Genomic DNA, 113,448 nt, shown 5'->3' with positions numbered 1-113,448 from the left:
GTTGGGCAAAAGAGGTAAGGGGTACTCCCACTGAGACCCCTGGCGGGGAAAAGTACACCCGATACCTGTAATGAGAATAAGTAAAGACCAATCTGAGTCGAGGCGCTGAATACAGCGGCGTTGAGTGGAACTACAAGTGACATACTACACCCCAGGATCTATCCGTATATCCGTGAGGCCACATTATACTATGCGGCTGCCTTGAGCGCTTCATACTTTAGATCGGCTGAATTATACACAATGGACCCAGGTCATGTTCGGACACAACCCGTGGTTTCGCACTAAGCAGCATTTAGCCAGCACAAAACCATAAAGATAGAATATATGTATTGTGTCCCTTTATTGTGGCTGATCTCACGTGAGCAATGTGAGGGGAGAGGGAGCGGGATTTATATCATCATCGTCGTCATCATCATTTATTTATATAGCACCACTAATTCCGCAGCGCTGTACAGAGAACTCATTCACATCAGTCCCTGCCCCATTGGAGCTTACAGTCTAAATTCCCCTAACGTACACACACACACAGACAGACACACACACAGACAGACAGAGAGGGAGAGACTAGGGTCAATTTTTGATTGCAGTCAATTAACCTACCAGTATGTTTTTGGAGTGTGGGAGGAAACCGGAGCACCCGGAGGAAACTCACGCAAACACAGGGAGAACATACAAACTCCACACAGATAAGGCCATGGTCGGGAATCAAACTCATGACCCCAGTGCTGTGACGCAGACGTACTAACCACTGAGCCACTGTGCTGCCGATTTATAATGGATGACAAAGTGGCAGCCATTGGGGGACTTTTTGCCCACAGCAACCAATCAGATTCTGTTATTTTCTAGTACGGTTTATTAGACACACGGTAATGTCTGAGGAGTTATGGGAAATGCCACATCAAAGACGCCCCATAATGTACCCGAGCAGTGGTAAATTAATGCTGTAATGGGCCCCGCGGGGTATTCAAGCCACTGACTGTCTGAGACCCCTATGCCAGCCCTGCACCTTCCATCCACTTCCTCTTCCTTCCCAGGACCACACAGCAATATCTGCTTCCCTCATATCAAGCATCTGGCAATATATCCACATCATGTAGTCAGTGCTTGAGGAACGTGATGACTGACACATTGTATTAGAGACAGAGAGGGAGATGAGGAAGTATCGTCTCTGTCACCTAATTCCTGTTCCGCTGCTGTAAGTTATCAGCTCCCACCACCGATACATGATTTATATATATTACCATATGCTTGATGCAGGAGCACCTGGTATGTCGCTGGTCCCAGCACTGAGGTTGTGAGTTTGATTCCCGACCAGGGCAGCGGATCGCTGCACATAGTGGCTGAATGATCTATGTGGAGATTGTATGTTCTCCCCTTGTTTAGATGGGTTTCCTCTGACTTTCCCACTTTATGTTGGCCACGTCCGGAAGTTCCTGGAGGGCAGGAGGGCTGTATGGACGTAGGGGGCAGGGCTTTTCGAATTGCACCATTTTGGCCCCAACCCCAATGACGTAATGCCTGTTTTGGGTCTTTGGGTGGTAAAAGGGCATTACGTCACTGTGGGCGGGGCCAAAATGAGCCAATTTGCGAAGCCCCGCCCCCTCCATCCATGCATGCCGGCTCTAATCTGCAGATGTGGAAGAATTGCCAGCTCTCCCGGGACTCCAGGAGACCTAACCGGAATTCGGGAGTTTCCCGGACATTCCGGGAGAGTTGGCATGTATGGTTTCCTCCCACACCCCAAAGACATACTGGTGGGTTTATTGGCTGCTGTCGTGTGTGTGTGTATAAGCAAATCACTGAAAACGTAAAAAAAAAGTCACATTGTATATTACATATACAACAATACCAATAAATCTAACGACGTCTACTCGTTATTAGAGAGAACGTGCTCATCTGCATAATACAAGCATACCTGCACAGGTATTATAAAATATATGTGGACAGATTTATAGGTTTATTTTGTGATGATGCTTCCATTTACTAACACGGCGCCTTCCACAACTCTATCTGTAGTTTTAAGTGTGAATTCAAGAAATGGTTAAACAGATATTTTCAAAAGTTTAAATCCCATTTTTATTCCAATACATTGCTTGCATCAGTCAAACTGCCTGAACTGTACGGCATTTAGTTCTCAGTCCGTACTGTCCATCTGTCCACATCCTTACGGGAGTCAGAGACTCTGTGTGTGATGTTTCCCCCCATATGAAAGCGATTAGCGCTCTGGTCCTGCGTGACTCCGACAGATATGGGTGACAGGGAACAGCATCGGGGCAGTGACTCAGCAAGTTCACTTCTCTCTCCATCCTATGGGCAGTGCGGCCAATCAGAAGCCTCGTCTCAGGAGGTGTGTTTCCATCTCCTAATTTAAGACCATATGTCACAAAAACATCTTTCCATATTGCCCCCGCTGTGGTGAATTACAGTTCTCTGCAACAGCAAATGTCCTAATATGTAAACAGCACCTCTTCTTTGGTAAGAGGCCACAATAACATACTACAGCGCCATAGAACCCCAATCCCCCAAATTGTCCCTCTTTTCTTATGTAAAAGGTAAAATCTTTATATGTTACTGCTTTGTGGTGATCGTAATTATGAGGCCAGAGAAAATGGGACTTTTAGTTGGCGATAGGTGTTTATATCAAAGGTTTACTGCTGGCGAAAATCCTGCCGGCGGTAAGTTTCACCGGCTTTTGCTTGCGAAGGCTTTTACACGCCTTTGCATGAGGAAGCCGATTTAACAAGTAGTAATTGCAGTAATTGCCCCAGTATCTGTTCTGTTCCAGGGCAATAGATTATAAGAATAGATGAAAAGGTCATACATTTATTGTTACTAACAGCCGGGCCGGGGTAGTTGCCAGAGTGATGGACTTTCTGAAGAGTTTTAGCCTAGGCTGATGTTGGTGAAGAGGAAGCAACAGTGAGTGTTTTGTTTACTTTTCAACAGACAATTTCAGGAAGAAGCCCTATTTCAAGCATCAAGAGATATTTCTGTAACTTGCAACACCCAGTATAATGATCTGAACTAGGCAAATCCCTTTGAAGTGGAGTTACCCTTTAGGCTTCAGTTAGGTAATTTGGGGCTCTTTAAATAGATATGGACCTAGGTGTCCTAGTGTGCCCGGCTGGGCAATGGCTGGGTCATGCTACGTTCATGGGTTGCTTACTAAAAAACAAGACAGTTTTCTACCATTTCGGGGTTATTTGAACACAGAGTGCAAAAGGCCCACAGAGTTATTTATAAGGTACAAATCCATGACCTTGCAGTCCAATAGGGACATTTGTGAATAAATCTCCCTATTTGGTCACCGTGATCATAGATTCTTATCACAGTCTAGTTTCAAGACTCTGCTTCTTCTGCAGCTCTCTCCTATGGTGGCTCTCCTTCACCCACACTCCTCAAGCCGGGGGTCCTTAAAGCGGTGGAGTAGGCTTTCTACTCTCCCCTAGCACCCATCTGATACTAATCCCTTTGCCCCTCACCAGCTACCATCCCGACCCTCTAGGTCAGCGTTTCTCAACTCCAGTCCTCAGGACCCCCTAGCAGTACATGTTTTCCATATCTCCTTGCTGGAGCACAGGTGTAGTCATTACTGACTGACACAGTGTAGCAGGTGGTATAATTATTTCCCTGGTCACCTGGCAATCCTGGAACTATCAAATTTTAAGATCAATTATACACAATTTGTTGCCCTGAACATCTCGGCTTCTCCGGGTGTAGTTGAAGGCCTGAAGCCTTCTCTTGCATTCACCTGGCATCCAATCCAGTTAAAGTACCTAGGGGTTATCATCAATAGAGATGTGTCCAACAGTCAGCGAAGACGTGAGAGGCTGACACACTAAGGGCTTTTCCTTGATAGGGAGAGTTAATATAGTCAAGATGATTGTACTCCCAAGACCTCTCGGGTCGGCCAGCTGGTGGGAGCGTCGGGTGTCCTCCCGTTTGAGGACATCCAGACAAAATAGGCCCAATTCCGAGGTATGGAGATACTTACAACTAAAACCCTTCTTGTGTACCCTGGAGGTTCGTAAGATGACAGGGAGGGAGGTTACTCCATTTGAGTTTCTGTGCACAACAGCTCAATGCCCAAGGCTCACATTCTCATTCATATACAAAAATGTTATTGAGCACTCCTATGGCTCTTTGCCAAAATGTACTAGTGACTGTGAACAACACTTGGAAACTGTCATCTAAGAACATAACGGGCATGACGTTTTTCAGTCAATGTATATTAGTTCGGACAGTGTTGTAGAGACCCCAGTACAGAGTTCTATCCAGGTCGTATCGGTGTCTCAGCCTTTTGGCCAAGATGTACCTGGGTACATCGATCTATGCTGGAGGTGTAATTTGGCTCTTGGCTCCCCACTGCATATTTGGTGGGAATGTACTGCACTTCACCCCTTCTGGGAAGCAGTGATACTCATATCTAAGGCAATCACTGGGGCTGAGGTTATGAATGATACAAGTTTTTGGCTACTTAACACTACTGAAATACCCAACAAATCCACTCTAAAATATCTTAATTGTGCCCCAAAGGCTGCGATACCGGTTCATTGGAGATCTCCAACACCACCAAAGGAACGGTTTGCGAGACTGGAATTTTACATGTCTATGGATGACCTGATCCTATTGTCTGCGGACACGTTCTGTGACTGCTGTGCCATATGGTTTATCTGGTTAGAATTCAAAAACACCCCATTGTTTGCCCATTGAAACGATTGAGCTATGGACCTTGTGCGTTTGGCTTACTTGTCAATTTGCTAACGTGTTCCACGATCTATCGAAAAATTTGTAAACTATGTTCCCGGTATCTTTGATGCTACTTTCCCACTTACTCTTCCCCTTCTCCCCCTCCCACCATATAACATAAGGGTTTTCTGCTATGGTTTATTTCTCTTTATTTAGCTGCATTCTACTAATGTTTTTTTTTTTTTTTTTTACTGATAAGCCGATTTGAAACAGATGTTTGGTATCAATATTTTGTTAGGGGTGTACATCCCAAGCAGGGGCGCACGCAGGATTGTCAGAGGGGGGTTTCCCCGCCCCCCCTGGCAAAAAACAAACAAACAAGGGAGAGAGCTGCTGCGCATGCGCCCGCATTTCGGCAGCGCTGTCCTATACAGCATCCGCGGTGCTGCCAAAGAAGCGTCCGCGGCGGTGCTGTATACAATACAGCACTGCCGCGGACGCTTCTTTGACAGCGCCGCGGCTGCTGTATAGGACAGTGCCGATATGGTGGGCACTGAGTTAGCGCAGGGAAGGGGGGGTTCTGGAGACTCAAAAACCCCCCCTGCGTGCGCCACTGCCAAGTCACTGCATTATCTTATCTTGTCTTTACACTGTTACCACTGTTGTATCATTCTCAATAAAACTGACTGCAAAAAAAAAAAATATATAAGCTCACATTAAGATATTTTTACATAATCTGCAGATAGTTCCTTTAGCTGCAGGTAATGTTAGATATACTCTTCTAGAGGCTGAGCACAACTATTTGTGTCTAATGGAAAAAATAGCGAGCCCCGGTTTGACTACATTTTTTAAACATGAATTTAAACCATTGCTGCAGTACTCCACCTTAAGAAAAAATCCCTGCATAGAGTACTCTGTGGTGATCTCGTGTGGGTGATGAGGAAGTGGCTTATTATATGTTGACAGCATGATACTAGTTAGACTTTCCCCATCTATACTATAATGCGGCGCAAAGCGATTCTACATCACCCTTGTCGGAACATTGTGTGTTTAGATTCTGCTGTTACAGCAGATTTACATTAACCTTAGTTCCCGAAATATCCACGGAATTCTGTGTCACATTTAAACCAACTCCTTCACCCCTTACCCGTAACCCCAAATAGTCACGACTCCGTACCCACCAGTGGGTTCTCTCAGTCTGCGCCCCATTAGCGGTGTGATTAATAAATGGACGGTATAACTCCAGACCTGAGAGGTTCCATACAGTTTGAGGCATCGCTTAGCACTTCTGCCTCACAGTGCTGTGTTCATAAGTTCAATTCCCAACCATGGCCTTATCTGTGAGGAATTTGTATGTTCTCCCCGTGTTTGCGTGGGTTTCCTCCGGGTGCTCCGGTTTCCTCCCACACTCCAAAAACATAATAGTAGGTTAATTGGCTGCTATCAAACATTGACCCTAATTAGGTACGTCTGCAGGGCAGAGCTGTAACTCTAGCGCCTGGGGCGAGAAAGACAAATGCCGCCCGCCCCCCCCCCCCCCTAGCCCTCAATTTTAACCAAATTAACCTAAAATATTCCTAAATTGCGCCGCCTTCAGCGTTGCACCCTGGGCGGTCGCCCCCTGTCGCACAGCCCTTGTTATGGCCCTGCTGCAGGGGTATAAAAAAAAAAAACAACTGGACAGCTTCATACGGGAAGGGCTGGGGGGATTGGGGTCTTCTTTGTGGATTTCCGGTTAGGTGCATGAATGCAAAACCAAGACTTTGTAATAGGATGTCAACATTTAAATGACATTCCAGGAGAGACGTTCAGAGGGGGCGTTGTACAGCACTTCTCTCCCAACAGTACCTTTAGAAAGATGAAAACATTTAAAGTAGCGATGGGGAGATTTCTAAAAGGCTGGACTTTGGAGTGACCAATTCACTCTTTCTACCAGACGGACCAGCAAAAGTGCAGAGTGGACAGTTCCCAAAAAAGGAATGTGAGATTACACCTATGAACTTTCAAAATGAAACGATCCGCATGTTTTGTCCTTCCGTTGGCCTTTGATGTTGTGCTGTAAGAGTTACGAGGGAGTGGGGGACATTCAATTCCGGCCCCCGTCATACACAGGCGTGATCAGATAGAATTCCAATATAATTTGGGCCGGCGGTTTATGTTGGACCTATAAAGAAGGAGCAGCTCACTGGAACTCTAAGTCCACATCTATTACTGGGAGAAAGGTCAGTACTGGCGAGTTCCTGGGACTCGGCCGCAGTTATCGCAGGTTTCACATTTCCTGGCATCAGACGGCGACGTTTGCCGTCCACTCACTGAGCTACTTACAACAAAATGTAAAACGGTCCGTCGCCCACATTAACCAAGCGTCTGCCATACATCCAGGGCACGCCGGGCTACGAGCTATCGCACAGCTGCTGTTCCGTAAGCCGATATCCATAACAATTTAATACATTTTTAAAACTCAAACATAAAGGGCCTGAGTGGAACTGAAGTATATCTGTAACTTGCGATTGTACAAGTCGCACGCTGGTGTATGTGCGCTGTACTCAGATTTGAACCAGGTCTGTATGAGAAGCAGACAGACATCGACACTTACGTCCAACTTGCCAACATGTACAAAAAAACTTTTTTTTCTTATACGAACGCAGAACTATCCATTTAGTGTTTATGTGCAACCCTACGGCTCTGAATCCAGTATTGTAGAGATCCTATTAAACCAGAGACTATGGTGAGCCCTGCTTGAGCACAGGTCTATTCAGTTACCATTTTCAACTGAATCTCCCATGTACACTTTATGAACGCTTGACCATTACACCAACAGGGACTGTAATGACATTGTATTCAGATACATATACTTTAATATGGAGTTATTCCACCTTTTACAGTGATAACAGCTTCCACTCTTCTTGGAAGGCTTTCCACAAGATGTTGGAGTGTTTCTGTTGGAATTTGTGTCCATTAATTCTGTAAAGCATTTATGAAGTCTGGCACTGATGTTGGACGAGAAGGCCTGGCTCACAATCTCTGTTCCAGTTCTTCCCAAAGGTGATTGATGGGGTTGAGGTCAGGGCTCTGTGTGGGCCAGTCAAGTTCTTCCACACTAAACTCATCAAACCATGTCTTTGTAGTCCTTGCTTTGTGCACTGGGGCACAGTCATGATGTGATGGAATAGGAAATGGCCTTCCCCAAACTGTTTCCACAAAGTTAGAAGCATTGTCCAAAATGACTTGGTATGCTGAGGCATTAAATTTCCCTTCACTGGAGATAAGGGGCCAAGGCCAAACCCTGAAAAACAGCCCCATACCATTATCCCTCCTCCACTAAACTTCACAGTTGGCATAATGCAGTCAGGCAGGTAACGTTCTCCCGGGATTTGCCAAACTCAGACTCACCCATCTGAATGCCAAACCGAGAAGTGTGATGCATCACTCCACAGAAGACGTTTCCATTGCTCCACAGTCCAGTGTCGGTGTGCTGTACACCACTCCATCCGACGCTTGGCATTGGTCTTGGTGATGTGAGGCTGCATGCAGCTGCTCGGCCATGGAAACCCATTCCATTAAGCTCCCGCCGCACAGTTTATGTGCTTACATTAATGACATTAATCACAGTACCACGCTTGAAGTCGCTGAGCTCTTCAGAACGACCCATTTTATATCACAAATGTTTGCAAATGGAGACTGCATGGCTGGTGCTAGATGTTATACACCTCTGGCAACGGGTCTGATTGAAACACCTCAATTCAATAATTAACAGGTGTGGCCAAATGCTTTTGTCCATATAGTGTATGACTGGAGGAAATCCTATATGAACCAGGTAGAAGCTCAATATAATGATCCAAGCACACAGGACAATGAGAACATTGTTGGCTATAAATAATTTTATTTCAAACTTTTCTGAAAAAATAAATTAGACATAATAGAGTTTTGAGGAAACAAGGTACAAATGTAGCCAAATAATTTAAAGCTAGAAAAATTCTTAAAAAAATAATGATATAATACAAATATGTGGCATACACTTTACACGGGTCACACGGTGCGGGTAATATAAACTCATCAGACATCTTTTAGTGCCAATGGATCAGCACATTGATGTATTTGCATAGCTTGGGGTACAATTATCCAGACTAAAACTACTGGCTAAAAACCGCATGTTAGAAGTGGAATACTGGGACCCCCAGAGCAGAAGAGATTTAGGGGGCTGTTTTATTTGTGGTGGGTCCCATTAGCTCTTATACACCCCCTTGGTCCTACTCATATAAACTCCAATTGACCATTATATGAGATACTAGTGGCAGAATCTCTGTAACTGGACGTTGTATATTGAGACTAAATTTGCTAATAAGCCATTATCCCTTCTACTAACAGATGAGAAATAAGCCTGTATATCTTATTATAATAGGAAATACTGGCTTATTTTGGCCAATCATTATATAGTGTTCATCTACAGGTCCGGCACCGATCTTATAATATCCTGCAAAGCTTTATCTGTTGAAGAACTACATGATTGTTTGGTGTCTGATTCTACATGTAGCTCACCCCCATTTGGTTAAATGCCTGGGTCCAGGTACAGGGTTAGAACATTGCTCTACGGCCCGTTATTGTGGAACCACAATTCTCGGCAGGCCCATGCCAGCCAAAACCTCTTCTCTCAACGATACCCACATGGGGGATATTGTCTGCACTTATTCCAGGTGAGATCATCACTTTTTGTTGGAAAACTTTGCAGCAAAAATCCTTGCAATGCGATTGGCCTCCTCTTTAGGCAGTTCAGCAGCGGTCATCCTGGGAGTTTGTCGCGTGCGCCTTCGAAACGGGATTCCTTTACCGATCTGTATCTCGTTTTCCGCCTGAAAGGGGAAAATTCTTGTTAATTCATATAATGAAAAGCTTCACATAACTTCAAACTCCTACACTTAATGCTACAATACATGGTAAAATGTGGCATAAGATTAGGTCATTACCCGCATCAGTAAAAGATCATGTGTAGGGACGCCCCAAACACAGAGAACAGCCATTGTCTACACCCACTTCTGCAGTCATTATTATCATTTATATTCAAACCTCTGGAGAGGTCAGCAGACAGTTTAGTGTCCAATTACAGATTCAGGTCACACAGGAGACTAGACACAGAATAACCTGAGCTTTGTCCCAGTCTCTGCTCGTTCACCTGTCAGTGCGCAATGCAGGAGCCGTGTTGTAGAACAAACCCGCCCACACCTGCTCTCCTCCCCACCCCAAGACCCAAGAAGTGTGTTGTCATTACAGAGCAGACACCTGGGTGATGCAGCTGGTTTCTGAGCTTGGTGATATACACGGCAAAGGTGAATGACTTCTTCTATAGAGAACCAATGGCTCTAGAAGTTGGAGTGGTCCAAACATCACACTAGGGGGCAGTAGCAGCCATGTGACAATTGACATGGACAGACAGTACAGATGGACGGTCAGGGGGCATTTATGCACCATTGCTTGCTGTATATGACTATAGCTGCAGAAGGGAGGCTACAAAGGATGTATAAACGGAGGCCCCAAGAGTGTAGGCAGCGTTCCACCATTATTCAGAGACAGAAGCTTCATACATGATCGGAGTCATAAAGAAGCTTTGTACACACTGGATGTGGTAAATCTACATGTGATTCACGTGGAAAGATGACTGAATGGACTCACAAGACACCCGCAACCCTCCCCACTATATAACACACTAATTATATATACATAGTAAACACAGATTTACGTGGAAAATGTGCTATATTTGTAAGTCAACCACACAACAAAGTGCCATAAATTCTCTTCCGGGAGTTTCAATCCACGTCCATCCCGGCCGGTTGCCGGCTCCATAGACACTGACTGTTTCTTTCACAGAGGTGGCAGCCTTCAGTCACCCGCTGCTTGCCCATGTGTATTAGATCTGCCAATATATTAGATGCACAGCGATACACAGAATTATTTGGGCGACTTTTTGCCCCATCACAAAGTTGGAGTCCTGAGACACAGGGGGAGAAAAGCTCAGAAAGGGGCCAATACTGAACAAGTCTCCTCCTGTCACTGCCATATAAAGTCGGTGCTCGTAGCCACTGAGCCACTGCTGAGACTCGCTCCTTGCATTATATATTAACTGGCTCCTTCAGCCCGGACATGTCACCTGAAGATACGTTTCTCTAACTGGGCGCACTGAGCACTAATCCCATTCATGTTACTGAAGGTGAATTTACCAAAGTAGCAGGCAGTGCAGCTACATCATCATCTAATTATATAAACGCCACTAATTCCACAGCGAGTTACAGAGAACTCGCTCACATCAGTCCCTGCCCCATAGGAGCTTACAAAATAAATTCCCTAATATACACACACACACACCGAGAGAGACTAGAGTCAATATGATAGCAGCCAACTAACCTACCAGTTTGTTTTTGGAGTGTGAGCAGAAACCGGAGCACCCGGAGGAAACCCACGCAAACACGGGGAGAACATACAAACGCCTCACAGATAAGACCATGGTCGGGAATCGAACGCATAACCCCAGTGCTGTGAGGCAGAAGTGCTAACCACTGAGCTACTGTGCTGCCAACCTCTCCGGTAAAAAGCATCATGTGTGTTAGTGGTTTATCTAGGTATGTTCTATAGCAGCGGTTCTACACGTATGTGTGGAACACCCGACTAGCAGGAGGAAGAACAGATCACACACCTCAGCCACCCATGTCCTATCAAGCGCGCTGACCCCGAGGTGATTTTGGTCTGTGGGATGGGCTGGTGGTGCTGTTGAGTCACATGGGTAGCGAGGTTTTTGGTAATGGCCATGCCCCCTCGGGAGGTGATGGTCACATGGGGCCCCTGCAGATAACATAATATCAGCTCAGCAGCATGGAGTGTTCTCACAGCTCAGACAGGGGCTATTACATGGTTGGATAATCAGGTTGGTGAGAAGACAAAGTCACAGCAAGTATCCGCAGTGTACACGGCCTCCATCTTTACAGACGTTTATAAATGTCCAATCAAGGACAGGAGAGAAATATTTTGTAGAAACGTTGTTTAAAGCCGCTCTTGTCCAACGCGATATAAGGTTATGGACAGTACGCTGGTGATGAAGGGGTTACAGGGCACACAGGAGGGGGTATAAGGTTATGAGACAGTATGCTGGTGATGAAGGGGTTACAGGGCACACAGGAGGGGTATAAGGTTATGGACAGTACGCTGGTGATGAAGGGGTTATTGGGCACACAGGAGGGGGTATAAGGTTATGAGACCGTACGCTGGTGATGACGGGGTTACCGGGCACACAGGAGGGGTATAAAGTTATGAGACCGTACGCTGGTGATGAAGGGGTTACCGGGCACACAGGAGGGGTATAAGGTTATGAGACAGTACGCTGGTTATGAAGGGGTTACTGGGCACACAGGAGGGGTATAAGGTTATGAGACCGTACGCTGGTGATGAAGGGGTTACCGGGCACACAGGAGGGGTATAAGGTTATGGACAGTACGCTGGTGATGAAGGGGTTACTGGGCACACAGGAGGGGTATAAGGTTATGAGACAGTACGCTGGTGATGAAGGGGTTACTGGGCACACAGGAGGGGTATAAGGTTATGAGACAGTACGCTGGTGATGAAGGGGTTACCGGGCACACAGGAGGGGGTATAAGGTTATGAGACCGTACGCTGGTGATGAAGGGGTTACCGGGCACACAGGAGGGGGTATAAGGTTATGAGACCGTACGCTGGTGATGAAGGGGTTACAGGGCACACAGGAGGGGTATAAGGTTATGAGACCGTACGCTGGTGATGAAGGGGTTACAGGGCACACAGGAGGGGGTATAAGGTTATGAGACCGTACGCTGGCGATGAAGGGGTTACTGGGCACACAGGAGGGGGTATAAGGTTATGAGACCGTACGCTGGTGATGAAGGGGTTATCGGGCACACAGGAGGGGGTATAAGGTTATGAGACCGTACGCTGGTGATGAAGGGGTTACCGGGCACACAGGAGGGGTATAAGGTTATGAGACCGTACGCTGGTGATGAAGGGGTTACCGGGCACACAGGAAGGGGTATAAGGTTATGAGACCGTACGCTGGTGATGAAGGGGTTACTGGGCACACAGGAGGGGTATAAGGTTATGAGACCGTACGCTGGTGATGAAGGGGTTACCGGGCACACAGGAGGGGGTATAAGGTTATGAGACCGTACGCTGGTGATGAAGGGGTTATTGGGCACACAGGAGGGGGTATAAGGTTATGGACAGTACGCTGGTGATGACGGGGTTACCGGGCACACAGGAGGGGTATAAAGTTATGAGACCGTACGCTGGTGATGAAGGGGTTACCGGGCACACAGGAGGGGTATAAGGTTATGAGACCGTACGCTGGTGATGAAGGGGTTACCGGGCACACAGGAGGGGGTATAAGGTTATGAGACCGTACGCTGGTGGTGAAGGGGTTACTGGGCACACAGGAGGGGGTATAAGGTTATGGACAGTACGCTGGTGATGAAGGGGTTATTGGGCACACAGGAGGGGGTATAAGGTTATGGACAGTACGCTGGTGATGAAGGGGTTACCGGGCACACAGGAGGGGTATAAGGTTATGAGACCGTACGCTGGTGATGAAGGGGTTACCGGGCACACAGGAGGGGTATAAGGTTATGAGACCGTACGCTGGTGATGAAGGGGTTACCGGGCACACAGGAGGGGGTATAAGGTTATGAGACCGTACGCTGGTGATGAAGGGGTTATTGGGCACACAGGAGGGGTATAAGGTTATGAGACCGTACGCTGGTGATGAAGGGGTTACCGGGCACACAGGAGGAGGTATAAGGTTATGAGACAGTACGCTGGTGATGAAGGGGTTACCGGGCACACAGGAGGGGGTATAAGGTTATGAGACCGTACGCTGGTGATGAAGGGGTTACCGGGCACACAGGAGGGGGTATAAGGTTATGAGACCGTACGCTGGTGATGAAGGGGTTACCGGGCACACAGGAGGAGGTATAAGGTTATGAGACAGTACGCTGGTGATGAAGGGGTTACCGGGCACACAGGAGGGGGTATAAGGTTATGAGACCGTACGCTGGTGATGAAGGGGTTACTGGGCACACAGGAGGGGTATAAGGTTATGGACAGTACGCTGGTGATGAAGGGGTTACTGGGCACACAGGAGGGGTATAAGGTTATGGACAGTACGCTGGTGATGAAGGGGTTACTGGGCACACAGGAGGGGGTATAAGGTTATGAGACCGTACGCTGGTGATGAAGGGGTTACTGGGCACACAGGAGGGGTATAAGGTTATGAGACAGTACGCTGGTGATGAAGGGGTTACTGGGCACACGGAGGGGTATAAGGTTATGAGACCGTACGCTGGTGATGAAGGGGTTATTGGGCACACAGGAGGGGTATAAGGTTATGAGACAGTACGCTGGTGATGAAGGGGTTACAGGGCACACAGGAGGGGGTATAAGGTTATGAGACCGTACGCTGGTGATGAAGGGGTTACCGGGCACACAGGAGGGGTATAAGGTTATGAGACAGTACGCTGATGATGAAGGGGTTACCGGGCACACAGGAGGGGTATAAGGTTATGAGACAGTATGCTGGTGGTGAAGGGGTTACAGGGCACACAGGAGGAGGTATAAGGTTATGGACAGTACGCTGGTGATGAAGGGGTTACAGGGCACACAGGAGGGGTATAAGGTTATGAGACAGTACGCTGGTGATGAAGGGGTTACTGGGCACACAGGAGGGGGTATAAGGTTATGAGACCGTACGCTGGTGATGAAGGGGTTACTGGGCACACAGGAGGGGTATAAGGTTATGAGACCGTACGCTGGTGATGAAGGGGTTACTGGGCACACAGGAGGGGTATAAGGTTATGGACAGTACGCTGGTGATGAAGGGGTTACTGGGCACACAGGAGGGGTATAAGGTTATGGACAGTACGCTGGTGATGAAGGGGTTATTGGGCACATGGAGGGGGTATAAGGTTATGAGACCGTACGCTGGTGATGAAGGGGTTATTGGGCACAGTACAGTAGACACAGCTGCCATTGAATAATATTCCTATCAGGGTCCAAGGCTGCTCATACTCTGCCAAACTAGCAGCTTATTTCAGCACCGTCAGCCAGACTGAGCTGGTTCCAGATTATCAGGCTCTGACCTTTGTACACAGTCTCCAAAACAGTAATTGGGAAATGTGAGCAGCTCAGGACATGGTAACGTCATGTAGGATATAGAGTACAGGACGGTACAGAGCAGGACTGAGCCCCTCATAGGACATATTATCTGTTATATACATCTGCAACAGTGCATGTATGAGGATAAATACAACGATCAGCCACACACATTAAACCACTGACAAGTGAAGTGAATAACATTGATTATCTCGTTAGTGGCACCTGTCACGGGGTGGGATATATCAGGCAGCAAGTGAATAGTCAGTTCTTGAAGTTCATGTGTTGGAAGCAGGAAAAACGGGCAAATGTAAGGATCTGAGCGACTAGACGACTGGGTCAGAACATCTCCAAAACGGCAGGTCCGTGGGGTGTTCCTGGTATGCAGTGGTTAGTACCTACCAAAAGTGGTCTAAGGAAGGACTACCGGGTGAACCGGTGACAGCGTGATGGGCACAAGGCTCATTGATGCACGTGGGGAGGGAAGGTTAGCACTTATCGTCCAATCCCATAGAGGAGCTACTGTAGCACAAATTGTTGAAAAAGTTAATGCTGGCTGATATAAAAGGTGTCCCACAGAGCATCGCAGTTTGCTGCGTATGGGGCTGCATAGCCGCAGACAGATCAGACTGCCCATGCTGACCTCTGTCCAAAAGCCCCTACAATGGGCACGTGAGTGCCAGAACTGGACCATGGAGCAGTGGAAGAAGGTGGCCTGGTCTGATGAATCACGTTTACTTTTACATCATGTGGACGGCCGGGTGCGTGCGTCATTTACCTGAGGAAGAGGTGGTACCAGGATGCACTATGGGAAGAAGGCAGGCGGCAGAGGCAGTGTGATGCTCTGGGCAATGTTCTGCTGGGAAACTGTGGGTCCTGGCATCATGTAGATGTTACTTCTTATTAAAATAAAGCATTTTTTGTGCTTTTATTTTTTTTCTTTTTTGTTTAGATTTTTCTATTTTATTTTAACTTGAATATTTTTTTTTGTATTATCTGGAACTGGAAGCCAAAGTCCAAACATCCAGTTCGCTTGCCTGAGCTGGTGCACCGGGTCCCAGGACCGACAGGTGATAAGACTCTGCTTGCCACCACCAGCCAGGAGCCAGTGAGCATCGCTTAGCTGCCCCGGGGACGTTTTCTTAATAAACTGTACAATAAAAGATTTGTTACTGCGGAGATACACAGCCATAGAAACTGTAGTTATTGGGGGGTTCAGAATAACTAGACCCCTGAGCCTGATAAAGTCTAATCCAGTACGTCTTACACAGAGCTGTCTCTGGGCAGATCCCTCCTCTGATTGGCTGTGATGAGTACAGTGTTACAGTGAGCAGGAGAGATGGGATTGATTCCACCTCTTTGTCTCTATGTAGAACCGGTTCTCACCAACAAAGGATGAAGAGGAAAACATGTTTATGATACAAGGCTGGAACCACCTCCCTGAGACGTCTGTCCCTGACCTCCGGGGTCACTGTCAATGCTTCACCATACGCAGCATCTCTCATGCCAGTGCTCGGAAAGTCATGTGTGCATTCCTGGGCACTGCCATACGGACACCTGCTAGGTGGGGGAGGGTGGGGAGTGATGGGGTCCTAGTGACACAGGAGGGGGTACTGTAGAGGGGGCATGAGACAGCAGTGCTGGGGCACAGGCAATAGTGACATGGGGCAACAGTGACATGGGGCAATAGTGACATGGGGCAACAGTGACATGGGGCAATAGTGACATAGGGCAACAGTGACATGGGGCAATAGTGACACCTGACCTTAGCCAGGCATAGGTGGCTATTATCTATATACCCAAAATATTACACGCAGCAAACTGTATAAATATATCTAATGTCATGTAAATACTTTAATGTAATCTGACAAGTTGCCCTCTCCTGCAGTAATACCGCCTTGATACCCTGCACTGTACCCAGCTACTGCTCATAGCGCAGTGTATACTGCAAGACGGCTGGAGGGAGGGGCCGCTCTCTGGGGCAAAACTTCAAAATAAGTGACATATTTTACTTTTACGTTGACCCCTCCTGAAAACCCTGGGACATAATAAATCTATTATATCAGCAATATCCGGACTCTAATATTAGGACATTCTAGGATGCGCTCCGTGTGATTTCATTTTCCACAGGATTCCAGCAATTACAGTCACTTTCTGTGCACTTTATAAGCATGGTGCCCTAGTGGTTAGCACTTCTGCCTCACAGCACTGGGGTCATGAGTTTGATTCCCGACCATGGCCTTATCTGTGTGGAGTTTGTATGTTCTCCGCGTGTTTGCGTGGGTTTCCTCCGGGTGCTCCGGTTTTCTCACACACTCCAAAAACATACTGGTAGGTTAATTGGCCGCTATCAAATTGACCCTAGTCTCTCTCTCTGTCTGTGTGTATGTTACGGAATTTAGATTGTAAGCTCCTATGGGGCAAGAACTGATGCGAGCGAGTTCTCTGTACAGCGTTCCAGAATTAGTGGCGCTATATAAATAGCTGCTGCTGATGACCCGAGGATTAGGTGCACACACTCATTGCTACTGAAAGGATTAATGGTCAGTGCAGAGCTCCCTCTAGTGGTGCACACACACATTGCTACTGAAAGGATTATGTGACAATGAGGAGTATTATCTAACTTAATGAACCATGTTGGTTGATTTTGAGGGGAAAAATGTTAATAATGTTTCTCACAGAGAATATGCACATTGCTCTATAGAAGTGAACATTTCCTATCTTACAAACACTTTGTTTAAAGTGTACCCGTCGTCTGCACAGGGGGCAGCACGGTGGCCTAGTGGTTAGCACTTCTGCCTCACAGCACCTGGGTCATGAGTTCGATTCCCGACCATGGCCTTATCTGTGTGGAGTTTGTATGTTCTCCCCGTGTTTGTGTGGGTTTCCTCCGGGTGCTCCGGTTTCCTCCCACACTCCAAAAACATACTGATAGGTTAATTGTCTGCTATCGAAAGAGTTGACGTGTGTGTGTGTGTGTGTGTGTGTGTGTGTGTGTGTGTGTGTGTGTGTGTGTGTGTGTGTGTGTGTGTGTGTGTGTGTGTGTGTGTGTGTGTGTGTGTTAGGGAATTTAGACTGTAAGCCCCAGTGGAGCAGGGACTGATGTGAATGAGTTCTCTGTACAGCGCTGCGGAATCAGTGGCGCTATATAAATAGGTGGTGATGATGATGCACATGAGGCTGGACCAATAACCATGTGACAGCAGCTCCTCAGTCCGTTACGTATTAATGCTGAGTGACCCCACAGGCTGCTAGTAAACTGATCAGCTGGATTCTCGTGAATATAGGTTCAGTCCTAAAAGTAACAGTGTTTAGACAATGGGTCCACTTTAAGTCAGACATCTGTCCCTGCAGGACTGCCGGAGATGTGCAGCCAATTCGCGGTTTCCTGCACTTGCTTCAGATCCGGTGATACCGCAGGACACGCGTTATATAATAATAATACTAATTATAGTGTAGCGACAACAAACATACTTATTTTTCTTTATAAATATATTGAATATATTTAATCTCTGTGGTCCTTGCAGGTTGTAGAAGAGCAGCGTCTGGGCAGAGCCATGATTCTGTCACTGTAAGCGCTGTGTCCGTAACGTACCACCAATCAATGTACAGCACTAAGTACAATGTCTGCAAGTTATAAATTAACAACACAAATAAAAATAATAAAAAAAGGAGTAACAATATTCTCAGTGCAGCAAACGGTTTTTAGAGTGTAATACATTTTGGAGGTGTATATAATAGTTAGCCGTCGCATACACACAGTGGAGGCGGCCATTTTAAAGGCTGACCCAAAAGAGAGTGCCACTAGTGCCTATTGTCCCAGCATTACCCTCTCCCGCTAGCCCGACTTGAGGCACTGCACCACGGGGATGAGCCCCACCTCCTTCCATAGTGAGAGAGGCATGAGGCAATGAGGTGAATGTTAGTTCAGCGGACATAATGGCTGCAGCTAGGTTAGTGTTACACTATACCATATACAGGGACTGTGTTCTGCTATCACACTGCCAGGGGGCCTGTAACATGCGGTGTACCTGACTGCCATCTAGTGGAGAAAGAAACAAATTACGACCACAAATGGAAAACCATTTTCTCCAAGAGAAACACAAAGAAATATTATTTCAGGTTGAGTCTGTGTAGCTTCCAGACATCTGGTTACATCTATTTTTCTGCCCAAAACAGAGGAACAGGTGAGAAAAGGGGGTTAAAAGAGGGGATAATGCATTAAAGGAATATCCAGAGAAAAGCACTGTATGTGTCATACATACAAGTTTGTGTTCCAGATATTAATCATAAATGTCATACAATAAAGATGGAGGTCCCAAGGAAGGGCCACAGAGAAGGGCCCCCGGGGTTGAACAGCCCCCAAGAGTAATCACAATGTAATACCGACCTCCATTTATGTCTCGTGTTCAGGGTAAAAGTTACACTTTCGTGTGAGAAGTTGCATAATACAACGTCCACATCACTGTATCCCAAATGCCCTCACAGATCTTACACACGTGTAATTCTAACATACATAATACAGGTAACCCAGCGGTCAGCCCCAGTCGGCGATATATGTTATTATAAAAGCCATGTGACCTCGGACTGCCCAATCAGTGATGGGAACCTGTATGATACGCGATATTGGCCTGATGTGGTCAAAATCGCCCAAACTTACTTGTGAGACCCGTGAGCTACAGACAATGATGATACACCCAGGAAAACAGACTCTTGTGCAAAACATAATCCATACAAAATGATAGCTATACACTCGGTAATGCTGAGACACAGAAATAAACAAACAGCAATAACAGGACAGTAACTGGCACGTACCGTGTGAGCTGGGGAGAGGCTCAGCGCCCGCATGGAGGCCTCCAGGTGCTGCGGCGGGAGGAAGAAGTTTGGGAGGAGGACGGGATCAGAGCTGACCGGTGACGTTAGGGAAGTAACAGCAGCTTCAGGTTACTGACACAATAATCTCAGGGAACGGCCTTTGGTCCGATATGTAAAGGAAGTGAAGTCACTTCCACATATCGCCAACTCCAACACGTGTAATAAAAGAAAAACCCATCACTCTCTCGCAATTACAGGGGCCGCCAACCACAAACTTATCTCATGTCCTTGTGATACTGCCGCTGTATACTTACATATCTGTGTAATAACCATACTCTTCTCTCCCTGAATTAAGCAGAGCTCCGCTCGATTTTAAAATCGTATTCAAAGTTTTTTTTTGTACAGCATAAACAAAGAATTAAAAGCTTCATTATCCCTCAATCGTTAAAATGTTACTCGCCTGCTCCTTCCAATACCCGAAGCAGCCGTCATAATTATTATTTATTATTACCATTTATTTATATAGCGCCACTAATTCCGCAGCGCTGTACAGAGAACTCACTCACATCAGTCCCTGCCCCATTGGAGCTTACAGTCTAAATTCCCTAACATACACAGACACATAGACTAGGGTCAATTTGTTAGCAGGCAATTAACCTACCAGTATGTTTTTTGGAGTGTGGGAGGAAACCAGAGCACCCGGAGGAAACCCAGGCAAACACGTGGAGAACATACAAACTCCTCAAAGATAAGGCCATGGTTGGGAATTGAACTCATGACCCCAGTACGGTCAGGCAGAATTGCTAACCACTGAGCCACCATGCTGCCCACGTCATTCCTGGGGCTCCTCCAATATAGAACTGACAAAAAGGTCACTGCTTAATAGCGACTGTGAGCAGGAGGACCAATCAGAAACGGCAGTCTTTGGGATTGTGGCTTCTGATTGGTCCTCCTGTTTACATACCTCACGGGGGCTGTGAGATGAACCAGAGACCCCTGGGAAAACTGGCTGCATGGACTAGTCTTCGGGATTCCAGGGATAGGAAAGAGCAGGATAGTAACACAGTTTTCAGTCTTAGTCTGTAATGCAGCTTTACATTTTTTTTTTTAAACTCTTCCCCATCTACAGCCAGCATTAAAAGAGTAAGGTGACAGCACCACCTAGTGTACATTACAAGATATCACACTGGATTTCACTGACCTGATGTTAGGTATGTCACACAATATGTCCAATGGAGTATACAGCTTTATTATTAATACCCTATATAGATTGGATTATTATGGCTGTTTTCAAAGAATGCCTAGAAGGATGTTACTGGTATAATACGTTATTTATGTACTGCTTATTACAGCACGACTGAAAGGATACAGCAGCTGTACGCTCTGCTCGTCTGTACGCCCTGCAGTCTCTGCCTGTTCCTCTGAGCTCTCCAGGGAAGGACTGGTGTTGGGCTGTGTAGAATCACCCTGTGACGATGACGGAGATCCAGACTTACAGTCCTCTGGCTCCTGGGCTCCGGCGGGGTCACGTTTCCCATCATAACCTATATCAAGCACATGAGCCTCGTCTGGCTCACTACTGCTTAATGTTTCTGAAGACACCGTCCGAATTACTGTAAGTATTTCTGAATCCCCCCTCATGTTATCTGTCCCTCTGTTGTCTGAGTCATCTGAGATTGTTGGAGAAATCCTGTCTGTATTGATGGGTTGTGAACCCGGATAAGTTTCTGGCTCTTGTAACCCCAAGTCCTCATTCTGGACACCGCTGATAATTCGGGAGTCTACTTCTGCACCCTGTGATTGGCTAGATCTGGCAGAGCTGGGAGTATTAGACTGGTCACACTTGTAGACAGAGGAGATCACTTCAAGTCCCTCAAGGTGATGTCCACCATTTAGCATATTTCTCAGTGTTCCCTCATCCGTTCTTGGATTAAGTTCCATGAAATCAGCCTCTGTGTCGGACAACATACTGGACCAGGGGCTGGTTCTATCCGTCATAGTGGTCATTTCATTAAGAGTCCTTGGCTCAATCAGATTTTCATCATACTCCTCATCACTGTAGGCAAGGTCTTGTTCTTCATAGTCATACTCCATAATAGGGCCTCTTTCCCTGCTCATGGACTCCAACAAGACCTCCATGTCGCCCTCTTTACGAGATGGCGAACCGGCCGATGAGAACGGGGGAGTATCTACAGGGTGACACTCGCTCTCATCATCGGACAACGCCTTGTGATCCATAAACCATTCATGTTCCACCACTTGGATGGTAGGGTTCTCCATCCTTCCTGTATCCAGATTCTGAATGCGGCTGGTAACATCAGAGGTGCTGGGAGGAGCTTCTCTGAATTTAGGATCTTCCTGCAGACCTGGTAGAAACAAACTGCTGATGAAGACACTTGTGATTATGTAAATAAAGATGTCATGCTGACAACAGGGTGACTAATGTATGAGGTCATGGATTCTCGGTGGACATTATCGATATGCATAGAGCCTATGTTCTTACCCGTAATGAGGCTGCTGACTTGGGAAACCAATAGATTTGATTTTTCCAGCAGTAAACGGGAATCGCTATCCTGGTCAGGATTAGGAGACCTCTGAGGCATTAAATCAGGTCCTCTGGGTGGCTCTGGGTTCGATAGACTCCTGTACAGCTTCTGGTTGAAATACTTCTGAATATCATCAAGCTCACTTACATTCTTCCTACAGGGACAAATAAAATGTGTTACTGTAAATGTAACCTAGGAGGGGCCATTGTGAGCTCTTGTACTCACAGGATGCTCTGTCCTTACCGGAGTGCGGAGAGCAGAGAACTGCGGGAGGATTGCGACACAAGGTCCAGGTGCTCCGAGCTGTGACTGCTCCACGCCGTCCGCTGTACCGATTCCTGGAACAGACGCGAGTTCTCCGAGTGTTCCTCATGGTGGATGGGTAGGAATACATCATCTCTCCTAATAATGTACAAATCCTTATATGGATATCGCTCAACACTTATTCATTAGTTATACAGCTGGTTATTCCCAGTATATGATGTTTGTGCCGTAACGCCTGTCAGCCGCCTGCTACATGGACTTACAAACACAAGACGTGTAGACAGAACTGATACATGATGATCGTACATCACACACAGGGCTCACCTGTCGCAGGGTTTAGTGTGGGCATCCGTCATGTTAACGGTGTAGGTAACAGGATGGCTGAATGAGCCGCAGGAAGTGGGGATGAGATGATACAGGAAAGATGTACGTGGTGTGGCCTGAAAAAAGGGGAAAATATATGATGTAACAGCAGGCGGGGATAATAATCCTTTACACTATGAAAGACTCTTAAATTGACTTCTACAGAGAAGAGCAGAGCATTCAGGGGACTGACCTGCACGTCACTGGCCCAATAACCAGACTACAACATAAACAAGGCAGGCACCCCCCCGGAGAGGCGGGGCCGTCACCCACAGGCAGGCAACCCCCCCCCCACCCGGAGAGGCGGGGCCGTCACCCACAGGCAGGCACCCCCCCACCCGGAGAGGCGGGGCCGTCACCCACAGGCAGGCACCCCACCCCCGGAGAGGCGGGGCCGTCACCCACAGAGAGGCCCCCCACCCCCCGGAGAGGTGGGGCCGTCAACCACAGGCACCCCCCCGGAGAGGCGGGGCCGTCACCCACAGGCAGGCAACCCCCCCCCACCCGGAGAGGCGGGGCCGTCACCCACAGGCAGGCACCCCCCCACCCGGAGAGGCGGGGCCGTCACCCACAGGCAGGCACCCCACCCCCGGAGAGGCGGGGCCGTCACCCACAGAGAGGCCCCCCACCCCCCGGAGAGGTGGGGCCGTCAACCACAGGCACCCCCCCGGAGAGGCGGGGCCGTCACCCACAGGCTCCCCCCGGAGAGGCGGGGCCGTCACCCACAGGCACAACAGGTGGGATTTACTGAAAATTGTGTTTAAATCACAATTTTAGACACTCTATTCTTTTCTGTGCCTAGAGTTATTCCCCGATACCAACCATCAATATGTGATATGACTGTAATGAAAGCTCTACTGTTTGCAAGAGGAGAGATCTGTCCTCAAGAATAACCAGGTGAGAAAACTGCACATTAACATAAAAGGGGGAAATTCAATTGCTGTTAAATTGGCGCCCAGACATCGGTCTGTGCACATTGCCGGCAATTACGGTAGAAATCTCCAATCATTTTCCTTTTCTCATTTTTCCCCTCACACCCCATATATGTGTAGAGATTTCTGTCAAATCTCCGCTGCGACGGGTCTGACGGACATTCTGGCGACACATGGGGTCCGAGTCATTAAGGAAAGTAAAGCAAAAATTTTTTTGTAACTTTGCACCTGGGCAAAACCATGTTGCATTGGAGGGGAGGTAAATTTAAAATGTGGGGACAGATTTATAATTGGGGAAGAGCATGTCCTAGATCAACTTTATATTTCAGTGCACAAATATAGCTATCAGGTATGTGTGTGTTACATGAAAAACAGCCAGTATTTATCTTATGTGCAAAATAATAAACTAATTTGCACCTTTTGCATTGTAACATGGTTTGTCCAGGAGACTTTTTTTTGCCTTACTTTCCTCAATGACTTTCCTTAAAGACCCTTCGTGGCTAATTGAATTCCCCCAAAAGTCTTTATCTATTGGCCCAGTCGATTCTAATCTTGACTGGTTTGCTTAGTGCAGTCTATCTCCTCTCCCAGATCAGCCACCCTGACTGGTGCAGTATTATCTGCTTATGTGACTTTACTGTAGGTGTGGAAACTGCTCTTTGCAAAGAGCACATGTTGATATACTCAGTACACTCAGTAATAGTTTATTCAAGAGCTACTTACTGAGCAATAACCACTACTGTTCTTATCCTGTTCTATTCTGCAAGACGCCTGTATCTGCTGACATTCTGTGACCTACAGATAAGATACCACTCCAATCTGTCCCCCGGCTGTCCTGTCTTGAACCCAGGGCATAGACAACGCCCTGTTCGCTATCCAGCAATACTGATCTGATCTGTAAGCAGTCAGGAGGAACCAGCAAAGAGGCGCTGCAGCAGCTACTCACAACACCCAGAGGTAAGCGGTTCCAGATGCCAGGGAAGGAGCCGCATGGTGGCAGCGACTACTCTCCTACAATGACTGAGTAGTTGACACAGTCAGTGAGTGTCTGGTGATTAAACAACAATAGTAGGGGTGGTCAGTAATGGGAGGAGCCAGTCCTCTGACCCGGGACGCTCTCTCGTGACATGGGAGGAGCCAGTCCTCTGACCCGAGGCGCTCTAGTGACATGGGAGGAGCCAGTCCTCTGACCCGAGGCGCTCTAGTGACATGGGAGGAGCCAGTCCTCTGACCCGAGGCGCTCTAGTGACATAGGAGGAGCCAGTCCTCTGACCCGAGGCGCTCTAGTGACATGGGAGGAGCCAGTCCTCTGACCCGAGGCGCTCTAGTGACATGGGAGGAGCCAGTCCTCTGACCAGAGGCGCTCTAGTGACATGGGAGGAGCCAGTCCTCTGACCCGAGGCGCTCTAGTGACATGGGAGGAGCCAGTCCTCTGACCCGAGGCGCTCTAGTGACATAGGAGGAGCCAGTCCTCTGACCAGAGGCGCTCTAGTGACATGGGAGGAGCCAGTCCTCTGACCCGAGGCGCTCTAGTGACATGGGAGGAGCCAGTCCTCTGACCCGAGGCGCTCTAGTGACATGGGAGGAGCCAGTCCTCTGACCCGAGGCGCTCTAGTGACATGGGAGGAGCCAGTCCTCTGACCCGAGGCGCTCTAGTGACATGGGAGGAGCCAGTCCTCTGACCCGAGGCGCTCTAGTGACATGGGAGGAGCCAGTCCTCTGACCCGAGGCGCTCTAGTGACATGGGAGGAGCCAGTCTTTTTCAGCAATACAGATTCATACAATCTCTGACAGGATGAGCTATGAGCATGGTACATGTATCCAGGAATACGGCTGTGGATACGTGCTTTATACTACAGCAATACATGTGATGACATAAGTTGAGAGACTGGCACTTAATTTGCTTAAGGATATTTGGTGGTTACAACGATCACTGTAGTATTCAGGGAACTGTACAGGGTGTGGATAATACTTATGTATATATGGATAACATGAAGTATCAGTAAATAACAGGAGTATTACTCACCTCAGCTCGTGTTGCCGTGGGCTCGCTCCTCGCCCGTCTCTCCTCCTTTAGATGGGAGATATTTTCAAGAGGCGTGACGGAGATTTTAATTTGACCCTGGCATTGTCCCGTAAAGTCACCAATATTGTACCAACCGCACACGGACTGGAAGCCGGAGAGTAACGGAGAGAGATCGACGGAGGAGAAGCCCAACACTCGCTCCACATCTACGGGAAATCAGACATATCGGGGTACAATGATGGATACATGGAGAGAAACAAGGTCACACCCGCACAACACATACACACAATCATCACAGAGTGTGAGATTTACTATAACAAGTCCTACACTCTGCATATGTGGCAATATGATGTCCAATATAACGATCTTCTGCATTCTCTGTCCTTTACCAGTTTATCACAGAGGTCATGTATTATATCCCTGCTGTGACAGACCAACGCTGGATACACAACACTACAAGTTTTTCACCAGATTATCGGACCAATCACATGATAAACGGCCTTTTGGGTGGATATTACAGCCTGTACGCTCCAACGATGAACGATTATCGTCCAAAGCTCATCGTATCGTTTCTTTTGATTTTAAACCGGACAAAAATCTCTATAGGCGACGGAACAATGTCAGGCAGATTCTGCAGTGTGTACACACTCAAGACCGGCAGTGTCCATAGATCTCTATGCAGTGTGTACACACTCAGGACCGGCAGTGTCCGTAGATCTCTATGCAGTGTGTACACACTCAGGACCGGCAGTGTCCATAGATCTCTATGCAGTGTGTACACACTCAGAACCGGCAGTGTCCATAGATCTCTATGCAGTGTGTACACACTCAGGACCAGCAGTGTCCATAGATCTCTATGCAGTGTGTACACACTCAGGACCAGCAGCGTCCGTAGATCTCTATGCAGTGTGTACACACTCAGGACCAGCAGCGTCCGTAGATCTCTATGCAGTGTGTACACTCAGGACCAGCAGCGTCCATAGATCTCTATGCAGTGTGTACACACTCAGGATCAGCAGTGTCCATAGATCTCTATGCAGTGTGTACACACTCAGGACCAGCAGTGTCCGTAGATCTCTATGCAGTGTGTACACACTCAGGACCAGCAGTGTCCGTAGATCTCTATGCAGTGTGTACACACTCAGGATCAGCAGTGTCCATAGATCTCTATGCAGTGTGTACACACTCAGGACCAGCAGTGTCCGTAGATCTCTATGCAGTGTGTACACACTCAGGACCAGCAGTGTCCATAGATCTCTATGCAGTGTGCAGAGTCACCACCTTATCACCCGATCGTTATGACAGATGAAGAGCACAGATCGGAGGGTACACTGTGTAAATCACATGAATCAGCTGCTGATCGGGACTTTTCATTTTTTACAGTCGTTGGGGAAATCGTTACACATTGGTCGTAAAATTCTGCAGTGTGTACCCAGCCTAAGTCTCTATACAGCAAGCAGGCTGCAGTCCTGTACGGAGCAGTCGCTGGTAATATCGTTAATAATATCACATCGGGAGAAATTTCCTATAGTGTGTACCCAGCCTTAGACCTTTGTGATCTACATCTCCCATCACGTGTCCTATATCCAGAGACACCAGAGAGCGGAGCGTGACGCTAATACACATGTGTAATAAGACACCTAATGCTGCAGTCAGTCTCATGGTTCACTACAACTCATGTTTATATATTACACTTTTCATCATTGTTATTATTACTTCTACGTACCCTGGTGATACCACCATATTACATTAACTGTATTACTGGCATTACAGGAGCATTATTCAGATAAACAAAAACACTCTCTTATGAAACCAATAGGGTTACCAAGGTTCTCCTCTAAGGGTAAAACAAGGGTACTCCCATGTCTGAGAGTTACTCAGATGTCACCAACTGGTGGCAACAAGTGTTTTATAGTGCGAGAGAGACGTTTCTATTGGAATCTAGGAGTCATACATTGCATGAGACAACGGGTTCTCAATACACAATAACCTATGTGGATGTGTTTTACTGAATATTGACGAAAGAGAACTCGAACGAGTATTTGATCACTATGATAAAGACTTTGGTAGCATTTTATTCCGCTGTTCATCTCCCTGAAGTGTTGGTTATTTAGAAGATACATATAGGAAAATACTGTAAGAGTAGCATCAGAAGAGCAGGAAATAATCTGTAAAGATATAGAGAATAGACTCCTGGAGCTTGTTCCTTACCTGCTTTATGCCACACCTTAAACACTAAGGTCTGCTGAGGGTCCAGGAGGAGTTCTCTGCTCAATCTACAGTGATGAAAACAAGAAGAACCACCATTTATTCTCTTCTGTCGGCAACATATACAAGTAATAAAACAGGATTAGGGGATGTGAGGGCAATAATAGTCACACAGGAGCCGATCATTGTCAAGTTTGACCACACACGGGGGGCACATGTGCCAAACAGCTGGATCTTTTCTGGCTTCCCAGCAGCCTGTTAATGGGACCAATATGACTGATAATGATTCAATAGTGTGACTGGATCACATATAAATAACTTATGGTATGAATTTATTTAAAGGAAATAGCGCGGGGCGCTTATTTATATAAATTGCCAATGCACTTATGTTTAATATTGTGTATATTTTGAGATAGGAAATAGTTATTTTTGAGATCAGAGTAGAAAATGTGTTTTTTCGGTTTAGCCTCTCTAGAGAAAATGGATTATGTCTGATGCATATATCTGATACAATGAGCCTTTGTTTACAAAGCCTTTGGTGTATTGTGATGTGGGGAAGCGGCTTGTTTTGTTTTTTTTTGTTTTTTTTTGTTTTGCAAGAATGTGTATTCAGTGACTTTCTAAAGAAGGTATTCATGTCAGACCTTTTGACTTGCTAGTATGTATCCTGCCTCTGAAATGAGACACTGGATATCACAGCAAGTTTCTTAAGAATTTCATAGCTAAGTGTAAATATTATTGGCTTTGCAATGCATGTAAATCCATGTTTGTGTAAACAGGTTATATCCTGATGCTAAAAATAGCCTGTGTCTGAACTGTATAAAAGGCACTAGCTTGTATTGGAAACTTGTTCTTCTGATTTCAACATCTGACCTGATCACTGGACCCTTAACCAGTGTGAGAGCAAATAAACATCTTGCTTCAAAGACCTGCTTGAAATCATCTTCAATATTGCTGTATTCCTGTGACCTGCAGATTAGACCCCAAATCTAATCCGTTCTCCGGCTGTCTCTAAGGTTTGGACCCAAGCTTTCCGGTACCACCGCTCTGCCTGCAGCCCTGGTCAGTGTGATAGGCCAGGGGGGATTCATCCACAGCAACCCTGATCCATAGGAAGAGGTCAGGAGTACCAGCCCAGGTACACCAGTAACGGGGTACACTCGCAGCGTCAATGACCCAAAAGGAACCCGGTTCTGGATGCTGGTAAGGAGTTGTGACGAAATGAGTTTGATAACCCTGTGAGCATGTCTCATTTCTCACATAATGTTTCCCCAGCTCACCAGACTATAACTGCATTGTCCAATAACATGTGGCTAAGGGGACATTGTAGTTCAGTGTACATATGTATATTGTTTATTGTATATTGATAACTTGAAGTAAGGTTGCTATTCATTGTCTTTAAAGTGAAGCCAGGGGGATTATGGGTAGGGATCAGGCTGCCATGTGCCTGAGTAGGAAAACTAATTAGTGTCCATTGTTCTCACCAGGCTAGTCCAGACAGGCCATCTAACAGGGGAGGTTCTCTGAAAGGACAGCTCATCTTCACTCCCCTGTCCAACCCCCCCCCCCCCCCCCAGTCCAGCACTGACTAATGTTAAGTAGAATAGACGCAGGGGTTTACCCAGGGAGGGGAAAGACTGTGGAAATTAGACCTGTGATATATAAGGAACAACTCCAGGGGGGAAGGGTGTTCATGCTTGGATTTGATTCAGGAAGGTGCAAGATGGAGTTTTGAATTGTCGTTTTCTAACTCGAGTCTATATATGCAGCTGAGAGGGATCCATGGGTCATGAAGTCTGGACAGCAGGTGACTATACCTCCTTAAGTTATTGGGGTAAGGGACAGATGATGTGGTAAATCTGCCTGGCATTTATTTACTGTGTGGACATAATATTGTAGTGTGATTTGTATGACAATAAATATACTGTTGTATTTTTATAACTGTATTTTGCCTGAGTGACCATACGAATCCTAGAAGGTACTGGGTAGCACTGGGCCAGATATACCCGGTATCTTCACATTTTTGGTGGCAGCAATGGGATCACTCAGTCCCAGGTCCTATCTGGGTAGAGCTGCAGGGGAACTGTATCGTGATACATTCCAGGGCTCTGCAAAGCAGTTAGCACTAGAAACTAGTTACCACATTATCCTGAACTTACTCCTAAAGGCTTTAAGGTAGTGGGCTTTAGGCGAGGGAAGATGCCGCCTAAGTGCCGATTTGATAAGGGGAAGCGCATCCCGCCAGGGGAGAGCGGAAGATGAGAACCGTGTCTCAAAGAGAGGAAATCACAGTGAGGTGATCCCTGTAAGTAAAATGGGTGTGAGCTCTAGGAACAAAAGAGCAGATCACAGCTCAGTGTTGAAAAAGTTCCCAAAGGAAGGGATGAAGCAGTCCAGTACAACCAGGAGAAAGGTGTACTGGGATGAAGGACTGTGGCAGAGTCTGCAGGATGGGGATATGGATGTGTTGCACCACCCCACCACAATGCAGCACATTTTGGATTATTGGGATGAGGAGTGCCCAAAGATTATTATGTGGGAAGGAGCCAGTTTACAGAAGAAATTGGAGAACCTGTTGGATGTGTTCCTAATGTTGAAAGAGGAGGCAAGTGCCTGTAATTTTCAGGATTAACCAGAATGGGATGATTTTACACATGAAGTTATTTGTACTATGCAGAATCTGGCCAAGGGAGAATCCAGATACAACAATATTCAGCAGTACAAACCAGATGGAAATGGACTATTACAGCACAGGGACATGCCTGATGAATCCCCTGCAAATGTATTAATAGAATCTGTCCCATTAGCAGATTCTACAGATCCACTAGAGACAATGAGTATGGAGGAGCTGATAGTGGAATGCCAGATTCGGGGTGTACCTTACCTGTACTGCACGCACAGGGATATCCTCAAACGTCTTTTAAAAGATCAGGAGAATCCCATCCATGCCTTCAGTGTCTATAGGAAATGGATGCTCACTTTAGGTCCCCACATACCTCTCTGGGAACAAATGCAATGTCTGCAACAGAGTTTTGAAGAAGCAGAGGATGAGGTATGGCGACAAGGACTTACGGACACTGAAATGTGGCTGGATCAGTGTTATCGAGTGAATACTGAAAAATGCCAATTGCAATATCTTTTGTCACACTCTAAAAAAATGGCTGCTCAGTCTGTTAATCAGGGGGAGGTCCATCCCAGTGGATTATACACAGTTGCCCAAGCTACTATCTTGGGGGAGACTGGAGAAGAACTGCTTGGTGAGGATGTTGTACCTCTGACTACTGAAAAAGGATTAGGAGAAATCCTCCCATTTGGTGACTTGGATGGAAAAGAGCTACCAAAATTGGCAGAGGAGGAGATGTTGACAGAGGGGGTGTCTGAGAGGGCTCCAGAACAGCAAAATTCACCAGCCCCACATGCTTTGAACCATCGCACTCCAGCTCCAAATCTGGGAATCCAAGACCCAATACCAGAGGCCTGCACTGGACCATCCACTTTGTTTTGCTACCAGGAGGACAAGTCTGTGTCCAATGAGGATTCACACTACCCCGATGCGCCAGAGGCGAGGGAAGTAGTGCAACAGTTGGATGTGGTAGCAGGGGAGGGCAGATGCACACCAACATACTTACAGGGGCACCCACATGTGGTTTGGGAGGGGGACAGAGGATTCCCCATAAGCAAAGAATTAATGGAGCCCCCACGCTTGCCTGCCACTGGGTTGTCCCTTGAGTGTTTGGGGGAGGGGGGATTGGATCTTTGCCAGAAACAAACGGACAAGGAGCCAGAAAGTTTGCCTGCCACTTGGCAGTTTTCACTTGAATATGTGGGGGAGGGAAGCATGGCCTCCAGAAACAGAGGACAGGCCAAGGGACTATTTGCAGTTGGGCAATTAAGGGTGGATAAGGCACACAAGGGATGTTGGACTACAACTCTCCTACCATGGATGTGTGCACAGGAGTGGCCCAGTTTTATTGTTGTCTCATCTTATGACACAGGGCAGCATAAACCCCCACTCCAGCTGGGTGCGAAGATATGCCTGCAGCCATGGGACCCTGGTGGGAGATTGAGGAACTGTGTACTGCTGTCTACCTTGCCATCAGACCCAGGAGAAACCACAGCAGGCCAGAGATTTTGGACTTGGGGGAGAAAGGTTTACTTGGAGCAAGGGAGCCACTGGGGAACAAGGGCTAAAAAAGTAGGGGAGGTATATGTGACGAAATGAGTTTGATAACCCTGTGAGCATGTCTCATTTCTCACATAATGTGAATTATAGCAAATACTTTTTATAGCCTTCTTTTGTTTCCCCAGCTCACCAGACTATAACTGCATTGTCCAATAACATGTGGCTAAGGGGACATTGTAGTTCAGTGTACATATGTATATTGTTTATTGTATATTGATAACTTGAAGTAAGGTTGCTATTCATTGTCTTTAAAGTGAAGCCAGGGGGATTATGGGTAGGGATCAGGCTGCCATGTGCCTAAGTAGGAAAACTAATTAGTGTCCATTGTTCTCACCAGGCTAGTCCAGACAGGCCATCTAACAGGGGAGGTTCTCTGAAAAGACAGCTCATCTTCACTCCCCTGTCCAACCCCCCCCCCCCCCCCCAGTCCAGCACTGCCCAATGGTTAAGTAGAATAGACGCAGGGGTTTGCCCAGGGAGGGGAAAGACTGTGGAAATTAGACCTGTGATATATAAGGAACAACTCCAGGGGGGAAGGGTGTTCATGCTTGGACTTCATTCAGGAAGGTGCAAGATGGAGTTTTGAATTGTCGTTTTCTAACTCGAGTCTATATATGCAGCTGAGAGGGATCCATGGGTCATGAAGTCTGGACAGCAGGTGACTATATCTCCTTAAGTTATTGGGGTAAGGGACAGATGATGTGGTAAACCTGCCTGGCATTTATTTACTGTGTGTACATAATATTCTAGTGTTGTTTGTATGACAATAAATATACTGTTGTATTTTTATAACTGTATTTTGTCTGAGTGACCATACGAATCCTAGAAGGTACTGGGTAGCACTGGGCCAGATAAACCCGGTATCTTCACAGGAGTCCAGATGTGACAGCATTTGTAAGCCCCTCCTACTGCGGCAAGAGGGCGCATTTGGGATAACAAAAGGGAACGGTGGCAAAGTAAGCCCAGCCGGTTCCCAGCAACAACAGACAGGGTGACATAGGCGGTCCATCCGGTCACAGATAGTATTATTATTGGGCATGGGGGTTTGTTTGAGGGCACAGAATCTGATATCAGACCAGCTTATCAATATCGCTATCCATATCAGAGTGTGGCCAGCTGATGTGTGCACTGTACGTGGGATGGTTTACGGCATCTCGTTACCCGTCACTGTCCTGGAATTATTATTTTACCTTGCTTGGTGCTGAAAGTTCCACGTTGGAGAGTCTGTGTTGCCCACTATTGGGGTAGCGATAGGGGTTGTGTTACCAGCAACAGGAAACGACACACAGCAGCTGGGAGTGGCCACCGCTCGCTCGGTCAGAGGACTCCCTGTAAGAACGTATTGGGAAGTTACACAGAAAACACAACAAAGGACGTTTATAAAACCAGCGCCTGGTGCCCCGAAAAGTTCAGACTTTGGACTGAATTTAAACAAAAATATATAAAATTTTCTTAATTTATTTTTAAACTTAAAGTTATGATTAAGGTATTTTTGGCATACAGAAATCCTGTGCACAAAATACATTTCCATTTATATTGTTCTCTTAATAGCTAAATAAAGAGTATAATGGGATTCTTGTGTTTACTGGGTAAATCTGTAAGTTATAGATCATTGGGAGTCACCGAAACGGTGTTTATAGCCCAGGTAGAAAGTGTCTATCTATAAATATTTTGTGTTTGTCTTTTCACCGATATGGGAAGTAGTTTTGTTGTTTCTGCGTCAACTGTTCTAGCTAATAAGCTAAATGTATTCATTTTATAATATGTACCCTCCGAAAGGTCCCATTCAAAGATTAAACATACTTAGTCGGGGGGGAATAATTAATTATGTTTAGTTCACTTATTTTCCATTCCTTCTATATCAGCACTGCTTCTAAAAGCTCCATTACCGGGTCACAAATCTATATGTAAACAATGTATTTCTCTCGGGTCATGTACCTTTCAGGCTGAGGTGCATCGCCCGTTCAACGACTATATTCACAGCAAACGTGTTCTCCAGGTCAACATCAGCTGACTGACCATCGGCACTCTTTAAAGGGTTATCTGGCCGTTCGGTCTTGTTAGTTCCATCATGGTTATCTTGTCTCCCACCAGAATTATGTCCGGAGGCGTCCTGGGCCTCCTCCTCCTCCTCCTCACTGAGGCTCTGTTCCTCTGCAGAGCTTGGGCATCTGCCCGTTAATGGCGCGTGATAGGCGGAACCCAGGGACAGGTGAACTCTCACCGCCGCTCCCCACAGATTGGGAGAGTTCCGTTTGAACAGGGGATAAACGCCTGTAAAATAAGTAGAAAGGGTTTTCAACCAACACTGTTCAGCCGTCAATTTTCTCTTCATTAGTTTGATCTTTTTGGAAGGGGTGGACATCGCCGGAGAATTCTTCTTTGTCCCAACTACCAAAATTGCAGAGATTCCGCTTTCCTGACCACCGCGGTTCAGGAGACACTCACCACCATCACCTAAACACAACGCGTTCAGGCTAGTGTAGTGGAAGTTTGTTAGTAATAGAGGGTCCAATCCTTGGACAACTTTACAATGGACCCAGTTTACTTTCAAACTTCCCTTGAGTTTTACACTTTAGAAGCATCGTGTTTGGGCACCAGGTATCTCCAGAGGTTCTGGGCATCTCAGTGAGTCTACTAGTTGGATGGATGGAGAAAGCATCATTACACAATAAATAAATGCTTTGGAGTTATACTTTATCTAGTAATAAGGCTCATGTTGATGGGTTTACCCATCACTGGCAACTATACAATCCACCTTGAAACACGTTCAACATGAGTTATGACACATAAGAGGACTGTAACAAAGTTGTACAAAAGGAGAAAGTGCTAGATGAATTTGGAGACCACCACTAACTGGCATTTTTCTAAATGACTTTCAGGCTTTAACAACCAATTGACCTACCACTAACTGAGAGAGTCCGAGCAGTGTCTTCTGAGAGAGCTGTAAGGTCCACATAGGCACATCCGAGAAGACGGTCAGTCTCTTGAGGTCTTGGCCCACTCGTGTCTTTCCCGTAAGAGCGCCAGATTTGAATTTCTAACTTCTCCTCCCTCAGGTACCACACAAGAGGCTGGTGTTTCATTAGCTCTACACTCCTCGTTTGTTCAAATAATAAGGTTGCCTGTTGGCCGTCTTCAGATAGTGTTGGTCTTTTTAAGGGGGAGCAGACAGCTTCCTTATCGTACAACTTATACCGCAGATAGCAATAAGTGCTCTTGTGCATGTGTTTATGTCCTGCGATTAGAAGGCAGTTCACCGGAAGCCAGACCTTGGGAATAGTAACGGAGAGGTTGACCAAGTCCTCCTTCTGCCACTCATCCCCAGCATGAACCCTGACTTCATCCTCCTCATCTTCACTCCAGCCCAGACCTCGAGCAACCTCAAGGACACGTTCCCTGTCGGAATGATGAGCAAAACCAATAGAAAGCACCAGGCCACCTACAACGTTATCCAGGATGCCTGTCGCCCTGGGCAGCTTGGAGTCCTCGGGTACCAATACTGGGTACCAGCCAGAAATACCTAAAAGGGAGCGAGTCATCGTAAACGAAAAATTGTCAGACAGACGCTGTTCTAGTTGTTTCATACTGGAGAGCATTGCGCAAATAAGCAGAGTGGCAGGTGGTCAAGGGGTAAATGTAATAGGCGGTTACTTAAATACCCCATGGGCTTTTTAAATCACTGTTTTAAACAATGATAGCAAACCATAGAGAATCTGAGATTTTAAGTAATAAATACACAGATTATAATGTAATAATTATAACATTTGAACATCACTTTAGACTGACCGCACAGGCGCAGACCTGGTTGACCTCGTTGTTAGTTTAGGACTTAACAGATCTGACTTTTCAGTAAGTGTAGTCAGGAAAACAAATCTAAATTCCACTACAAAACCAGAACTGCCCACGTAGCCTAGAGTGCAGTTTCTCAGTCACCTTATCAGCGTCTGCGAGTCCCACATACACAAATTACCTGATCTCCTGGTGAGCAGATCTCTAGCCGGGATTCTCACTACACCCAGTTCATAGTCACGGGCTGGTTGAATTCTGTTTGCGCCAGCTGCAGACAAAATGATTAAGTTAGTTTTTCCTGACCTGGAAAAAGGGTCCTCTAGTGATGTCCTACTATTGTGTAATTCTTGGTTTAGAGGTGGCACTGGTTAATTGAATTGGAGATAACAGTGTAGACAATGAAAGACCTGGAGATGAGCAGCAACGCTGGCATGGGAGACGGGACCGCACCTCTACCGGGGCACTCCGTGGAATCTTACCTGATGTCACACTCTGGTGATGAATGGACAGTACGATCTCAGAGAAGTGAAGGATCTCTGCCAGGCTACAGGCCTCTCCGCTCTTCCTCTGTGTCACAAGATTACAAGGAAACTCAGAGTGATGGTCAAACTCTGGGCAGAAACTGCGAGCAACCGTCCGAGTGCTGCGACTCTCCGCCTCCGGTAAGAATGGTGGGCGGATAATGACAAAAGCGTTCACACCAACATCTGCGCTGTACTGAAACGAGGGGTCCTGCTGGGCCAGAACTCTGATAGATAGTAAAAGAGACAGAGGAAACAAAGAGGATTTCCCTGCAGTCTTTCATGGACTATAAAGTAAGATCGGTTACCGGACGTAAAACCAAATATTACTGCGTAGAGGTCACATTCTTACTCCTTTATAGTTCCCTCTCTTCTCATATATTCCCCACATTCTCATCCATCACCTATTACTACCCAACCTTCTCTTCTTATGCATCAACATGTGTGTCCTACTGGCCTTGAGCCCATTTAGTTCAGTTTAGTGTGTGTACGCTGTATACACACTTGGAGAAATGACAAGTGATTTGTCAGTTCTCCACTCTGGTGGGAGAAATGACAAATCACCACCGGAACCACTCCGATTACCTCTTCCCACTCCAGAACCCAAGACTTCTCCCGGGCAGCCCCCCTTCACTGGAATGACCTCCCTCGTTCCATCCGTCTCTCTCCCACTCTAAGCTCCTTCAAACGGGCACTAAAAACCCACCTGTTCCTTAAAGCCTACTAACCTTCCACCGAACCCGTTCTCCCCTCTCCCCTCCCTCCTCCCGTCCCCTCTTCTCTCCTTTACATCATCTGGCCCCCTTTTGTACCTGAGTTTTGTTCACCCTCTCTTAGGATGTAAGCTCATTTGAGCAGGGCCCTCTTCCCTCCTGTCTCCTTACCTGCTCTTCTGCTCTGTCTTTTCTGCATTAGCCTGCCTGGAGCTTCTGAAGTGTTAGTATTTTTATTTACTGCTCAGTAATGTTTTACCCTGTACTGTCTATTGTTTGTGCATTGTACAGCGCTGCGGAACTCTTGTGGCGCCTAACAAATAAAGGATAATAATAATAATAATAATAATAATAATAATAATAATAATAAAAAAGTGTCTAAACCCTACAGGTTACAGCCCTGGTTCTTACGCAGGACACTGGGGAATAGAAATAGTAGGGGAATAGGAGCCTTATAGGGGAGAAGAGCAGTCTTATCTTCCATTGTCTCCTAAGGGAGGGTGGACATAACTGCAGAAGGAGAAACTGTTCTGAATCACATCCTAGTCTAGAAGAGAAGAAACAGATTTTGTAAGGGGTACCTGGCAGCAGCCTGCAGCCCAGACGCTCGGTGGATCTGGACGGATATAGAGACCATTCGAGTAGCCAACATTCCCACCGGGTTTCTGACCGAGTGTCTGTAACTCACATTTACATTCAGTAGACCTGGAAACATTTCAAGTGATTAGTTGTTCAGTTTGCACCATATATAGACTGGTTTATTGATACCGAGTTATAGGCTGGTTACCAGATGATGGAGGATGGGTTTCTGCTGGGATCTCGCTGATGGGTGTAAGTGGCAGACAGAAGGACTGGATACCGACTTCCTCTCGATGGTGCATGGTCACCATGGCGCACAGACGGGACAGTGGAAGAACCCCTTTGGCCACCATTTGGTCCCTGACATTGGGGTAATAGTACCTACATGGGATTTGACAATAAAACACCTGTGTTTGTAAAGGAGAATAGGTCTATTGGTGACAGCAGCCGTCACATCCTTTATAATATAAAATATATCTGATGAGTGGCTCACACACAGTGCCGTCCTAGACTAGCCGTACATCTGATGCCCTGTTTCACTGAGCTAGGAACCGGTGTGTCACCTGGGCTATCAGGAGAGGCAAAGTGACTTCAATCAATTATCAACTCAAGATTTATATGTCAGTTGGCCCTTCCCACAATAGGTGGAGCCAGACACAGACAGCCTATCACTGCTGTCCTGTCTCACGGAGCCAAGAGGGAATATTTAAACTTATTCAACTAGTGAATTGATTGTAACAGTGTAACTGTGCATATATTCCATGGCACAATGTACAACCCTTAAACAGTCAATAAAACCGAAGACAATGTTTATGTAATGAGCAGTTTGCTAAAACACATAAGAGGTAGATTTACTAAAACCACTAAAAAGGAAAAGTGAAGGTGTTGCCCATAGCAACCAACCAGATTCTAGCGATCATTTACCTTGTATATTTGCATTATGTCTGTCAGTTGGAGACCACTAAGCTCAGTACTAGGTCCTCTGCTGTTCTCTATCTATATCACTCCTGTAAGAAAACTAATAAGCTCCTTTGGATTTCAGTATCATCTCTATGCGGATGATACACAAATCTATCTATCCTCTCCTGATCTCTCGGCATCTGTGTTGTCTCGCGTTACTGACTGTCTTTCTGCCATTTCATCTTGGATGTCCTCTCAATAACTCAAACTCAATCTTTCAAAAACAGAATAATTAATAATATTCACAGCCACTAACAGAAGCTTCCTGCCTGACATCTCTATTTCTGTTGACAACATGACCATAAATCCCACCCCGCAAGTCTGCTGTCTGGGTGTAATTTGTGACTCTTTTTTCTATTCTTTTTTTCCCCACATCAACTCTATATTTACATCATGCTGCATACATCTAAAAAAACATTTCCAGAATACGCACATATCTCCCACAGGACACTGCAAAAATCTGTATGTGAGATATGTGCGTATTCTGGAAATGTTTTTTAAATGTATGCAGCATGCTGTAAATATAACGTTAATGTGGATTTTCCTTCCAAATTGTTGTTCCTCTGCGGAGTCACTCTGTCAGACTCTACATTGGTTTTCCGTGTTTCAATGAATCCAATATAAAATTCTTCCACTTACAGCCCATCAACAAAATTGCACCAACATACATCTCCTCACTTGTCTCAAAATATCTCCCAACTTGTCACTTCCACTCTGCACAAGATCTGCATCTCTCTTCCACTCTCATCACATCCTCCTATTCCCGGTTACAGAACTTTTTTCGTGCTGCACCCACTTTGTGGAATTCCTTCCCTCGCACAGCAAGACTTTCCTCTAGTCTTCAAACCTTCAAGCGTTCTCTGAAAACCCACCTCTTCAGACAAGCTTATGATATTCCTCAACCACCCACTTACCCTCCCTTGGTTACCCTATTACCATCCTCTACACAGTTAACACCCTGCGACCAATATTACTGCGTGACTGATCATATCGCTCACTAAGTACCTTTGCATTCTAGCTGGACCAATGTGCAATATGATGTAGCACATGCCCTTGTGTATCAAACCATTGTCCCATAGATCGTAAGCTTGTGAGCAGAGCCCTCTTACCGCTCTGTCTGTATGTATTACCCAGTATTGTTTTGTTACTGTTTGTTCCTAATTGTAATGCACTACCCAATTTGCTGGCGCTATATAAATGATGATATCTGTCTGTCTGTCTTACCGGCACCAGATTTCGAATGTCAGCCCTCCGCCGCCGGAGAGGCCCTGCATGGAGAACGCACTGAGCAGTAGCCTCTGTACTGGGGTGTCTGACGGAGCCACCAAGGAATGGCTCTGCCGATCATTGAAGACGGGATCTGGCACACAGAGCGTTGTGGCTGTACGCACAGGCTTCAGACTGATCCCTGAAACACAGAGGAAGGGAATTCTGGGATCACTGATGTGAATTTGACAGGCCTACATAGATCAGTAAACCTGTTCCTGACAATGTGAGGGCACACTTCCTCAGGTCGGTGAGTGCCTCTTGGACGGTGCGGCATGTGGCCTCGGCCAAACAACTGTGTGAGGCTCCTACCTGGTTTTCTGTCCATATATTCACAAACTTGTATAGGTTCAACGTTTGTGCGTCCAAAGATGTTGTCTTTAGACAACAAGTTTTGTGTACAGCAACTTCAAAGCACTCCCTCCCTCGCTCCCTGCTTTAGAAACTCACAAGGTTTCCAGCCCCCCCATTGGATGCTAGAAGAAGGGGATTATTGTACATGTGCTAAATCCTTTTCTCAAAGTCTACTGGGAGACACTGGACACCCACCCAATTTTCTCTCTGGTTTTGTCTTTTCTTTAGCTTAAATTTCCTGTTCTTAGGGGACTTTATTTAGAGCAGCACGGTGGCTCAGTGGTTATCACTTCTGCCTGACAGCACTGGGGTCACAAATTAGATTCCCATGGCCTTATCTGTGTGGAGTATGTATGTTCTCTCAGTGTTTGCGTGGGTTTCCTCCGGGTGCTCCGGTTTCCTCCCACATTCCAAAAACATACTGGTAGGTTAGTTGGCTGCTATTAAATAGACCATAGTATCTCTCTGTCTGTGTATGTGTGTGTGTGTGTGTGTGTTTGGGGATTTAGACTGTAAGCTCCAATGGGGCAGGGACTGATGTGAGTGAGTTCTCTGTACAGCGCTGCGGAGTTAGTGGCGCTATATAAATAAATGATGATGACTTTATCGTCCTTGCTGCTATTTCTAATTCTATCCATGTAAAGTAGTCTGCTCCTACAGCCACCCTTATACGTGGGGTATAGGAGCACACTACTTTACATGGCGCCAGTGTACTCCAATGGACTTCAAGAAAAGGATTTATCGAAAGTACAAAAATCTCTTCTTCACCTTAATCACAAATAGAAAAATAGACAAACAAAGCAATGTAAAAGATATAAATCTCACATCTATTATACATGGGCCTAAAAAGCGGTTGAAGCAGAACAAAAAATTAACAGCAAAACAAATATTGCATTACAGTCTTGTTTGTGTATTTAACAATCTGAGCATTTCTGTTACCAAGGAGACTACAAGTCTCTTACTCAGACTGATACCGTTTCCCCAACGGGATGTAAGAGGGATGTAAGATAAAACCTCTCTTCCCTTTAAGAGTGGCAACTGTCAGCAAAGGGATGGGGCAGATGGAAAGCTGAATAGATATATTATAAACACTTATTACGGTAATGATTATTACACCGGCTATGCTAAGCATTACAAACAACAGGAGCTAATGGGACACAAGAGGACGTGGCAGGAAGAGCGTGTAGATGGAGTAGTCTAGGAGGAGTGGATCAGTACTTCTTAATAATACATGTATATGGGTAAAGGAATCAACAGATAAGTTCTAGAAGTCAGGAGCCGACCTGTAAGAATTACCGCCAAGCATTGTGTGCTGTGTCCACCATGGCTATACCATTCTACAAGAAATAATAGATAATGGGGAGGATTTATGACAACTGGTGCAAAGTAAAAAAAAGTTGGCAAATGCTTAAAGCAGCCAAGAAGATATTTCCTTTTGTTGAAAAAAAAAAAAAAAATCCATTACAAAAAAAGTCATCTTATTTTTTCTTATAGGCAACAGCACATTTTCCTTGTGCACCAGTCATCATCAGCTATTTATATAGCGCCACTAATTCTGCAGCGCTGTACAGAGAACTCATTCACATCAGTCCCCATTGGGGCTTATAGTCTAAATTCTCTAACATACACAGACAGAGACTCAGGTCTATTTAATAGCAGCCAATTAACCTACCAGTATGTTTTTGGAGTGTGGGAGGAAACCGAAGCACCCACTTTCCTCTCACACTACAAAACCCACGCAAACACGGGAAGAACATATAAACATCACACAGATAAGGCCATGGTTGGGAATTGAACTCATGATCTCTGTGGTATGAGACAGAAGTGCTAACCACTGAGCCACCGTGCTGCCCCACATTGTCATACATAGGCTCCCTGCTGAGGGTCTTGTAGCTGAATCACACAATCTTCGGTTTAGAGCCCACGTACCGGTTTCTGGCAGCTGTGGCCCCGCCCCAGGGGCCGCAGAGTGTACAGGGAAGTGATACTGTACAAAGCAGTCCGCTTCCCCCCAAACTGTGGACTGCAGAGGAGTGAGGCCTTTCACGTTTTCCACGTGGATCTCAAACACGTGGTCAGTTGTGCTTTCTGGTGCTCTATAAACCTGCAGACACATGGGATGAAGGTGGTTATTCTAAAAAAAAAAAAAAAAAACACTCAGGAAAGGAAAACGTATCTGAGAGTTATGTCTGTACCTCGGACGATGGCTGCGGTGGATCCAGAAAATGTGCTGGTCTTGGGGGTGGAACTGAAGAAGCCGGCACCTCGCTCTTTAATCTCTGAAGCGCCATCACTTGGTCACCTGATCCCATGGCAAGTAAAACCTTGAGTTGTCCCCGCCTGATGGCAACAAAACTGTCAACCGCCACCACCGGGTACTGGGCTTGGAGCAAGAGACGGCAAAGTTTCTGGTCGCTGCACAAAAACAACCAAATAAATGAGCACAATGAGTGGCTTTCACCTTTCATATTCATTCCACATTAATTACCACACAACACAGAAACCAAAACCTTAGAGTAACACAATATAGAGAGAAGGGTGGTGCTGGATCTATTACTTAGCGCTTCTCTGGGACTGAACGTAGTAACCAGGAGGACATGTACTGGCGCTCTCTGGCCTATACCAGCAATGCTTCCTGTAAGAGCCCATTCAATGTAATATTTGGGGTGAAAGACACAGAATGACAATGTACATACTGCCTCCTAGTGGTCAGGTATACACAGCACCTGCTCCTGATTAGTAGAGGGAGAAAGACACAGAGCAACAATGCACATACTGCCGTTACCTGAAAGACATATAGAACTGGTGCAAGGGGAGTTTTGCTAGCCCCAAAAGCTGGTCTGTTCCGGAGACAGGCGCTTTATGCCAGACTTCAATAACCATTATATTGTTCTTCATTCTGTTTAGGAGCTGACTTGTCAGGGTCACAGGAGCCACCTGTCAGAAAAAGAATGTGAAAAACACATTGCAGCACCTGACAATACCCAGCACCGTCAGTGACACAAACCAATAAAAAGTGAGAAAGACACATTGCAAGTTTTTGGATAAGTTTGTGCCCCCTTTTATATCTAGCATGACTTGTCTTAAGACAAAAAGATTTCCAAAGGAACAATTCTCTAATTACCAACAGACATATTATCTTACAAGCATGCTGATAAAGCTGAAAAACTGTAATTGTATGCAATATAAGACAGTGGATAACAGAAAACCTAGTAGTGAAATGTTATCTAGAGAATTGGACAACTCTACATACTCCTGGACAACTCTACATACTCCTGGACAACTCTACAGGTGGAGAGTGTAGTTTACCTGGGAGAAGTTAAATAAAGGCTGGTTGCTGCCCCACACCACAGCAGATCGAGTAGCTTCCTGGGCAGAGAAGAGCTTGCAGTTCAGGTATGAATTACACAAGGCAGAGTCTGTATCACATATTAATCCCTTCCCTTCAGGCACCATGAGGAGAACATGCAGTAATAAGCCATTCTCCTTGGTGGTCTCATGTACATCCTGGGACAATTGTGGACCTTCTGTCACAGTTTGATGGAAGACATTATGTTTAGCTGGTCTCGTTAAGGACAGCGGCTCCGACGGTCTCTCAGGAGAAGGCCCAGCGGCTGACTGGTCTTCTAGGACTGCGATGCTCACATTACGTCTGGCAGGAGAGGATGATGCTTCCTGCACCGTCGGTGCAGACAATTTCTCTGGGATACCCGAGAATTCTCTGCTATCTCCGGCAATGGCCACAGAGACCTGTCAGAGGTAAGAGGCATTGCTCAGAAACAACAAGTATATAAAGAGAAAACAATTATGTTCTGGTGACTTGAATGGTCCAGGAAGAGTGTTGTGGTCTAATATGTAAAGTTAAACATAATATCTTAAAGGATCCCAATATTGAAAGTAATCATTGACTCCTTCACCAGACCGGAAAAATGCGAATTTCCCAATCTATACGCCAAGTTCATGGCCAAACACAGACTTGTCCCAGAGACACTTCCCACCCAATGACAGCTCATCTCTTCACCATCCATTACCGCTTGTTTCTAAACCACCTACAATAAGATCATGTTTGCTATGTTGTCATTGTAGAGTGTTCGAAAGACTGCATTACATGTAGGGAGATAGTATAAATCTATAAAAGAGAAGATATTCTCTATAATTCAGTGTACAAGGACAATCCATACCTTCAGTGGCCCGACATCTGCCATTTCCCGTTGTTTCTCCGAGCAGCGCACAGGAAGGGAGCGTGTGACGGAGAGATCTTCAGAGCGAAGAAGATCACGTAGAGACAGAAGAGCGGAGCCGAGCAGTCCGGCCTGGACAGAAAAGACATAATGCGTCCTATGATATGGTATTACTACATATTATTCATAAACTTACTAAGGGAACCAGCCACTCACAACTGCCATTAAGCTTAGGGTAAAGGTCTGGATGAGTGAGGTTTGTACCTTTTTCTGGGTGCCCTTCCTCAGGAAGATGGTAAAGGTCAGGTCCGTGTTCCACCAGTGTTTGATTGTCTGTCCGCTGAACAGGACCGGAAACACGAACCTCTGCTGGAACTTCACCACTGTAGAAATGACAGATTAAAGGGTCGTAATGAGGTTTCCTGAGGACAAACACTGTGATAATGTTTTACTCTGGCAGGCGGACTAAAGTAAATAAAGGTGCAGAAATTAAGAAGTCGCTCTATGACATCCTCTCCAGGAACAGTCAGAAACCAGGAAAAGGTTCCTAGAAAAAGTCATCAGGATAGCAGCTCCTAACAACTGGGCCTATGACAAGTAGGACCTGTGAGCAGCCTCTCCTCTTTACCAAGAAAGTGTGGCCAGACAGCCCACTGCCCCTTCATAGATTCAGGTCTATAACCGTTCCGCTCAGTAGGAAGAAACAATGACGGAACACTGGTCTCGGAAAGTGGTCCTAGAACATGGTCACTAGACCAAAGAGCGGCCAAGGTAACCAGGAACTGTTCGTGGTGTAGTGACAAAACAAGGTGACCCTGAAAAATTACCCTCATGTTAAGGTGTTTGGAAACACACCATCATGATTCTTCTATATAGTCACCTTACAACCATGCGCGATGAAACACCGCAAGGCAGTGTGACAGCATTATGATAAATAATATTAATGAACACCATAGGTGAGCACTTACCTCCGTTTACAATCTTGTTTGACACCAGTCGGGTAATTTCAGTGGCCGCAGTCACCTCTCCAGCTTTGTTTTTGGAGGACACTGGGAAAAGGAATTCCACGAAAAAGGTTCTGCCAGCAGAAGAGAGCAGTGAGGGTTACAGCAACTCTTCACTTGTACTGCAGGACTTTTACAAATGTTTATTTGGACCTTTACACTAAATAAATACCGTTTCCCGGAGGACGCCGGCCGTGGCGGTTTTCCCTTGCCGTTATTCTTGTTGGGTGTGACCGGCGTGCTCTCTGGTTTGACCTTTAAAGACTCCACAGTGACCCGTGCCACGTGCATTCTACCCAGTAGTGCCAGACGGTCGACTGTCAGATCAATGACTTCAGACTTGGCAGCGGTTGTATCAGATTGCTTAGAAGACCTGTTCATTCTTACCAACGACAATTAGCATTTACTTGTGTTAGTAAAACATTGAATACTTGTGACTGCATATTCATAATGGAGATTCCAGAGATATAAATGCTCTTATTACTTTAGGTCAATAGACCTTAGATACGATGATCACCAATGTAACTTGGACCTTACATTCTGAATATATATTCAAGACTTGGTCTACATTTATACTAGATCGGTGGTGTCTGCAGAACAACCAGTTACTAGATCGCAACCTCGCAGCCCAGACAGTCTTTAGAACTGGGCAGAAGAATAAAATTCTCAATCAGTATGTACGTTGTAAATGAGGCACCTGATTGACAGATGTCATGGACAATTCAATCAGGAGCTGTGTTATCTACACACCCCATCTTCAAATACAGCAGTGCAAAATGATTTTTACTCAATTGTGCTTTAACAATATAGCTGGGTACACACTACAGGTTTGTCACCCAATTATCTTGCCAATGACATGATAAATAACGGTTAGGTCAGATATCGCATTAGTGTGTATGCTCCAACAATCATGTTTTATCATACCAACGAACATCGTATCGGTCGATTTATAAATGGACTTAAAATCACTACCAGCGATGGACCGATGTCTGGCAAATGTGGCAGTGTGTACGCACTCCCGACCAGCAGCGTAGGCAGATATCTGTAGAGTTTACAGAGTCACGATCTTTTCAGCAGATGGTTATGAGAGATGAAGATCACAGATCTGAAGGTAAATCGTGTAAGTGTGTATAATGGATCTGAATGCTCATTGGGACTTTCAGTCGTTAATAAAATTGTTACAGATATCTCATTGGGAGAAGTTTTCTGTAGTGTGTACCCAGCTTTAGCCACAGTCCTCATCTCACTGGCCAGACTTCTAACACCAGGGGGTGCTTATAATCTCACATCGGTATTATAAATTATTTACCCAGAGAAGTGTACTGATAACTGTTCTTTCGCGTCACAGGGAGCCTCGTCCATAGGCCGCTCTTGATTCCGGACTGTTTTATTTTTGTCTTTCTTCCTTTGAGATTTAGACAGATCATCATCACTGATGTAATCGCTGGTGCTGCCATCTGATTTCTGCACACAGGAAGAGACAGACTCGTTACAAGAAGCCCTTTGTGCTTTATTACACAATAAATGCGAGGTTAGTAGGTATAAAGCACATTATGGCGTTAGCCAGTCTCAGTAAGAGAACAGTAACACATAACACATTGAAGCAGCGGTTTCCCAGCCCTTACAGGTGTAGTGTAGAAGAGACTGTCCAGCAGGCTCTGGTCGTAGTGGGGATCATTGAGTTCACTCTCGTTGTAGAAGTCGCTTCCTGCTATGGATTCTGGTGGTGACCCCGTCCCATCCCAGTACTGGCCCAGACATAGAGGAGAGCTGAGAGAAGGACATAGCAGCATTAATAACTGCATATATATTGTATAGAAGACAGGGAGAAGACACAGGAGGCGATATAAATATCCTGTACAATATACACTGATGTACGATGAGTAGCCACGTATCCAGTTATATCACAGAGTAATGACTTCTGTCCCGTAAAAGCGACTTTTTGTACTTAACGATAAATTACTATCTCTGAGGCTAATAAGGGACTCAGATTATTTTAGGTTTTATCCCTTGGTGAAAGGGAACAAACATACCCACTTCCCTATAAATCCACTGGAGGCTGCGCCTGTGTAGGTCACCTACGTAGGGGCAGCAATGTCCACTTTGTGAAATTCAGGGGCGAAAAAGTGGTCACTCTGCAAACTGTGTCCTCTGACGCCCATGACGTACCACCCGATAAGGATCAGCCAAAGGATGAGTGTGCCATCAGCCCATAGGGAACCGGTACGTCCTCCTTCCACAGGATTCCCTCATCAGATTGGTGTCCAGCAGATCGACTAAAAGTAGTCAACACATCGTTTCCTATGACCCTTGTGAAGGGCAAACAGGACGCCCCAGTGACGGAACTCCCCAGACTTGGCCAGATATACTCACAGGGACCCTGCTACATATAGGTAGTGGAGCGCTGTTTCCTTGGAGGGCACAACGATGGCACCACCAGAGACAAGGCTGGCAGGATACAGAATAGACATTGCATGCGATACTGAGAAACACCACAATATACCTGTAGCCCACAGACACCTAACAGTACATACAACCAGGATGTCTGCCCATCAATGATATAGAACATGGCCCATCCTGACCAGGGCCATAGAGCAAAGACCAGACTGCAGCACAAGTTACTTAAAGGATAATTCCGCCAATAACTGGAAATTGACGAGCTAAGCGCTGGTGGGAGACTGCAAGATGTAGGGGATCTGATGGACAGCCGGAATTATGGACCCCAATTAAATAATCTTTTAGGACTGGGTTTAACTTAATTTCCAGTCTTGGGTGGCGTTCCACTTTACCAGTGATAGACATAGGTCCAGGCACCTACCTGCCCATCAGCAGCTCTATCACCCTGTCCTCCCTGGAAGTATCTAATTCAGGAAGAGCATGGTCTGTCCGCTGCAGAATCACATCTTTACTCGACATCGACTTATGGAAATTTAGGAGGTTTTGGTGAATACGAGATGAAAAGATCCCTGGAGAAGCCCTAAAAAAAATAAAAATAAAAATAAAATAATTATATATATATAATTTTATAATAACGTTGTAATTCGGGATACTGTTGAAGTTAAATGTTTATTTCTGCACTTTGAGTGCAATCACCTGACAACTTGTGAAGTGTAATCCCTATTATCCCAGACAGGGGGCAGTATCGGCTCCATATCAAGGTCCACATTAGGATCCAGCCGCAGAGCTGATTCAGTCATGGCGTCTCTCAGCCTGCTGCCTTGGTGTAAGAGAACTGGAAAACACAACCATGTGGGGTTAATAACATAATATAAGCTGGGTTCTCTGCTCGATAATAATAAATTGGTTATATAATATGGACACAGACTAATGAATGGGTCAAGACCTACCCTCCGATGTAAGAGAATGAAAAATAGCAGCCACCTCCCCCTTAATGAACTTCTTTATCAGCAGGAAGGCCTCAGTGCACATATAGCAATGACAGAACAAAACACCAAGGAATAGGAACAAAAAGTCAAAAACCATCATCAACATGCAAAGCATCCCGACCTTCGTCGCCTAATGAATGGCTTTGGAGAAAAGGATTTATTGGCAAGTAAAAAACAAACAGTGAGCTGGGAATCGTCAAAGCCCTAACACTAGTAAGGAGGGAGTATATGGCTCAAACCAACTCCATGTTCCTTCCACAGTCCACCTTTGTGTGCACCAGACAGATACAAAAAAAATTGTATATGTACAATCTACGGTGTTCATATCGGTTAATTAAGTTACACACAGAAGTAAAGCTAAACACTGCGGCTGTTAAAAGGGAATACTGCCAACACTTAACAAAAGCCAAACTATATACACAAACAGCGCTGTGAAATAGCGGGTGATCTCTGTAGTATATACCTTAATAGTATAGGTAATCCCTCCTAGCGGATACTAATAAATTTATTCTAAGAACAAATTACATTAATGACGGAGAATATACGCAAAGGGAATTGGTCACTCACTGGAAATATAAAACCACACGCATTTATTGCAGAGAATTAAAAAACAATCAATTAACAGATTCATAGAGGCATTCAAAATATCCAATTATACCTCTATATTTGTCCCAGCAGCGCTAATTCTATACGAGTATAAGGTCCATTGCAGTCTCATTTATACATAATACAAACCATTTAACAGCAGCGCAATTGTGTTCATGGAAGAGAAAGACCACTTTCATATGGAACTCTCCTCGTTCAATCCTTTTAAGGGAACACTTCTCCCCCACCTGATGGTAATGGTTGTGTCTGAGTAATAAGTCCCAAAAGAGATATTACCGAGCTGTTCAAGTAGTCAAATATTTTACAGCTTTGCTCTAATGTGTTCTATGCACAAAGTCCATTCATTCCAAATTGGACGCACTTACTAATTTATCTAATGTATTCCAGTGTGCGGCTGCACTACTACGACTGTGTACAAAGAGGAGCTGCTTACCCACTGCTGACGTAGCTCTTACTCTGACCCCCCCCCCCCCCCCCCCCTTGTGACACTGGTATGCTCCTAATCAGTGACTGCACTTCTATTACCACATATGGAAATAAACTGCTCTCCAGTTACTACGGTAACCTACATTCGGATTGTACTTTCAGAAAGGAACTTTTTTAATAACTCCTGTTTCCCTATTGCTGCATAGTCCTGTACCAGGACTATATGAAGAGAACCTAGCGAAGGTGAGCACGAAGGTGAGCAAAGGAGGACTAATATAGTGGCAGGAGGACAACGCTCTGAGGCTCCCAGAGACCGGACCAGTCTGATGGAAAAATAGACTTATGGAGAATAAAAATTCAGGTGCCAACCACAATGAATTATGGGTAGCAGGAAGGCACAAGATGAGGAAGGAGTGCCCGAAAATTGTGTGAGCTCTTCAGAGACAGGCTACTGCAGTGGTAATCGATAAATTCCAGTTCCAAGAAGGAGGATGTGAGAAGTCCTAACATAGTGCTGGGACTTGACAGACTGAAAACCCAGCCTGAGTGGTCCCCAACCCTGACAAATATGGCACTTTCATAAGTCTTGACTCATGATCGCTGTATGTTACAGAGGAGAAGGTAAAACATGGATGGAATGCCCAAACTAGGCAATATCTAGGCACAGTAGACCACCACCACTCTACAAGAGAGCATCCGTTTCCATCCTAAACTTGAGCCACATGCCCATCATCCCACAGACGTCCTGCATTATCCCAATTGTAATAGAGGAGCATTTTAAAAGCACATTGACCACCAATTCTACCACTTGTCCTTTTTTACTGCTCAGGCTCAGAAACAGACCCATGCCTGGGGTAGCACTGTCATTACCAAGTCCCTCTCACCTGTAAGCAAGTCTTTAGCTGCAGGAGCAGAAGTTACACTGGCTTCATCTTTGGGTGGGTCAGTAGGAGATCTCTCCTGTGTTATACGAGTGGAGATCTTATCTGAAGCATGAGTCTCAGACACACGAACATCTTCTCCTTTAAACAAGTCCTGATTAGGCTCTGTGTTCTCTTTGAAGTACAAGTGATCTCTGCCCCTACAAGATAATTACAGAACATTCTGAATAAGAGTTAGGAGCAAATACAGCTACTGGGTGCAAAATGTGCAGCTACAAAGTAAGTACAACTCTTGTGCTGCAGGGCGGATATGTAAAATGTACAACCTGATATGCGAGTGTGAAGCAGCTCAGCATCATAGCGCAGTGCGACCTGTATGTGTATGTAGCATGCAGTATATGCCCTGCATGCACAATAGGTTTGTATTTGCATCCCTTGCAGTATAACATGATTTGCTAAGCTGCAAGTGGGTGAAATTTGCCAACCCATAATCAGCCCCATAATGCGCTCACATTAGTAAATTTGTATTGGGCTATTTATTCTCAGAATTACAGCCAGGATATCAGACATTAGCCTCATACCTGAAGCAGGAAAATGTAGTGAATGTCAATAGGTAAGAGCTCTCTGGCAGCATTGTGTCACCTTTATCTGATAGAGGGCAGCACAGTGGCTCAGTGGTTAGCACTTCTACCTCACCGCACTGAGGTCATGAGTTCAATTCCCGACCATGGCCTTATCTGTGTGGAGTTTGTATGTTCTCCCCGTGTTTGCGTGGGTTTCCTCCGGGTGCTCCGGTTTCCTCCCACACTCCAAAGATATACTAGTAAGTTAATTGGCTGACCAAATTAATACAAGTCTATGTGCATTAGCGAACTTAGATTGTAAGCTCCAAATGTGAGTGAGTACTCTGTACAGTGCTGTGGAATTGGTGGTACTATATAAATAAATGGTGGTGATGATATGAAGTGTCTCCGTGCACACGCAAGCACTGTTCAACTGAGCCCATCACCTAATCACAGCGGAATCAGGCACATTGTGACACTATCCCATATTCAGTAGCTAATATCATTAAGGAGGTATGAGGCACACAGTGACATCCCCCGCTCAATTGTCAGAGTGAGCATTAAATCATGTACATAAAATATATTTGAATATGTGTTCAGCTCTTAATGTTAAAACATGTGATTTATTCAGGAGTGCACTTGATTTGAAACTATGGGGATGCCCAAAAAAGACAGAGGAGCATGAGGGGCATAGAGGAGAGGGGCAGTCATTGCCTCCTAGTGGTGGGACATAACCCGCCATCTTTCTCCCCCTGAATAAACAGCTGATGTGTTCACTCCTGTAACAGATGCTGCTGACCACTAGCTCCATGTACTGGGGCAATAGGATATACATGTAAAATATAAATTAGAAAACAATCTATAATAATTGAACATGGAAATCATACTACATTATGCAAAACGTTAAAACCTAATTTTGAGACTGTAAAAATGATCAGAGATGAGAACTATTTTTATTGATATTAATAAAAGGAGCTATATGAAGACTTCAATGGCTAAAATGACAGAGGAGTATTCACTTCTTACATAATAAATACAACAGAGCCTGGAAAAAGCATAAAACTAATGCAGACATCAATAAGGAGAAATTATCAGATCCTATTTCCTTCCTGTCGCCCCTACAGTAAGTGTGTAGCGAGGTACATAGAGTGGGTTTAGGACAGTGGGGTTGGGGGATTCAGGCTTTTGTTATCCCCCCAGTAGAGTCTGCAATATAGACACTCCAATATACAAAGAGGCTTATTCAAATATCTTTATGCTAAAAATCACACTGACAAGAGCACAAGAACTGTATGTCCCCTATACTTATATAATGTGTGTGTGTCATTCTGTATAATTACACCAAAACTATTGTTTTTGGTTGTACATTTTTTCTATCATAAACATTAATTATCATGAACAAAATGTAATCCTCCAAATTAATTTCCAATAAGTAACTGTAATACTTTAAACGCATAATAGCAAGGAACAGTTGCGGTCAAAAATATTGGTGCCATTGCAGTTTCCTCTAACCATGAGGTGAAGTAAAATTAGTATTTGGTCTCCACAACTCTTCCACTGTTTTTAATACGGACCTTTCTAGCCTTTTAAAATCTGAAAATTAATAGAAATGCAATGACAAAATGATTGACATCATAGACTTAATATTTGGTAGCACGGCCTTTGGTCAAACTGCAATCAACCACTTCCTATAGCCACGGAGGAGCTTGCTGCTTCTCTTTACTGCCGGCTTGGTCCGCTACACTTGGGCAAACCCCAGTTCTCCCAAACGTGAAGGGTGACGTCTCTCAACTGAGTTTTCAGATCTCTCCACAGGTGGTCTGTGGGATTTAGATCTGGACTCATTGCTGCCACTTCAGAACAGTCCATTGTTTTGTCTTAAACCATTCTTGGTACTTCTTGAAGTGTGCTGGGGGGGGAGTCATCGTTCTCTGAATGACCCATGACCTTTGACAGAGAACCAGCTTTTGGGCACTGGGTTCAACATTGGGCTCCAAAATGGCCTGGTAATCTCCGGATTACATGTTCAAGACACCCAGTGCCAGATTCAACACAGTAACCCCAAATATCTCTGAACTTCCTCCATATTTGACTATAGGCAAGGTGTTAACTTGAAGAGCTTCAATTTGCTTTCTGTAAACCTAGGTTTACCCAAAAGCTCTAATTTGTCCTCATCTGTCCAGAATAGGACCGGAATTTGGCAACTGATCAAGGTGTTTCTCCACCATTCGAACAGTCCTGTGCTGCAATCTTCTATCAAGTCTTCCCTTGCGTGCAATCACGGGAGGTTGGATACAGAGTCATGGGCTTTAATTCCTAATAACATTACATAAGGTGGAAACTGGAACATCAAGGTCTCTTGAGTTTGATTTGTAGCCTTGAGATGGTCCCTGCTTGACTACAATCTTCTGTCTGACCTCCTCAGACAATTATCTGGCTTTCTTCCTTTTCCCCATGCTCAGTGCAGTACAACACATAAGGACACAAAACAGTAGTATGACTCTTTTCTCTATTCAAGTGATTTTTATATTGCAGGCACCTGGTACTTACAGCAGCCCTGGTGAGTTCAGTTCCAAATCTAATTATTTCTAAAAAGGTGCCAATATTTTTGTCCGGTTCAATTAAGGATTTCTGTGGGGAATTAGCAACGACTTGGTAAAGTTTTCTACTTTTTGTGTTTTATTCCCCTGCAAACCCTAAAATTATATATGTGGATACCAAAATATTTTTCAATTTCAAGAAGAAATGTTGCATGAAAAGAAATAACTGCAATGGTGCCACTATATTTGGCCACAACTGTACATGATGAAAGTACAGCTTCAAATGCTGCTGGTGTGACAGCATCACTCTGATTCGGACTAAGTATCCCAATTACCTGAGGGTGGATAATTTGCTGCTCTCAGAGTCCCTGCGGCCTGAGGACAGGCTTCCAGGATGGAATGAGTCTGGCTTAGACAGGTGACCTGAAAGCCCAGTCTCCAGGCTGATATCTGTGTTGGGGATACAACTGCCGCTGTCATAAGTCTCACACAAAGGTTCTAGTGCTACAGAGACCTGTTCCAGGCAGAGAAAAAAAAGCAAACAAGAGTATTAACTGACATGGGGGCTGCTCCACTGCAATTGAACAGTGCCAGCATATCCTGAATTAATCAAGTACAATATATTTCATATCCTCACCTGCAGTTCTCCCATTTTCTCTGACGTTGGGGAAACAACTGTGAAGAAGCCGTTGAGTGGATGCGTTGGAGAGAGACGTGAGAAATGATTGATCTGTGCACGGCCAATTGGTAGATGGTCAAGTTTGGTCATGACCTCTAACACAAGTGCACCCATGTCTGTAGGGGACGAGAGCACGTTAGTTAGGACTATGTAAATACACACCACAAAAGCAGAAATAATTAAATATATCACAACCTCCTACAGGAAGTACTGTCATTACACTTGATCAAAGCAAGAACGGGGTTTATTAGCTTACTGACAAACTGGACACCGAAAACCAGTCTAATTTGTGCATATTACATTTTCAGCGTAAGTACAAGACTGTCTCTGTAGGGCTTACCTGTAAGATATGAGGTGAGCTGTTTAGGTCCACAGCGAACGGCATATCGTGTTGTTGTTTTAACCCCCTTCTGTTCAGTAGAAGTGTCCCTTGGATGGAAGATGGTTCCATCAGATGTCTCCCCCCACCAACGAAGTCTTACAACAACATATTTTGGAGGTTTAGGCACTGTCCAGAGAATCTTACTGATGGTAACCCTCAGAAAACACCGGAGCTGACCCTCTACAAGAGGTGGGAGACTAGTGGACGGGCAAATATCTGTTGCTCCTGTAAAACCAACACAGAGGAACAGGCGCTAGCAAACAATAAATAAGACACATTTAAATGCACAGATGCCAAAACAATTTAGTGTTTACTGTATCCTTTTACATTGTTACATACTCTTATAAACCCCCTAATAAACAATATCATATTCATACCACTCAAAGCCACCTAGAAAAAATATAATAAAATCTTTACTATATACCAGAAAACAATAGGGTGAAAGTTGCAGCCTTCCGATGAAGGTTTAAATCATTTTCATACTCTGGCTTCAAGCAAGTGGAACCTTTAATCTTGGTATTAACTAAAATGTTACATAGTTCAAAAACACAAAGCCTTCATTTACGAACTGCAATGCATCCGCGTAGCAAACTGCCTTTGTTTTACATTGGTGCACCTAGACAATCCCGCTTCACTAGCTCTCTGCTTTCAGGGCGGTCCCCAAAAACTAGAAGACAGCCTATGTTTGCCAGGAGGTGGAAAAAAGTCAAGAGGCAAACTGTGCAAAACAATTACACATCACATTACTCCGAATTCCACCGATGCTACTAGTACCCATCAGCATCACATTGCACCCAATTATAGTTTGCTACTGAGTAACAGCAATTACTTTATGTTCATTCATTAAGTCAATTGTACAGTACTTGTACAGGGATGAATTCTGTACAACAATTTTTGCATGCACTGAATCATTTGTCATTTTTGAAACTTCTAGTTTAGAAAGAACTGATATTATACACACGGTCTGAGTTATGTAACTGCTCATTCTCCATCAATAAGTTGTTACAAGGTATGCCCCAGGATTTTCTTATATTTAATATGGAATATCTCTGCATGTAAAGGCTACAGCCATTTTTCTAACAATCAGTATATTGGTTAGTTTAAATGACTCATATAGTATACATCACTTAGTCCATTCCTGCCCTAGTAATAAATGTATTAATGCATGCACATATTGTAAGGCAATATATCTACCCATGGAAGCTATATTTATCAAGCTGCCTTCAGTGTTCCTTCTTTCAGCTCTATTCACTGTTACTATCCAAATCTGCACAACTTGTCTCCAATGACATCCAAGCAGAAAAATGAGTGCACAACAAACATCAATTTAAAAATAATGCAAAGTATAAGTTCCCCAGGCCCTGTCCAGTCTCTAAGTGCCCCTACAATATACAGATACTGTCCCATCAAAGAATATAACTGCACCAGGTCCTGTCCAGTCTCTCAGTGAGCCTACAATATACTAATATTGCCCCATCCCAGACTATTACTGCCCCAGGACCCGCTCAGTCTGTAAGTGCCCCTACAATATACAGATACTGTCCCATCAAAGAATATAACTGCCCCAGGTCCTGCCCAGTAGGTAAGTTCCCCTATACTATACTAATACTGCCCCATCCCAGAGTATTACTGCCCCAGGCCCTGCCCAGTCTGTAAGTGCCCCTATACTATACTAATACTGCCCCATCCCAGAGTATTACTGCCCCAGGTCCTGCCCAGGCTGTAAGTGCCCCTACACTATACTAATATTGCACCAACCCAGAGTATAACTGTCCCAGGTCCTGCCCTGTCTGTAAATGCCCCTATACTATACTAATACTGCCCCAGGTCCTGCCCAGTAGGTAAGTGCCCCTACACTATACTAATACTGCCCCATCCCACAGTATAACTGCCCCAGGTCCTGCCCAGTAGGTAAGTTCCCCTATACTATACTAATACTGCCCCATCCCAGAGTATTACTGCCCCAGGCCCTGCCCAGTCTGTAAGTGCCCCTATACTATACTAATACTGCCCCATCCCAGAGTATAACTGCCCCAGGTCCTGCCCAGTAGGTAAGTTCCCCTATACTATACTAATACTGCCCCATCCCAGAGTATTACTGCCCCAGGCCCTGCCCAGTCTGTAAGTGCCCCTATACTATACTAATACTGCCCCATCCCACAGTATAACTGCCCCAGGTCCTGCCCAGTAGGTAAGTTCCCCTATACTATACTAATACTGCCCCATCCCACAGTATAACTGCCCCAGGTCCTGCCCAGTAGGTAAGTTCCCCTATACTATACTAATACTGCCCCATCCCAGAGTATTACTGCCCCAGGTCCTGCCCAGTCTGTAAGTTCCCATATACTATACTAATACTGTCCCATCCCAGAGTATAACTGCCCCAGACCAGGGTAATACATTGCGCAGGGACACACCCATCCTCATGTCGCCCAGTAACAGCCCGCACCTTTCTTCCTCCGGCTCCCCACTTTCCCGTTCTTATTTCCCCGGCTCTTCATCTTGTCTCCCCGCTGTCACATCCCTCTCACCGCCGCCGTCACACGGAAGCTTCCCTTGGTTCTCCTGGCAACCATGGAGCGTCACTTCTGCTTCCGCCCCAGCGTCCAATCAGGAGCCAGAGGAGCTCGGCGCGCGGGGGCTGTCGGGAGTGACAGTTGCAGCGATGATGTAATAGGTTTTCCTTCCAGCTGTCACGTGGCCAGAGTGTGAGGTCATGTGATCGATAAGATGTCATGTGATCAGAGTGATCCGTTCCTCTCATGTACACTGACACACTTACAGCCTCTGGCTACTAGAGCATCATGGGACTTGTAGTCCTAAAAAGCAGCAGTAGTTGCCTATGACTAATACAGCAGTTTGGAGCCATGTTTAAATACTGTATACAATCCATACCTCCCAACATTGTCCCCATGCACTCCACCACACAGCTGGCAGCCAATGAAAAATAGGGACATTTGTAGGGACAAATCTTTAAAACCTGGCACTGTCCCTGATAGTAACTTGTCATCACATGACATGGTGTATGCATTTATATGGCAAGCTCAGTTTGTTTCATTCTGCACTTTTATTATCTGTCTGACATCTGAATTTACCTGAGATGCTTTGGGGCATATTCAATTGTCGGCGGAAACGCAGAAAATCCCGCTGTCCGTGCACGATTACCGTAATAACGGTAATCGTGCACGGAAAAACAGTTAATACGATAATTTACTCACTGGATTTTAGCTTGCAGCTCCCTGAGCCGCGAGCTGAAATCCAGCTACAAATTACGTATTAACTATAATAGTTTTAACGCCGTGGGACTTTTGGACAATTGAATACCGGTATTCAATTGACAGCGGGATCGCCAAAAGTCCCGCGCTCTAAAAATATTACCGTTAATATGGTAATTACTCGCTAAATTTCAGCTCGCAGCTCCCTGAGCTGCGAGCTGAAATCCAGCGAGTAAATTACCGTATTAACGGTATTTACACGCAGGATTACCGAATTAACGGTAATATTTTTAGAGCGCGGGGTTTTCGGCGATCCCGCTGTCAATTGAATACCCCCCTTTGTGTCTCTCATCTTTATTTTGGGATATTTGCACAGTATTTTAACATTTTTTAAACCTGGCTATTAACTTGGTAACTTTTTGTAGCTGATACTTTCTGAACCTGACCACAAACATTGATATCACCAGATGGTTTGGCCAATTAGCCCAATATCACCATATATGTGGCCCGAAATCATTGGTGATACCTGGTATCAATGGGACCATTATTGGGATGATGACTCTGACCTAATTAACAGATTGCTTTACCTGGAAGTGATCCATTCCATGTTATTATTATTACCATTTATTTATATAGCGCCACTAATTCCGCAGCGCTGTACAGAGAACTCACTCACATCAGTCCCTGCCCCATTGGGGCTTACAGTCTAAATTCCTTAACACAGTCAGACAGACTAACACACAGACTATGGTCAATTTTGAAAGCAGCCAACTAACCTACCAGTATGTTTTTGGAGTGTGGGAGGAAACCGGAGCACTTGGATTCAACCCAAAGGTTGTCTGCTTCATACTGCGAGTGGCTGTTCCTGTTCTCATGTACATGGACTGATAAAGTTATCATAAGAAAAAAAAAAACCTGAAAAAAATACAAAGCTCTGGCTGTAGCCAGCTCCCAGAAGCCTCCGCGACTCTACGTGTGATCCGGAGACAACAATCAGAGGGCGGGTCCGGCTGTCTCCACGGAAACCGCTCTGGCTGCTGGGCTGAGGCCTGGAGGGGACTGACTGGATGTGCGTGTAAGGAGGAGAGCCTGAGATACAGGGGGGAGAGCCTGTGTGCGGGGTGAGCTGTGATATAGGGGGGAGAGCCTGTGTGCGGGGGGAGCCCTGTGATATAGGGGGGAGAGCCTGTGTGCGGGGTGAGCTGTGATATATGGGGGGACTGACTGGATGTGCGTGTAAGGAGGAGAGCCTGTGATACAGGGGGGAGAGCCTGTGTGCGGGGTGAGCTGTGATATAGGGGGGAGAGCCTGAGATATAGGGGGGAACCCTGTGTGTGCGGGGTGAGCTGTGATATAGGGGGGGAACCCTGTGTGTGCGGGGGGAGAGCCTGAGATACGGGGGGAGAGCCTGTGATACAGGGGGGAGAGCCTGTGTGCGGGGTGAGCTGTGATATATGGGGGGACTGACTGGATGTGCGTGTAAGGAGGAGAGCCTGAGATACAGGGGGGAGAGCCTGAGATACAGGGGGGAGAGCCTATGTGCGGGGTGAGCTGTGATATATGGGGGGACTGACTGGATGTGCGTGTAAGGAGGAGAGTCTGAGATATAGGGGGGAACCCTGTGTGTGCGGGGAGCCTGTGATATAGGGGGAGATATAATGTGTCACAGGGGGACATAGCTGTATATAGGGGGAGATATAATGTGTCAGAGGGGGTAGAGCTGTATATAGGGGTAGATATAATGTGTCAGAGGGGGTAGAGCTGTATATAGGGGTAGATATAATGTGTCGGAGGGGAGAGAGCTGTATATAGGGGGAGATATAATGTGTCACAGGGGGACATAGCTGTATATAGGGGGAGATATAATGTGTCAGAGGGGAGAGAGCTGTGTATAGGGGGAGATATAATGTGTCAGAGGGGAGAGAGCTGTGTATAGGGGGAGATATAATGTGTCAGAGGGGAGAGAGCTGTGTATAGGGGGAGATATAATGTGTCAGAGGGGAGAGAGCTGTGTATAGGGGGAGATATAATGTGTCAGAGGGGAGAGAGCTGTGTATAGGGGGAGATATAATGTGTCAGAGGGGAGAGAGCTGTGTATAGGGGGAGATATAATGTGTCAGAGGGGAGAGAGCTGTGTATAGGGGGAGATATAATGTGTCAGAGGGGAGAGAGCTGTGTATAGGGGGAGATATAATGTGTCAGAGGGGAGAGAGCTGTGTATAGGGGGAGATATAATGTGTCAGAGGGGAGAGAGCTGTGTATAGGGGGAGATATAATGTGTCAGAGGGGAGAGAGCTGTGTATAGGGGGAGATATAATGTGTCAGAGGGGAGAGAGCTGTGTATAGGGGGAGATATGTGTCAGAGGGGAGAGAGCTGTGTATAGGGGGAGATATAATGTGTCAGAGGGGAGAGAGCTGTATATAGGGGTAGATATAATGTGTCACAGGGGGACATAGCTGTATATAGGGGGAGATATAATTTGTCAGAGGGGAGAGAGCTGTGTATAGGGGGAGATATAATGTGTCAGAGGGGAGAGAGCTGTGTATAGGGGGAGATATAATGTGTCAGAGGGGAGAGAGCTGTATATAGGGGTAGATATAATGTGTCGGAGGGGACATAGCTGTATATAGGGGGAGATATAATGTGTCAGAGGGGAGAGAGCAGTATATAGGGGGAGATATAATGTGTCAGAGGGGAGAGAGCTGTATATAGGGGGAGATATAATGTGTCAGAGGGGAGAGAGCTGTATATAGGGGGAGATATAATGTGTCAGAGGGGAGAGAGCTGTATATAGGGGGAGATATAATGTGTCACAGGGGGACATAGCTGTGTATAGGGGGAGATATAATGTGTCAGAGGGGAGAGAGCTGTATATAGGGGTAGATATAATGTGTCGGAGGGGACATAGCTGTATATAGGGGGAGATATAATGTGTCAGAGGGGAGAGAGCAGTATATAGGGGGAGATATAATGTGTCAGAGGGGAGAGAGCTGTATATAGGGGGAGATATAATGTGTCAGAGGGGAGAGAGCTGTGTATAGGGGGAGATATAATGTGTCAGAGGGGAGAGAGCTGTATATAGGGGTAGATATAATGTGTCGGAGGGGACATAGCTGTATATAGGGGGAGATATAATGTGTCAGAGGGGAGAGAGCAGTATATAGGGGTAGATATAATGTGTCGGAGGGGACATAGCTGTATATAGGAGGAGATATAATGTGTCGGAGGGGACATAGCTGTATATAGGAGGAGATATAATGTGTCGGAGGGGAGAGAGCTGTATATAGGGGGAGATATAATGTGTCAGAGGGGAGAGAACAGTATATAGGGGGAGATATAATGTGTCAGAGGGGAGAGAGCAGTATATAGGGGGAGATATAATGTGTCAGAGGGGGTAGAGCTGTGTATAGGGGGAGATATAATGTGTCAGATGGGAGAGAGCTGTGTATAGGGGGAGATATAATGTGTCAGAGGGGAGAGAGCTGTATATAGGGGGAGATATAATGTGTACGAGGGGGGAGAGCTGTGTATAGGGGGAGATATAATGTGTCAGAGGGGAGAGAGCTGTATATAGGGGGAGATATAATGTGTTAAAGGGGAGAGAGCTGTGTATAGGGGGAGATATAATGTGTCAGGGGGTAGAGCTATATATAAGGGGGAGATATAATGTGTCACAGGGGGACATAGCTGTATATAGGGGGGGATATAATGTGTCACGGGGATAACTGTTTATAGGGGGAGATATGTTTATATCGACCCGCCATATTGCGCAGCGCAGAGAATATTTAATCAACCACATCAGTCCCTGCCCAATAGAGCTTAGTCTAAATTCTCTTCCACACATAGACACTAACAGACTATTTTTGTGGACTGTGGATGTCTGTAGGGAAGCATAACTGTATATGGAGGGTGGGGTATAATGTATTAGGTGTAATACTTGTATATGGGGAGATATAATATATCAAGGGTTTGCGCAAGAAGACATTGTGTTGGAGGAGATGTTTATACGGGTTACTACATGTGTGCAGAGCTAGATTTAAAAACACATAAAAACAACCCCCCCTCCCAGATAGATTTTGTTAGTGAGGGCAGCAGTGTGGTAGGTGTATGTAGTACAAATAAATGTATACAGTGAATTAATTTGGGGCAGATATGTATTAGATTTGTACAGGAGTACTTTGAAAATTGTGAAAAATGTATTTTGGATGTGTGTAGGCGTACACTGTGCTTGTGACAGGTGTACAAGGGTATATTAAAAATTGTGACATCTGTACATTCTCTTAGATGTGTGCTGATAGAGAGTAAATTGGAAGTCGGTGTGTGAGGGATATATTGATCAGTAGATGCAGGGGTTTAATTGATGGACTGAGTCGTGATGAACCAGATCACTGTTTCCCAGTTATTTCTAGAGTGTATTTGTGAAATCCTTAAATACATCACTGGATGCCTCCTACAGATCAGTTTGCAGCAGTATTGTCCTACTTCTGGCATTGTCTAGTCTATGTCTGTCCATTGTCTGTAGCCGCTCTCCTGTCTTTTCTTTCAGAGAACATGTCTGCGTTGGAAAAACATTTCCACCTGGGCCGGTTACCCCCTCGGCCTCCCATGCCTGGGGGTCTGCAGTCTGGCTCCAAGATGAGAATGGGGTATGTGATGATCAGTGTCACGTTTTATGTCTTTAGAATGAATAGATTAAGGGTGATGTGCGGCCCCTTTTGAGGGTTAAAGGGCCACCCATGTGGGACCATAGAATGATAAGTGTGATTATTTTAGACACCAGTGTGCTGTAATGTAGGAGTGATCAAATAAAATGAATGTTTCATCACAGTAAAGAGCTATCGGTAACATAAACAAATATGTGTATTTGGTTCACCAATTTATCAGGTGTAAAGATATTTGAGATTATGCCCATTATACTTCATGTTACTAAAAAGATTAAAAGATATGAAAGTCTAAAACGATTGATGAGTGGAAAATATTTTGCCGTGAGATTTGTAACCGTTACATATAAGGGGAGATTTAATTGCCGATGGTGTGGTGCGTGGACCTCCCTCTGCACACATTGCTGGCAATTACGGATTACGGGAGGAATCTTCGCTCACTGAGCAGAGATTTCTGTCACATCTCTGCAGCAGAGGTCTCATGGACATACTGGTATGAGAACATATCCTGTATTTGTGAATGCTTTGCTTTTCATGTTGTGTTTTAGTTTTAGTGACCTTTTAACTCAAAAGCAGCCGCCATGTTTTGGCTGGATGGTCAGACAGCACAATTATCATTATTCGTACATGGTTTCGGCGTAGAGCACAGAATCCGATCTGGGCCGAGTATCAATGTCTGTTCCCGGATCTGCAGACTCTTAAGGATATTATTCCTCTCCGTATTGTGTGATTTCTCTTTATGATTCGGATATGGGTTTTCTTTGCTTTCAGGCCTGGAAGAAAGAGGGACTTTTCCCCTGTTCCCTGGAGCCAGTATTTTGAATCCATGGAAGATGTGGTGGTTGACTGCGAAACCGGGAAAGATATATCCTTCTGTGGAGCAATGGAAAGGAGAATACTTTAGTAATATGTTGTGTGAAATGAGATGATATTGAGCTTTGATGTACATTACTGTAGAAAATGTTTTTAGATTTTTATTTTTCAGGTATAATACTCTTCCTGTAGTATTTATATTCTTGTGTAGTGACTTGTCCGTGTCACTTATTACTGCTGAACAGGAAGGGTTAATATGACTGATGGCTCTAGAGACGGAGCCTAAGCACACAGTGATGTATATCAACCAACCTGTCTATTTGTGTTCTAATATGCAAACATTCGCACACAGACTTTACTTTGACAGCAGTCACTATTGACTGACAGGTCCCCCTATGTAATGGAAGCACGCTGTGAGTGTAATTAATAACGTATTTCATCACTAGAGTAGTATTTAAGCTCTCTTGCATGGGTGCTGGGTGTACCCTGCCTGCATGTAGGCTTAGCAGGCCAGCTCTACGGACAGGGACAATACCCTGGGAACTTGTACCATGTAAAGGAGAGTAATAGTTCAGAAAAACAAACAGTATTTTAGCAATCTTTGGATTAATATTGTTACTGTGGAACGCTATGGCTCATAAACTAACACTGCATGTGTTTGCATTAAACCATAGCAACCAATCAGGCTCTTGCTTTCATTGACTAACTTGCAATAAAACAGATGAAAAACTGATTGGTTGCGGTGGTCCAGTGTAAATGTTTCACCTAAATGCAGTACAAGCTGGGTACACACTATACAAGATTTCTCGTGATGCGATATCCTTAAAGATTTTACAAACGATTAAAAAAAAAAAAAAAAAAAAAAAAAAGTCCCGATCAGCAGCTGACTCACGTGCACACACTATACACAATTTACCTTCAGATCTGTGCTCTTCTTTCATAGCCATCGGCTGAAAAGATCCATAGAGATCTGTGGACACTGTCCATCGTGAGGGCATGCACACTGCAGACATCGTTCCATCATTGAACCAGATTTTTAGTCCAGTTTTAAAAATAAATGAAAAAATATCATGTGCTTTGGAACGATAATTGTTCATCGTTGTGGGCAGCACGGTGGCTCAGTGGTTAGCACTTCTGCCTCACAGCACTGGGGTCATGAGTTCAATTCCCGACCATGGCCTTATCTGTGAGGAGTTTGTATGTTCTCCCCGTGTTTGCGTGGGTTTCCTCCAGGTGCTCCGGTTTCCTCCCACACTGCAAAAACATACTGGTAGGTTAATTGGCTGCTATCAAATTGACCCTAGTCTGTGTGTCTGTGTGTGTGTCTGTCTGTCTCTGTCTGTCTGTCTCTGTCTGTCTGTCTCTGTCTGTCTGTCTGTCTCTGTCTGTCTGTCTCTGTCTGTCTGTTAGGGAATGTAGACTGTAAGCTCCAGTGGAGCAGGGACTGATGTGAGTGAGTTCTCTGTACAGCGCTGCGGAATCAGTGGTGCTATATAAATAAATGCTGATGATAATGATCATTGCAGTGTACACACTAATGCGATATCGGTCCGTACGGTCGTTTATTGTGTGACTGGCCCGATAATCGGGTGAAAACCCTGTAGTGTGTACCCAGCCTTAGTAATTGAGCATTAGAGTTTTACATACAGCAGGCAGCAATGAGTGGTCCTTTCTACTCTGTCCCCCTCTTCTTCCTGCTTTCCTACCCTCCCAGCAAATGTGTTTTAAAAAAGTAAACTCAATCTTCCTACAGTATGGAAAGAGGTGATGTATAGAGAGGTTGGGTGTAGAATATTTAGCACATACATATGAGGTGGTCTAATCTGGAAAGACAAAAACAACAATGGCCGTGCTTCAAATGGGCACTTTAACCTCCCAGATAAAGTACACAGGAAAGCTTTATAATAGATGTAACACACATCGGACCATCCACACCTGCTGATCTCATGTGGCAGCTAGTTACTGCACTGAATGTATTGTGGTGTCTGTTGTTTTAAATTTAGTTGGCAAATGACTGAATTTTTATTCCAAAAACATTATGTTCTCAGAGTTGTTGACTAAGGATCTGCCTCTCGTTAATTGTTTTCCATTACAAATGTTTTCACCTCCTGGATGCCGGAGCCCCGTCTTTTTCCTTAACGTTATAGCACAGCTTTCGTATTTACAAGAGTGGATCGGATGGACCTGTCTTGCTCTTGCTGCATGGGGGAGGACATTCTGCTCTCTCCTGGGCAGTGTTTACAGTGAGTACACAGCGACATGGATGGAACAACCACACGACTGTTTGTTTCTGTTTTGATTGATAAGTGTCTGTAAATCCTGCAGAGCGTGTTGGTCTGAGAGCCAGTTTCAAGTAAAGAGACTTTAATCTCAGCATAGTAATGTATTTATTCCCCATGCTGAGAGCATATCCGTTGGGCACACTGTGTGCCCACCTTGTTGGTGTTTTAGTTTTGTTGATAAAGTTGGTTTCGGTGTTCTTCCTCTTTGTCCTGTGTTTCCTCTTTCATCCTTTGGGGAACACTGGTACTATGGGGACTTGGCCAAAGCTGCCCATTTGGGTGGGTACACTCAGAGGTGAAAACTGGCATCCTTTGCCCCACATCCATTAAACCTGTAGAACTTCGTAAAAGTGTGCACAGAGGGCCAAGCGGCTGCTCAGCCAACGCACCGCGTTACGGTGCCCGCCAAGCGCTTACCGATCTGGTAGAATGTGCCTTGACCTTGTGAGGAACAGCTTTCCCTGGCCCACAATGTAAGCTTGTTGAATCACAGAATTTTTTTTTAACCTTTCCTGTCCTATTGACATATATAAAGTGTCCTAGCAGCATCCAATAAGTGAAGCGATCCCTCTTCCGTTAGAATGTTATTTCAGCTTTGAGTCACTCAATGTCCTGATATAAGTGGAATTTTGAAACCACCGGAGGCTGGAGAGACGGTTTTGTTTGAAAAACGGCCCCATCTCGTAAAAGGAAAGATAAAGTGATCTGTGAGACGCTGCTCCCTTCTCAGACACTCTCTGGGCGGCGGAGATTCAGGAGAAACACCGTAGGGAATTTCACATCAACACTGTCAAGTGGTTCAATGGGTGTTGTGAAGCCTTCAACACCAAATTCAGGTCCCACGGTAGAAGTGGAGAACTCCATGGTGGTCGCCAATGCGTTGGACCCTGTAAAAAAACGTCTGCACATGAGGAATAACTACCAGCTTCTTCTGGAAAAAGACAGAGCAAAGGAAAGACCTTTTGAGTAAATCAATTCTAACCCTTTATCCAAACGATCCTGCAGAAACAAGCCGTGCAGGATGGGGTAGAGAGGAGGGAGGAGTAAAATCATTGAGAAGAAATGTTAAAAGTGCCACAGTCCTGCAGGAGACTTTATACCCCGTGGTACCAGTGTCTAACATAGGATGACTGAGAAAAATACTTTCCTGTGGGAGACACTATGGCCCATTCTTCTCCCACCTCTACATGTCTGATAAGAAAGTAAAGTACTTGTGTCTGCAGTATGGAGGGTTCATGGTGCAGGTAGAGATGTTCGGTGTCTGGATTAGGGGGTAAATGTATCAAGCTGAGAGTTGTCCGGTGGGTTTGAAAAACCATTCAGGTTCTAACTATCATGTATTTATTAGTACATTCTACAAAATGAAAGCTAGAATCTGATTGGTTGCTATAGGCAACATCTCCACTTTTCAAACCCGCCGGAAAACTCTCTGCTTGATACATTTACCCCCAGGTCTTATCTGGAAAGATAGGAAGAACAGCGCTGGTGCTTCAAATAAGCTGTTTATCTGTGAATGCGCAGCCACAGTAACTAAACTGACGGAACTCGTCAGGGCCATCAAAGTCTATGTAAACAATATGACATTAAGCCGATGTTTAACAATAGAACTATTTCAAGAAAAAAAAAATCCTTCCCCCAAAATATTATTATGGCAGCAGTCCAGTGCTTGTAAACGGCCATATAGGATATACTAACTGCTGTTAGGAGGAAATTCTGCTAATTCGACACATCATCATGGCTTGTAATTTGTCAATGGCGTTTGAAATTTCTCCAGGCACTGGTGGCAGGAGAATTAGTTGTCCGTTAGACAGTCTCCGGGAGACAATGATGGTTACTATTCTGCACAACAGAAGTCCCATATATTTGAGCTCTGCTGTTCTTGGTGTAAGAAGATTTACTAGAGAGAACCCCCATATAGGTTGACATTTCTTTTAAATGTTGCATTCGCTTTTGTGGATTTCTTAAAAACATTTTTTTTAAAATATGTATTATTTTTACGGTAAACAAGTAGAATGTGTCAGACTGCAGTCTAAATAGACCGTTACCATGCTAGTAGTATACTGGTATTTGCAATTGGAAGAAAAAAAATACCAAAACAGTCAACAGAGGGATGAAGTGGGGAGAGAGAGGGTGGACGGTGTCCTGATGGGGAGGTCCAGGAGGTTGTTTTGCTAGAATTGCATCTTGAGCAGCTACTCCAGTTCAATTAGTTATCCTTATCCAAAGTGGTGACAACATACATTTTCCATAATTCTGCTAATTCTATTTTGGAGGCTCTCCTGTCCCGAGAGGGTTATCCGTTCTTGGATAGCTGTGAGAAGTGATCAGATGTGAGGATATGGCCTTATTTCTGGGATTGCTGTACTATTTCCCCCAGGACAGAGTAGAATACTTTTGCCCCCATACACAGTATCACAATATGTGTAGAAGTGTGAGCAGTATGTAAATCGCGGTATCTTCCGCTTCTTCACAAGTGTTTTGTTTTTTTCCTCCCAGACTGCGATTACCAGTCGAATTCAGTGCAGGATTGTCGCACTAGATCAGCGAGGCCATGGTATGTATTAAGCCATCAGTCGGCAACATTTCTTTGAGCAGGATACAACCTCATCATCATCCATTTAATTATATAGCGCTACTAATTCTATAGCGTACTCGCTTCAATCCCTGCCCCAATAGAGCTTACAGTCTAAAATCCCTAACGAAGCAGCCAATTAACCTTACTAGTATGTTTTTGGATTTTGTGAAGAAACCGACACAAACTTGGGGAGAACATACAAACTCCATACATTATTAATTATTATTAATTTTTATTTATAGGGTGCAACTAGGTATCTGTAGCGCCGTACAGGGACAAACGAAATTACAATACGAGGTGAGACAGCACAGTACAGTACAGTAACTCAGTGAGCTCAAAGCACAGCTAGAGGGGAGGGGAGAGGGGAAGGTCTGCCTACGACTGAGTCCATGAGGGAGGGCACGGATGACAGGGAGACCCCCAGAGGGGAGAGGAGGGAGCGAGAGGGGACGGGGGAAAGAGGGTCCTCGAGGAGGAGGGCATATAAGACCGTGGTTGGGATTTGAACTCATGACCCCAGTGCTGTGAGGCAGAAGTGCTAACCACTGAGCCAACATGCTGCTCACAGATGGCACAACTTATATGCTATCTGGGTGAATAAATTAGGCCCACTCAAGTGTGTGCGCGGCACAATTAGGCAGCGCGGAGTCATACTGTTAATTCTAAACAAATCCACCCCATCCTTCACATACAAGGCCTAGCTCTTTCCTAATCAATCCAGTAATCTGGTTATTGGGCAAACCTTTATTCACTTCCAGACCAGGCTCGGCAAACTGATTTAATCACGTAGACATGACTAGTGGATGTATCTTGAGGTCTACTTACCGTGCTCTATGCTGTGATTCCCCAGCACTCTAGAGATGGTCTTGGTACACTTTCATCATATAGATGTACCTACCGTGAGGGGCACAGTATTCTAATGATGTATAATGTCCATCTGATTTGCTTTTTAGGTGAAACTAAAGTTAGGAACACTGAGGACCTCTCTGCAGAAACCATGGCCAGGTAAGTGTCCGCACTGATATAACAGTCACTGCATCTCTTAATATTTAGCGGGAAATGCGTCTGTTAGCGCCTAAAGGGGGGCAATAATTTGCAGTGAGACAGATGACAAGTCTCTGAACCCTGTGGGACAGCATTGCAGAAGCACTACATCACTTGGGAGCGGGTTGGGTCTCTGTATTAAAGTGACAGGCGCTTTTCTGCCCACCTCCCACACAGAAACCGTCGCCAAAAGCTTCTGGTTCCAGAGCAGCAGCTGAGAATTGTTTAACACTCTTCCAGACTCTTCTCCCAGATACAAAGTTCTATTAGACAATGCTCTGTTCAGAGTAGAATACAGACAAATTCCTGATGATCACTGGAAGTTCTCTGGCTGGACGAAGAGTCCTGGAATAAAAAGCTGAAATGTTACAACGTTTGTTAACATGCTGTAACATGAGCTTAGTTGTCATTGTTTCTACATACACTTTATTATGCCTCATACCAGCAGAGACATGTCTAATAAGGTACATATATTTGATTACGCAATAAAAGTCAGAAGTTGCAGAGCACATTTAAGGGTTGAGTTGTACTAAACGTGTGAAGATAAATAAGAATGAATCTGCATTGTGTTTCTAGATCTGTTCAACCTTCCCTGTATAACCAAAATAAAATAAACTTAAACTTTAAAAATGTTTTCAAGTATGTTGGCAAACTGATGTCTCTTAACTGTTCTAAGAAGAACTATGTAAATCTTGAGTTTTGTGCTGTAAATAGTTAACAGTTCCTTGTTTAATCGATTCATAGCAAAAACATTAAATGGTTAATTTATAACGGTTATCATGGTATGGAAAGTTCTACACATGGGCAGCAGGGGGACCCAGTGTTTAACATTGCTGCCTGCGGTCAGGAGTTTGATTCCCGGCCAGGACCACAAGGTGTATCTGTGCTCATGGGATAATAATGTTATTATAGGAAAAACCGGACACACATAAACCTACTAAATAAATCCAGACGTGAAATCAAAGGTTATGGAGGGCTCTGCACATGGGACCTTGCATACTAAGTAGAATAGGGCACAGCTGAGACGAGAGGGACGAGTGTGGCTTAGAGTGGAGATTGGGACAGTTGTGAGGGTGCATTAGTGCGAGTAGTATCACCGGGGATAAGGTAAGCTGTACAAAACAGATGGGTTTTCAAAGAACGTCTAAAGATTTGAAGGCTGTGGGAAAATCTGATTGGGAGTGGTAGGGAATTCCTTAAGTGTGAGGAGCAGCACGGGAGAAGTCTTGTAGGCGGGAGTGAGAAGTGGTTACCAGAGACGAGACAAGGTGCAGGTCAGAGGTAGATCTAAGAGGGCGGGAGGGAGAGTATTTTGATATGAGATTTGGGATGTATGCAGGGTGGTGGTGTTGAGGGCTTTGTAGGTAAGGGTGAGTAATTTGAATTGGATTCTGGAGGACACAGGGAGCCAGTGTAGGGATCTGCAAAGTGGTGCAGCAGATGTGGAGCGGTGAGAGAGGAAGATCAGTCTGCAGCAGCATTTAGGATGGATTGAATTGGGGATATATGGGTATTGGGAATGTCAGATAGCAGGAGGTTACAATCCTCTTAACGGGAGATGATAAAAGAATGGACAAGAATTTTGGTACAATGTTGTGTAACAAGAGGGCGTATTCTGGTAATGTTTCTAGGGTGGAATCGACAGAACTGGGAGAGAGTCTGGATGTGAGGAATAAAGCAGAGGACAGAGTCGGGTGTGACACCGAGGCAGCGGGCTTGGGAGACTGAGGAGATTGTGGTGTTATTGACAGTGAGGGAGATTTGATGAAGGTGGGGATCCTGAAAGGAGGGGAAGATAAGTTCTGTTTTGGACATGTTGAGCTTTAGATAGGGTTGGGAAATTCAGGTGGCGATAGCAGAAAGACAGATGGTTGCATGAGAGTGTAAAAGGGCAGAGGGCAGGGACGAGATATAGATTTGGGTGGCCTAAGAGTAGAGGTGGTTCTGGAGGCCGAATGAGTGAATTAGTTCTCCGAAGAGGTGTTCCATGAGAATAGCAGAGAGCCAGGAACAGAACCTTGTGGGAGTTGAAGGGAGGATATGCTAGAGGTATAAACACTAAAGGAGCAAGTCGATGGGTATCAAGTGAACCAGGAAAGAACTGTGTCATGAAGGCCAATGGAGTGAGGGATGTGTAGGAGAAGAGGGTGATCAACAGTTTCAAAAGCAGTAGAGCTATCCAGGAGAATGAGTATGGAGAAATGACTCTTAGACTTTGCAGTAAGTAGATCATCGATCACTTTTGTGAGAACAGTCTCGGTGGAATGTTGGGGGCGGAAGCTGATTGCAGAGAGTTGTTGAGAATGGTGTGAGAGGGGAGCAAGGGAGACAGCCGTTTGTACACTAGTTTGGGGGTAAAGGGGAGGAGAGAAATAGGGCAGTAGTTGGAGAGAGAGGCTGGATCGATAGATGGTTTCTTTAGAATTGGTGAGATGAGCACATGTTTAAAGGTTGATGGGTATGTGCCAGTGGAGACTTGCCGATTGCAGAATTGAGCTAGAGGTGAGCATGCAATGGGTAGAGTCGGTGGAGGGAAAAGGTTAACAAGGGGACAGGTTGTAGGGGGAGATAAGCGCAGAGACTTCATCGTCAGTTACTGGAACAAATGCATTGAGGGTAGATTGGGTAGTGTAGGTGAAAGTGAGTGTAGTTTGCCATGATGAAATGTCTTGTTGATTTTGTCTTTGAAGTAGGTGGCAAAGTCATGTGCTGTTAGTGAAGGAGGTGTAGGTGGGCAGAGAGGTGAGTGGAAGAGGCAACGTTGGTTAGAAGACTAGGTGGGCATTAGAGATTTGAAGCATGTTTGTTTGGCAATCGATAGAGCAGTGCTGTCATTTTAAGATGAATTTATAGTGGAAGAAATTGGGATAGGAACGAGATTTCGTCTAGTGGCGCTCTGCAGTGTGGGCACACTTCTCCCGAGTGTCTGTGAGAGCTGCTTAGAGGTTTCCACCCTCTAAAGAGTTTATGAAAGAATAATACTTGAGTGCTACAGTAACCTTAGTAGTGTATTGTGTAGATGCATCTGTGTAGTTTATGTTCTGCCCATGTTTGCGTGGGTTTTCTCCCACACACCAGATATACTAGTAGGTTAATTGGTTGAGGACCCTTGTGATAATATAGCGGTGTGATGTAAAGCAACAATAATAATATGCATTCACAGGGACATTGGAAACGTGATGGAAGCCTTGTATGGGGATCTGCCGCCTCCCATCATGCTCATTGGTCACAGCATGGGCGGAGCCATCGCCGTGCACACCGCTGCTGCCAATCTTGTGCCGAGTTTGCTGGGCCTCTGCATGATTGATGTCGTTGAAGGTCAGTGCTAGCCGTCTATAACATGTTCCCAGGCTTACTGAACTTCAACCCACCTTGGTAGGTCCCTCATTGTAGTATTAACCTCCTGGGAGGCCCCGTCCCCTAACCTGAGCTGCTGGAATGCTGCATGTACAGTAGAGGGGGCAGTCAGCACTGAAGGATTAGAGATTGGGTTATCTTTACAAGACCCTCTCTTGTGGGACATCTTAAAGAGTGAACCCTTCGCTGAAGTCGTGGGAGAGAGCCAAAAGTGGACAATTTGTGTAACAAGTGACAGTAGTTCTTACATAATTCTGTGTCTCAGATTACACACTGAAGGCTTTGGGTAATTCTGATCCTCTGTTTCTCAGGAACGGCGATGGATGCATTGAACAGCATGCAGAACTTCCTACGTGGTCGTCCAAAAACCTTTAAATCACTGGAGAATGCTATTGAATGGAGGTGAGTGATCATAGACGATTATCTATTAATGGCTGCAAAGAAGATGATCAATGAAGAAACACTATAATGTATAGTTTCCAAGTACACTAAATGGATACGTACATCTCTTCTGTGTGTTCTCTTCCTCAGTGTGAAGAGCGGTCAGATCAGGAATCTGGACTCGGCCAGAGTTTCCATGGCAGGACAGGTCAAGCAGTGAGTTCTCAGATGACATGTGTCTGTCTGCTTTATATGGGCACAGAGGCTGCTTAGACTGTGCTGAACATGAGCTGTGTTTTATAACCAATAGATGTGATGAGGCCATGACCCCAGAGGGACCCAAAGCTATAGTAGAAGGCATAATCGAGGAAGAAGAGGAAGATGTGGAAGAGAATGGAGGACAGTCTATTAACAAGAGGAAGAAGGAGGATGATACAGAGGTACATGATTATAAAGTTCGTCAGTAGACGTGGCCTCTATATGGGATTATGGCATCCAGCAGCAGCACACGTGGGCTATCTAGGGGATTATGACATCCAGCAGCAGCACACACATGGGCTCTCTATGGGATTATGACATCCAGCAGCAGCACACGTGGGCTATCTAGGGGATTATGACATCCAGCAGCAGCACACACATGGGCTCTCTATGGGATTATGACATCCAGCAGCAGCACACACATGGGCTCTCTATGGGATTATGGCATCCAGCAGCAGCACACGTGGGCTCTCTATGGGATTATGACATCCAGCAGCAGCACACACATGGGCTCTCTATGGGATTATGTCATCCAGCAGCAGCACACACATGGGCTCTCTATGGGATTATGTCATCCAGCAGCACACACATGGGCTCTCTATGGGATTATGTCATCCAGCAGCAGCACACGTGGGGGCTCTCTATGGGATTATGACATCCAGCAGCAGCAGCACACGTGGGATCTCTGGGATTATGACATCCAGCAGCAGCACACGTGGGGGCTCTCTGTGGGATTATGACATCCAGCAGCAGCACACGTGGGGGCACTCTGTGGGATTATGTCATCCAGCAGCAGCACACGTGGGGGCTCTCTATGGGATTATGACATCCAGCAGCAGCACACGTGGGGGCTCTCTATGGGATTATGGCATCCAGCAGCAGCACACGTGGGGGCTCTCTATGGGATTATGGCATCCAGCAGCAGCACACGTGGGGGCTCTCTATGGGATTATGACATCCAGCAGCAGCACACGTGGGGGCTCTCTATGGGATTATGGCATCCAGCAGCAGCACACGTGGGGGCTCTCTATGGGATTATGACATCCAGCAGCAGCACACGTGGGCTCTCTATGGGATTATGTCATCCAGCAGCAGCACACGTGGGGGCTCTCTATGGGATTATGTCATCCAGCAGCAGCACACGTGGGCTCTCTATGGGATTATGTCATCCAGCAGCAGCACACGTGGGCTCTATGGGATTATGGCATCTAGCAGCAGCACGCGTGGGGGCTCTCTATGGGATTATGTCATCCAGCAGCAGCACGCGTGGGGGCTCTCTATGGGATTATGTCATCCAGCAGCAGCGCACGTGGGCTCTCTATGGGATTATGTCATCCAGCAGCAGCACACGTGGGCTCTCTATGGGATTATGTCATCCAGCAGCAGCACACGTGGGCTCTATGGGATTATGGCATCTAGCAGCAGCACGCGTGGGGGCTCTCTATGGGATTATGTCATCCAGCAGCAGCACGCGTGGGGGCTCTCTATGGGATTATGTCATCCAGCAGCAGCGCACGTGGGCTCTCTATGGGATTATGGCATCCAGCAGCAGCACACGTGGGGGCTCTCTATGGGATTATGTCATCCAGCAGCAGCACACGTGGGCTCTCTATGGGATTATGTCATCCAGCAGCAGCACACGTGGGCTCTCTATGGGATTATGGCATCCAGCAGCAGCACACACATGGGCTCTCTATGGGATTATGACATCCAGCAGCAGCAGGACACGTGGGCTCTCTATGGGATTATGGCATCCAGCAGCAGCACACGTGGGCTCTCTATGGGATTATGTCATCCAGCAGCAGCACACGTGGGCTCTCTATGGGATTATGTCATCCAGCAGCAGCACACGTGGGCTCTCTATGGGATTATGTCATCCAGCAGCAGCACACGTGGGCTCTCTATGGGATTATGACATCCAGCAGCAGCACACACATGGGCTCTCTATGGGATTATGACATCCAGCAGCAGCACACACGTGGGCTCTCTATGGGATTATGGCATCCAGCAGCAGCACACACATGGGCTCTCTATGGGATTATGACATCCAGCAGCAGCACACGTGGGGGCTCTCTATGGGATTATGGCATCCAGCAGCAGCACACGTGGGCTCTCTATGGGATTATGACATCCAGCAGCAGCACACGTGGGCTCTCTATGGGATTATGACATCCAGCAGCAGCACACGTGGGCTCTCTATGGGATTATGACATCCAGCAGCAGCACACGTGGGCTCTCTATGGGATTATGTCATCCAGCAGCAGCACACGTGGGCTCTCTATGGGATTATGGCATCCAGCAGCAGCACACACATGGGCTCTCTATGGGATTGTCATCCAGCAGCAGCATACGTGGGCTCTCTATGGGATTATGTCATCGCGCAGCAGCATACGTGGGCTCTCTATGGGATTATGACATCCAGCAGCAGCACACACGTGGGCTCTCTATGGGATTATGGCATCTAGCAGCAGCACGCGTGGGGGCTCTCTATGGGATTGACATCCAACAGCAACAGGACACGTGGGGGCTCTCTATGGGATTATGGCATCTAGCAGCAGCACACGTGGGGGCTCTCTATGGGATTATGTCATCCAGCAGCAGCACACGTGGGCTCTCTATGGGATTATGTCATCCAGCAGCAGCATACGTGGGCTCTCTATGGGATTATGACATCCAGCAGCAGCACACACGTGGGCTCTCTATGGGATTATGGCATCTAGCAGCAGCACGCGTGGGGGCTCTCTATGGGATTGACATCCAGCAGCAGCACACGTGGGCTCTCTATGGGATTATGACATCCAGCAGCAGCACACGTGGGCTCTCTATGGGATTATGTCATCCAGCAGCAGCACACGTGGGCTCTCTATGGGATTATGGCATCCAGCAGCAGCACGCGTGGGGGCTCTCTATGGGATTGACATCCAGCAGCAGCACACGTGGGCTCTCTATGGGATTATGACATCCAGCAGCAGCACACGTGGGCTCTCTATGGGATTATGTCATCCAGCAGCAGCACACGTGGGCTCTCTATGGGATTATGGCATCCAGCAGCAGCACACGTGGGGGCTCTCTGTGGGATTATGTCATCCAGCAGCAGCACACGTGGGGGCTCTCTATGGGATTATGGCATCCAGCAGCAGCACACGTGGGGGCTCTCTATGGGATTATGTCATCCAGCAGCAGCACGTGGGGGCTCTCTATGGGATTATGGCATCCAGCAGCAGCACACGTGGGCTCTCTATGGGATTATGGCATCCAGCAGCAGCACACGTGGGGGCTCTCTATGGGAGTATGTCATCCAGCAGCAGCACACGTGGGGGCTCTCTATGGGATTATGTCATCCAGCAGCAGCACACGTGGGCTCTCTGGGATTATGGCATCCAGCAGCAGCACACGTGGGGGCTCTCTATGGGATTATGGCATCCAGCAGCAGCACACGTGGGGGCTCTCTATGGGATTATGTCATCCAGCAGCAGCACACGTGGGCTCTCTATGGGATTATGTCATCCAGCAGCAGCAGGACACGTGGGGGCTCTCTATGGGATTATGACATCCAGCAGCAGCAGGACACGTGGGGGCTCTCTATGGGATTATGACATCCAGCAGCAGCACACGTGGGCTCTCTATGGGATTATGTCATCCAGCAGCAGCACACGTGGGCTCTCTATGGGATTATGTCATCCAGCAGCAGCACACGTGGGCTCTCTATGGGATTATGGCATCCAGCAGCAGCACACGTGGGCTCTCTATGGGATTATGACATCCAGCAGCAGCACACGTGGGGGCTCTCTATGGGATTATGGCATCCAGCAGCAGCACACACGTGGGGGCTCTCTATGGGATTATGACATCCAGCAGCAGCACACGTGGGCTCTCTATGGGATTATGTCATCCAGCAGCAGCACACGTGGGCTCTCTATGGGATTATGTCATCCAGCAGCAGCATACGTGGGCTCTCTATGGGATTATGGCATCCAGCAGCAGCACACGTGGGGGCTCTCTATGGGATTATGTCATCCAGCAGCAGCACACGTGGGCTCTCTATGGGATTATGTCATCCAGCAGCAGCACACGTGGGCTCTCTATGGGATTATGTCATCCAGCAGCAGCACACGTGGGCTCTCTATGGGATTATGTCATCCAGCAGCAGCATACGTGGGCTCTCTATGGGATTATGGCATCTAGCAGCAGCACGCGTGGGGGCTCTCTATGGGATTATGTCATCCAGCAGCAGCACACGTGGGCTCTCTATGGGATTATGTCATCCAGCAGCAGCACACGTGGGCTCTCTATGGGATTATGTCATCCAGCAGCAGCACACGTGGGCTCTCTATGGGATTATGTCATCCAGCAGCAGCACACGTGGGGGCTCTCTATGGGATTATGGCATCCAGCAGCAGCACACACATGGGCTCTCTATGGGATTATGGCATCCAGCAGCAGCACACACATGGGCTCTCTATGGGATTATGACATCCAGCAGCAGCACACGTGGGCTCTCTATGGGATTATGTCATCCAGCAGCAGCACACGTGGGCTCTCTATGGGATTATGTCATCCAGCAGCAGCACACGTGGGCTCTCTATGGGATTATGGCATCTAGCATAGCAGCAGCACGCGTGGGGGCTCTCTATGGGATTATGACATCCAGCAGCAGCACATGTGGGGGCTCTCTATGGGATTATGTCATCCAGCAGCAGCACACACGTGGGCTCTCTATGGGATTATGACATCCAGCAGCAGCACACGTGGGGGCTCTCTATGGGATTATGGCATCCAGCAGCAGCACACACATGGGCTCTCTATGGGATTATGACATCCAGCAGCAGCACACGTGGGCTCTCTATGGGATTATGGCATCCAGCAGCAGCACACGTGGGGGCTCTCTATGGGATTATGTCATCCAGCAGCAGCACACGTGGGCTCTCTATGGGATTATGGCATCCAGCAGCAGCACGCGTGGGGGCTCTCTATGGGATTATGTCATCCAGCAGCAGCACGCGTGGGGGCTCTCTATGGGATTATGTCATCCAGCAGCAGCACACGTGGGCTCTCTATGGGATTATGGCATCTAGCAGCAGCACGCGTGGGGGCTCTCTATGGGATTATGTCATCCAGCAGCAGCACACGTGGGGGCTCTCTGTGGGATTATGACATCCAGCAGCAGCACACGTGGGCTCTCTATGGGATTATGTCATCCAGCAGCAGCACACGTGGGCTCTCTATGGGATTATGGCATCCAGCAGCAGCACACGTGGGGGCTCTCGATGGGATTATGTCATCCAGCAGCAGCACACACATGGGCTCTCTATGGGATTATGGCATCTAGCAGCAGCACGCGTGGGGGCTCTCTATGGGATTATGTCATCCAGCAGCAGCACACGTGGGCTCTCTATGGGATTATGTCATCCAGCAGCAGCACGCGTGGGGGCTCTCTATGGGATTATGTCATCCAGCAGCAGCACGCGTGGGGGCTCTCTATGGGATTATGTCATCCAGCAGCAGCACACGTGGGCTCTCTATGGGATTATGGCATCCAGCAGCAGCACACGTGGGGGATCTCTGTGGGATTATGGCATCCAGCAGCAGCACGCGTGGGCTCTCTATGGGATTATGTCATCCAGCAGCAGCACACGTGGGCTATACTTTTGCTCAGGTCGGATCTTTGCGCTCTGGCAGTCTATACACTGGATTTTAAATTGAATGTATCTTTAATATGTGTACAATTCAAAAAACAATGTAGAAAGAGAATGTCCAGCCATATTTATGTTAGTTCTAATTCTAAAATGGTCCTTATGTGATTATAACTTCCATAGGTAATATTATCCTTAATGCTGGATTTGATACTAAGGGAAGCAACGTATTGTGATATCAGTTGCTTGCACAACGTAGCCTGTTTTTGTGTATTCGTTTGTGTGTAGCACATCCTGTTTCTGGCATTGCTTCTTTATTTCCTCTATTTTATTATATTTTTTAGGTGAAGAAAGAGCGTCCTTATACCTGGAGGATTGAGCTGTCTAAAACCGAGAAATACTGGGACGGTTGGTTCAGGGGTCTATCTAATCTCTTCCTCAGCTGCTCAATTCCTAAACAGCTTCTCCTGGCAGGTGAGTGAACGTCCGTCTCTTGAGTCTAGATCTCGGTGAGTGATCGCTTGACCCGAGGGTTTTCAGGATCTCAAAGACGTTTCTGAGTCGCCGGAGATGGATTTAGTGACAATTTAAATGCAAAGTTTCCCCCACACAGTGCCGGTATCTGAGAGCTCATCTAATCAATGAGCTGGTGGTCCCATGGGGTGTGTCTGTGTGTACCTGTTATGGCTGATTATTCGGATTCTGTGGAATGTTAGGCTGGAAGCTGTCTAGGCACTGTTCATTACCGCTGTTTCCAGACTGTTGTAGTATTTAGATTTGGTCAACATCTTGGTTGGCCAACCACCATATCTTACTCTTTAATGTGATCTTTTGTCTCGGTGCCCTTTCTTTTGTCAAGACCTGCATTAGGTGGATTGAACAGTTGGCCTCTTGAAGCCGTACACCTCTGGGACCTCAGTTTTGTTGTTAAGGTTTTACAGGACCATTTCGAGCTCCTTCCTTCAAATAACTCTCTTACTTGGAAGGTGGTTCTTCTGGGTCGTTGACCACCCAACAATGCCAGGGTTCTGTTCTTCTCTGGGTCGTTGACCACCCAGCAATGCCAGAATTCTGTTCTTCTCTGCTCCTCTTCTTGGTCTCCTCTCCCTGCTGGACTGGAGCCTGTTTTATTCCAGTGCCTTGTCTTCTGGGAAAGGTGGAATATAACCAGTCACCCGTGTTCCCCTGAAACCTCATAGAAAATGATTTAACAATAAGCACAGAAATCCTCTCTTTATAATCGCTAATCATCTGTCAGATGTATTGTATTATTTGTTTATTAATGTATTTGTCTTGTGTTTTTCTTCAGGGGTGGACAGACTGGACAAAGACCTCACAATAGGACAGATGCAGGGTAAGATCTTGCCAAGGGATGTGGGTATCATGTGGTCTGTGCTGTTAATACTGGGGCAATGTGCTCCCTCAGCTGCTGGTGGACTGTGAAGAGCTTTGGTAGCGCTAAGCGGCAGGATAGGAGGTTAGCATTAGGCTGTGGAAAGCGCCAGCATATCCAGGGAGTCACTGTCGTTCCACAATAGTATGTCCTCTTTTTAAGAAAAGATAAAATGAAAATATTTATTTACTTCACAGAGCATTTACCTAGTTATTTCAATCAGCAACGTACATCTGTGGGTGTCTGTGCCTTTGAAAACCTGTGAGATTTCTGACTCATTTAAGACAGTCTAACACCAGTAAGATTATTTTTGGAAGTTTCCATGGTGATTTTGCAAATCTCCCCTCTTAATAGATGATTTCTGTGATTGGGAGATGTATGGTGGTTTGTTGTGTGTTTTTTTTTTTTTTTTGTTTTTTTCCAAACCTCAAAAAATTAAATAAAATAGTGTTTGATATTTACATAGCGATTTAGCTTTTAGTAGATTAGGGGAATGACAAATCCAAGCTGGCCCTGGTTCCAACTACTATTGCCCCGTAGTGTACTTTGACTTGTATACACCCCTTGGTGTAGAGCCTTAGGGAGTGAGCCCTTTGAAATCTCCTGTTTTATCGCAGAACACATTGTGTTGCATCTAGTCAACCAATCACAGAGTGCGGTCTGAGGCACCATCCATAGAGGCAGAGGTGACTGTGAATCTAGTTGTAGGTTCCAGGTTTAACCTTCCACTTATGGGATGGTGTTTATTCTGTTACAGGGAAGTTCCAGATGCAGGTTCTCCCCCAGTGCGGCCATGCTGTACACGAAGACGCTCCAGATAAAGTGAGAGGCTGATTTCTTTTCTGCTGCCATATATTTGTACAATCTATCCCACATAACAAGTCACTACATTGTTTTTGGCAATGGAGGTCATTCATGAAGCGCACTCGGTGCGTTGGTTTTGCACATGTACTCTCCTCCCTCCGGTAGACTCCACCGTAAGCTTGAAATGTCTTCAGATCTTTTAGCTTCTCTGCAAACCTTAAAGGGGAGATTCATTTCAGCGCTATGTGTCTCCGGATCGCCCACAGAGACACTTCTCACGGACATTATGGCAGTAACCTCTGCTCGTTTTGCCTTGCACCCCATAGAGGTGTGCAGAAAAATAAGCAGAGATTCTTTACATTCCATTCTGATGTCGAATCCCATTTTCGGATTTGAATATATTTCAGATAATTCAGATTTTTTTCTTTTGCCAATAATTGTTACTTACATAGAGTATATGTGTCAATTATCGGTCACCCACGTTGATTGGGCCTCATGGGATCTTTGGAATTTGGTGTGATCCAACTGCGTGGTCAAATTCAACCATGATCCATTCAATTGTCTATCGGATTGACCGACTGAATGTTACATGTGAGACCGGCTTAATGAGTGCTGATCAGAGCTGATATGTGATTGTATCTTACAGCATCTTTGCAGAATCCCCACCATGTGCAGGTATAATGCTTTATCGTCTGTGAGCGGTTCTCTTATCAGACTGATGTAATCCTCTCTCTCCTGCACAGGTCGCTGAAGCAGTCGCCACATTCTTGGTGCGTCATCGATTTGCAGAACCAGTTGGAGGCTTTCAATGGTAAGAACACAATATAACACTGTCTGAGAGTTATATAGTGGAAGGATCAGGGTTCCCCAGCAGCACAGAGTATATCTGCTTACCGTCCACCACTAGCCCTCTCTTGCCCTCCCAGCCTCCCTCACCTCTGTGCCCTTCTCCCACTGGGTTTCCTCTGCTCACTGCCCCACCACTAGACCTCTCTCGGTCTCCCTGTTTGCCTCTGTGCACAACCCCCCCCCTGGTCCTCACACGGACACGCTGCCACCATCTTGGGCCCAGACCTAGTCCTATCGGCTCATCTGTTCTCTGGACCCCCTAATACTTCTGGCCCACCTTTACTCGGGACCCACCTAGTCATTTTGGGCCACCTCTACTCTGGACCTTTATTCTGCACCCAGTCCTTTTGGCCCACCTGAACTCTGGACCCACCTAGTCTATTGGCCCACCTGAACTCTTGACTTGCCTTCGTCCTTTTGGCCTACCTGAACTCCACCCAGCCCTTTTGGCCCTGGTCCACTTGAACTCTTGGCTCTCCTGCTCCCTGGACCTCCCTCACCGATCCTGGATCACCTGCACCCTGGACCCACATTCTCTCCGGATCTCTCGTCTCGCCTGAACTCTGGTCCCGTCCACTCACTGTCGCTGTGGCGATCACTACCCGTGATCTGCCTGAAATCGCCTGGTTCCTGAGGTCTCCTTCTTCAATGCATGGTACCTCTACACCTGGTCCCTCACCATATATTTCTCATTTCAACTTACCATTGATTGCCTTAACCCATGTTTTAGTTTAAGCTCATTCGACTGTATTTTATTTCATTGCATTTTATTGTATTTTATTCCAATTTCCCTTTTGCTGCCCTCCCTCTGCGTCTCTCCCTCACCCCTCCCCTGCCTCCTCTGGCCACTCTCTTATTCCTCTCTGTCCCCTGTCTCTCATCATGCCGCCTCGCTCCTTTCCTATAACATCCTCTCCCCCAGACCTATCTCTCACGGTCCCATCCCCCACCCCCCCCTCGCTCCTTCAACCCCGACAATCTCATCCACATCTCCCCTCGTCCCTCCCTCCCTTTTTCGTGTGCTTTCTGGAACTCCAGGTCCGTCCGTAACAAATTGTCCTCCATCCATGACCTCTTCATCTCCAACTCTCTCAATCTCCTCGCCATCACTGAAACCTGGCTCACTTCTTCTGATACTGCCTCTCCTGCCGCTCTCTCCTATGGGGGCCTCTCTTTCACCCACTCGACCAGACGAGCGTCCAGGAGGTGGAGTGGGCCTCCTCCTATCCCCTAACTGCACTTTTTGGGTCATTCCCGCCTTACCTCCCTCTCCTTCTCCTTCTCCTCCTTTGAAGTCCACTCCATTCGCCTCTTCTCCCCCATCCACCTCCGTGTCTCCGTCATCTATCGTCCCCCTGGCCCTACCTCCCTTTTCCTTGACAACTTTGCCGCCTGGCTCCCCCACTATCTTTCCTCCGACCTGCCTTCCATTATACTTGGCGACTTTAATATCCCTATTGACAACTCTTCTGACCCGGCCACCATCAAACTCCTTGCCCTCTCCTCCTCCCTCGACCTCACTCAGTGGACCTCCTCCCCCACCCACTGTCTTGGTCACTCCCTCGACCTTGTCTTCTCGCACCTCTGCAATCTCTCTGACTTCTCCATCTCTCCCTTCCCTTTCTCTGACCACCATCTCCTCTCCTTCACTCTGTCTTCCTCCCCCGCTCCCTCCTCGCCTAAATCCACCCTCACCAGGCGCAACCTTGACGCCATCGACCCCATCTCCTTCTCCTCCTCTCTAGACACTATCCTATCACCCCTTCCCTCTCTGGCTTGCCCTGATCAAGCCTCCGCTCTCTACAACCACTCCCTCACTACTGCCCTGGACACTGTTGCCCCGGCCTCTTCTATTCGCCGGCGTCACCTTATTCCCCAACCCTGGCACTCCAAACTTACCCGCTCCCTCCAAAAGTGCTCTCGCCCAGCCGAACGCCTCTGGAGGAAATCTCGTTCCCTGGCGGACTTCCTTCACTTTAAATTTATCCTCTCCCCTTTCTGCTCTGCCCTGTCCCTTGCTAAACAATCCTTCTTTAAGTCTCTTATCTCTTCTCAGTCCTCCAATCCCCGCCGCCTCTTCGCCACATTCAACTCCCTCCTCTCCCCCCCCCCCCTCCCACTGTCCCGCCTTCCCTCTCTGCCTCTGAATTCGCTACCTTTTTCTCTTCCAAAATTGAAGCCATTAGACAGAACATCTCCTCCTTTCCCTCTCCCACCACCCTCATTGCTTCACCTCCCCCCATTAACCAGCTGTGGTGCTCCTTCACCCCTACATCAGGTGAAGAAGTTCGCTCCCTTATTCTTTCCTCTCCACCCTCTACCTGTCCTCTCGATCCCATCCCCTCTCACCTCCTTCGCTCTCTCTCTTACTGCCTGCTCTTACCTCGCACACCTATTCAACCTATCACTCTCTTCTGGCGTAGTCCCATCCTTATTCAAGCATGCTCTTATCTCCCCTATCCTCAAGAAACCCAACCTTGACCCCACCTCTCTTGCGAACTACCGCCCTATCTCTCTTCTCCCCTATGCCTCCAAACTACTTGAGCGGATTGTCTGCAGTCGCCTCACCTGTCACCTCTCTGACAACTCCCTCCTTGACCCACTCCAATCTACCGCCCCCTCCACTCCACCGAAACTGCCCTGGCTAAAGTCACTAATGACCTCCTTTCAGCCAAATCCAAAGGTCACTTCTCCATGCGGCCTTTGACACAGTGGACCACCCCCTCCTGCTGCAAACTCTTCTTTCTCTTGGCCTCTCTGGTTCTGTCCATGCCTGGTTCACCTCATACCTGGATAACCGCTCCTTCTCTGTATCCATGTCTGGCTCTTCCTCCACCCCATCCCCTCTCCCTGTAGGAGTCCCCCAGGGCTCTGTTCTCGGCCCTCTACTCTTCTCGCTCTATACTTCCTCCCTTGGTGCTCTCATCTCCTCGTTTGGTCTTCAGTATCACCTTTACGCTGATGACATTCAGCTCTACATCTCTTCTCCTGATCTTTCCTCCTCCCTCCTCTCTCGTGTGACTGACTGCCTCTCAGCTATCTCTTCCTGGATGTCCTCACGCTTTCTTAAAATTAACATCTAAAACTGAACTTATTGTCTTTCCTCCGCCCAGACTCCAATCCCACCACGATCTCTCTATCGTTGTCAATAACTCCACTATCTCCTCTGTCACCCAACTCCGCTGCCTGGGTGTCACTCTTGACTCCTCTCTCTCTCTTTTGCCCCCCACATTCAATCCCTCGCCCAAGCCTGTCGCTTCCAACTCCGTAACATTAGCCGCATCCGTCCCTTTCTCTCTCAGGATGCCACCAAAACCATCATCCATGCTCTCATCATCTCCCGCCTCGACTACTGCAACCTTCTCCTTACTAGCCTCCCCCACTCCCACCTTGCCTCCCTCCGCTCTATACTCAATGCGGCTGCAAGACTCATCTTCCTCTCACGCCGCTCCTCCTCCGCCTCTCCACTCTCGCCTTACAATGGCTCCCCTTCCCCTACAGAATCCTTTTTAAACTCCTTACCACCACTTACAAGGCTCTCTCCCAGTCTACTGCCCCTTATATCTCTAACCTCCTCTCCATTCACACTCCTGTCCGCTCCCTGCGCTCAGCCAATGATCGCCGCCTCTCCTCCACACTGATCACCTCTTCCCACTCTCGAATCCAAGACTTCTACCGTGCTGCCCCCCTTCACTGGAACGACCTCCCTCGCTCCATCCGCCTCTCACCCAATCTGTGCCCCTTCAAACGGGCACTTAAAACTCACCTGTTCCTCAAGGCCTACCAACCATCCATTTAACCTCTCATCTCTTCTGCTCATCCTCCCTTGACCCCTCATCTCTCTCCCCTTTGATTCACTGGCTCTTTTGTGCCTGACTTTGTTTACCCTCCCTTAGGATGTAAGCTCGAATGAGCAGGGCCCTCTTCCCTCCAGTCTCCATACCTGTTCTTCTGCTCAGTCTCTACTGTATCTACCCTCCCGGAGTTTCTGAAGTACTGGTACTGTGTGTTTATTGTTCTGTACTGTTCTACCCTGTATAGTCTACTGTTTGTACCATGTACGGCGCTGCGGAAACCTTGTGGCGCCCTACAAATAAACGATGATGATGATGATGATGATGATAATAATAATAGCAGGAGATGAGTGATGTGTTAGTGAGGACAGGGCTGCATGTGACAGGGGCAGTGACATGATGTGAGGAGGGGATTGGAGGCAGCAGGAAGTCACAGACTGAGGGGCATATTAAACTAAGTGCGAAAGGCCGCCTGAACGGGTCCGAAGACACTTTGCGTTACCTCAACATCGCGGATTTCAGTTCGCCCCCCCATAGGGTTGCCAAGGGGAATACGCAATGTTGTGGTACCGTATTGACACTTTATATGCGTAGCTGCGATGTGCCTGTTTAATTGAATATGCCCCTTAGAGTTATATAGTAGATGGAACAGGGTCCCCAGCAGCACCGAGCAGTGATATTAGACAGGAAGATGTGGTGTCATGCTGCTGTATATGGCATTTGGTTTATAAATCTGATTTTTTTTCTCTTTCAGCGTTTTCCCGGCCTGTTAATAACCTACAGTCTGTGGGCACAGAATCATCTTGTAAATAATCTGCTCCAGAGGCCACTGTGATGTTACTGGTTCTTTTCACCAACCCTGGCACAGCAGAGATATGCCGGTATCCTCTGTCAGTACAGGAAAATCAATATAGCAGCCACGTGTCCATGTTTTGTTTCTTTATTTTTGATCAGGGCGGTCACCGTCGCTGTATGTGGACAGCTGGACCTCGTGCGACTGGCCATATCTGCACCTCGGAGGACTGGCCCTCTGCCTTCCGCCTAGCAGTATATCATTCATTGGAGTGAAGAATATCAGCTTCTGATACCTGTCCTGCACCAGCGTCCTGATGGTATTCCTTATGCTGACATTGTACAGGAGGATGGGCCCACGTCATTGGTGGGATGGGAAGTGCTTCAGCCTTCTGAATCGGTTCTTGAACTATGTTCCCAACAAAGCTTGATGATGACGTAGCACCATAAAAGCCAGACAGCGGAGTATTGCCCCCCCCCCCGTGCTCTGAAAGGAGGTATTGGCAGACACTTCCAGCAGACCAATCCTAATTTGTGTTACATTTTTTTTTACTTTTAATGTTCTGTAAGATTACAAAAGAACATGATGACTGTCATTGGCTGTCACACTGCAGCCCTCAGACAGCAGCGATACAGTCTTTATGATGGAATGCCGCTCAGCTGGTGAAAGTGGTGCACTCCCGGCATCCTAGATGTCATACCTTGTTATTACTGTTACCAGATGGACCTGTGAGGTTCAGGTCTCCAGCTGTGCCAGGAGTGTGGGCATCCACGTTTATATAGATGTGACGGAAGCCAGAGATGAGTGTAATTAGCCGATAGCCGGGCAATAAAGGGAGGAGGCTGGGTGTGTATCTTGGTGTAGTGAGTTGCAGTTTAAGGAAGAATTTTAGCATAATGTGGGTCGGTGGGCTTCTCCCCTCTCTAAACTGACTGTAGAGAGTATATCCTGCGGTGGATTACCCCCCCCTGGCGCTGGGCGGCATCTTTCTGCTAGAGCGGAAGCAGCTGGTGCCAAATTGGTCTTAAGTTATAGAATAGAGAAAACGAATGAATCTTATTTCACCTCCGTTCTTTGTAGGTGATGGATGCACTTTATGCTCTAGTTCCAGCTGTATAAACTGCTGTGATAAAGGACAATGACGAGCTGAAAATGTTTCTTTCTCATAGCTTTGTGCTTTTTATCGCACAATACCAGGCCCTGTCTTCTATATACTGGTCCTCACAACACAATAATGGTGTCGCTGAGAGTACATCTATGCACACAGGATGTACAGACCATTGGTTTCCTAACCTTGCTATACCACATGTAACCAGATGAGGGCAGTGATGAGAGCCCTTCTCCTCACTGTTCTTACTACCCCCCTACAAGTCCAGGCGTCATTGTAACTAATTACAACGGTGCAAAGGGGGCTGTGGCCCAAAGCACCCAATCAAATTATTGTTTTTATGTTGTAGCCTGTACCAGAAAAAGACCAGAATCTGATTGGTCAGCAGATTTTTCACTAGGGATTTCTCATAGCTCTCCCCTCCTCACCATGTGATCTGCCAGCTTTGTGCCACATCCTGCTGCCTTACCCTCTGCCTGACGCTGCCTTGTAAGGTTTGCTGGCCATGGTCCTGGGGGATAGCCTAGGAATTGCAACATTGACAGCAAATTTAGAAAATCCTTAAGAAGTTGCTTACAGAGCGCTGCCATAGTTTTAAGAAACCCGGTACCACATTCTAAGTCACTGCCTGCTCATTGCATAGAGTAAAAGAAATGCCTTTGTGTTGTACCCATGCACTTAGCTGGGATGCCCAGCACACATAAAGGTACACGCCCACTCTCGGGAGACTCCGCCTCATGCTGAAAGTGCGCCTAGGAGGGGCGGAAAGAAATCTGAAGAGCCGCTCTGCAAAACTGTAAACGTCGCCTGAATCGCCAACTTCCGACCACTCTACTCATTAAATGTACAGGACGAGCCATTGTCTCCCTTCCCTGAGCTGCTGGAAAATGAAGTTGAATTGAAGTGACCGAGCTCCCTTCTGTACATCGCAGAACGCCCCCTAAAAATACGCTCCCTATCCCCTTATTCTCTTTTCAATCATTAACCCTGGAACTTCCACCGTCTTGCTCCACAAAGCAATGTTCTATGGCAGAAACCTCCGTGCACCGGAGCTACATGACAGAGGGCTTTACCCTGCGTCTCTGCTGATTTCCACATGAACCCATTGTGTGTAGGTGACTGGTCAACAATCGGACTCCACTTTAGAGGAAAGTTATGGCTCACCAGCTGTTGTAGAACCACTAGGCCCAGCATACTCTTCCACAACAAGTGTGGACTGATCAGTACCCCCGTCAGGGCATGCTAGGACTTGTAGTTCCACGGTCACTGTAGATTGCCCAGATCTTCCCTTCAGTGCCCCCCAATGGTGAAATGGTTAAATCGGCAGCCAATGTTCAGTTGACATCATGCCATTTTATTCAGCAACACTCTACAAAGTATGCTTTTCTTTTACTGCATAAAGTCCAACAGACAGCGTCCATTACCTCTGTACGGGGGTGTAAAGCGCAAGACATTGCATTTTGCATGATTGTTACTCATTCAGTGCCGACACAATGCACCGCGGAGAGGCTGACTGCTAAAGACTTGTCTCAACTGCAAGTTATTGTGTGTTTATCATGTTCTTTTCTGAATGCTGTTATAACAACTCTGACATCTGTGAGGTTTCTCGTGGGTTAATCTCTGACATCACTGCAGTGACATCACTCAATCTGTTGACATCACTCCAGAACAGAATTCCTTTATGGCCGGAGTCTTTTTAATGAATGTAAGCTTTATTTATGGACAGATATGAGAGGACATTACAAGGAACTTTCCGCGGCAGACGCAATTCCGGTGTCCAGAGGCTACAAATCAGGAGACTACAATAAAAAAAACATAGTTATACATCGTGATTGAGAACTGTGTATTATTAAATGGTAAATCTGATATTCTGTTGCTTTGTGTTTGAGATGATTTGCTTCTCTAGAGTGTAACTATCGCAAAAAGTATCTTTGATTAACTTCATAACTGCTAGCTCTGGTTAATCTGCACGGACGGTCCCAGGCTCCAATGATCCTGGAAATTTTCATTACTAACAAATGTAATTATTTTATATGCAAGGAAGCAGTGCATAATAATCTTACTCAATAGGCTGTAGAAGGTTGTTGGAAACTTTGAGTAAATTTATTCAGAGAGCCTACACCTGTACAATGTATGAATGATGTTCTTACACTCAGTACATAAATATAAATCGTGATTCATATAAAGGAGGGGAACAAACACAAGTTTCATTAGAACCATATACAGGGCCGCTGCTACGTGTCTCGGCGCCCTAGGCAAAGTTTCAAACCACCGCCCCCTTTCCCCTTCCCAACACACACCAAATACCCACTTCCCAGACCGTCACAAACTTGATTATATAAATAAAAAAAACCAAAAGATAAGCCTCGCCTCCACCAGCGGTCCAGATGCAGTGATATTTCATGCAGAACACTGTCCAGAATCCACTGCTGTCCAGTGGCACGCACACCATTTCTAGAGGAGTGGTGTACAGGTATTAGATTTCGGGGAAAAAAAACTTGACACAATAAGCCGATAACACAATTTTTGTGATTGAGTTCTTTTCTATGTATTATGCCCTGACATGTACCTTCATCACACTGCTCCCCCTACATCACAATGTGGCCCCCACAGCACCCCCTGGGTTAACAATGCCCCCCTTCAGCACACCGCCCCCCCCCCCCCTCCCTTGCAGCACACCTGCCCTCCCCACTTAATGTACACCCTGCAGCACACCACCCCCACCCTGCTCAACAATGTCCCCCCTGCTCAACAATGCACCCCCCGCAGCACACTATTACTCCCCCTGCTAAACAATGCTCCCCCCCCCTGCTAAACAATGCTCCCCCCTTTTTACTTACCTGCTGAACTTTTCCTTCATGCTGCAGCTGCTCTTCTCTGCCGGCTGCTCACTGACTGTCGGGACGTGAAGATGATGTCACTCCCGACAGTCAGCGGGGGGCGGGATCAATCACCACACCCCCACCATGGACCTGCAGCTGTGCGGCGGCCATGGAAAGTAAACTCCGTGGCCGCCACACAGTATTATGCAACGTGGAATATTTCAGTGGCGCCCCCCAGAGCCCGCGCCCTATACAGCTGCCTAATGAGAGCGCCGGGCCTGACCATATATAATGTATCATTGTGATCACTCAGCAAATGTACAAAGGTTTATTATAACATAATTGTCAAATAGTGGTTCTGTGACTGTTAATACACCTAAAACCCTGCTACGATCACACCCGGGAAAGGATCGTTTTGTGAGGAAAATAATCATGTGGTTGGAACAAAATCATTTGTTTCTCTATCCTGACATGAAGAGGGGGGGGGCATCCTCATATCCTCCATTTTAGTTAAAGTGCTGAGGAGGGAAGACTATTTCTGGCCCTTACCCAAGTTGTTTTTGATTGTGTTATTTATTAAATTTTAACTTTTTTTTTTTTTTTAAACTTCTAGTTTCTCTTTTGAGCATCGCAGGGACTTGTCACAGAATGTCACATCAGACTAAGGGACATTGTGACGGTCTATTACATGTGCTACTTTTATGTGTTTTGTAGATTTATTTTACATTGCGGCATATGCACTTTTCCTGCCCTTTTAGTCCGTTTTTTACAAAAGAGCCCTCGCTCTGCCCAAGTACTCTCATTGCCTGGCAAAAACTTGTGCCCCATCAAATCAGATTTTGTACAGAGCGTTGTTGTTTTATGCTTTGTAGTTGAGGCCTAATGTTTATTAACCATTATGTATTTGGCCTTCATATAACTATATAATATAATATATAGTTTTATCATTCTTTGGTTTTTGTACTCATGTGTGATGGTGTGACAAGATGGACCGCCTATGCCACCCTGTCGCTGCTGGGACCCAGCTGGGCTCACTTTGTCACTGTTACCTTTTGGTATTCTAAATGCGCCCTCTCACCGCAGTAGGAGGGGCTTACAAATGCTGCCACCACTGGACTCCATACCGGCTTCGAGAACCGGGTTCCTTCTGGGTAACTGACATTGTGAGTGTACCCCCTTGCTGGTGTACCTGGGCTGGTACCCCTGACCTCTTCCTATGGATCAGGGTTGCTGTGGATGGATCCCCCCTGGCCTATCACACTGACCAGAGCTGAGGGTAGCGGCAAAGCGGTGGTACTGGATGCTGGATCCATTCCTCAAAAACAGCCAGGAACGGATTAGATTTTGAGTCTAATCTGTAGGTCACAGGGATTGAGAAGTTTCCAAGCAGGTCTTTGAAGCAAGTGATGTTTATTCGCTCACCCTGGTTGAAGGTACCGACAAGCAGGTCAGAAGGAACATGAAGAGCAATTTTCAATACAAGACAGTGCTTTTTATACAGATTTGAACACAGCCTAACAGGGCAAGTCAGCCCCCTTGAGGTCAGCTATTTTTAGAATCAGGATGCAATTTGTTTACCCAAACATGGATTTGCATGAAATGCAAAACTAACAATATTTACTTATCTGTGATATCCTAAAACTTTGCTGTGATTTCCTTTTTTTTATTTTGAATGCAGAAAATCGAACGGCAGTCTAATTAAACCTTTCTGTGCCTTCAGGTGCTAGACCCTCACACATCAAAAGGTCTAATTAACATGAAATTAACATGGGTCCTTCAGGCAATCGCAGAATACACATTCCCCAAGAAAGGTACAAAACCCCAAACAAGTCATTTCCCCACATCACGATACACAAAAGACTTCCTCCACAAAGGCTTATTGTATCAGATATATACCTCAGAAATCATGCATTTCGTCTAGCAAAGATAAAGTAAACAAATTTCTTCCCCTGGTCTCAGAAATAAAGATATCTATTTTACCAACATTTACAGAATAGCAAAAATAAGTATATTTGCCATTATATAAAAAAGCGCCCTGCACTATTTCCTTTAAATAAATTTATATTTATAGGTAATCCAGTCACAGTAAGTATTCCCTTAAGTGTGTTCTTTTATGCTAAATACCCTCTATGTAACTTGTATTGAAATTACCCCTTAATATGAGCAGATTACTGCCAAGTTGAGAATCTAGCTGTTCGGTTTCTCCCTATGTATAGGAGGTATAGTTCATATACTGACTGCTCCTCACAATGCACTGAAATATAAGGAGTTGGTATCCTGAGCAAATTACTTTCCCTGCTCATAGGAACAAGTGGTCTGCTGTACGTATTCCTCCTTAAGCTGGGTACACACTACAGAATTTTCCACCAACTTTTTATGCTGATCAATTTTACATGCGATCAATGTTCCGATCGCTCGGTCCATGGACTGCATACACACTAGCATTGTTTAGGACGATAAAGGGAAGAGCGGATGTCCCTTTGGCGACTTTTTACAGCCATGTTGTTGTGAGCAATGACTGTAATTTCGTACTCACTGTTGTGGATCGGTCGGAAGTTTATACACACTACACAGCGGAAACGAGATTGGAACAAATATTAAACAAAAACGTTATGACCAACCAAATGAGGCGACAATCGTCCACTTGGGCAGACTTTCAACCATCGTGTCACTGCACACACTGACCCGACTTTTGAACGAGCGGTCGTATGTCGGCTGATTTAGCCGATTATTGGATAAAAAACGTGTAGTGTGTACCCAGCTTTACTCTTGGGATCAAAGATGGACAATCAGAGCAGCGGAAAAGAGATTAACAGTCAGTTACTCACTTCAAGAGGTGTCATATGGTGATAAAACTCAGATTACTCACACTGCACCCAATGACCTTCAGATGCTCAATGACAAATCTTTTCAGCTTGTAGATTTACGCTTATGTGATAATTGGGTTGAGGAGGGCAGCCGCTCATATAGCTGAACAATTGTTCTACCAAAAACAATAGATAAAATGTTGCATTAAAAGGACACAGCAGTTCACAAATGTACATTATTTTTCATAGCCTGTGGGGAAAAAAAAGATATTTCCTACACATTTTGGATACAACCTAGCATGGTCATGGATGACTGCTTTACTCATGCTTCTCTCAAGCTTAGTCAGTAAATTTACATGTAGTTGAATCATCACATATGAGCTGATGGTTTGGAGACTTACGTCTTTGTAAAGCACACAGATCTGTGGCGTAGCATAGTATACTTTCATTATCATGGTAGGTGCAAAAGCCTACAATGAGATGTGGGACATTTGTCCCTACTACAAGGGGGCTGTCTGGATGACAAACTGCGCAATTTCGTGATTTATGCAAAATGGGGTTTTGTTAGCTGTATACGATTTCTGCTCCAAACTGAGTAAGTGTAAGATAATGTGACAACACTGGAACCAAGAGCGAGGAGGATGGTAATGATGACGTTGGTGATGGTAAAGAATCTGAAGGATGACGCTCTCACTGGGTGATTCTAAAGACATCTACTGACCATGGTCACGTCTGTGTTGTGGCATAGACCTAATTACACATAATGAGCAGTCAGTCTAACAGTAGTCTTGTCTGCTACTGCTCTGATTTTGACGTAAATTTACACTTTTGAAACTGTTTATCTCTCAACAGAGGATTTAGGAATCAAGTGAATATTGTGTCATTGTACTCGGAATTAGATCACTTTTATAAACATTGTTACTTTTTGCTGACTTATGAACAGAAAATTAACGTTACTACTCAATTGCTTATGGACTAATCATATATGTATAATATATTTCTCTGTCTTCCTTTGGGGAACACGGGGACATTGGGGTATAGAGTAGGGACAGGGCGAACTGGCACTTTAAACATCTGTTTAACTAAGCCCTAGCTCCTCCCCCTCTATACCCCACCTCCTATCCAGTGTAGTTTAAGTGCCCGGCTAAAGGGCTGTGTCTGGGCTGCAGCCTTCTCCTGTTAGTCTTATTATTTTATGGCAGGAATCTGCAGTATGCAGTGTGCGGCAAGCGCTGTATGGAGGGGGGTGGGATCGGAGGTGCTGTGAGAGGTGCCTCTGTTGCCAGCCTCCCTCTCCCAACGTTTTCATACCCTCCTAGGAGCCGGGCACAGTCGCCGCAGATTGTATCCGTCCTCCTGATCTGACAGATAGACTGCAGACACTGCGTGAGGAGGGGTGGCAGAAGGCAAGTGAAATCCTCTCCCAGCACAGTGCTGAGAGAGAGGGCTAGAAAATCGCAGTGTGTCCCTGAGCAGGCTGCTTCTTACTAGGAGCAGTCAGTTTATGGAAAAAAAAAGAGGATTCTATTTTTAGCTCAGGAGACAGGGTCAGGCTGGGGTCACTAACATAGTGAGCTCTGCTAGGCACTGGATTGTTGATTGTTACCAATGCAGTGCTGGGCCCTGGGGGGAGTGGTGTTTCTTCTAATTACACTTCCTCCATGGTGGTCTCTCACTATTATGTGTGCAGACACCAGAATAAACAGCCATTTTATAGCTCCCCTTTTCTGTCCTGAGTCCTGATAGAAAGGTTTGGGGATTGTTGTTTTCAAAAGTTTATTACTTTTACTCTGTGGGGCTTTATTGGCTGTATTGCAGGCTCTCTCTGTTCAGTTTTGTGGGCTGCTTGTTATTTATATTGTGTTTTGTTACACTGTTTATTACACTGTTGTGTTTGTGTTTTGTCCCATCTGTTAACATGTCAGAAGAGGAAAACCCATGCGTGGTAAAGCTGGTGTTACATCAATGTTGAGTTTTACCTGGTCTGTCTGTCACGTTAAGTTACCATCAGGTCAGTCAGACGCGCAGGCTCTGCATGCAGCCTGCCGCCTTTCAAAGAGCATACGTGTAATACAGCAGCTGCTGCTTTACATACGGCAACACATGCCTGAGTTCTGTCTCTCTCCAATACAGTGGCTGAACTTGCTCAGTTGGTGCTGTCACAGGCTGTGGTCGCTCCATCTTCTGATTCTGCTTGCACTGTAGCAACTGACTTGGGTTCTAGTTCGCTAAGTCAAGGTATGACTGTTTCTCCCTGGCGGAGTCTGTACAGCCTGCTTGGGTACAGGCAATTGCATCCTCTGTACAGGGTTTGGTTTAGGTTTCTTCCTCTTAGAGAAGATGTTACAATCTGTGGCACCGTCTTCCTCACATAAGCGCAGGAGGACGGCGCCACAACTTCAGGAAAATAAGCCAGATTTGACTGTAGTTCCCAGAATGAAGGTAATTTAGTGGTGAATTCTGACATGGATGCTCCTTCGTTTGTGGAGGAGATTCATTCGGTTCGCCAGAGTGTGGAAGAATTAATACAAGCTGTGTGTCAGGTACTTCACTTTCCTAAGTAAGAGGTTCCTCATGTTGCACAAGCTCCTCTTTTTGCACGAAAAAAAAAAAAAAATCTTTCTTTTTCCTGGCTTCTTCCTTATTGGAAGATTTGTTGTCAGAGCCTTGGACTTCCCCAGATAGCAACTTCCAAGTATTTTGGTGACTGCAGTTGGTTTATCCTTTTCCTCCTGAAGTTTTTTGCTAAATGGTAGACGCTTCCAGGTGTGGATGCTGCAGTTACAAGGTTAGCCAAGGTAACTACTATTCCTTGTCCTAACATAGCCACTCTTAAGGATGGTACAGACCATTAGGTTAAGGCCGTCCTTAAGTTCATTTTCGTGGCAGCATGTGCCTCTTTCAGGCCTGCTTTGGCATCTGCGCGGGTTAACAAATCAGTAGAACGCTGGTCAAAGCACCGTTTTCAAGGTTTGTTGGCAAGCAGACCTCCCTCTGAACTGCTTCCATTAGTGGAGCAAATTCAGAGGGCGATAGATTATGTACGAGAGGCAGCTACATACGCGGGACTGATTGGTGCATGGATTTCTGCCTCTGCAGTTTCAGCTCGTCGTATTCTCTGCCTTAAGTCCTGGAAGGCTGATGGGGAGTCTAAAAAGGTTCTTGAGACCATACCGTTTTCTGGGGGTCTTTTGTTTGGACCTCAGCTTGACTCCGTTATCAGTCAAGTTACAGGTGGAAAGGGCTCTTTTCTCCCAGTTAATGCTCCCAAACAAAGATTATCCAAATTCCAGTCCTTTCAGTCCTCAGGAAGGTTTCGGGGTTAATATTCCTCAGGCCAATCTTCTACAGGCCACTCATCCGCCCCAGACCAATTCTGACTCTGAAAATGTTTCAACACTCACATCACAGTGCCCACGTTCAAGAATCGAGTCTTTGAGCTCGGTCATTCAAGGCATGGAACAAGGAAAATTCATGGGGATTCTAGACATCAAAAATGCCTATTTTCATGTACCTATCTAGAGGGGTCATCAGTCCCTTTTTGAGGTTTGCGGTTCGGTCACAGCACTAACAATTTTAGGCTCTTCCCTTTTGGTCTGGCCACCACCCCACGTATCTTCACGGAGATCATGCCGGTCGTGGCTGCTCTGCTAAAGTCCATGAGGATTACAATCATCCCTTGTCTGGACGATCTTCTTTTAATGACAGAGTCTCCAAAGGGGCTGTAGGCAACATATCCAAGTAGTAATCCAGACTCTACAGTTTCACGGTTGGATTTTCAATTTCAAAAAGTCGAAGTTGCTCCCATCTCAGCAAATGATCTTTTTGAGTATTTTTATTTCACATCCGTCAAAACGGGTGTTCTTACCAACCAAGACAGGATTCTAGCCTTGTAGAAGAGGGTAAGATCTTGGTTGGCGGCAAGGTAACCTTCGGTACATTTCGCCATGAGCGTTTTTGGCAACATGGTATCGACTTTCTAGCCGGTCCAGTTTGCTCAGTTTCTTGCACGGCAGTCCCAGTTGAATCTTCTGGTGCAATGCAACAAATACCATCTGAATCTGGCGGCCCAGGTATTTCACCTGTCTCCGCAGACCAGTTAGTTGCTTCTTTGGTGGTTACATAAACAGATTCTTGCCAGGGGACGCATTTTATCAATTTAAAATTGGACTTTAATCACAAAGGATGCCAGCCTTCGAAATTAGAGGCCTTCTGTCTTAATGCTCGGTTTCAGGGTTTTTTTACTCAAAAGGAATCCAAGCTTCCAATCAATGTCTTTGAACTATGAGCAGTCTTCATGCTCTTATAAGCGCACAACACTTGCTGCAGGGAAGGCCAGTGAAGATTCAGTCAGACCATGCCACATCGGTGGCATTACTCAATCATCAAAGCGGTACCAAAAGTCCCTTGGCCATGCGGAAATTGTCCCTTCATCCTAAGGTGTTTTGTCAGTTGGTGGAATGGTTGGGTCACACGAATATCGACATGGTGGCATCTCGGATGAACCACAAGGTTCTCCTCTTCTGCTCCCGTGCAAGAGATCCTATGGCTGTTGCAGTAGACGCCATGTCTGTCCCTTGGAGGTATTGCTTAGAGTACCTTTTTCCAGCAGTAGCCATGCTTCCAAGGGTGTTAATAAAGGGTAAAGAGAGAGGGTGTTCCAGTTCTTCTGATAGCGCCGGATTGGCCGCAGAGGGCCTGGTACACCGACGAGCTCGGATCTGGCGGTTGCCGCTGCGCCCAGATCTATTAACTCAAGATCCTTTTTTGTCATCTATGTTTACAACGTCTGGCTTTAACTGTGTGACTGTTGAAGCTATGATCCTAAGCGCTAAAGTGTTTCCGAACTTGTGGTGCAAACCATGCTTTGTGCTCGGAAACCAGCCTCTGCAAAGATTTCTCATCGAGTCTGGAAAACTTATTGACTGGTGAAAAAAGAAGGGATATCCTACTTCTTCTTTTTGCTTGGCCAGGTTACTTAGATTCTTGCAGGAGGGGTTGGATGCAGGCAGTGGCGGATCCAGGGGGGGGCGATCGGGGCATTCGCCCCCCCTAGCAGCAAAAAGCTAGGTCCCAGCCGCCGATTAAAACGGGAGGGGCGGGGCTAAGCATGAGCAGGGCTAAATGGCGGCCAGCCAGAGTGGTCCCACCCGGCGACCACAACGGGAGGGGGCGGGGCCAATCGCAGGCGGAAGACGGGGTTAACACAGGCCAGCCAATCAGAGCAAAGGAGGGGCGTGATTATGCAAAATCGCCCCCCCCCTAAACATAAAGTCTAGATCCGCCCCTGGATGCAGGTTTGCGCCTTAGTTCTTTTTAAGGTCAGGTGTCTGCTTTTTCTGTCTTCTTTCAAAGAAAACTTGCTGTAATTCCTTATGTGCACATTTCCATTCAGGGCGTTCTCCATGTACAACCTCCATATGTTCTTCCGGTACCACCATGGGATTTGAATTCGGTGTTAAATGCTTTACAGCATCCGCCTTTTTGAACCTTTGAATACAGTGGAAATTTAAATTTCTACCCTAGAGAACGGTTTTGCCCATTTCTACGGCACGCACAGTTTTCAGAGCTTGCTGCTTTCTCTTACAAGTCTCCTCTTCTTGTTTTTCATAAAAACAAGGCAGTTCTTTAAAACAGGACCTCTTTCCTTCCTACGGTTGTGTCTGGTTTTTATCTAAATCAACACATTGTCATTCCGGTCCTGAATGATTTTACAAGTTTAATGTGTTTGCATCCAAGAATGCAAGTTTTAGAAGAAAGGTGTTTCGTGCCATTTCTTCTGAGCGTTCCCTCCCGTAGGGCAGCTTTGGGATGTCACTAATGTCCCCGGTGTCCCCCAAAGGAAGACAGAGAAAATGGGATTTTTATACTTACGTAAAATACGTTTCTCTTAGTCCATTGGGGGACACTGGGCGCCCACCCTTAACGCTCTAGTTTCTCCTACAGTTTGACATGTTGTCTTGTTGGTAAGAGAATGTTGTTGTTTGTTAATTTTATTCTCTTTTCCTGTTCCTATCTCCGCTTTCTGTGGGCTTGGTTAAACATAAACTGAGGCTGGACAGGAGTTGGGGTATAGAGGGGGAGGAGCTAGGGCTTAGTTAAACAGAAGTTTAAAGTGCCAGTTCGCCCTGTCCCTACTCTATACCCCAATGTCCCCACTCTATACCCCAATGTCCCCGGTTTCCCCCAATGGACTAAGAGAAACGGATTTTACATAAGTATAAAAATCCCATTTTTACTGTTCTTTTATGTTTTGCCAATTTTATTTTCTTGTACGATCCACTGACTTCCTGTTCAACCACTGTATTAATATTTTTTTTTGTTTCTTGAAATTAATCAGCATTATTATTTTTTCAAATAAATTGTATGAATCTGGTTATTAGGTTAAATATATTTTCTTTTCCAATTGTTTTAATGTTTTGTACTTTTAAATTCTAGTGATTATACAAAGGCAAATATTGTTTACGCTTCTGATTGACTTCTCGAATGTTTATTTACTATATTACAGAGAAACAATTACCGGTAACTGATTGCATTTCACAGTATTCACCTTGACCAGCAGAGTGCGCTGTTGTACTGAAGCAAGTTTACACTGAAACTGAACTATTCATATATGTAAACGTGGTAATCGGGTGTAGTTAGCAAAATGTTAAAGTCACTTCCATGTGCAGTTATCTGCCAAGGAACTGCAACTAAGTACATATATGACAGAGGTGGTTCGTGATTCACAAGGTCCATTTGCATTTATATTTGATAATATAAATATATATATATATATATATATATATATATATATATATATATATATATATATATATATATATAAGCAATACTTTATTGTAACTTTGAGTATGAGAACATAAAGGGCCTGATTCATTGAGGAAAGTAAGGCAAAAAAAAGGAGTATATTTTCTCCTGGACAAACCATGTTACAATGCAAGGGGTGCAAATTAGCTTATTATTTTGCACATAAGATACATACTGGTTGTTTTTTCATGTAGCACACAAATACTTATTTATTTTTATACTGCAATTTAAAGTTGATCTAGGACATGCCCTACCCCAACTATAAATCTGTCCCCACATTTTAAATTTGCCTCCCCCTCCAATGCAACAAGGTTTTGCCCAGGTGCAAAGTTACTCTTTTTTTTTTTTTAAATCTACTTTAATTAATGAATCAGGTCCATGGGGTCTTATTTAGAATTCAGTGCAAATCCATCTCGCAGGAACAATTTTGTACCTTGGCAAAACCATGTTGTGCTGCAGGGGAGGAATTGCAAAACATGCGGACAAAGCTTAGCGTTGGGAAGGGGCGTGTCCTTGCTCAACTCTAAATTGCAGTGCAAAAATAAAGCTGTGAGATGTAATTACTCAAAACAAAAAATGGTGACATTTGCAGTGACGAAACTTTAAAGCTTAGGAGGGGACTGTGCCTGGAAATTAGGGATAATTAGCAATGATCTAACTGATCATATTCTACCAGTCACACAGACAGACCTGTTCATAGGACATGTGACCCAGAAAGAGCCTTTTAAAGCACGTATTCCCCATCCATAGTCCTAGACTTAGCAAATCGTTCTGCCTGTCTCTCTCACAGACGCTGCACCCAACCTATCGACGAGTAGCGGTCATCGATCCCCATTTCAATATGTTGTATAGGGGATGTCACCCCCCCCCCAAGTGCTCCAAATGCCCTTCTATTAATTAGATAAAGTATTACATAAATTTGTTTGCTATACCCAATCAGCATTTTCTATTGACATAACCTCTGGTGTTCCTCTGGCCATAGAGAATAATGTAACTTTGTTTTCCACACAAAAATGACACCCATATCAGAAATGAAGTTTTACATTACTTAGTGACATGTTCAGCATCATAACCCAGACCGGACACATTAAATGAACATGTTCATGTACAAACGTCAATGGATTGTCGCCAAATCACGAGCGAGTAGCGAACATGTCCGATCGTCTTTAGAAATGTTCTGGTTTTATTTCTCTGGTGAAGGGAATACAAAGACATTGTGCTGTAACACACGCTAATGCTAACAATGCAGTTTATTTACTGCTTCCTTCATACCTGACGTGGGATACCAGATCAGCCATGTAAATCCGCACATACATGAATTACCCATGCTGCATGGCTGTACTACAGTTAGTTCACATCTGTTGTATGCTTGTGTATACTGTGTGTGTGTGTGTGTGTGTGTCTATATTAGGGAATTTAGACTGTAAGCTCCTATGGGGCAGGGACTGATGTGAGTGAGTTCTCTGTACAGCGCTGCGGAATTAGTGGCGCTATATAAATAGATGATGATTGTACAGTGAAAATGTCGGCCATGCAGCGTGCATCTGAACTACTTGCAGACTGTGTCTGTTGAGCTGGATTCAGCCTCTTGATAATTGCCACGAAAATCAGAATTTGAAGAGGGTAATTATTTTCTAGGAATAAACTTCCACAGAAAACTGTAACTACGATTGAGAGAAAATAATAATAATATTTCCCCCATGTCTTTGGATGGGGAAACCTATTCAATGAGAATCGTGCAGGTACACATGCTGCTGCAATACTAATTTTGTTGTCAACATCTCAGCATGACAATGACAGATAAAAATGTTTTAAAAAAAATAATTATTTGAATAAAGCATTTTTTTAGGCCTTTTTAATAAAATATTTTTTATCAATTTTATTTTCAATTTAATTTTTTGTAAGTGTAACTGAAAATCCACATCTGGAATGTCATTTCCATTGGGCACACGCTTGTCGGCTAGCTAGGTCATGCATGTGCTGATGTCTGGATTGTGCTAAGCGGCTAATAAAAGTCATTCATTCGTCCCCTTAGTCCTATTTGACTTCGGTCTGAGATGCATGCAGGAAGAAGCAAAACCACGGATCCTGAGAAGCAGCCTAAAAGTAGCAAAGGTCACACACACGTCAAGAAATGAAAGTCAACCAAGGTTTAAAACCTCTTTACACCCCTATTTAATGATGCAACTATAAAATCATCAATATTCTACTTTGAAATTATGACAACATTTCAGCACCTGAGTTTTTTTCTCCAAAACATTTAGGAAAACAAAGTCTGTAGATGTGTCATGAGATTGTGGAATAAAAGTAATTTTTTGGACCTTGAACTGGACAGGGAACAATGGGAAAACATTTTCACTAATTCGTTTCGAATGTCAAAATGTATAAACCAGACAGAAATGATGATAAAATGAATCAACAGATTATATCTCACTCCAACTAGACTCCACAAAATGTGACCCACCCATTCAAAACTTTGCTTACGGCAATCTAATATCTCGGGCGACTTGATACATGTATTTGGAATTGTCCCCTTGTACAGCCGTTTTGGGTACAAGTCTTCAAATTAGCCAATAAGGTTACTGTGCAGACTCTCTCTCCTATCCTGGAGGTCGCGATATTTCATCATTATTATATATTTTTTGGGTGGAACCTGCTTGTGAGAATGTGTGAATCGTGTTGGAGAATGTGACATCTTCTAGACGAGCGTTCAGCTGGCTTTAATTAGCCTCGTACCCTTCAAAGTTTTATAGAACCTGAAATGTACTCTGCAAAGAGGAAACAATTACAAGTGGTGAGGAAATATATTATATGTGGTTAGCAAGGTCATTATTGCTTTTTTTTTCCAATGGACAGGAAGTTTAAGGGCTATGCTTTAGAGCAGGGTTTCCCACACTCAGTCCTCATGTGCCCCTGACAGTGCAGGTTTTCCAGATCTCCTTGCTGGAGCACAGGTGTATTCATTACTGACTGACACATTGTAACAGAGCTACAGGTGATATAATTAGTTCAAATGTGATCTGGAAAACCTGCTCTGTTAGGGGCCAATGAGGACTGGGTTTGGGAAACCCTGCTTTAGAGACTTGTTTTGTAGCTCATGATCTCTTTCAATAACCAATGTAGCAATTTAATTGCTTTGCATAAACTTTATTGCTTATGAAGGAGAATTGAGGCAGGAAATTCTCAATGAAACAGAGAAGAAGTTTTTTTCTCTCCTTTGGACGATTAATCTCCTGAGGTTAATTACACGTATAAGTGCTTCATACCTGTTTGAACAGAATACACGAAACTGCAAAAATTATACAGAGCAGCAGCCAATGTTTTTATGTGATGTTTATACAGATATTGGTGAAACGCAGCAAAAGAGAAATCTATTTGGAGCTTCAATAGCTCCATAAATGCTATCAAGCGGGCAGGACCACCCAGAGTCAGAGTCTATCAAGCCACCAAGTACCTGTGAGACACCTAAGAATTGACAGCTTCTTCAACTAAGCGTGATCTATAAGTTAGGGGGTACCTAAAACACTGAATGAATGACATAATAAGGGTTGGGGTGTGGAGATGTGCCTGGCCGCCAAGGTGCCCGTGAAGAGGGCGAAGAGATGGAAAACTAATCGCCGGTTCTGCATTCCAGTAGTGAGTACTCCTCTCTTTTCCTATAGGTGCCCTTGATGTAGAGGGACACTAAGTTCCTTGGGTAGTGTAGTGCAAAGCTGAGAGTGGCATATAAGGTCGCTCTCATCTGTCCGAAAGGGCACCTAAAGTCCTGAGCCCCAAGACAAGTGGGCTTAACAGCCGGGGTTCAGGCCACTGGAGGAGGCCTGTGGAGCAGCTGAGCACCAGCGGACATGGGTGACATGCAGCAGGATCGGTCTGCCCAGAGAAGATAAGAAGTGACCCTTAGGTGAGGTGATCACTGGCAGGTAACTTATCGTACTGTTTGTTATTTGTATGCTCCTGTCAGACCTTCACTGAAGACGGTGCTGAGACAGAGAGCGGCTGTGTAAGTGTAAGGTCATCGTTTAGAAGGTTAGACATCTGTGTGCGTCTGTTCCGTTACCCGCAGGCGTTACAGGAGCGCCACATTCAAGGGCGCCCACCATGGCTAGCGCCGGCTCTGGACTCCACACACAGCCACTCAGACAGAAAACACACCGCTGAGTGCGCTGGATGTGTCCTGCTGTCTGTTTCAGACACATCTGTAAAAACAAGAGCAGCACAGCTGCCGGTGAGGGGGTGCGAAGCACAAACATTAGAAACCTTTACTATGGTCTCTGCTTTTCACATTACACAGCTAATTAACCTGGAGCACTAACTCCCACATTACACCACACTGTTGTCTCTAACACCTTCAGCCAGGATTTGTCTAGATAAGGGTGATGTAAAGAAAATAAACCAGGGACCACTGACAGGTGCTAAGCTGTAGAACAATATAATCCTCTGTGGCTGGGCCCCATGTTGTGTACAGTACAGAGAGTTACTGATGATAGAAAGAAAAGAGAACACATTGCCCAATGATATAACCTTTACTAAGTGTTTGGTTAAGGTTTAGACCATTATCTAAAATCTGCTAATCAGAGATATCTCCATAACCTTCTTATATATAGAGAATATCCTCTCTGTTCTCTCCGGTGTCTGCAGATTTATACCAGGTACATATTTGTCATTTATATGAATTAATCTGCCTATGTTAATATGTTGTTCTTTAGTGATACATTAAGCTGTTATTTAGAAGAAAACAAAGTACAGTTCCCCTGTAATCAGTTTGCGTTACCTAAACAGATGTGTGAAAACTGGTGCACAAGGAACTATAGCATACTTGTCATCTCTCCCTGAATGTCAGGGAGACTCCCTGAAATAGGGGTGACCTCCCTCACTCCCTGAAGAGTCTGGCATTCTCCCTGATGCTGACCCAGTACAAGACGTGGTTGGCTTCGCCATCTGTGGCATGATGACACAGTTCAGAAATTGTGTCCTATGTCCATGTATTGATACCTATGGAGGTGGCCATTTTCATGGAGACCATAATTTAATCAAAGACTGACAGGTAAGACAACATGACTTCAGTAATGGAGAAAGAAATGTAAAAGACACTTCAGTCTCTAGAGATTCATTAGCTGCTTTAAATTAACGCATAGTTGCCTACTCTCCCGTCCGGGAGACTCCCGCATTTCTTCGAGACCTCCCGGGGGAGCAGGGCAACCTCCCGTTTCTCGCCCCCCAAATAGATAAGTGACAGGGGTGGCGGGGCTTAATTATGCAAATATCACGTTATCTTAGCCCTGCCCCCTGCTGTAATGTGACAATCATTTGGGGGCGGGGCCAAAATGATGCGATTCGTCAAGCCCCTCCCCCACATGCCCACCTCCCCGGGATCTCCCTGAAGCCAACGAAGAAAAGTTGGCAAGTATGAACTGTACGTGCTGGAAACAGACGTCTGGTGGAGCCGATGCGGGTTACAGCAGCTCTGCATCGTTACCTGTTGTGGGGGTTACTTGGATGGCAAGGGTTAAATTAACTTATACTCAGAGTAGAAAAGGAACGTGAGCATACATGTAACATGTAACGTGTAACACACAGTAGCTTGGTTCTCATATCTACGACACGTCCCACCACATGTAATATCTGAGAAGCAGTCAGCGCACAGTTTCTTCGTTCTCTATATGTTGGTATTTTAGTGGGAGGATGTATTATATCATCATCATTTATTTATATAGCGCCACTAATTCCGCAGCGCTGTACAGAGAACTCACTCACATCAGTCCCTGCCCCATTGGAGCTTACAGTCTAAATTCCCTAATATAGACACACAGACACACACACACACAGACTAGGGTCAATTTGTTAGCAGCCAATTAACCTTCCAGTATGTTTTTGGAGTGTGGGAGGAAACCAGAGCACCCGGAGGAAACCCACGCAAACACGGGGAGAACATACAAACTCCACACAGATAAGGCCATGGTAGGGAATTGAACTCATGACCCCAGTACTGTAAGGCAGAAGTGCTAACCACTGAGCCACCGTGCTGCCCCCACAGCTATATCAGATTGCTCTCTAATAAATTATTTGTACTTTGCTCATTCTGGGCCTGATTTATTAAGACATGCGAAACGAACGTAAATTGTGTGGTTTTCTTTTTAAATGTTTGTAATATGGGCATACGTACGTACGTACATATAGAACTACAAGCGGATCTGAAGATACATCTGGTGATGAATACGGGTCTAGGTCCGCTCTGCTCTGACAGACTATACACTGCAGTATACGTCCAATACATATGTGGGATATGAAGTCCCAAAAGGATGCACAGGATAAAAAAAGTATTCAACTATTGGCAACATTTTTAAAAACAAATTGCTTTTCCCATAAAATACATTTATTAGGATGTTATTAATGTCTACTGTACATAAAATACATTATTACAGTTGCTCCTGATTGCAAACACATGTTCTAGCTGCATACACAGCCGTCATCACTAGTAATCAGATCTTACACCTGACCTGTAGCTGGAGCAAGTGATACGGCCAAAAAACACGTATCTGAGAGCTGCCCAAAGCTTGAATCGGACGCTGCTGCATGCGTTGACCTTGGCACGCCCTTACTGTACATTGACTACGTGCATACGCCCTTTACCCTATGTGTTCTGCCAATGAAATCGCAGGCTGTAGTAAGAGTCCTTTGCGCTCGATGGTGAACTGGATGTTGCTGAATTCATTGCTGCATCGTCCAGATCTGGGCAAGCGCAGTGCGATCTTACGCTAAGTACGGCACGTATCGGCATTTACGTTCCTTAATTAATCAAGGTCTAGATGTTACTTACCCGTGACACTTGCACCAGTTCTTTCACCATTTGGGCTCTATTTATTAAGCAGAGAAAAGCTTTACCCTATCTATGCAATAGATCTGCTCTCACTAGAAGTAACCACCGGGTGATGAGATTTACTAGCTTTCTCCCGGGATGGAACTGAAGGCCCGACTCAGCAGGGTCACAAATGCACATACCCCCGAAAAGCGTCCAGAAAACCTAACTTAACATTCAACCCTTCCTGCTAAATCTTCCACCTCTGCTCCCCCAACTCGGCTCCAGCCTGTCTGTGACCGCCCATCCCCTTCAGAATGAGCAGCGCCCTCTTCATTAGTGTTTTCCTTATGTAATGTTAATTTTGTCACTTTATTATTTATGTTCTAACCCCCCCTATCTAAGACGAATCTTTGAGGTGCGTTATATAAAAAAAAAGCTAATAATTACAACTCTTGGCCTGGCACAGTGTTAAATCTACTCTTACAGCTCCTGGCCAGTGTCCCCGGGCAGGTGAATATCACTCAGCTGCATTGGTGATATTTTCTTAGTAAATTATGGCAATAGGAGGTTTTCTGTCATTGTCATAAGCAGTGGTCTTTAGAACTGCAAAATGATAATGCCAAGTGGCTAGTTTATGCTTAAGGTTGGTCCGGGGGTCCTGCCATGATATACTGGGCATTTAGTAATCCTTCCTGCTCTCCTACCCTACTATTGAATATGGAGTACAGTTCTGGGCACCACTCTATAAAAAATATATTTTGGAAGTAGAAAGGGTTCAGAGAAGGGCGACAAAATTGATAAAGGGTATGGAGTCATTAAGTTATGAGGAAAGGTTAGCCAGTTTAGGATGTTTACTTTAGAAAAGAGGCGTCTAAGGGGAGATTTGATTACTATGTACAAATACATTAAGGGTCAATACAGAGAACTTTCATGGGAACTTTTTACCCCAAGGACTATACACAGGACATGCGGTCACCCCCTAAGGTTAGAGGAGAGGAAATTTCTCAAGCAGCAAAGGAAGGGGTTCTTTACAGTAAGGGCAGTCAAGATAAGGAATTCACTGCCAGGGAATGTTGTGATGGCAGATTCAATAGATATGTTTAAGAGGGTTAGACAAATTTTTAGCGGAAAAGTGCATCCAGGGTTATGACCGTTAATTAAAATGAAGGATAGTAGTGGATATAGGGTAAAAATAGGACTGTAATATTGAGTCTGGGGGGATTTTCACAATGGAAACAGATTGGCGGTTGCTTACTCTGGATCAATTTCAAATATAAGTGCAGGATCGCAGGAGATCCAAAATAGGTTGAACTTGATGGACTGGTGTCTTTTTTCAACCTCATCAACTATGTTACTATGTTACCCGGGCACCAGACGCTGCTGGGGAACCAGAGATCTCTCCGACACAGCGATAGGGAGAGTATATTAATGCTGTGTGGGTGTCTGCAGAGATTGGAGCAGACAGAAGACCTGTGTGTATGGAAGAGGCCATGCTGATTCTGTATAGCTCCTCACACTCACTACGGGTCCCTGTAACACAGATGTGGACGGACGCCAAACAACTGCCCGGAGGTGTCAGTCTCTCCCCCAGACTGAGCTCTTTCATAAGTGTTATAATATACGTCCTGATCTTATATACACATAGCCTGTGTCCACACAGCATCCAGGGCTCCCTGCCAGTAATCCCAGCGAGCACTTCACTGTGTGACTGGCAAGTTCACAGTTTGTTGGGAAAAGCTGGAAATAGACCAGATATCCTTAAATACAAAATCCTGACTGTCCAGGGCTACAAATTGCATGAGAGTTACCAAGTAGCACGCTTTAATTATTTATTATTTTGGCTATTCTTGTTACAGAGTAAGGTAGAAAAAAGATGGGGTCTACTGAGATCAGATCTTAACCCCTTCAATGCCAAGGGCTAATGGGACCCTGCAAAATAACCCATGACTGTGGAGGGCAAGAATAGAAATAATCACTTCTTACTAAGCACCAAACTGCTTTGTATTTCCATCCTCCCCTCTCAGAGGCGGAGCCAGTGATGTCATTGCACACATGCGCAGTGATGTCATCGAGGGCTCGCTACACCCACAGCACTAGGGGTAAAGAGCCCAGGAATAGGGGAGGCTATAAAAGAGCCTCAAAATGCCCCATCCTGGCTCCTATAGTCATGGGAGGACCCTAATTCAAACAGTGGTATCCCTTACTAGATATAGTCGCCACAAAAAGTTGCCCTGTGCAATGAGCAGGGCCAGTGCTGGGGCATCCAGCACCATCCCCTGCCCAGAGTTGGGCAGTGTGCCGTGAAAGCGGTTGATGGTGCAGGCACTGCTCCCCCCGTAGCCCAGAGCTTTTTAGGATACCTGCTCAGAGCAGGTACTCAGAACCTAAGGGGCCACGACTTCTACATCGAAATTGGTTGGCGTGGTGCTCCAGTAAGCTCAGCACTTTCCGGACGCGCTTATCCGGCTTACCGTGGATGTGAGCATACCAGTGGCAGGAGGAGGGAGATAGTGGTGAAGGAAGTGAAGGATACAGAACTTCATATAACACAGGGACGGCTGTGGCGGGACAGGACGAGACTGAGGATGTAAGGACATCATGGTCCCTTTAGTAATGATTAGAATTTTTAGTATACAGAATTGGAACCCATGGCTTTGTACGGCCCAGGGTTGTTGCCAATGGAGAGATTTCAGACAATTTCCCTGCAGTATGGTTCAGTTGTGGACCTGTACATATATTTTCAAAAAATCAATCAATTCACAAATCTTTTTTCATTGGTTCAATAATTTGTTTTTTTTAAAAAAGCTTTTAGAAAATAAAAATGAGTTTATAATGTAAATAGTAAGCTTGTGAGCAGGGCCCTCTCACCTCTTTGTCTGGTTTACCCAGTATTGTGTATTACCGTGTTTGTTCCCAATTGTAAAGCGCTACGGAATATGTTGGCACTATATAAATAAATGTTGATGATGATGAAATGTGTTCAAATGTTCTTATTTGTGAGTTTCTATTAATTCCATTGTAGTTCAAAAGTCTGAGTTTTTTCCTGCCAGACCTGAAATCACCTAATACAATTTTCTACCAGTTTAGAAATATTTATAGCATCATCACCAGCTAGTTATATAGCGCCACTAATTCCGCAGCGCTGTACAGAGAACTCACTCATATCAGTCCCTGTCCTATTGGAGCTTACAATCTAAATCCCCTAACACACACAGACCAAGAGAGACTAATATCAATTTAATAGCAGCCAATTAACCTACCAGTATATTTTTGTAGTGTGGGAGGAAACCGGAGCACCCGGAGGAAACCCACGCAAACACAGGGAGAACATACAATCTCCACACAGCTAAGGCCATGGTCGGGAATTGAACTCATGACCCCAGTGCTGTGAGGCAGAAGTGCTAACCACTGAGCCACCGTGCCGCCAGCAGTGACGTGGTTAATGCTCCTCAGACAGCCCTCACATTTCTGACAGGTCACAGTGAGACCATACGGTAGAACAGAATACCTCTTCCTACAGATACCTGATCTGCCAGGACCCCCAGGCTGGGCTGGAGAGGATCCGTCAGGGTCTTCTCTCTGTGTCAGAGAATTACATTCTTTTGCTGCTGACAGAGGAACTTTCTCAACATTGCAGACAAGTTTGAAAAAAAAAAAAAAAAAAAGTGGGATAGATCAGCTCTGTGTGATCCCAACTACTGCAAGGCTGATGGACGATGGTTATTAGGACTGTAATTCTAATGTAGTGGATAGTTGACATTAGAGATGCTCACTGACCCCTGTGTTTTGGTTTTGGATCTGGATTAACTTCGTGTTTTGGTTTTGGCAAAACCGCCCTCACGGTTTTTTGGTTTTGGTTTTAGATCCCTATTTTTTTTCTAAAATCCCAATTTTATTTTTTGCTAAAATCACATAATTTGGCTCTTTTTTTTGTTTCTACATTAATATTACCCTCAATAACATTAATTTTCAGCCATTTCCAGTCAATTTTTGTCAAGTGACAAACAGGGTTCCCGACATTGCCGCTTTAAATTTAAATGGATAAAGGTCACACTGACGTCACACACTACTGCCGGAGAGCTGGACAGTCGGAAGGAGGTCCTGTCAGCCTTCTGCTGCCATCGGATATCTGCATAGTCGTTTTTCAGGTAAGTCTTTCAATATTGCTGTCGGCAGGGCCGCCATCAGAAATCGTCCCAGTACAAATGAAGCCGGCAGGGCCTCCCCGATGACCACCCCCCCTCCCTCCCAATGAACCAGGGCTATCTTTCCAACTGCGCACGATGGGTAGGTGCCCGGGGGCCCAGGGGAAAAGGGGGCCCACATGGCAATGAAAAAAAAATCACTGAACTTAATCAGTTAAGTTCAGGTAAGTTAAGGGGGCCCCTAATATATATATATATATATATATATATATATATATATATATATATATATATATATATACATACATACATACATACATACATACATACACACACACACACACACACACACACACACACACACACACACACACACACACACACACACACACCAAATATTGGCATTGTCCCACTAGAATCACAACATTTCACAGACTCTCTTGTTCTCTCCTACCTGTTCATCTCACTTTCCCCACCTGTGGCTGCAGGTTTCTTTAGTTGCGGCTTGTCTGGATCCTGGAATGTTGGGGGCCCTATTTGTAAAAGAAAATAGGTACATTTAGAAAATTACAGCCAGCCCCGGCGTTAAATCAATAGCACCCACGATTAATAATTAGGCCTTCCTCCAGCCCCAACATTAAAATAACAGTATTCACATTTAATAAATAAACCTATTTCCCTCCCTACAAACAGCCCCAGCAATAAATTAATAGTATGTATATTTCAAAAATATCACTGACATTAAATAATTCATAGTCACATTTAAAAAAGTGACCTCATTCTTCCCCACATTCAGTAGCCCCCAAACCACCCCATCTTAAAGTAATAGTCCGCACTATAAAATTGCCCAACCATTACCCCACAAACAAACTTGCACTCATTAATTAGCCGCCACCTACCTCACACTACAGTGCCACAAGCCCACTGTACCATCACACACAAATTACTGTGCCCCTTCATCACCATGTTTTGCCCCCTTATGATCACATTGCGCCCTCCATGCTGCTTTTCCCCCTTCACCTGGCCCCCCCATTATCACACTGTGCCATCCTGCCCCCCTCTCCATCACTGTGCCTTCCTGCCCCCCCTCTCCATCACTGTGCCTTCCTGCCCCCCCTTTCCATCACTCGGTGACTTTCCTCATACTGTGCCTCTCTCCCCCCCCCTTTTTCCTCATACTGTCTGTGACACTCACTCCCATTTTTCTTCATACTGTCTGTGCCTCTCAGCCCCCTTTTTCTTCATACTGTCTGTGCCTCTCACCGCCATTTTTCTTCATACTGTCTGTGCCTCTCACCCCCATTTTTCTTCATACTGTCTGTGCCTCTCTCCCCTACTTTTTCCTCATGGTGTGACTTTCTCCCTTTATTTACTTACCTTTGCCTTTCTATTAGCTTTTTTCCTGTCTTCTCTTCTCTTTTGTTCTGTCTTATTGCTTCTGTCTTGTTCCTCTCTGCACAGTTCCTCACTGAGTGTCAGGCGTGACTTGATGATGTCAGTGTAAATAGTGCAGAGAGGAAGAAGGAGGGATGGCGGTGCTGCGATCAGGTGAGTATCTCAATTTTTTTTTTCCCCCACTACCCTGCTCCCCCCACCAATGAACTACCGAACGCCAGCGAGCCCCCCCCCCCACTGCCGCCGGGCCCCCTGGTGAGCCCAGCCCCGGTACAAGAGTACCCCCTGTACCTCCCTTATGGCGGCCCTGGCTGTCGGTTTTTCCTGACATAATTTTTTTCTTGTAGGTCTTGTCTGTGTCGGAGTTCTTGTAATAGTCGAGCCATACCCAACCCCATTAACCTGATCCGGTTCATGATTTCAGTATTACTTTATTTATGCACAGGTAAGTTAATCTATTTGGCTGGGTCAGTGATTATCCCACCTGTTTCTACAGACAGATATCCTGAAAACCTGACCTGTTGGTAGCCCTTGTGGACTGATCTTGGACACCTCTGGTCTAGGAGCATCGGTTTGAATCCTGCTGGCGGCTCTTTGTTGCCATGTTTTGTAAACTCTACGAAGATGTCTAGTACAACTATATTATAGTGTTTTGACCCCGAGAATCAGTGTGCCATTATTATGGGACCCTC

The 113,448-nt window shown here is 45.7% G+C and overlaps 2 protein-coding genes across 6 annotated transcripts; one reads left to right on the top strand and one right to left on the bottom strand.

The window, feature by feature from the left end:
• Nucleotides 1-8,560: 8,560 nt before the first annotated feature.
• On the bottom strand, nucleotides 8,561-57,603 carry C2CD3 (C2 domain containing 3 centriole elongation regulator). 2 transcript variants are annotated; one of them, XM_075198496.1, is made up of 33 exons: nucleotides 57,467-57,603; nucleotides 54,976-55,242; nucleotides 54,594-54,751; nucleotides 54,292-54,470; nucleotides 50,857-51,053; nucleotides 48,648-48,786; nucleotides 48,373-48,531; nucleotides 47,180-47,324; nucleotides 46,864-47,018; nucleotides 45,727-45,936; nucleotides 45,519-45,628; nucleotides 44,815-44,933; nucleotides 44,551-44,682; nucleotides 43,679-44,119; nucleotides 43,155-43,306; nucleotides 42,565-42,784; nucleotides 42,299-42,473; nucleotides 39,974-40,157; nucleotides 37,998-38,170; nucleotides 37,792-37,915; nucleotides 36,456-36,724; nucleotides 36,158-36,244; nucleotides 35,090-35,707; nucleotides 34,123-34,458; nucleotides 33,375-33,513; nucleotides 28,005-28,069; nucleotides 25,794-25,999; nucleotides 22,797-22,912; nucleotides 22,452-22,610; nucleotides 22,166-22,362; nucleotides 21,032-22,028; nucleotides 19,663-19,753; nucleotides 8,561-9,539 (listed from the first exon to the last, which is right to left on the bottom strand). In XM_075198496.1, exons 1-33 carry the CDS (start codon nucleotides 57,516-57,518, stop codon nucleotides 9,393-9,395), a joined length of 6,918 nt encoding a protein of 2,305 aa, XP_075054597.1. In that variant the 5' UTR covers nucleotides 57,519-57,603; the 3' UTR covers nucleotides 8,561-9,392. The 2 variants fall into 2 exon arrangements, with proteins under 2 accessions (XP_075054597.1, XP_075054598.1); XM_075198497.1 differs by lacking the exon at nucleotides 8,561-9,539 and adding an exon at nucleotides 18,531-18,889.
• A 1,588-nt stretch (nucleotides 57,604-59,191) lies between these two features.
• PPME1 (protein phosphatase methylesterase 1) lies at nucleotides 59,192-89,844 on the top strand. 4 transcript variants are annotated; one of them, XM_075198491.1, is made up of 15 exons: nucleotides 59,192-59,307; nucleotides 62,780-62,879; nucleotides 63,666-63,760; nucleotides 65,859-65,950; nucleotides 68,486-68,543; nucleotides 69,518-69,569; nucleotides 72,772-72,926; nucleotides 73,277-73,367; nucleotides 73,497-73,562; nucleotides 73,657-73,786; nucleotides 79,582-79,711; nucleotides 80,547-80,591; nucleotides 81,388-81,452; nucleotides 82,178-82,245; nucleotides 86,832-89,844. In XM_075198491.1, the coding sequence occupies exons 2-15, from the start codon at nucleotides 62,785-62,787 to the stop codon at nucleotides 86,848-86,850; spliced, it is 1,161 nt and encodes a 386-aa protein (XP_075054592.1). In that variant the 5' UTR covers nucleotides 59,192-59,307; nucleotides 62,780-62,784; the 3' UTR covers nucleotides 86,851-89,844. The 4 variants fall into 4 exon arrangements, with proteins under 4 accessions (XP_075054592.1, XP_075054593.1, XP_075054595.1 ...); XM_075198492.1 differs by having other exon boundaries at nucleotides 59,195-59,301; XM_075198494.1 differs by lacking the exon at nucleotides 59,192-59,307 and adding an exon at nucleotides 59,796-59,811.
• Nucleotides 89,845-113,448: the final 23,604 nt, after the last annotated feature.

This window comes from Mixophyes fleayi, chromosome 2 (assembly GCF_038048845.1).
Source record: "Mixophyes fleayi isolate aMixFle1 chromosome 2, aMixFle1.hap1, whole genome shotgun sequence".
Classification (NCBI taxonomy): domain Eukaryota; kingdom Metazoa; phylum Chordata; class Amphibia; order Anura; family Limnodynastidae; genus Mixophyes; species Mixophyes fleayi.
This window is presented reverse-complemented; position numbering and strand designations above follow the sequence as displayed.

Bases quoted from the DNA above. Each gene is read 5' to 3' on its own strand.
- C2CD3 (XM_075198496.1), bottom strand. From the start codon at position 57,518: ATGAAGAGCCGGGGAAATAAGAACGGGAAAGTGGGGAGCCGGAGGAAG. The intron at 51,054-54,291 runs GTAATTGGGATA...ATTATCTTGTAG, and splicing joins AGCAAATTATCCACCCTCAG to GGGCAGAGATCACTTGTACT. The intron at 48,532-48,647 runs GTGATTGCACTC...TATTTTTTTTAG, and splicing joins TACACTTCACAAGTTGTCAG to GGCTTCTCCAGGGATCTTTT.
- PPME1 (XM_075198491.1), top strand. From the start codon at position 62,785: ATGTCTGCGTTGGAAAAACATTTCCACCTGGGCCGGTTACCCCCTCGG. The intron at 72,927-73,276 runs GTCAGTGCTAGC...TCTGTTTCTCAG, and splicing joins CATGATTGATGTCGTTGAAG to GAACGGCGATGGATGCATTG. The intron at 73,787-79,581 runs GTACATGATTAT...TATATTTTTTAG, and splicing joins AGAAGGAGGATGATACAGAG to GTGAAGAAAGAGCGTCCTTA.